Source organism: Muntiacus reevesi, chromosome 14, assembly GCF_963930625.1.
Source record: "Muntiacus reevesi chromosome 14, mMunRee1.1, whole genome shotgun sequence".
Lineage (NCBI taxonomy): Eukaryota > Metazoa > Chordata > Mammalia > Artiodactyla > Cervidae > Muntiacus > Muntiacus reevesi.
This window is the reverse complement of record NC_089262.1, coordinates 23,467,585-23,611,763: the sequence shown is the minus strand read 5'-3', so window position 1 is coordinate 23,611,763 and position 144,179 is coordinate 23,467,585. Positions and strand designations below refer to the sequence as shown.

Genomic DNA, 144,179 nt, shown 5'->3' with positions numbered 1-144,179 from the left:
TAGCGACCTAAAAACAACTCAGGGGAAAATTATGTGACCAAGCATTCTAAAATTTTTTCCTACAATGGATAGAATCAAATCCTCAGATTTTTTTTACCACAACCGTTGAAAAACTCAAAGTTCACAAATAGCTAATCTTGGATAAGCATTCTTATATTATAAGATAAATATCATATGTGTTTTAAGTTTATTGGCCAAATGAATTCCTTTTCTGAAATGGTGGTAGACTCTAAAGTGCACAATGTTTAACCTTTTTGTGTACATATCCTCTACCTGTGTACACACAGTAGCATTTTGTGATAAGTATATATATTTTTTTCATTGAGCAACAGTCCTTCTCAACTGCATCCCTCTCCTCTATCTACTAGTCTATTGATTTCAGATCTGTGTTGTATTAATAGAAATGAGTTTTGAGTGCATGGTCAAAACACATACCTGATATTCCATCAGTGTTCTGGAAAATCCTAGATAAAGTTTATGAACAGTGACTAATCACATGCGAGTACTGTCTGTTATAGGTTTATTGAAATGTTCCAGTATCTAAAGATGGTTACAATTAAGGAAAGTCATAAACTGTTCAAAACCTGTAAAATATGTAGAAATTAAAAGGATAGACTATCTCACTAATACAAAGATATGTTAGTGCACATTGAGTTTGACTTTATTCAATCCTCCTATTTATGTACTTACATTAGTTCTGATGATGATGATGATGATGATGATGATGATGATGATGATGATGATAATAGTGTCTCATTAGATTAAGATGACAAAATCATGGACTAGAAGTAGTTGTTCTCTAAGTTATTATTAGGAAATAATGATATACTGGATGTTCTGAGTTGCAGTGTTGGCACAGGTGATTCTCATATGCTTAATAAGCAGAATTCTATTAAAAAGGGAGCTGGGTTAAGTGTTTGGCAGAGTATGTGGTTATAATATTATGCAATGGAAACATGAATTAATTCTGGGAATCACTATTAATGCTCAAGAAACCAGAGCATATATTAGAATTTATATCTAGTAATAGGTATCTTCCTAAGAGGTAAACATTTGAGGACATTTTGACTTTAGTTAATATATTGGAGAAGACTCTTGAGAGTCCCTTGGACTGCAAGGAGATCCAACCAGTCCATCCTAAAGGACATCAATCCTGAATATTCAGACTGATGCTGAAGCTGAAACTCCAATACTTTGGCCACCTGATGAAAAGAACTGACTCTTTTGAAAAGACCCTTATGCTTGGAAAGATTGAAGGCAGATGGAGAAGGGGAGGACAGAGGATGAGATAGTTGGATGGCATCACCGACTCAATGAACATGAGTTTGGGTAAACTCTGGCAATTGATGATAGACAGCAAGGCCTGGCATGCCGTAGTCCATGGGGTTGGAAAGAGTTGGACATGACTGAACAACTGAACTGAACTGAATATATTACATTTAGTATTTCATATCTCTGATACTTAATGATACTATTTAAGCAGTAGGCATATATTCCTTTGGCAAATATACAGAGAATAAATTTTAAATAAATTGATTTTATCATATAGCTTACTTAAACAAGTTTCCTACAGAGAAGGATCCATAGCCAGAAGAATAAGAAGCTCAATAAGGCCTGAATTTAGCAGTTATTTCTGACCTATTTTTACTTCTTGGAGTTTCTCTTATAGCAAAGAAAATATATCCTAATAAAGATTAATAGTGAGACTGAAGTGACATAACATGAATGATAATTTAAACTGAAAATAGTAAATATTCTCTGCTTGGGATTCAGTGGATTAAGAAATATTTCAAAGCTTTATTAACCTCATTGGCTGTGCAGTATTTCTAACTAAATTTTTAGCATTTTTAATGTTACAGTGCCTTAAAAATGAGATCCAATTATGTGCAATATGTGTAGAGTGAAAGATAACATGTTGAAATTGTCTGTTATAGCTAGTTGTTCCTTAACATCCCATTCCTTAATGTACAGACTCAGTGCATTGAGTTACTTGAATTCTTGGTCCATTATTCTTCCTCCAAGTCAAACCATGATTCTGCACTAATCTCAGGGTACATGATGAGAATAATTAATTTTATTATAAAACACTTTGATTCCCAGGTTATATTATTTATTGAAAAATCCTTAAGAAAACTGGAGGAGGTAAGAATGGCAGATGGGAATAAAACAAAAATAAATCAAGAAACAAGAAAAGGTCCTTGTATGATCTGATAATAATTACAGTCTATGAGCTGAGAGTATAATTTATTCAGCCCTCTGCCCTTGAGGTTGGGCACTGAGGTAAGAACTGAGTCTATTCTTTAAGCACCTTCCTTATAAATTCATATGTGTGTATACACACACACACACTCATACACACATACCCCAAAATGTCATATTTGTGCCAGTTTTACCACACTCTTCTTTGACAGTTTGAACAGTTCTTTGACAGTGATATTGTTTTAATCTTACCCTTTGATTTATTCAAAGTAAAAACTATCTATCATGGAATTATGTTAAGAAAGGAACTAATCTCAGTAACCTCATTGATTCTCAAAATTCATACCTCTTTGCTTCAATTACCGTATAGTTGTTGTGTGGTGGACAATAAAACCAGACTTCCCAGGTATAAATCTCGATTCTCACTGAAAAGTCCAATGCCTAAAGGACAGCCAGGAGCACAGTTTTAGTCAAAATTTGGCATATTAACTTCCTGCAACAAGGTATACTGCCATCATGGGGAAATTGGAGATATTTTGGGCAGAGGGAGTTAAGTCTGTCATAGAGTTTGGGGGAATTGCTGGGGCATTTGGATTGTGTTTATAAAAGCAGGGATCAGCACCAGTTCAGGTAATACCAGGAAACTGAGGCAATTCTGTACATGTATGTTACTTTCTATATGGTACCTGGGAAAACAGTTTGAAGCTGTTTTTGATAAAGACATAGTAACTAAGAGAGGAAGATATTTGGTCATTTTGAGGGTGCCTAGTGCCCAAGAATTTTATCTTGTTTATTCATAGAGGGAGCTCATCTAATGATGGCATTCTGTTAAATTTTTTGTGCATGGCAGAAGAAACCACAACCTCTTCTTAGTTGCCGGAGCAGATACCAGCTGTCAGCTCTCAGAGCTGATTTTAATTTTCTCCCTTATCACCTAATGGATGTTTATCTTGGGCAATTTATTTAAACACTCTAAACCTTCATTTTTTGTGTGTTTAAAATAGGAATAATATAGCACTTCATCAAGCAGGTTTTGAGACTGTTATGTGATTTAAGATAGATTCATCAGTCCTAAAGCGCTAAGGTGTTCAGGGAACTTAAACAAAAATTTTAATTTTTTCTCCCCCTGTTTACAGTACCTAGTGGGGATGTCAGGGAGCTCCTGTGGTCTTCATTTTGGGTCCTAGTGAGAAGTCCTGCTATTTGGTATGGCAAAGGGGAAAACATAGTAGCAGGATTATTTAGCAGTTCATAAATTTTCTTCCAGAAAGAACAGAGATCACATCCACTCAAACTTCAGTGGCTAAATAGCTATAAAGAACTTCAAGACGGCAGTGCAACACAACCCCAGTGGACTAGAATTGGGATAATGAACTGTTTGTGAACTGAACAGACACATTACCAAAACTGTGAGGCACTTCAAACAGTGCCTGGGGTATAAGATGTGCTTCATAGATGCTAGATATAACAATAACAAATAGCATTATTATCTTCATTTTCCTTCCCTCCATAAGATTTCATAATAATGACTTACTTATCATATGCGAATTTATTTTCAGATGAACTTTCCAGATGAAATAAACACTGGATTTTTAATATCAGTGTCTGTTAATGACATATGAAGCAATTTCTTTGTAACTTTATTGTGTTTGAATAGGTGGTTTGCAAGGGAACAATGCTAATGCATTTTTACACTAGATTATTTGTAAAGTTTAGTGAGTATTTGAAATTTAAAAATTAGGGATGGTGTGTGATTAATGCTTTTTTGTTTTTTTGGCCTGTTCAGATTTTATTGACTGGTAAAATTAAATAATCTGTAGATCCATTATGAACCTGCCAAGTGGTACATTAGACTCATGTTATACTGTGACTGTGAACACTAATTGAAAACATTACCATAGTGATTGCTATAGAAACATTTAAATTGGCATCAGTGCCAAGAAATCTTTTTTGTTGATCTGATAGAGATTAATTCATAGTACATTTCAAGAATATAAATGAAATTTTGCTGGTATCTTCATTCATATGGGCTGAAAAAAGGGCTTATGTATATGTTCATAAAATAATAATTCTAACAAAAATTGCTTAAATGCAATTTGCCATGTTTTATATATGATTTTATATTTTAATGACATCGGAGTGCCTCATATAATTTTCTTCCATAATATCACACTATATTTTCAGTTTGAAATATAAAAGAAATTAAGATATACTCTAGATAATTCAATATATAAATATTAAGCATTTTAAGTCGATTAAAGTATTTAATCCCTCAACATATACTTCTAATCTTCTCCTCTGCTCTGTGCAAGATCATTTAATATAAAGACAGGAAAAGCCTGTTCTGGTTTTGAATAACAGCCTGAAAAAAGAGAGTCATATGTAATCTAAAGATAGCTAAACTTAATTGAGCTTTTTCTAAGCTTTTTATGAGAATTAGCAACAAGTTCATGAGTATTAAGTTTTACAAATTAAGAAACTAAGATGTAGAAAGAAGTTAGTGTCTTACCTAAAGTTACACTCTGATAACTAGTAGGGAACATAGCTTTCTGAAATAATTCCAATTTATGGTCCTAAAAATGCTTTATGTTAACTCCCTTCACTGAATATTATGTACTCATTGATTTTGAAGCATCGAAAAGAAATCTCTTAACTTTACCAGTTACAGTGAAGAAAATCTTACAAATTGGTAATAAATAATAATATTTAGTTAGCACTGTATTAGTTTCTTAGGGTTGTTGTAACAAAGCACAGTAAACTGGGTAGTTTAAAAAAAAACCTGAAATTTATTATTTATTATTTTACAATTATGGAACTTAGCTATCTGAAGTCAGGGTATTTGTAGGTCTCTACTCTCTCCATAGACTCTAGTGGAGCAGACTTCTTTATCTCTTCCAGCTTCTGGTAGGCTCTCGTGTGGCAGCACAAATCCAGTATTTATATCTGCCTTTCCATGGCTCTTTTTTCTCTACATTAGTCTCTTCTCTTCTCATAACCCAGTCATGTTGGATTAAGGCCCACACTAATTCAGAATGACTTCATCTTAATTTGATTACATCTTCACAGACCCAATTTCCAAATAAATTCACATCCATAGGTGCAAGGGGTGAAGACTTGAATATATCTTTTTGGTGAACAAAATTCAACATGTAACAAGCACTCTCATAAGCAATCATTCAGACTATTGACCAAATATTTCTGGATTTCTTTCTTCCAAATACATTGTTAGACTGTCCTCCTTCCTAACCCCTGAATTTAAACATAGCCATGGCATTTGTGTCACACATTAAAAATGAGTGCAAGTGAGTGTCCCTCTTCTGTGTGGACAGCCTAGGGGCCAGCTTGAGAGGCTCCATGCTCCTTCTTCCTTCTCTTGGTAAACCTGGGGACGTGGAGATGGACCGTCTTTGCCTTGGGTTCCTGGTGACAAGGTTTATCACAGCCTCCCAGGAAAACCACAGTGTTGTGTATCTTGAACAAGAATAAGCATTTGTCTCCAAGCCACCATGGAACAACATGACTGGTTAATAAATATTTGCTAGAACTCATACACTATCCCAGCAACAACAACAACCCAAGCAATTTGTAACACTGACTCAAAGCCTGGCCATTCAGCAGTCAAGAAAGCCTTGTCAGAGTCTCAAAATGTGGAAATTCATTTCATACAGGGGTGTAATATTTGGCAAAACTATTACCTGTGATAACTTGGAAGGTAGATTCTGGGCCAAGTGAGTTTATAGCCTGAATGGAAATGTGGAAAAATAGAATATCAGTAGACTGTACTTATCACTAAGGCTGTGTCAGCCAAGTACTATAAAACACAGATAAATTTCAGAGAACTATCGCTTCCCTTGTGGCTCAGCTGGTAAAGAATCTGCCTGCAATGCGGGAGACCTGGGTTCGAACCCTGGGTTAGGAAGATCTCCTGGAGAAGGGAAAGACTACCCATTCCAGTATTCTGACTGAGAGAATTTCACAGACTAATGAAGTCTCAAAGAGTTGGACACAACTGAGCAACTTTCACTTTCCAATGCCAGTTTGTTGGCAGGAAAAGGAGATGAGTTGAATGGAGTACCGGCAGGTTGAGAAGATGCAACCTTCTGATGCTCCTTCATAAAAGAGAAATAATATTTTGTGTGAAAATGGCTGATTGAAACTTTTATAGCAAAAGCAAATCAAGAGAATGATCATACATGTGTTTTTTAAACTTCTGAATGAATTACATAAGCAAGTGTTGGGTTGTACCCTGCAGACCTACAAGGCATGTACTTGCTCAGCTTTAACACCAAAGAAAGCCCAGAGTCAGCATCAGAGACATCAGTCATTTATTGGATAAGGGATCTTATATGTCTGAACTGAGGTCCTGATGCCACAATTCACCATATGTGGCAGACAGAGGGTAGGACATGATGGCAGTCTTCACACCAGAGTGGAAAGGGGAGATTGTCAGTTATAGGGGGAGTTGAAGGCAGTTTGGATCATTGGTTACCAGCAAAACCAAAAGAGGGGCATGCACCTCATCAGCCTTTTGATAGTCTATCATGGTGGAGATGTTATAATCTTAAAGCTAGAACCAGCATTCATTATCTGGGGCCTGGAGTATGTAGGAAGGTCAGTCATGTGAGTGGAGTGTAAGTGAAGCAGGCACTGGTCTAGCTGAGGATTACAGAGAGCAAGAGAACAGACATTTTGTGTGACTTGACTCTACAGCAAAAGATTCAGTACCCAATTAAGTGTTTGGTTCCCAATAAATCCTTTTACTTGGACAAAATTCTTCATGTTAAAGACACTAAGACTGTGGCTTGTCCTGTAAAGGCTAACGAGATAAAACAAACTAAAATCAAGTAGTCAAATAGCAAGAAATGTGGAACAGTAGAAAAAAATAAATAAGTACAGAAAATCTAATTAGGTATAAATATAAAATACCCTATGAGTGTCTCTTGGGCACATGAAATTGAATGGAGTCAAGTAGAAAAAGAACATTTAGTTTTTAAGAGTTGTACTGCCCCTAACCCAACAACCCAGGCCAAAAAACCCAGATCTCATTGTTAAAATGATCTTTGGGCTACCAATCCCCATGGCCCGTAAGCTCACTAAGATTTTTTTTTTTCAACTTTCAAGGGTTCATGCAGGTTTCTTCAGATGTGGTCAGTTAGGTCAATGGATATGAAAGAATTCTGGAAGGTGAAGAGCCGCAAAGAACAGTGGACAAGGGATACAATCTCAGGAACTAGACTTGAACTAGACAGTCTAATAATGGTCTGATTCTTCCCCTACCAGGATAGGAGGACAGGCAAATATTATTTCAAAACTGCCATGGCTTTCAGAAGAAAAACATTTATTATATTTGTATTGCCCCTATGTCACCACTATTTATTCCATGTGTGGGGAACAGATGTCCTATTTTAGTTCATAGGTATTGGGTCATGAGAGGCTTAATCTGGACTTGGTGTATAGACTGTTACCCTCAATTTGAACTTGATGACATCTGTATATGACCCAAAAGTTGTATTTTTGTATATTTTTTCTCCAGGAAGAATAATCAGGCTTACATTTGGTAGCTAGGGCTTTAATAATAATGATTATCCTTACTAATTATTTTACTTACCAATTATTTCTGAGTGTTTTGTAGGAAGGCACTTCACCAATACCTTTGAAGCTAAACAAAGTAAACTGATTTGGTCAATGATAAGTAAGTGGAATTGATGTGTATCAATACTAGGTGGAGATTTTCAGAGACTGAATGCCAAAGTTACTTTTTTCCTACCTTGGCAAAAGTGAAATCAGAGATTGGAACAGACCTTCTTCAGTCTGAAATTCTGATAAAGTTGAGGTAGAACAACCTTCACTAACTGACTGATGATAAACATGTTGTGTGTATGTGAGGTACATATTATTATTTTACTATAAAATTATCATTGTATTAACTAGCCCATTCACACTAGCAGTGAGGAGCTATCCCATTTAATTTATGTGTATCAACTAATGTTACACAATACACTAAAAAATGATTATACAACTTTCGCACTAAGGCAACTAGGGAACTAATGACAAAATGAACATTCAGGATTGCCTAGCTAGGATTTGAAACCAGAAATTTGTGCTTCAGAAGTCATGTCCTCAAATAATGACCTGTTATAACCTGAGTTTTAACATTTGAACAGTTTTCAAGGTTGACTATATAGAAAAATAGAATCACAGCAGATATTAGGACATTTGCAAATATATTCATCAGTAAGAAAAACTGTAGCACCTTCTAGCACTTAAAAGCTAGACCACTTGAATTTTTTTCATATTTAGAGACCATTTGAATAACCCAGGTAAAATATAATCTGCATTTACTAATAAAAGCATTGCAAAATATTAATTGTATAGTGAAGACTGTGGTTTCAATTAAATTGGCAGCTTCTAGTCCCCATATTTTTGATCACTTAGCTTTATATCATTACCTCCTCCTTCATATGCTTTCCTCTCCGGGCTACAAGAACCTTCCTCTGCCCACTTTCAGTTTTCTCTGTCTTCTTCTACAATCTCCCCACTTCTTTCTCTCAGATGGACACAGCTGCAACAAACCAGGCATGCTATTGCCAACTCATTGGAAAGACCCTGATGCTGGAAAAGATTGAGGGCAGGAGGAGAAGGGGGTGACAGAGGATGAGATTGCTGGATGGCATCATTGACTAAATGGGCATGAGTTTGAGCAAACTCTGGGAGATAGTGAAAGATGGGGAAGCCTGGGTGCTATAGTACATGGGGTCACAAAAAGTCAGATATGATTGAGTGACTGAGCAACAACAGAATTGCTATAGGACCTTTGATTTGGCTGTTACTTTAACTGGGTTTCCCAAGTGGCTCTAGTGGTAAAGAACCTGCCTGTCAATGCAGGAAACAGAAGAGATGCGGGTTTCATCCTGAATCAGAAAGATGCCCTGGAGTATGAAATGGCAACCCACTCTGGTATTCTTGCCTGAAGAATCCCATGGACAGAGAATCCTGGCAAGCTACAGTCCATAGGTCACAAAGACTCGGACACGACTGAAGCGACTTAGCATGCACGTGTATGCATGTGATTGAAAGAACACCTCCTACACATCTAATTGGATGTTTCCCCTTTCTTCAAATATTTATTAAAATAATGCTTTCTTAATAAGACCAACCTGGAAAGTCACTTCCCTTCCCTTGCTCAGCCTCTATATTCATATCCTACTGTATCACTTTAAGTTCTTTCGTTTAGTTCTTTCATAAGATTCCAGATTAGCACTTATAGTAAACCATGGATGTGCTTATGCCTGTAAAATAGTTAATGTGATAGTTTACAATGACCCTCTCAAACCTCTCATTTAAAGTTTTCTAGACAAATGCATAATGTTTTATTGCACATTAATGTAATATAATTATATAATGACCTAATCAATAGGTCAGTTTGAATGAAAGAGTTTAATTAACACAGATCAACCATATTTCAAGCTCTCTTTATGCACATGATTTTATTTAATCATTATACTTTCTTTTAAGATAGACTTATGATTCCTATTATAGATATGATGAAAATAAAGACTAGTTAATAAATTCCCCTATGCTTATAAAAACTTACAAACTCAGGATATTAACCCATATCCCTCTTCACAATTGCTGTTTATTCCATTCTTCTGACTACATCTATAATGTCAATGTAAATACATTTTTTTTTCAAATTTTAAGTTCTTGTTACACGTGTAACTCTATGGCTGATTCATATCAATGTATGACAAAACCCACTGAAAAATAAAAAATAAAAATAAAAAATAAAAAAATAAATAAATAAAATAAAATATGGAGTCCATACATTTAAACTGGGAAACATTGCATTACTATCCATACTAATTTCTTACTGAAGTTTCAGTTCAGTTCCGTTCAGTTCAGTCGCTCAATCGTGTCTGACTCTTTGCGACCCCTTGAATCGCAGCACTCCAGGCCTCCCTGCCCATCACCGACTCCCGGAGTTTACTCAAACTTATGTCCATCGAATCGGTGATGCTATCCAGCCATCTCAGCTTCTGTCATTGCTTCTCCTCCTGCCCCCAATCCCTCCCAGCATCAGGGTCTTTTCCAATGAGTCAACTCTCCACATGAGGTGGCCAAAGTATTGGAGTTTCAGCTTCAGCATCAGTCCTTCCAATGAACACCCAGGATTGATCTCCTTTAGGATGGACTGGTTGGATCTCTTTGCATACTGAAGTTTAACATATCCCAAATTTGTGTTTATAGGTATCAATCTACAGAAGTTTTAGAGGTATCTGTGACTTTATCATTAATAGAAATAAATTAACATTCTAAATATAGTGTTTGCTCATTTTTTCTTTGTAAATTTTGGAAACAATCATATCTGCTACTAGGTCTTATTATTTATTACATTACTTAAGAAGCATATGCATTATTTTATCATATGTGTGGGTGCATGTGCTCACTTGTGTCTGACTCTTTGCTACCCCCATGGACTATAACCTGTCAGGTTCCCCTGTTCATGGAATTTTCCAGGCAAGAATACTGGAGTTGGTTGTCATTAGCTACCCCAATGGATCTTCCTGACACAGGGATTGAACCTGTGTCTCCTGCATTGGCAGGCAGATTCTTTACCACTAGCACCACTGAGGAAGCCCTGTTTTATCACAATCAGTTTTTAAAAAATAGATTGATAGCTGTATTTTAATAAAATTGATCTCCATTTTAATACTACACATCTTTTTTCTTAATTCATGCATTAAAATATTGTCATTAGATAGATTCATGAAAGAAGTTAAAATTCCTGTTTAAAATTCATGTATGTGTATTAAGTCACTTCAGTCATGTCCGAATCTTTGAAACTTCATGGACTCTAGCCTACCAGGCTCTTCTGTCTATGGGGATTCTCCAGGAAAGAATACTGGATTGGGTTGTCATGCCCTCCTCCATTTGATCTTCCCTACCCAGGGATCGAACCTAAGTCTCCGAGATTGCAGGCAGATTCTTTACCCTCTGAATCTTTACCTGGTAAAGATTCCTTTACCAGGGAAGCCCTTAAAATCCATAATACATATTTTTTGATTAAACTACTAACTTTCCATTTGTATATGTACATGGTAATTAGTATAAGTGCTTGCAAATTTGCTTTGTAACTTATTCTTCCATAACTACTTAATTTTCCCTCCAGTCCTCTGTAATTCCAAGCATATCCCACCACCCACTTGATTCTGGAATCTCCTGCTCTACCCTAAGACAGAAGCTGGGCAGCAATTTGGTGTGAACTATAGCTTTCTAGAGCTACTTTGGGAGAAAAGCTGTGTAAAATCAAATACAATTTTAAGCATGGACACTTTTTAACACTGTGTTCTTTCTGAAATGAGAAATAGTGTGGGCTGGTGCATGTGAGACACTTATTAACTTGCATCTGTCACGTTCTGATGTTCATTTTTGACACTGGAAGCTAACATGAAACCATGAGTAGAAAATGTATTTATACCCTTCTCCACTGATTAAAAATTTGAAATATAGAATTTTATTTCATTTTCCTGATAGATTAGATATTATTCAATAAATCACTTGTAATCTCAGTTACCTTCAGATATGTGTCATAAGCACATTTTCTCATGTTATAAATGTAGAACACATTCTTAGATTATAAACTCCTTAGAATATAAACCCTACCTGATGAGAAGAACTGACTCATTAGGAAAGACCCTGATGCTGGGAAAGATTGAAGGCAGGAGAAGAAGGGGACAACAGAGAATGAGATAGTAGGATGGCATCACCAACTTGATGGACATGAGTTTGAACAAGCTCCGAAAGTTGGTGATGGACGGGGAACCTGGCAGGCTGCAGTCCGTGGGGTCGCAAACATTCCAACATGACTAAGCAAATGAACTGAACTGAAATGAAACTCCTTAAGGAATCTGCGGTTCTGTTCACCTAGAAAAATGCCTAGAATAAGAGTAGGCATTTTGTACATAGTTGGTGAAAGAATTACTAAGTGATTTTTTCATGACTTCATGTATGATCTCATATTACATGTAAGTTGTAGTCTTACACAATTAGCTCATTTTCACCTTTTCTCCAGTGTTTCTATCAGGATATTTTCAGGAAACAGCATACCGAATGATTGTGAAGGACTTAAAAGGGTGTTTGTTGTTGCTTCTGCTTAGTTGCTAAGTCATGTCTGGTTTTGTGAACCCCCACGGACTATCGCCTTCTAGGCTCCTCTGTCCAAGGGATTTCCCAGGCAAGAATACTGAAATGGGTAGCCATATACTTCTCCAGAGGATATTCTCAACCCAGGGATGGAACCTCCATCTCCTGCACGGTGGGCAAATTTTTTACCGCTGAGCCTCTAAGGAAGCCCCCAAAAATAGCGTGGGTAGGGTTAAAGGAATTGATTGAGGATGGTGCAATGTTTGAACTGTGTTGTTGGAGAAGACTCCTGAGAGTCCCTTGGACTGCAAGGAGATCAAACCAGTCAATTCTAAAGGAAATCAGTCCTGAATATTCATCAGAAGGACTGATGCTGAAGCTGAAATTCCAATACTTTGGCCACCTGATGCGAATAATTGACTCATTGGAAAAGACCCTGATGCTGGGAAAAGACAGGAAGAGAAGGGGATGACAGAGGATATGATGGTTGGATGGCATCACTGACTCAAAGGACATGAGTTTGAGTTGGTGATGGACGGGAAGCCTGGAATGATGCATGCAGTCCATTGGGTCGCAAAAAGTCAGACGCAACTGAGTGACTGAATTGAATGTTTCAGGTGTGTGTGTATGTGTGTGTGTGTGTGTGTGTGTGTGTGTGTGCATGCGCAAATACACACACGAGTGTGTGTGTTGTTTTAAACACTGCTTCATTTTCTGGCTTCCTCGGTGGCTCAGAGTGTAAAGAATCTACTTGCAATGTGGGGGACTCAGGCTCAAGTCCTGGGTCAGGAAGATTCCCTGGAGAAGGGAATAGCTACCCACTCCAGTATTCTTGTCTGGAGAAATCCATGCGCAGAGGAGTCTGGCAGGGTTACAGTCCATGGGATCACAAAAAGTACGACAGGTCTAAGCAACTAACACTACTACTTACTTACTGGCACTACAAAATGCTACTGGCTTATCTTGTATATTTCCTGTGCTAGTCCTATAATCAGACATTTCTCCATGAAGCCCCAGGTCTTTTAATTTGGAAAATGGTATTAAAAACTAATATCACTATACTAGGTGAGTTCATTGGTACTGGATAGTATTGCTGGCAGGCCATCTCAACTAATAAAGTAAGGGCTACATATACATGTACTTCATATGTGTAACCCATATCTATAAATATTTCAATATATAAACATCTGTGTTTACATTAAAGTACATAAGTTTTCACTGATGTCTCCATTTCTAATCTGTTACCACGTGGATCATGCTGTCCTCATTTCCTTTATTGTTCAGTCACTAAGTCATGTCTGACTCTTTGTGACCCCATGGACTATAGCACACTGGGATCCTCTGTCTTTCACTATCTCCATGAGTTTGCTCAAATTCACATCCATTGAGTTGGTGATGCTATTCAACTATCTCATCCTCTGCCTCCCCCTCCTCCTTTTACCATCTATCTTTCCCAGCATCAGGGTCTTTTCTAATTAGTCGGTTCTTCCCATCACATGGCCAAAGTATTAGAGCTTCAGTATCAGTTCTTCTGATGAATATTCAGGCTTGATATCCTTTTGAATTGACTGGTTTGATCTCCTTGAAGTCCAAGGGATTCATTCCCTTGCTTATTTGTAAATTCTCACAATAGCAGTGAGAAATGTGACTTCCAATATCTGCCATTCAGTTACTTAATTGTTCAATTTTGGTATATATGTAGAGTTTCATAATTCGTAACCTATATCCTTAGAAGAAACAACTTTATTGGCTAGAAGGCAATGCATATGTTCAGTTTCTTTCTATTTAGTCTTAGTGACTCATTCCCAGAGTTGTTTAGAGCAGCACCTTTCTCCCCTCTCCCCACCCTTCACTCAAGTGGTTTCATAAAATTTTAATGTTAGATTCTCTTGTTGTAGCCTGCATTCGTTCTTGGACTCAACCTCTGCAGTTTTCAATTCCTAAATGATTTTTTCAAGTGCATAAATTAAAGCTAATTCTTTGAGTAAAGTTGCATGGGTTTTGACAAATGTATAATGTCACATAGGTCACTGTTGTAGTATCATACAGAATTCACTGTTCAAAAGCTCCCCTTTGTACACCTGTTAATCCTTATTATCTTCCTCCCAAACCACCGCAACCACTGGTTTTTCTATTGTGTCTGTAGTTTTGCTTTTTCCAGACTGTCATTCAGTTTTAATGATTCAGTATTTTCAAACTTGAGCACTGCATTTTAACATTTCACTTATCAGAAGGCATTTGTTTTCTCAATTTTGTGTGGGTGACTTGATAGCTCATTTCTTTATGCCCCTGAATAATATTATATAGGTATATCCCATTTTGTTTACCTATTCACCTACATTTTGTGCCAGTCTGAGCCTACTGATAAGCAATGTCATGGCTAGATCATCCCTTACATTCTTATTATGATTGCAAAACACTCTCAGCACCAAAAAATCAAAAAACTTTGGAAAAAAAAAAAAAAAAGCCCAAATGTTTATTCTCACAACTCCTGGAAAGCACCTGGGACACCTGAGCACACATACCTATTTCCTTGGGGGGAGGAGTTGAGGGAGAAAAAGATACACACACACTTATACAGAGATAGAGCAAGAGTAAGTCAGCTAGCCAGTGCATTGTTCTGGAGTTCTGCTTTTACTACTAGGGAGAGTGAGGGCCTAGGATTTCTCATTCTTTATTGGTGAATTGAAAATGTAACAGCAGAAATTTATTTAAAGGGTAAGAAGAGAAAAACAAGTGGCTCACAGATGGTGAGAAGTGTTGAGTTTGGCGACAGTTTTAACTTCTATACGAGCATAATTATTCTTTCCTATGGAAAGCCTTCTCTTCATCTGATTTACTGCATTTTCATAGACCCACTGTTGTGCTTTGATTTTTATTCTTCCCTCAGATGAAAGTGTTGTTGTATGTGCTTATGCTGATTAAATGGTGTGCATTTCCCTTAGGCTTAGTATAGTCCAATTTTATGCTGCATGGTATGTCATTTTGCCACACCAACTTGAAAGTCTTTTTGTCCAGTTTCGAGTGTTTAAGAACACAGAAGCAAAAATTGTCCCTTTTTGTGATATCAAATTCCAGTTATACCTTACTAGCCAACATTCTTAAACAGCTTGTGAACATATCTCTTAACAGTTTTTCCATCTCTGACCCTGACTAAAATGATTCACTTGTAAGGCAGATCCCCCAATTAAAATATGTCCAAAATAACACCCCCTAATATGTCCCTTTTTTCTTTATCTTGTTATATTATAGAGGGGAACCTCAACTGAACAGATACAGTAGTATCTTGGCCAACTACAAAGGGGGCATCTGTGTAATAGAAGTTCACATGCAAGTTTCGATCTTTTTGGTCCCATTTAGGGCACAGAGTCGGACCCGACTGAAGTGACTTAGCAGCAGCAGCAGCAGGGTACTGATATTGGGGGGAAAATTTGCTTGCCTATCTCCTTTTGTTTGAAAGTTGACCCACTGAAATGTTGTGAAGTAATTAGTCTCCAACTAATAAAAAAATATTAAAAAAAAAGAAAGTTGATGTGTTTTCCAGAAATCATAGAGAGTCATCCATTATTATTTATTTTTTAATCTAGAACACTATTCTTACAGAGTATTTCTCTTAGATTCTGACAATAGATTGTTTACATGTCTTCAGATTTTATAATTCTATAGGTACATATTTATATCCTGTTATGTATTTAATATAATGTTATCATTGTTATTTTGATAGTTTATTGTCAAAACCTGTTGTAGAACTTCCTTCAGACCCCAGTTTGTAGTCTGTTTTCTAGAGAAGACCTAAAGCTGAATTTTTAAGGCTTAGTTTAGTGGTGATAACTGTTAAAGTTTGCTTAGAGAAAGCTGGAAGTTCCTATTTCTTTCATTAATTTCTGGTTTTGTTTTGAAATAGGTTTATCAGATATAATTAGATAAAGATAGAATCCCAAAAATCAAGGTGCCAATAAATGAACATGAAATTATTGAGAATCAGTAAACTATTTTAGAAAAAATATATATATTAAACAAATATAACAAAATGATAAATCTCATATGTATACATGTATTTATATAGTAAATATGAGAAGTATCAATTACTATGAAAAATAGATATGTTAAAACCTATGTTCCTAAATATTCAATAGATCCTTGATTACAAGACTTACAAGACTTGTTATTTTGGTGTCTGTTCACATTCATAGTATTGATTCTTTGTATATGCATCATTTAACTAGCTAAACTGTTAGACTTATCTCACCAAACAGTATAATAAACTACAATAATGTGTTGGAAAGATCACTAGCCAAGCAAAAAACAACATATGTATGTCATTTGCCAAATCCACAGAGTAACTGGGTAATCAGAAATATTGATAGCTTTCTTTCTCTCTTCAAACCTTATATATCTCATCTGGAAAAGGATTCAGAATATACGACCATAACCCAGAGGTTTATTTGTTGTTTCTTTTGTTTGTTTTCATTTAGATAAATATGTTAATGTGTACAGAAGTAGATTGTTGACTACAAATCTTAAAATAAGATACTAAAATCAACCTTATACACTTGTTTTGTGTGTACATTTTATCTCAGAAACTTTGACTGAAAAATATGGTTGCAAATTTGGAAATACTTTGTCTGAGTTAAGGATAAGAAATAATGATATAATTCAAGTCTGGTTGGTAGTTTTATATTATGAATATCCTACTTAATTATAGTAATTGACATTTTTTCTTGGTTCACAAATAGCCAACAGTCATTTTTCTCAAATGCAATTGAAATATAATTAAGAGAACAAGAGAATGATAATAAAATAATTTTCAGTTTTTAAAGTTAACAGCATTTAGTGAATTTCTTGATTACAAAATCAAGATTAAACCAACCTTAAAATATGGTACTTCATAATACATCTGATGTTTTTTATTTATCAACAAAAATGTGATTAAAATGCAGAGCATTTTAGGCTGATAGAGATAATTAACCATAGAAAATTTAGTAACCAGCTTGTTGCTATTGAATAAATAAAGGATATGAAGAATTTTTAATAAACCCTATGGGATAAGAGCTTGCTAAATTTAAAAACAAATACAATAGAACTCTTTATGATGTGCACTATTGTTCAAGTGTTGAGGAATGTACAGGTGTTAAATTGGCCACACAAGGGGGTACAATAATTTTTCCTAAAGGTGAATGAATTGCGCTTAGAATCATGAGGAAAATAAAGAAGATATTATCAAAGGGCTTCACTGTTCAAACAGTCTATAAATTATACCAGTCACTTTGTGAAGTTCATACTTAATCCCATGTTATGCAAACTTTTATGAATATCAGTCTTACTTCACTGCAGCGTGAGTTTTACTTGTTAGAAAAAACACTGGAACTCTTTTCAAGACTTTTTTCCCCCAGAACTCTTTTAAAAACACATTTCCTCCCAGTTAATCTCCTTCTGTATCTTTATTAGACACTTATGCAATCAGATATCATCAATCTCATATTTGATCCTTGGCTCAAATGAGGATTATCCAATTTAGGCATGAATCAACTAATCAGTTAATTTTACAAATACTTATCAAGTACCTATGGTATATCAATAATTGTTTCATGCAGGACACAAAATATCCCACAACAATCTATTATAACTAAAGGAAACTGTCAATAAACATATAATCTACTAAATGAAATATATAATTAAAATCATTGTAAATTATATGAAAGAAATAAGTAGATGGTATGAAAGAAATCAATAGAGACTGAAGTTGGCTAAGCTACTTTTGAAAAGGTTATTTGGAAGATTTTGAAAGAAAGCAAAATATGACATAGAAATTGAAAATAATGAGAAGGTGTTGACTATGGATGAACCAGGTAACATTGTTCAAGGTCAGAGTGTGAGTAAGGCAAAACCTTGATTTATGCAAGCATTTAAAGGTCATAAAGGAGGCCTCCAGATAAGTTGCATGTGCAGCAATATTTCTCTACAGCAGTACAGTTAATACCAGGAACACTGATGTCACTCCAACAGAATTCAGATCCTAGGCCCTTCCGCCTTCCCACAGATTCCTGACTTTCTGTGATATTAGCAAGTTACTTCAGTTCCAGTTTACCCCTCTTTCTAGTATGGTCATACTTTCCTTGTAATATGGTTATGAGGAGAATATAGAAACTGTGTTTGAAAAAAGACTTAGCACAGTGCCTACTACACAGAAGGCAAGTTGGAATAAATGTAAGTTGCCAGCATCACAGATGTTAGTAGTCTATTTCTGGAGCAGTGGATCCCAACTGCAAGTGAATGCCTGGCTTTAGTTTTTAGTCTTTCTGTTGCTATTTATGTGAACTTGTGCAGCCAGTTAAACTCTCTGTGCCTGTTTCCTTACAATATGAAAACTATGAGGAGTTATAGAAGACTTTAGTTTAAAAAGTTGCCATAAACTGATAAATTAAATTATATAAAGTCAGTAGACCAGTGAATAACTTTGCTTCCTTTATTATGCTGAAATGTTAGCAGTAGCAGTAAAAAAAAAAAAAAAAAAAAAAAAAAAAAAAGGCTTCATTTTGACCAAGAACAAGGAGAAAAATGAAACGGTTTTTCTAATGAATCTTCCCCCCTCCTGATATAAATGACACTCAAAAGTGGCTCAAGATTTGCTCAATCATTTGCCTAGTTCACAAACTAATAATCTCATATTATAATTTATTCCTCCTTTATTTAATACTTTATAATCGATACAAGGACTGATGCTGAAGCTAAAACTCTAATACTGTGGACACCTGATACGAAGAACTGACTCATTGGAAAAGACCCTGATGCTGGGAAAAATTGAAAACAGGAGGAGAAGGGGATGAGAGGATGAGATGGTTGGATGGCATCACCGACTCGATGGACATGAGTTTAAGCAGGTTCTGGGAGTTGATGATGGACAGAGAAATCTGGTGTGCTGCAGCCCTTGGGGTCGCAACAAGTTGGCCGCAACTGAGCAACTGAACTGAATTAAATCAGTGCAATCAACATTCTCTTTTGAATATTGATTATGAAGAGTTTATTCCGGTCTTAGGTCAGATTCCCCAGAAACAGGCAAGGATTTGGGTGCAAGTGATTTGTTAACAGATTGCTTCCAGGTCAGGAAGTGTGGGAGAGAGTGGGAAAACAAGACAAGAAAAAGAGTCTAGGAGAGTGTTATTTCAGTCAGTCCAGGCTCAGCATGATTCTTTAGGGGAGCTGCGGGATGCAAGTAACATATTGGTTTTTAATATTTCTGCACCTGTTAAACAGTGGCTCAGGGATTCCATGAAAGACAGTTGTAAACTTGCAGGCACTTTAGTCTCCCTGTGCCTGTGGGCACAGTGGCTCCAGTAACCAAGGAAGTCCTTCAAAGAGAGTAGCAGGTGCAAGCCATTAGAAGCAAAGCATACAAAAATGGCAGTGCATGAAGTGTGTGTAAGTGGCCATATTAAAGAATCAAAGGAAATCTGAGCAGAGATTCAGTGTCCACTTCAAACCACTTCTCTGGAAGCCATCATCATCACTTTCTGGATTACAGTGATAGACTTTAACTGTGTCCCTGAATCCTTTCCTATCCTCTAACCTGTTTCCCAATCTGTAGCCAAATTGGTCTTTTCTAAGCATGGCATGTAAAGCCTTCCAAGAGCTTTCCATTTTGCACTGAAATGAAAGCAAATGTCTTATGATATATTATAGAGACCTGTGGGATGCTGGCCTCTGCCTGTCTTTGGCTCCATCTAATACAGCTGAACTTTTCAGCTTAAAGACTTACATTCTACCTAAAATAGGTATCATAGAACAAATGACAGGAAATGAAGAACACTCTCAATTTCTCATGGAAACATCTCAGTGGGAAGAAACAAGGTTACCCAGTGTAGTCTACTAAGGAAGTGTAATTATTTATCAAAGTGAGTTAACAGCTATTCTTGAGATTCTCTGACTGCTCATTTTCTACCATACTATCCCTGATAAAGAACGTCCCTGGTGCCTCAGACAGTAAAGTGTCTGCCTACAATGCAGGACACCCAGGTTGAATCCCTGGGTCAGGAAGATCTCCTGGAGAAGGAAATGGCAACCCACTCCAGTATTCTTGCCTGGAAAATCCCATGTGGAGGAGCCTGTTAGGCTACAGTCCATGGGGTCACAAAGAGTTGGACATGCCTAAGTGACTTCACTTTTATTTTCATCCCTAATAAATAAAATGTGGGGCATAGTCTAAACTATTGGCCATTAGATACTTTTCATTAAATGTTTTGCAAGTATTATTTGCTGTTGTACTGTTCTGAAATTTATTTCACAGTTTTAATGGTGGTGGTTAAATTTACCAGTTTCCAGTAGTTTACGAGATTACTACTAGTTGTGTAAAGTCAACAGGAATGATCAATGAACAATCTATAATGAGGTTGTTGATGGAAGTAATAAACAATCTATTGTAAGAAAAATTAAAGTGTTTTCTCTGAGTCACATGGAGCACAAGAGCTCCAGAGACACTGAATCGAGAATTTGAATTGCGTTTTGCTGGACTACAAAATGGTGACGACTGATAAAGACAAAAACCTTTATGCATTAAAAATTGCATAAACTGCTCATCAAAAACTAGGACTGGAACTTCAAGAAGTAAGGATGCTTGTTAAGCAAGGATAAGTTGGTGTCCAAAATGGTTGCAGAGTTAAAAGGGAAGACCTTGAAAACATAATGTTGCTGCTGCTAATGGATGTTAATTTGAGAACGATTGGTGGTGTTGAATCTGAATCAGGAAATTCAGGTTCTAGGTGATTCAGGAACATGTCTGAAACTATGTCCATTTTGGATGACTAAATTGCATTTACTCTGCTTTGGTTTTCAAATGTACTCTCTTCTTAAATGGTTAAAACAGATTTACAATGTATGTTCAATATAACACAGGTAGGCTTTTTTAATTAGCATAAAGTTCAACTTAAATCATGTATAAGCCAGAATGACTTTCTCATACCTCAATAAGTGAAAATTTCTCCCATCAATAATAATTATCACCACCCATGCTTTCAGAGTTAAAAGCAATAACATGACTTTGATTTCTCTCATTCTGGAAGAGTGTGTAGATTTGTGGTTACATATGTGTATTTTATTAAGTAAGAACTTTAAAAAAAATAATAGATATGGAAATTAGAGTACATATAGGTGGACAAGCCAATAGGTCTGTACCATAGCAAGTATCCATTCTTTATTATATTGGTATACATTGGGAGCAAACCTCGTTGATTGATAATGAACACAGTAACATGTTGGGGAATCATATGCTAGTACTGTGCTGATTTACTATAAGCTACATGTATTACATTATGTAAAAATAAGTTTAAAGCTGAGAATCTAAAAACTAGCTCCAACATGTACTATCTGTATGAATTTTGTCAAATTAGTTAATTCTTCACACCTCAGTGTTCTCATAGGTATATGCTACTACAAAAATTTAATCTTTGTATTACAAATAGCTATGACTTTGTGATAAATGTTCAAAATAAAATAAATAACAGTACTTTATGAGACAGGTACTGATTTTTCTCCTTTTATAAAAGAAGTAGTTGAGACCTTGTGATGCAGGTAAGTATCCAGAAGTCTCAGATCATAAGGGATAAGCCAAACTTGAGGGTTGTATATGACTTTTATGACTTGATAACTGCAACTAAATCCACAGGTACGTAGTCTAGTACTGGACATTTGGCCTAGGCCAGGTAAATTAGAGTCCATTTCTAGGATTATTTTGTTTTTTAAACTCAAAATAGAAAAGGCTATCAGTTGCTTTCTCGATTGGAAGATGTTGAATCTTAAATTCATGTATTTGCAGATTTCATCAGGTTGAGAAGGCTTAGGTCGAAGCCAGAGAAAAGTGAGAGAGAAAGAGAAGGAAAAACAAAAGAACTCCAGTACCCAAGGCCCTAATTCTCAGTTTTCATAAGCAGGAAGGGCCCAGTTGCTTCTCTATTCCTTTCATCCTCTCCTTTCCACACTTAATTTGAGTTTATAACCTAATGAATTATTTATTTATTTTTGCCCATACTAGTTTGAGATGGGTTGTTCTTGCTTATCAAATCATTATAATCAGCAACAACATCTCAAATGTTCTAGATTATATATGTTTCAAATTAAAGCAAAGTACTAATAGATAAAATTAATTTTGAAATACCAAAACATTTAAAAATTCCAGATCAGATTATCTCATAGGTAGAACTGCCTATCTAATTTTGCAACACTAATTTTGTGTTTTCCTTTTTGTTATTATTATTATTTGAAATAAATATGTGTTTTTTTTTTTTTTACTACCAAAATGTTCCTGAACAGGAGGAGAGCACATTCTCCTCACTTACTCAACTGATATTTGGGAAAAAAGTTATTGATTGTAAAGGATCAACCTTACAGTGCTAAGTAACTAAAGACACAATCCAAAGTATATTTGGTATCATTTAATTTGCCTTGAGGCAACATCTCAATATGTTATAGAAGAAAAACAGAAGGGAAAGGAGAGAAAGAGGTGGAAGAGGAGAAAGAGCTTATGAAATTTGATAGACTGGGCAGAAAATAGTGTTCTTGTTCATATATATTTATATATTGGTAAATATTCTACTTTCATTGGTCTTGAGGACTTTAGGAACTTGATATGATCTTTTGTGTATTATACAGCTTACTCTTTTTCAAAATAATGAATATTTTAAAATATTAATATATTCACATTTACGTGTCATAATACAGTAACAGTAATTCAGCTCTTTTCTGTTTATTTTTCCTATATACTTCTCCTTTACTATTGATATAAGTTTTTAATGATAATCCATTGATATACATCAAAAAATATGTCAATAATATATTATTTACAACATCTAAATAATATTCAGAAAAGTTTTGCAGTTTACAGGTTATATGAGAAAGAAACACAGTCTAATAAACTATTTTTCTCCTACTACTTTTCAGGGAAGAAAGACAGTACATTGAATTTGCTTTCCTGTTGAAGCCACAGATAATGAGGACTTATCATTGCCTATCACTATTCATCTGGACCTATATGTATCATGCAACTGATGCTATCCCATTTCAAGAAAAAGGTAACAGTGATTTACCAAGTGAAAGGATACTGGGTCTGACCCAAGATGATGGTAAAATGCTACATCGCACCAAGCGTGGCTGGATGTGGAATCAGTTCTTCTTGTTGGAAGAGTATACAGGCACAGACACACAATATGTAGGCAAGGTAAGAGTTTTTGTATAAGTATAGAAGTTGAAAGTGATAGTTATTTTTTACATCAATTTTCCATGTCACTAGTTATTTTAAAGTATTTGACTAATGGCAATATGCAGAGGTATCATGTTGTCAATTCATTCAGTAGGATAATGTGGGGAATGTGATTTATTCAGGTAGTTAGGTTAAATCAGTATTCATAGTAAGCCTCAAAGAATAAACAATTTGTGGACTTAATTCATTATTGATCAGCTAGATATGATATAATTTTATGTGCATGTATCTAAAAGATTTTTTAAAAAATTCTTCAAAAATTGTCATGAGTAAAAATAATTTGATCCATTATATAAGGTGAAGCAAATGTAGTTGTAATATACAATAGTTGCTAAATTATATTAGTCTCTGCTGATGAATAATTTGTTGTTATTAAGAATAGTATGCTGTATATGAAAAACAAGTAATTTGAATACTTCTAGATGCCTCTGTCTCCTAATCAGTCAAAATAAACTATATCTTGCCTATAATCCAGACCAAAGAATTTAAAGCAGAGGGAATAAGAAAAGAAAAAAAAAAAAAGAACTAGAAAAAAGACACTACTCTTAGACAGACTTAATTCCATTCCAGTTGCAGCAAGTGAAAACTTACTCATTAACAATCAGGATCAAATGGCATCAGGGAATACATAGCTCCCTTCTTGTAACCAGTTTTGACGAAATAGAGTTATTGTCTCTCTCCTCTTTCTGCTGTATCTTGAAATAGGTGACATATTATTTCTGCCATCCAGAATTTTTTAATTATCTATTGTCCTCTTACCAATCATATTCATTCTATTCCACACATACACTAATTCCTTTTTCTTCACTGTGAATTATCCCGTTTATGCCTAGTACAGGAGTTTCTAATTCTGAGCATAAAACAAAATAAATAATTATTAATACTAAGATTTCCCATTAGTCATGTATTTATTTATTTTTTTATTTTTGGCACAAGACACTAGAAGTGACTCTAATGGTATAAATATTGTTTGACTCACTGGCAACTTGGGCAAATAGGATAGAATCAGACAAAAATGAAAACATGAAAAGTACCCAGTATCACAAAAATTATGCTTATTGCTATTAGATCAGAAATATTGGTGAAATAGACAAAATCTTGGTTAATTCTTTACTCTCCTTGTGTGACAGAATATATTTTTTTCAAATGCAACTTCTCTTATCAGAAACCTATTATTTCCTTTTCTTTTGATATCTCTCTCCTCTGATTCCATAAGTCATACTCATTTTGCTTCATGCATTTCACTTCCTGATTCTTTTTTCTCTCTTATTTTGCCTTAGGTTAGCCACATGGCACCCTCCAAAATCCCTCATTTAATATCACTTTTCACACTATATTTAATAACTCACATCAGGATATTACAAGTTCAACTGACAAATGTTTGTGTCTAAGGACTTGAAATTGCCTTCTGATTCTTTTCCTAAGGCAATGTGTAAAGGACACATTCAGTTCATGGGGCCTTGCACAAAGGGATTTATCCTTGGAGATTCACAGATACAGAAGAATAGATACAGATAAAAAGAGATACTAGTAATCTTAAGGTAATCAAGGCTCCTCTACAAGCACTTATTTTTAGCCATAAGCAGAAATATTTCTTTCTAAATATTGATTGCACATTGATTAAGTGATCACCATTACTGCACTGATATTTAAAAATATACATTATGCTTTAGATCTTCTTGCTCCTTATTCATTTTTAGTTAGTTCTATAATCTGTCAAAAAATAGTGAAGTGGGTGCTGCTTTTATTAAATTGCTTTTCATAAAATATTTTATCACTTGTCTTGGGAAAGTAAACTCACTTTGACCATGGACATGAACCCAAAATAGAAAATACATTAAAATAGCAGAATTTTTCACATGAGGATATTCAAACCAAAACTATGTGTCAAATATTTTTATATAACCAATGGAAACAATACTCATATGAAAGAAAAACTTCAACAAAATAAAACACTTTTTGGAAAGAAAAAAAACTTTATCTCTTTTGTAAGAAGACTTTGTCTTAGATATGCTGTCACCACCTATTTAGTTCATTTTAAAAATATGATTTCAACTACTCCTTAGCATTTATTAAGCTTTTCTGTTCTGTAAGTCACTCAATTGGGTCCAACTCTTTGTGACCCCATGGACTGTAGGGAAACAGGCTCCTCTGTCCATGGGATTTTCCAGGCAAGAATATTGGAGTGGGTTGCCATTTCCTTCTCCAGGGGGATCTTCCCCACCAAGGGATTGAACCTAGGTCTCCTGCATCGCAGGCAGATTCTTTACCACCTGAGCCACCCAGAAAGTCCTATTAAACTCTTAAGACTCTGTAAATTCTCTCCTAATCTACTCTCCTGGCATTTGACTTTACTGCTCACTTGCATATACCGCTTGGGAAAATAAAGCTCAGCTCTCAACCTTGAACTTGGTCAAAAGCTTGAGTTATGATGACAAATTAATCTTTTGAACACAACACATATTGTCTTTTTGACCACCTTGCTCTGGTTGCCTTGGGTAAACTTAAACTTAATCTTCAAGAATCCATTGCAGTGGCAATACCTTGAGTGAAGACCTACTATATTTACCATGCATCAAGATTGGGAAAGAATAGGAGCTTCTAGAAGAAATTTTCAAAGTTTTTTTTTTCCTGCTTATTTTTCAGAAGCTAGGTATCACAGAATATGACAAGCTATATTAATGTATAGCTGATATAAAATTGTAGAAAGGTAGAAGTGTATCTGATCCTTGATTGTAAAATCTAGGGTTCAATCCTGAATTTAAATTAGTCTTAGAACAAACTGAATTAGTCTTAGAACAAAGTGGCAGCCATGAAATTTCATAAATATACAAGTGTACACACACTAAACATGAAGCTTACAAGGTTCAGTAACAGTGCAAAAGTTATAAGTCAGCTAACTTTCCCAAACTTCAGATTCTTGTTAGGTTAAATTAAAATGTCATCAGTGAAAGTTGCTCAATTGTGTCCAGCTCTTTGCGACCCCATGGACACCAGGCTCCTCCATCCATGGGATTTTCTGGGCAAGAGTGCTGGAGTGGGTTGCCATTTCCTTCTCCAGGGAATCTTCCCAACCCAGGGATTGAACCCAGGTCTCCTGCATTGTAGACAGACACTTTACCATCTGAGCCACCAGGGAAGTCCTAAAATGTCATTAAGATTTTTTTCCCATTTATTTTTATTAGTTGGAGGCTAATTACTTTACAATATTGTAGTTGTTTTTGTCATACATTGACATGAATCAGTCATGGATTTACGTGTGTTCCCCATCCCATTCCCCCCTCCCACCTCCCTCCCCACCCCATCCCTCTGGGTCTTCCCAGTGCACCAGGCCCGAGCACTTGTCTCATGCATCCAACCTGGGCTGGTGATCTGTTTCACCCTAGATAATATACAGGAAACACAGAAAGGTTGTATAAACGTGAACCCAAAACAACAAAGTAAATGGCAACGGGACCATACCTATCAATAATTACCTTAAATGTAAATGGGTTGAATGCCTCAATCATTAACATTTTTAAATTCCAAATTCCTGTTGTTTCCTAGGATTGTGGAGGAAGGGAGCTGAGTCTGTAGCTAGGAAGTGCTAATAAAAAACTTTAAAATTTCATATGGATAAATCCAAGGGTTGGGATTGCATACAGCAAGAAACACGCACACACACACCCCTAAATAAAAGCTAGTTTAATGGGGTGAAATTAGACCACCACTGTGAAATGCTGAAAATTCCACTCTGTGATGTTTTTATATACATCATGGGATGTGAATCCCTGTTGAACTAGTGTACAAATTCATCATGGGTGGAGCACATTCTGGGATGGTCATTTTGTTTTCAATGTCAGGGTGTAGTGGAGGACTAAGGGGTGAATTGTGAGGATGTTTTTAATAAGAAAATATTGTAGAATGTTTTCTTATGTCATTTCAGGTCTTTGTAATACAAGAGAAAAGTAAAAAAATGTCGAAATTAAAAGGATTTTTGTTTTCACAATAATGCAAGCTGAGGTTTACTGACTCTGTTTTCTGCAACGAGGGAAACCTTTGGTTCTTATTCTTGAAGATTACAAAGTCATAACAAAGCCATGTAATTTCCCAGTAATGTGAATAGATGTGTGACTGAATTTCTTGGGCAGTACTAATATTGCTCAAGAGAATAATTAAAGCAAATTTAAGAAGTATAGCAAAGGCTCCTACTATTCTTGTAGAGAAACTTCATACACAATTGATTTTTTATACATTAGGTTTAGATCTTGAGAAATCCATACTTATGGATTAATAATCAATTGATCATATGTTTATACTTAATTAGCAGAATTTAATTTTATTATTTTAATATTTGGCTGTTAAAACACATTTATTGCATGAAGAGACAAGTTTACAGATGTAGCAATTATTATTGGCAATTATTATTTTTGAAGGAAATTTTAATATTCATAAAATAACTTAATATATCAACTTAATTGATGAATATATTTTAATTCAAAGATATGTAATATTTATGCTTACTTTGCTCAGGGCAATTGTTGAACTGCCTATTAATAGTCACCATCTAAATTTAAGTTATATTTTTTACAGAATAGCTGTCAATTATTTATCGTTTTAATTCAAAAACATGTACTATTCCATAGCTGAAATCATCCAAAATGTAATCATAAAATTATAAACTAGAATAGAGTTTTAACATTCATGAAACTCTTGGTTGCAGCTGGATAGTACTGATGTAGGTGTTAACAAAAATGAAGTGAAATAGAAGTACCGATTGTCAAATGATTAGGAGTCTGATTTACATTTGATTGAGTATCAGGTGGTGGAATAACTCTCTCTCTTGCACTTTTATAGGTTGATGTGTTCACTATATAAGAATATTTCCCCCAAGAAAATATAAAATAATGTTCTTGGATAGGCGATTTTCTCTTAGGCTTTTAGGTAGGATATGGCAGTATGATTTGTACAGAGACAGAAATAAAGACTGAAATTTCCTGAAGGCTATTTGATAAATGGTTATAGAACATTATAGTGTTTTTCTGAATCTAAATAAATGATTTTTATAAAGGTTTTAGAATGTCGTTACTTATGGTGCAGTCCAGGTAGCAGCTGCATCTGATTTATGGGCACATTGTATCCCAAAATGCTCTTTATAGGTTAGTTGTTTAAAACTAAAGACATATGAGAGAAATATCAAGCATTAAGGCGAGGTGCTCAGGAGAGTCTACAAAGGCTTATTTCATTCTGAATTCTATACAAATCTAATTTTACAACAGAGTCCTATCATTTCCTTCTTACTACCAATCCCCTCACCACCCATACTGTAACACCACAGCCCTGTACCACTGTATCAACACAGTAAATAGGCTTTTCACTTGACTTTGTTTAATTTTTAATTCTCAGAAATATGTTGCACACTCTTTCTTTCTTTTTTATAGTTGCTTTATAATGTTGTATTAGCTTCTTTTGTATAGCAAAGTGAATCAGCCATTTGTATACACATATCCCTTCCCTCCCTGTTGGACCTCCCATCCCTTCACCCCTTCCCATCCATCTAGGTCATCAAAGAGCACCAAGTGAGCTTCCTGTGTTATAAGACTCCCATTAGTTTCTTGAATGATATCAATCTCTTAGATAAAATGTCTATGGAACAATAACCTAAATTTACTTAAATAGAATTCAGTGTTCAATGTCATTGTGTATTCCTGCTTTTGTTCTGTGTTCCCATAATTAGGTAGCCTAAGCTCCAGGCAAAGTTAAAACTTTCCTTTTCAAAATACTTGACCTCTATCTGATCATGTCATAGGCCCTTTTCCAGAAAGTATCTAACATTTTTTCCCATAATCTCATATTTTCTTTTTTCCTTTAAGTCCTACATCAAGTGCTTCCTCCTACATGAAGCCCATCTTCATTCTCCCCAGCTAGAATCTACTGTCAAATTTATGAAGTCATCCATCAAAACTGTATTTATAGCAGAATTTTAATTATTTTGGTTTACTAGCTTATTTCCTATACACAATATGTGACTGACCTTTGGACTTTGAATTTGTGTTAGATTTTCTTTTTATTTTCTCAAAGTATTTGACATCATATATTTACTCAAATTAATATTCAGGTGCTATGTCAATAGATTTTCATTGAGTGTTTATTAATCTGGGTCCTGAGAGATTGACACCATATATCACAAAAAGAGCAGAGAAAACTTCAAAGAAATATACTTTAGAATCACTTTTACTTCAAAATAATTACTACCTTATAAATTATACTATAAATGAAATCAATATTTTATATTTTATAATTGCTTACTACATGTTTACAATTAAAATAGTAATCTTACAACATTATAATCTCCCATGCCTATAGGACTTTAGTTTTAGTTTTGTTATATATTTTCCTCCTGTATGTATTTCAAATTGCTTCATACATTGCTATCATTTATTATTTAGGCATTTTATTACCTGTTTAAAAGCAAAAGAGTTTTAAAAAATCATGTTATATTAAGTTATTACCATTTCTAGCCATGCTTTTTATTTTCTTGTGTAGACCTTAATTTCTGTATGTTATCATTTCCCTTCAAACCAAAAACTTCCTTTAGCATTACTTCCAGTGTGACTTTGCTGGAAGCAAATTTTTTTAGCTCTTTTTAATCTGAAAATGTTATTATTTCACTTTTATTTTTGAAAAAAATTTTTCATTGAATATTGAAATATCAACTGATCTGAGAGGGTTTTTTTTTTTTTTTTTTTTTTTTTTTTTTCCTTTCAGCACTTTAAATTTTTGCTGCATTGCACTGTGGATTCTATTTCTTTAATAAGAAGTCAGTCATTATTCTTATCATTGTTGCCTTTATATAATTAGTATTTTTCTCTGCTTGCCTTTAAAGTTCTGTCTGTATCATTGACTCTCAACTGTTTATCTTTGCATGTATCTTACTTTAATACATATATGTTTTTTATTAATCTTGTTTGAGAGTAACTGGTTTTCTTAAATCAGTGGTTTGTTTTAATCAAATTTTAAAATTAACAATCATGTTTTATGTCCTGTTCTACCAAATTAATAAACATTATGGATATGTAGATTTAAACTACTCAAATACCAGAACAACCAAGTGTAAAAAGACAGAAAATTCCAAGTGATATGAACAAGCTGTAACTCTCATGAATTTATGTTGAACTATGAAAGCTAGAAATATTAAAGGAGACCAAAATGGAGAAGTACAATGTGCTTAGAGGTTAGAAGATTAATTAATAATATAAAAATCAAATATCATCCAGTCAATACTCCTGTGCATTTCTTTTATCTTTATTTTTAATTAATTTTAAACATTTGGAGGGTCAGTCAAATTGTACAAAGAACTATATATCATTCAGCAAGATTTACCAGTTATCAATATTTCACCCTACTTGTTTTATCACTCACTTTGCTTTATAGTATGGCTGAACCATTTCAGCTTGTCGTTATTTCTGGGATTTGTCTCTTCTTGAGCTCTATAGGAGGTTTGATGTAGTTGCAAACCCAAATAACTTGGCAATATTGAACTCTTCCACTTCCTACTGGTGAAATCCAAAACTCCTTAGCCTTCTTGCTGACATTTTCTACTGTTTATGAAAGTCAGGTATTGTTCATGTGAAGTTTAGACATCAACCTAGAGATGTTAACAGAGACTTGAGGTTTCCATTTTCTGTTACTGCCTCCTCCTTAAGATTGTGCTCTCTGGTTTCTGACTACTCTGGGAAACCCAAACTCCAACCACCGTCTCCTCAGCCCAGTGATAGTACTTCTTCCTGCCTGGGGTCTAATTAAATATTCCTAACTCTATCACTGGAAAGTACCCTCAGAGGAAAAGTCTGATAATAATGTGGTGGTTTAGGCCACAAAAATTTAACTCTGAGTCAGAGGCTTTGCAATACCACCTCTTTTGATTGGTGGTTTTGTCATCAAGCAGTTTTGTCAGTTTGTATATCCGTTGGCGTCATACATTCATAATTATTCTCATAGGATATATTACAGTGCAGCTACCTGAGAGGATAAAACTCTGAATATCAAGATTGATTTTGAAAAAATGCTTCATGATGTGACTATGCTTGTTTCATGACCAGTTCAGTTCAGTTCAGTCACTCAGTTGTGTCCAGTTCTGTGACCCCATGAACTGCAGCACACCAGGCTTCCCTGCCCATCACCAACTCCTGGAGTCCACCCAAACCCATGTCCATTGAGTCAGTGATACCAGCCAACCATCTCATCTTTGTCGTCCCCTACTCTTCCTGCCTTCAACTTTCCAGCATCAGGGTCTTTTCCAATGAGTCAGCTCTTCACATCAGGTGGCCAAAGTATTGGAGTTTCAGCTTCAACATCCGTTCTTCCAATGTACACCCAGGACTGATCTCCTTTAGGATGAACTGGTTGGATTTCTTCGCATTCCAAGAAACTCTCAAGAGTCTTCTCCAACACCACAGTTCAAAACATCAATTTTTTGGCACTAAGCTTTCTATATAGTCCAAATCTCACATCCATACATGACCACTGGAAAAACCATAGCCTTGACTAGACAGACCTTTTTTGGAAAAGTAATGTCTCTGCTTTTTAATATGCTGTCTAGGATGGTCATAACTTTCCTTCCAAGGAGTAAGCGTTTCTTAATTTAATGGCTACAATGACCATCTGTAGTGACCTTGGAGACCAGAAGAACAAAGTCAGTCACTGTTTCCACTCTTTCCCCATCTATTTGCCATGAAGTGATGAGACCGGATGCCATGGTCTGAGTTTTCTGAATGTTAAGCTTTAAGCCAACTTTTTCACTCTCCTCTTTCACTCTCATCAAGGGGCTTTTTAGTTCCTCTTCACTTTCTGCCATAAGGGTTGTGTCATCTGCATTTCTGAGGTTATTGATATTTCTCCTGGCAATCTTGATTCCAGCTTGTGCTTCCTCCAACTCAGCGTTTCTCATGATGTACTCTGTATATAAGTTAAATAAGCAGGGTGACAATACACAGCCTTGACATACTCCTTTTCCTATTTGGAACCAGTTTGTTGTTCCATGTCCAGTTCTAACTGTTGCTTCTTGACCTGCATGCAGGTTTCTCAAGAGAAAGGTCAGGTGGTCTGATAGTTCCATTTCTTGAAGAATTTTCCAGTTTGTTGTGATCCACACAGTCAAAGGCTTTGGCATAGTCAATAAAGCAGAAATAGATATTTTTTTCTGAAACTCTCTTGCTTTTTGCATGATCCAGCGGATGTTGGCAATTTGATCTCTGGTTCCTCGACCTTTTCTAAAACCAGTTGAACATCTGGAAGTTCATGGTTCACGTAGTGCTGAAGCCTGGCTTGGAGAATTTTGAGCATTACTTTATTAGCGTGTGAGATGAGTGCAATTGTGTGGTAGTTTGAGTATTCTTTGGCATTGCCTTTCTTTGTGATTGGAAAGAAAAATGACCTTTTCCAGTCCTGTGGCCACTGCTGAGTTTTCCAAATTTGCTGGCATATTGAGTGCAGCACTTCCACAACATCATCTTTCAGGATTTGAAATAGCTCAACTGGAATTCCATCACCTCCACTAGCTTTGTTTATAGTGATGCTTCCTAATGCCCATTTGACTTCACATTCCAGGATGTCTGGCTTTAGGTGAGTGATCACACCTTTGTGATTATCTGGGTTGTGAAAATCTTTTTTGTATAGTTCTTCTGTGTATTCTTGCCACCTCTTAATATCTTCTGCTTCTTTTAGGTCCATACGATTTCTGTCCTTTATTGAGTCCATCTTTGCATAAAATGTTCCCTTGGTATCTCTAATTTTCTTGAAGAGATCTCTAGTCTTTCACATTCTATTGTTTTCCTCTATTTCTTTGCATTGATCACTGAGGAAGGCTTTCTTATCTCTCCTTGCTATTCTTTGGAAGTCTACATTCAAAGGGGTATATCTTTCCTTTTTCCCTTTGCTTTTCCCTTCCCTTTTTCCACAGCTGTTTGCAAGGCCTCCTCAGACAGCCATTTTGCTTTTTTTCATTTCTTTTTCTTGGGGATGGCCTTGCTTCCTGTCTCCTGTACAATGTCACGAATCTCCTTCCATAGTTCATCAGGCTCTCTGTCTATCAGACCTAGTCCCTTAAATCTATTTCTCACTTCCACTGTATAGTTATAAGGGATTTGACATAGGTCATACCTGAATGGTCCAGTGGTTTTCCCTACTTTCTTCAATTTAAGTCTGAATTTGGTAGTAAAGAGTTCATGATCTGAGCTACAGTAAGCTCCCTGTCTTGTTTTTGCTGACTGTATAGAGCTTCTCCATCTTTGACTGAAGTCTTATTACAATATTGTAAGACTTAAAAATGTTTCACATGTTCTAAGTCAAAGTAAACTCTTTTTCCCAAACGTATACTTATTAGTTCTTTTTAATGGTTGATTACATTAGGTAGGACTGTCAGAATGTTTTACATCATAAGTGATAGTGTGAATAAGTTTCTTACTGCGCTATGTCACTTTAAACAATACAGTCCTTGGTATTTTAACATTCTCTGACATGTTAAGAAACATGATGGTTCACTGTTTTCTTCCTGGAAAAGAATTCAGACCTTTGAAAGGAAATTTCTTGTGACCATTTGCAAATGTTTTCTGTTCACATCTTGTCTGGACCAGCAAGTCTATTTTAGAGTCACATTTCTGCTTTTCCATTCACATATCAAGTACCCGACAAGAAAACGTTATAAATGACCTTTCTTTGCAGGGAAGTTTTGAACAGCTGCATTCAATCTACCAGTACATCAATGAGAGCATGAGGGCAAACGTCAGGTTTTAAGAGTTAGCCTGTATCTTTTGAACTATTTACTCTTCCACTGTGTATGTTACCGTTATGTAAAATAAACATAAATATTATCATTTTGTTTTACTGCATTTTGTAAAAATAGTTCCATTTTATCTATTCAGTTTGATTTATTCCTTGAAAATATAGATTCTTTCCCCCTAGTTCAGTGTCTGGTATATATTAGAACTCAGTTCCATGTTGATAGTAATCTAGGTTTTTGAGCACTGGACCGTAATGTTATCATCAATTGTTATACTCACTACACTGACTAACCACAAGATAGAGCTAAAATTGAACAGGCGAATAGCTTCTAAACCCACTGGATGGCATTAATGGAGCTTTGCAAAAGGAAAAATAAATCACATACCATGCCTTTTTACTTATTCATTTTCATAGGTACATAAATCATTATTTTGCTCATTAAAGATGGCCTTTTCTTACCATCAAACATGATTTTAACAAAATGGAGCAAAAGAGGAGAAAAATAAGTTTTAAAATATATTTTGCAAGATAGTTAACATCGAGCCACATTAAATAATATAAACATTACATGTTATTGTGTTAATTTTCAACATAATTTAAAAAGTAAAGATACATTATAAACATTGTTTTAACCTTAAATTCATTCATGTTAAACATGTTAAAACAGAAAATCAGATCACAATTAAAAATGTTCACAAAAAAATATTTATTAACACATGTTATTGAAGGTATATTAGATAGAGAGACACTCAGATCAGTGAAACTTGTTACAATTATTTGTAAAACTTTGGTCATGAAAGAAGTTGAAATTAATAGCTATTGTTCTATAATCATATGCTTTTGATGAGTTTAAATTGTCTCAACTGTATATCAATACAGTTGGTATATATATGTGCATTGCATATATATGGAAGGAACTGTATATGCCTTTCACTGCTAATCTTCAAGGAACTTTTTAAGTAAAGAGTAAAAACTAAAATAGATGTTATAAAAGTGACTACAAGCTAAAATACAAAAGTAAATGATATATTTATGCAATCAGATATCTAAAGTTTCTTCCACATTAACTTAGGTAACTTAGGAGTTCCAATTTCTTAAACCATTACCTGAAATCATGAAATAAAGTTAATATAGAGAGCACATTGAGTAAATGATCTTAAAGCCCCATCTCATGATCAGGCATCATTTCAAAGTTAGATTAAAAAAATATAAGCTTACTATTACTTTGCTGCATTTAGCAGTCCTAAGAATAAGGCTCAGTGTTCTCATTCCTTAGTATTTCCCTATTGCCTGCAACCTGAGTCACAAGTGCCATACCAGAAGAAATTTTTAAGTGTTGGCATGTGCTGCAAGTCCTGACAAGAATTCTTTTAATATTTTTTCCTCACATGGACACTGAAAAGCATGCAGTAGAAAAGGGATACAGAATATATTCAAGGAACGTCAAAGCATTATCATTGATGTCTCCTCTTTTTATTTCTCTTGTGTGATTGATTGGTTCTATTGATTTATCTTCCAAATTCATAGGTGTGGTGACATAAGTGTTGCTTCTGTCAATCTTCAGTCTCTCAAAGTCTCTAGTCAGCTTTCTTATACTATTAAATTCCTAACAAGTCCAATTACTCCCTCTATTTTTTTTCCCTAACAATTTACTTTTCTATACCTAATTAGAGTAACTTTTCTAAATTATGAGTCACAATGTTATCCTCTCCAAACTTTTTAAATGGTTCTTACTTAGGAAAAATGCTCACGTGTTGAGATTATCATTCTTTTATAGCTCTTAACAGTTGAATATTCACTATTGTGTTGTTGTTTAGTTGCTAAATCAACTTTAACTCTTTTGCAATCCCATGGACTGTTGCCCGCCAGACTCTTTTGTCCATGGGATTTCCCAGGCAACAACACTGGAGTGGGTTGCCATTTCCTTCTTCAGGGGATCTTCTCAATCCAGGGATTGTTTCCTGCATTAGCTGGTGAATTCTTTACCACTGAGCCACTAGGGAGCCCAATATTCACTATTATTCATGGCATAATCACTCTATTTATTTTTCCATTTAATACCCATCCCTTCACAATTTATTTATACTCTCCGTTCTATTCCCTGCTCAGAGTCTTGTTCAATTTAAAGGGTCTATATTTGATATCACTCTTCATGATCCATTTACCCATCTGTCATGTAAAAGTTAGTTTTCCCTTTGATATTACTGCATATTTTATAGTTTTTTTTTTTAAATCATAGAACAATTGCATTTCTTTCTGTGTGTATGTATTTGTGTGCAGGTTGTTAAAAAAATTACTTTTCAATGTCAATGATCCTAGTATAGTACAGGCATATGTACCCATGAACACACACACGTGTTAGAGAAATAAGAACAGCTTTCTTTGTAAGGATATTAAACTTTGTAAGCGAATAATCTAAAGTGAATTCTGTTGTTAAAGTGCATTTTAAGCATGTGGTTGAATTTAGAGACATATACAAATAATATGATATAAGACAATGATTCAATCTAAACTCCTTTCTTTTTGACTTATGGCTTTTTATATTTAATGAATTTTATGCACTGAGAGCACAATGGATAATACTATTTCAAGTTGTTCCTACTAAACAAGTATTTCTCTAAAGTCAGAATAAAATAGTGAGAGTGATAATACATTACTGTAGTTAGCACTCCCCCGAGTATAAAAATTGCCTCTTTAAAATGATGTGTTCAAGGCTATAACCTTCACTTGTATTCTATGAGATATAATATGACTGATGAATGAATCCTAATTTTCTCTCATGTCATTTCACTCCTGGTTATGTGCTTCATCTTGACCATTTTTATGGTGAATAATGCTGGAATCATAGAGTACACATTCTCTTTTCTGACTTTCCGGTCAAGGCTAGAAATAGACACTCTCTTTTTAGCTTTGCATAAACCTGAAAAGAAGCAGAGTTTGCATTTATGTCACAAGGAATTTCATAGAATAAAAGGTAGCTGAAATGTGTGAATTGTGATAAGAATGGCCTCTCCTATGTCAGAAGCATTTACTGAGGTTTTTACTTGGTAACATTCTTTTCCTCGTTATGGATCAGAAAATTTAGAGGAAATGAAAAGTTTATGTTGGTATTCAACTTGAATTATATGTGAAGAGCCCAGGACCATTCTTATTATATTCACAGTAGACATTTGAATTACTGTAGGACTTGCAACATATATGAGAAAAATCATCTTATTTATATGTATACAGGTATACAAGACAAGGTCAAATTTGCAAAAGTGAGTCTTTTCTCAAGTAAATAAGGCTTATTCTATGTAAATATATGGAAAAATTCAGTGAATGCATAAAATGAAGTTTATTAATGAAAAAGCTTCAAAGTGTACTCAATTATTCTGTCATACTGCTTTGGAGTTGTTGCAATGCTTTAGTTATTTTCTGCTTATTTTAGGTTAACAAGCCTAGTAAATATGGTATAACTTGAACAATGAAGCTTAGTCATAAATATCCAAGCAATACAATATTGGAAAAATCATTTACATGACATGTGAAACCACATATGTCATGTATATTGTGTATGTGTGTGTGTGTGTGTGTGTGTGTGTGTGTGTGTGTGTGTGTGGTGAGTTTGCTTTCTCTTATATATTTCTAAGGTTTGGTAATTTGTTAAAAAAAGAACTACAAATAAATCTATAAGGCTTATTCTTTACAATAAAATAATGTCCCTTATGGTTGCTTACTCATTTGACTACTTGAAAAAGTTTAATTGATTAGAAAGAACAGTAATTTAAGGTCAGTAACTACAATTCCAATTATACACATAAATAAAAACTCAGTGACTGCTTAATTTTGTGACATTTCTTTTGAAGGAAAAACCTGACATTTCTTAAAATATTAAAAATTCAAGAAAAATTTAAGCATTTCTAATAACACTTTGAATTTTTAAATTAAAATGAACATTTAAAAATTCAAAGTGTTATTAGAAATGCTTAAATTTTAAAATGGGTTTTGTGATGAAGAAAGTTTGAGACTATGACTTATCTTGAAAAAGATATCTATGTATTTAGTCTTCACATATATATGTGTGTATTTAAATTTGTATCCCACCCATCAATAGAAGACAAGAAAAATATAAATCTAAGATTCTTGATGTCAGTAAAACAGGAACTATGTGTTATAATGTGCCAATAAAACAGGAAAAAATTAATTAAAATAAATAAGAAACATATATATCAGGCAAAGGAAATTTTGAATTTTAAAGTATTAACACAATGTAATTAAACTCTACAATTATGCATTGATATCTGTTAGTTCTAGCACTATGCTGTATGACATCTAAGGTTTACAATGAATGTTTACAGGATTCATATGGTCCAGTGACATTGATATCAGAAGCATATACCCAAGGGAAAAAGCTAAATGTTTTTCACAATCCACTTTATTGGAATCTCTGCTTTGGCTTACTTCCTTGCTCTAATTTGTCACACTGTAATTTCAAAAATTTTAAATGATCATCATCTAAAAATGTTTTCTGTTTAATTAACACAAGAACACATTCACTTCACTCACAATACTAAAAATAATATCAAAACAACTATTAAATATAGTTCTCCAGTGAGCCTTGTAAAGATGACAAAGATTGAGACCTGGCAAGGGATTTGAAGTGTATTTCAGCTATCAGTATCCCAAAATAGCAAAAGACAAAGTAGTTGTTAATAGTTGATGCTGTGATTCCCCCACCAGAAATGTACCAACTGGATAGATACAACCTCAGAAATATTTGAAGATATATTCACATGGGCATTTAATATACCACTATATATAATAGTCAATGACAACAAAAAAACCCTGAACATCCATTCACTGAATGTTGCTTACACACAAGAATGAACAATTTCCCCACAATGTATAATGAGTATATGGAACTACTTTAAATTATATGAGAAGCTATCCGAGATAAATTATTTAGTAAAAGAAAAGTTAGTAAAGAAAAAGAAAAGTGTGCGAGATGAAGTTTTAAGAAGATAGGCAGCTCCAGTTAATATTGAATATTTATACCTTTGATATATTAGACTATATTTCATGTCAATAAGGTGAGGACAGATGTTATCTTTATATTCACTTTGTTTTTATATTTTCAGGTTATCTTAATTCTTTATCATCATCACATGTTCATTTCATAGTAAGAAAAACTACTAACATGTATACAATTTTGCCTGACATGAGTTCCTGTCCAGACTTGACCCCATCACTCTTTTTATTTTTTTATTTTTTTTTTTTATTAGTTGGAGGCTAATCACTTCACAACATTTCAGTGGATTTTGTCATACATTGACATGAATCAGCCATAGAGTTACACGTATTCCCCATCCCAATCCCCCCTCCCACCTCCCTCTCCCCATCACTCTTTTAAAATTCTAGGTGCTTCCCCTGCCAAAGTTTGGGCTGCCTAATCATACCAAAATCCTTATTGTCTTCAGATCAGATTATGCTTACACCTCCAGCATTTTGTAAATGGTTGGTTCTTTTTTAATTGTCCTGTAATATTTTCCATCTCTTTTGTTTTCCATCAACTGGATATAACATGTATTCATATTTAATGATTACCTCATATATCCCCAATTCCAGAAATGCTTTCCTCAAATCCTTCCTCTCTTCTCTCAACATATTTCCATATATACTTCAATAACATCATTTTATATTTCCTTTGTTTGCATGTTTCACATTACATTAAAATGTAAATGCATTAAATTAATTTTCGTGTCTTTATCTCTGCATATATAATATATTGCACAGCTGCTGATGCACAGTAGTGTCTATAGTTTGCATATAGTGAAAAAATAAAAGAATATAAGAAATAATATAGATATTTAAAAAGCTGGATGTAGTTTAGAATACGTATTTGAGTATCATTCTCTGTTTCACAATTTATCTTTACTAGTATATAAGTTCCCTTCAGTAGGCATTTTCATTCATGTATTTCATTGTTGGGTTCCTAATGCCTAAAAAGATACCTAGAATATATATATATTTATACACACACACACATATACACATGTATTCCAGTGATTTCTAGGGGTCACTTCATAATGTCCAGTGGAATACTGTATCATTTTTAAAAGGAGTAATTACCAACCTGCAGTAATGATCAAATGATACATGGTAAGGTTCAACTTGCATTTTTATCCATCTCTCTAGGATAATATATACAAGAATGAAGTAAAAATTCCTCGTTTTCTCTATTTCAGAAACATTTGTAAGAAGGCTAATGGTTGCTATTGATTGAATGCTTGATGATTGATTTGGTGTTAATGTCCTATCTTTGTAGCAATCTATAAGTAATAATTAGTCTGTAATGCTCTGTTTGGGCTCAAATATCAGCAATGAATAGTTGTTGTCACTACAAACCAGAAAAGACAGAACTGACATTCAATGCCATTGCACTTAGCCTTATTTTCTCTCTATACTTTGAAGAGGGGACTGGAGCCAGAAGCTCAATTAGCTGCTATTCTACAAAGGGATTTAAATTATTTGGGTTCTATTGTATGTTCTAGGCAAAATAAGCACTATTTCTTTAAAAGGACAAAAGTCAAAATGCTGTAGATTATATTATTACTGATAGTTGTAAATGGTCAATTCTAATATGATTTAATGAGTTATCATCAATTCTTATTCAGTACTTACATATATATATATATAGCTCAGAGTAATTATATTTGTAAATAATAACATGGGTCAATTTTTACTTTTATGCTCTCATGAATCACTGCAGATTAACTTGTTTAAAGAGAACAGATTTGTTTTGTAGAAACATATTGACTTAGTTTTTATGAGGGTTCTTTATAGTAAGAAAATAATTCTTCTTTAGAAAAAATGTTAAACAGTTTAGATATGGAGTAAAAGCTTTAGAAATAGAAAAGTTGGGGAGATTTTTGCTCCTTTTGGTGAATAGTACAACAGAAGAGCACAGAGATAAGGAGACTACTAGTGACAGAAGGCTAACTGCTTTGATGAAAGGTCAATAAAAGTTCATAACAAAAGCTTACATTTGGTAGCAAAAGGAACTCTAAGATAATGAACGCATAGTGCTAAATTTCTGTATAGTTGTCAAAGTGACTCAGTGCTAGGTCTTCCATGCAATAAATATAATCTTCTACAACAAAGTTAAAATTATGTATGAATTTGTTAGTAGTTATGAGGTAGAATTATTAGGTAGTTAATGTAAGGTTGGAGGCCTCAGTTCTTTTTTTCTGTTTTTAAATTTCACCTTAATGTCTCACATAAGCATTTTGCTCCATTAGCCTGAAGCTATACTTGTTGCTCCAGTCTAGGCATTCAGAGGAATGCCTTGCTGGTCTGGAGGATCATAAAACATTCAGATCCAGGACAAAGCAATCATTAACTGCCGTCCAACTTATCAAGGAGGAAAACTCCAGATGGATTGTTAACTCTTCAACATCCATCTGGCCCCTAAATAATGGTCTGGGGTCTTGAGAAAGGGTTGAGGGCTGGCGCTCAATGTCTGGAGAAACTAAGAAACTGGGAACCCAAAGAAGCCATAAAAACGACAAACTGGACGTGGTGATATTTAACTACTTGGTCAGAAATTACATATATCGGGCTCTGAGCCAAATAAAAATGAACAGATAATTCTAATAAAGATATAAACTGCTTTTATCCCTGCCTTTGCAGGTATTTCACCCCCTCTCAGTGTCTATGCAGAGAGTTTTGTATCTCTATCCTATAAAACAAACTTTCCCTGTGTGAGTGTTTGCGAGTTCGTGCAGTTGTTTATTCAGCCCCACAAACAGAATTTGGTTTCTGTCTCAGTTATATTGGTTGGCTCATTAGTTAGCTTGGGTTGAAATTAAGTGGATTAAATTTTTTTCTTATTTAATTTTCTCTCTCTCTCTCTCTCTTTTTTTTTAAACTTCAAAGTGTTATTTATAAATGGGATTATCTGGAAGACACACAAGAGGGGAAGAGTTAAAGCAGCAGAATATAGGCATCTTTGATAAGTGTTCAGTTAAATGGAGAGGACTTTGCATTTCCAGAAGACATTAAAAGGGGTCAGTGAAGTTTTATCTAAAATTTCAAAAGATCAGAAGATACTAGCGGATACCCAGTTTAAAACTGGAGCTATATGTTTGAAAATGTGTATCACCTAAAGAACAAATGAATAAACTTTAAAGTTTCAAGATCATATGAATTTTCTTCTCTTAAAATTTCCCTACCCAGGAATTGAACCAGGGTCTCCTGCATTGCCGGCATATTCTTTACCAACTGAGCTATCAGGGAAGCCCCTCTTAATATCTACTAGTCATTAAAATCTTTAATTAAGGATTAAAACTACCTTTTAGCTTCAGTCTGTATCCTAATTGAACTACTAATACTCTCCAGAAACTTTTATTTTTATTTTTTTGAAGTAATTGGCTGTCTTCTTTATGCTGACAAAAATGCATCAATATCATTCTCAATGTAAAGCCTCCAGTGATATAACTATATTATCAATTGGAAAGTTTAATGTGATGTCTGCACTTTTTAGTTGTTTTATAATAACATATGGAAGGTAAACTCTGTGTCCATGAATGAATTATCTTGATTTTATCCTCATGTTTAACTAATAACTTTACTGAGTATAGAATTTATTTTCAAAATAACTTCAACTTGAACATGAGCAGCATCAATCACTCCTTTATCTTTTAGTGTCCAAAGTTGTTGATGAGAACATACCTGCATACCTGGGAAGATTATCTCCTCACTGGAAGCATTTAGGATACCTTTTCTTTATGTAGTGGTATAAAATTTAATGATAGCAGAGGAGAAAGAAAATCATAAGTCAAAGGATCCTAATTCTTATTTTTCGTCACCTTATTACTTTTAAAATATTTTGGAAATATTGTGAATATAAAAATCAATCATTTTGAAGTGTATAATTCAATGGAATTTATTTCATCTTCAGTGTGCAACCATAACTCCTATTTCATTTCAAAACATTTTATTACCCTCCATATAAACCCTATATTCACAAAGCAGTCGCTACCTAGTCCCACACCTTCAGCCCTGTCAACCACTAACCTGTTCTGGATACCTCATATAAATGGAATCTATACAATGTCATCTTTTATTCCTGTCTCCTTTAATTTGGAATAATATTTCTGAGGTTGAACCACACTGTAGATGAGATCAGTTTTTAATTTCTTTTTATAATTGAGTGACATTCCATTACATGAATATACCCCATCTTGTTTATCCACTCATCCAGTAATTAATCTGGTTCCACTTTTTGCTATTGTGAATAGGGCTGCTATGAACATTTAGATGCACATATTTGTTTCAATACATGTTTTCAGTTTGGGAGGATATACCATTAGGAGTGAAAATTCTGGGCATTTGGTAATTATACTTTTAACTTATGGATGTTACAAAAACCTTTTCATGTTTTGTTGGCCTTTCATACATAATCTTTGATTAAAAAAGTTATTCAAGTCTTTTACCCAATTTTTAATTGTATCATCCTTTGGTGTTAAGTTATAAGAATTTTTTACATAGTCTGAATACTGGACACCTCTCAAATATATGTTTTGAAAAATATAAGCTCCTATTATGTAGGTTACTTATTTTACTTTTCTGATATGTCTTGGTGCACAATAGCTTTTGTTTGTTTATTTTTAATTACCTGTGACATTCAATTTTTCTAAGTCTTTTGTTGCTTATAAGGGTGTCATATATAAGAATCCACAACCAAATCCAAGGTAATGGAGATTTACTTCTATTCTTTATTCTAAGAGTTTTATATTTTTAGCTCTTAAACTCAGGCCATTGATCTATCTTGAGTCAATTTTTGGCATGATGCTATTTTGCCCATACTTTTGTCCAGTCACTCTTATTAATATTTTTGCATAGGCTCTTATTAAATAGATAACCTCTGGATTTCTAATTGTCCTACTTTCATTGTAAAATATTCTACTAGGGTATATGTTAAGTTCTGAATGTAATAGACATACAATTTAGATTTTTAAAAAGTAAATTTGTTTTCACTGTACTGATATAGTATCTCCTGGGTACAGTTTTCTAATCTTTATTTGCTTACTTTTAAGCCACCAGTTTTCTTCAAACCTATCATTAGCATTTTTGTCTGTTCATATCCATGTCTACTATTATAGCCACTATTCCTGAATTTGTAGGTGATCTTTCCCTCTGTGCATATGAAAGATCTCTACAGAATAACTGGCTTTATCTCATGAGACACTTGTGTGAATCATAAAGGCAAACAAGGAGATCATTGTTTCCTTAAATAAACAAGGGAGACTAGTGTAAGATATATTTCTGATTTTTTTAGAAAGCCTTGTTTCAATCTCTTGTTCAGATCTCTTGTTTCATTCTAAAGGTAAACTGCCTCTTTCCTCCATGTTGGTTAGGGAAGAAGGGTAACAAAAATCAACCAATCAAAGATACCATTGCCTAAAATATTATTTGGTTAAGTTCTTCAATATTCAACCTTCTTATTTTCACTTTTCTGTTAATCTCAGGGTTTAGTGTATATATTTAGTTTCATATATATATATATGAAACAAAAATTAAACAAGCTTCTCCATTCCTCACTAGAGTATTCTTTTTGTTTATCTGAGCTTTGGGTCTCTTTTTCTTACAGAATCATGTTAGTAAATCCCACTTATTTGCTCTGCTCTAGGACTTGGCTAGAATTAACTAATGCATTCATCTTTGTTTTCAATATTACCCTAAATTCATTCACTTGAGTATTTTTTTTTTTTTTCATATTTCATTTGGCTTGTGAGAAAGAATGGGAAACTAAAATTGCTTCTGTAATCTTTTTTAAACTCAATGTCTCAATGACTTTGAAATGTGAAAAGAAAGTTGGTCTCTCAGTCTAAGCTAGCAGTCATGTCCTATTTGCCCTTCCATGGACTACCCATGCCTCCAGCCTCTTTGTCCATGGAATTCTCCAGGCAAGAATACTGAAGGGGGTTGCCATTTCCTTCTCCAGGTGATCTTCCTAACCCAGGGATCGAGCCCAGGTCTCCTGCATTTCAGGCAGATTCTTTACCAACTGAATCACTAGGGAAGCCAAATGACTTTGAGATAATCTTTAAATAAAATCTACATGTAAAATAATTTATTTTGTTTAGAATATAAGAGGTGTCAGAATGTATTAATTAATTTGAAGTAGAGAAAGCATAAATTTGTATAGCATGAAATCTACAGCATACCTGTATTTGTGCATTAAATTTGCCACCAAAGAAAAAATGTATTTAGGTAATTTCAAATATTTATGGGAATATCAATTTGATAACAAAAATATGTTGACTTTATTATTCCCAACGTATTTTTAAGACCATTTTTTCAAACAGCAACAGATTCACAGACATAGAGAACAGGCTGTAGTTGCCAATGGGGAGGCAGGTGGAAGAGGGAAGGACTGGGAGTTTGGGATTCGCAGATGCAAACAGGATGGATAAACAAGGTCCTACTGTATAACACAGGGAACTCTATTCAATATCCTGTGATAAATCATAATAAAAATGTACAAAATATATTAAAGAAGAACATCTATATGTGTGTAACCAGTTCACTTTGCTGTACCACAGAGATGGACACAGCATTATAAATATTTTGATAACAATTATTTAAAAATTTAAAAGAACCATTTCTCATTTATATTACATGTAAAAGTTTCTCATTAATACTATATAAAATGTTCTCAATATCACTCCTACAGCAAACCTGATTACAAATTTCAAAGAGAAATTTACTCTTTTTAATATTTTATATATGATATCAAAATCCACTAAATATATGTAAAAGTTATATCAAAATTCAATTAAATAAAGGGACATTTTTGAAGGACAAATTAATGAAATTTAAGAATCAGATGTACAGAAATTACTGAATTTATCCCACTACAGTATTTTAAGGACATATTAAAACTATGCATTAAGAATAAAAAGTTAATAAAATATCTTCAGATAAATTAAAAAAAGGACATGGAAGGACAACTTCATTGAATTATGCCTATGATTATGTTTAATATTCATTGAGCACTAACCATGGTCTAGGAACTTTTCTAAGTTTTTCATACATTTTAATGAATTTATTTCTCAATTCTAAAAACGATTGCTGGTATTAGGATGATTTCATGGAGATGCAGATGTTAAGTCACTTGCTAAGGTCATACAATACCAATTTGCAGACCTAGGATTTGGGTCCAGTCTGTCTGTCTCTCAGATACATATTTTTAACCACTACACTCTACTGATGCTTAGTGTAGCTTAGTGTATGATATATAAATAGGATATTTACTAATATAGTAGGATATAATATAGTAGATATTTACATAGTAGATATATACTAATATATATATATATATATATATATATATATAATACAGTAGAATAATTAGTGTAATAAACTGTACCTGAAAATACATGATAAGCAGAATGATGGTCCCAAATATCCCTATATTCTAATACCGAGAATCTGTGATTTTTGTACAGTATGGCAAAAGAAAATTTGAATCCTTCTGATGGTCAGAGGGAGAGGGAAGGAAAGAAAGAGAGAGATGCAACCACAAAAGAAAGTTCACAGAGATACCATGTGAAAATAATTTGACTTCCCATTGTTAGTTTTGAAGATGAAGCAAAAACTTGTAAGCCAAGGAATCAGGCAGGCAAAAGAAATTTAAAAACTCAAGAAAATGAATTCTCCCTTATATCTTCCAGGAAGGAATGGAGCCCTGATAGAATCTTGATTTTAACCTAGTTAGACCTTTTTGACTTTTGACTAAGAGAACTGTAAGAATTGGAAGATAATTACTTTGTGTTACTTCAGGTCATTAAGACTATGGCAAATGGTTACAGCAGCCACAGAGCAGAATAGTTGAATGATAGACTACTGATGTTTGGTTTTAGTATACAATGACTATTTGCATACATGCTAAGTCCCTCCAATTGTATCTGACTGTGAGACCTTGTGGACTGTAGCAAACTAGGCAACTCTGTCCATGGGGTTCTCCAGGAAAGGATAGTGGAGTGGGTTGCCATTTCCTACTCCAGGGGATCTTCCCAACCCAGGGATCAAAATCACATCTCTTGTGTCTCCTGCATTGACAGTTAGATTCTTTACCACTAGCACCACATGGGAAGCCATATCAGCTGTTTGACAGTTTGTTATGGTAATGTTCTAACAGCCCATTGTAAGTTGTTATTTAATTTGAAGTTTATAATGACATACATAATACAGTCAGCATTTGATTTTATGAACCTTTGCTTAAGTTATTATGATTTAAACATTGTTATTCATTATTCTTTATAACATTATAATTATCTACCTTCACCTCAGGAGGTGGGTTTTTAAGATCCAAAGAGTGGTGATTTAATTTTCCAAGAATGGGAAAAATTAGGTAGTTACCAAAAAGACAAAAGCTCTAAACTTCTCATCTCTAAATTTCTCTAAATCTAGTTAGGGTGAGAATTAATGTTCAGAATTGTTAATTAATCAGAAATGAAGGAAGTCGTGGAAAGTGTTGTTGTTAATTGAAATTTACATACTTGTAAGAGGAGTGAACAATGATGAAGAGTCAATAAATTGTGGATTAAATAACATTCTGCAGTAAAATGTTAGCATGACCTTGGACACAGTAATTCATCTGTCACTCCAAATTGAAGGGGTTGTGCTCAATTATATTGAGATCCATGGTGAATAGAGAAAGACAGTATGGTTACAGTGATCAAGGAGGAAACTAATGCCTGGATAAATCTGGAGAGATAGAAAGAGGCAAGGCCATGTGGGTTCTTGAAAGCCATGGCAACCTTTTGCCTTTATTTGTGTGAGTGTGTGTGTAACTTAGCACAATCAAAAGATGAAAAGACATGAATGTGCTTTAACCAAGCAATTTTCACATAACTGCTTCTATTTTGAAAAGAATTGGTCTGGTTGTTGTGTGGAACATGGGTTCTAAATAGATTCAAAAAGACTGATTGGGGTTCACTGAAATACTACAGATGATCAACAGCAGTGGTCAGAACTAACATGTTAACAGAAAAAAGTAAATGTCACCATGAGACTAAGGCAGATTGAATGCAGGGGAAGAGAAAAAGAGAGGAAATACCTTTGTCATGATCCGTTGCACTAATGACCACAATGGAGTCTCCTGGAAAAGGCAAAGTGAGGGGATGAGGAGGAAATGGCTTAAAGAGAAACACACAATTCCTATGGGGCCATATAAAGTTTTAAATGGCCTATTTGTCACCCTGATGAGTATGAAAGGCAGTCATTTCAATGCTAGGTTTGAAAAGATAGTGGAAAAATTAGCATGGAGATATCACATGTGATACCATTCGCATAAATTGATATGTAAAGGCATTCAAATAGGTAAACTACTTAGGGAGAAAATATAAATAGAAGACAGGGATATGGGCACTTCTATTATAATGACAAATTCTTTCAGGTAGTATCCATGGCAATGTCTAGAAGAAAATGTTTTATGAGCACACTTGCAGTGCACTGGTGCCTAAGTTTTCTTTTAAAAATATTTTTGAAGTATAATAGAGAAAAAATTTAATAGAATGATAGTCAAATCTTTAAATTCAATCTGTAATAATAGAATCAAAATTATATAATGCCTGTATGTGTCAAATAACTATCTCATTAGGTTTTCTAAGAAAAAATGTTTGATATATCACTGAGTATGAACTTTAATGCTTTTCAATAAAAATGAGGAAATGTGTAGCAGAATTATAAAAGCTTCCATAAACACTGAGGTTATATTGAAGTTAATGTGAAGAATCTACTGCAGGCAGTGTGTTTTATTCTGATACTGCATAGAATATCAATTATATAGCACACTTCCTAATTACATAATTTATTTTTGTTTATTATTTTGAAAACAGCCTTACTGTTCAACTTTAATGATTCTTTCCTTAAACTGTTCATTCCTTAAGAAATAGACACATTTGGGGTTAATTCCCTGAACATTAGTCTTAAGGCAAATTGTTTTCATCCTTTTTTTTTTTTTAATTGAACCTATGCATTGAAGATGAAAGTTTTGTAGGCACATTTGAATCAATAAAAAATGGAATCTGTGAGAATAGCTTTGGGATGTCACTGATTAAGAAATGACAAATGACTTACAAATAAAGAGTTAGTCTGGAGAACTAAAAAAACAAAAATAAGGAAATGACAAATGATTGTCTTCTCTTTCTGAGCTAAGATAGGGAATTGTCAGATCAGAGATACTGCCCACCAGTAAGTAAGCTTTACTGATGGTTTTAAGGACACCATACAGTCTATGCTAAAATACAGAGGGAAAGGGGAAGGGCACGTAGTGAAGATTCCAAGATCCCTAAAGGATGCCTCTCAAGCCCACTCCTGAAGAATAGATCAAGGTAAAAAGGACAGTCCCTTGCTTTATAAAACATGGTGTAATTAGATTATGAAGCATTTCCATTTTATACTTATATAGCTTACATGATATTTTCCAGAGAGTATATTTCATTATTCATAGATTCTTTAATATCAAAGGTAACCCTAAACCAGGTATAGTTAGTACAGCATTTTAAAGGTAAGTATTCTCGTATTAAACCCCATTAGTTTGTTCTTAGGATATCTATTCTTAGCATGTTTGCAATGAGATTAGGTCATGTTCTTTCATTCTAAGGAGTGTCTCTTCATTAAAGAGAACATTTTATAGTCGAACTATTTGTTAGTCATCTGTCCTCCGACATTATCTTCATACTGTATGTTTTATAGACACGCTTTCATTTTCTGTCTTACATTTTGTGTTATATTTTCTACAAAGATTAATCTTACTAACATGATTACAATGGATGAGATTTCTTATATTAAATAGGAATTTCCTTTGCAAAACTTGCTAAACATCATATGTCTTTAGAGTTGTTTTAGCATTTTTTTTGTCAATGCAATTACTCTTATCCTCCAGTGACCACAATCATTTGACCTTTCTTATATATGCTGATGTAAGCCTTTATTCAATGTTTAATTTTCATAAGGCCAACTTTACTTCCTTTTCTGGACAAAGTTTTCACAGGCCTTTGTTCAGGGTGGCTTCAATTAAGATCATAAAAATCTTTTCTCATTCTGAAGAATTATCATTTACACAAGTCTGGTTTTAATTTAATTCTATAAACCTATTTTTGAAGCATTTGTTCTTTGTATAGCTTTGTCATAGAGATTAATGTTGTAGTTTCCCCATGTACTATACGGTTTGACTAATGAGATGGTAACTGAAGAACATTATGGTGTGAATTCTGGGATACACTTGGTTTGTGAACCTAATGGTGCCCCGACAATAACAGGAAGATGTTTTGAACACTAGTGTCCGCGTATCAGTGTTTTACACAGTTTATCTATATATACCTAATAGGGATGGCACAGTTTTGCTCCTCTGTTTATTCAAACCCAATGAATTGAATCTTGCAATTATTTTAGTTGTGATTTTCAGGCTATTAGAAAACAGTGGTAAAGACCACACTTCTCTCTGATGAACCACTATTCCTGTAAGTTTAATATAGCATTCACACAATTGGACTTCCTTTGCTTGGTTCTCTAAGCCACACAGTCACTGGCCTTTAAACCCATCAGGGATTGTATCTGATCCCCTATGCTTGTAATGAATAAGCCCTCTGCCACCACTGTTGGCAGCTTTGCCAAAGTTATTATTAAATTAAACCATATACTTAGAGCTTTGCTTTCTCTTAAGGCCAACTTCCAGTCATTCTGGGTCTCAAGGAAAATAGCTTTTCTATAACATTTATTTGTGTTAAAAAAGACTTTTTCATCATCCTGACAACATTCTAGGGCCATATTTCAATCCTACTGAAACTCTCCAAACAAAATCCCAACATACCCACAAAATAGTTGAAACAATGAGGCTGGTGCTTATCAAGTCACCACATATGTTGTTACCATGAAGGAACGAACAGGAGTTCAGTCTTTCTTCTGTGGGTGTAACAAGTCCTAGGTTTCTCCCCTTATTGTCTTTGGTCATCATTAGACAGGAGGGGAATAGCTAAGAGTATTACTCCCCTGTGCTGAGATGCTTATTTGGATACTGCATACTTGCATCACTCTCTAGTGTTATAGTCCTTTAATGGGCAAACTTTTTCATTTATTATGTCTTCTGCTTATACTTATAACTTTCCTTTCCACCTAAGAATGATTTTTTAAGCTTAGTAGGTTTCATTATGGACATATCAGTTCAATTCAGTTCAGTCACTCAGTTGTATACGACTCTTTGTTATCCCATGAACTGCAGCACGCCAGGCCTCCCAGTCCATCACCAACTCCCGGTGTCCAGCCAAACCCATGTCCATCGAGTTGGTGATGCCATCCAACCATCTCATCCTCTGTCATCACCTCCTCCTGCCCTCAATATTTCCCAGCATAAGGGTCTTTTCCAATGAGTCAGCTCCTCATATCAGGTGGCCAAAATATTGGAGTTTCAGCTTCAACATCAGTCCTTCCAATGAACACCCAGGACTACTGATCTCCTTTAGGATGGACTGGTTGGATCTCCTTGCAGTCCAAGGGACTCTCAAGAGTCTTCTCCAACACCACAGTTCAAAAGCCTCAATTCTTTGGCACTCAGCTTTCTTTATAGTCCAACTCTCACATCCATACAAGGCCACTGGAAAAACCATAGTCTTCACTAGACGGACCTTTGTTGGCAAAGTAATGTCTCTGCTTTTTAATATGCTGTCTACGTTAGTCCTAACTTTCCTTCCAAGGAGATAAGTGTCTTTCAATTTCATGGCTGCAGTCACCATCTGCAGTGATTTTGGGGCCCAGAAAAACAAAGTCAGCCACTGTTTCCGCTGTTTCCCCATCTATTTGCTATGAAGTGATGGGACCAGATGCCATCTTAGTTTTCTGAATGTTGAGCTTGAAGCCAATTTTTTCACTCTCCTCTTTCACTTTCATTAAGAGGCTCTTTAGTTCTTCCTATCTTTCTGCCATAAGGGTGGTGTCATCTGCATATCTAAGGTTGATATTTCTCCCAGTGATCTTGATTCCAGCTTGTGCTTCCTACAGCCCAGCGTTTCTCATGATGTACTCTGCATATAAGGTAAATATGTAGGGAGGCAATATCAACCTTGACTTACTCATTTCCTATTTGGAACCCGTCTGTTTTTCCATGTCCAGTTCTAAACCTGCATACAGGTTTCTGAAGAGGTAGGTTAGGTGGTCTGATATTCCCATCTCTTGAAGAATTTTCCACAGTTTATTGTGATTCACACAGTCAAAGACTTTGGCATAGTCATTAAAGAAGAAATAGATGTTTTTCTGGAACTCTCTTACTTTTTTGATGATCCAGCCATTGTTGGCAATTTGATCCCTGGCTCCCCTGCCTTTTCTAAAACTAGCTTGAACATCTGGAAGTTCACAGTTCACGTATTGCTGAAGCCTGGCTTGGAGGATTTTGAGCATTACTTTACTAGCATGTGAGATGAGTGCAATTGTGTGGTAGTTTGAGCATTCTGTGGCATTGCCTTTCTTTTGGATTGGAATGAAAACTGGCCTTTTCCAGTCCTGTGGCCACTGCTGAGTTTTCCAAATTTGCTGGCATATTGAGTGCAGCACATTCACAGCATCATATTTCAGGATTTGAAATAGCTCAACTGGAATTCCATCACCTCTATTAGCTTTGTTTGTAGTGATGTGTCCTAATCCCACTTAACTTCACATTCCAGGATGGCTGGCACTAGATGAGTGATCACACCATCGTGATTATCTGAGTTTTATTTGTACAATTATTTGTACAATTCTTCTCTGTATTCTTGCCACCTCTTAATATCTTCTGCTTCTGTTAGGTTCATACAATCTCTGTCCTTTATTGAGCCCCTCTGTGCATAAAATGTTCCCTTGGTACCTCTAATTTTCTTGAAGAGATCTCTAGTCCTTCCCATTCTATTGTTTTCCACTATTTCTTTGCATTGACCCCCTGAGGAAGGCTTTCTTATCTTTCCTTGCTATTCTTTGGAAGTCTACATTCAAATGGGTATATCTTTCCTTTTCTCATTTGCTTTTCGCTTCCTTTCTTTTCACAGCTATTTGTAAGGCCTCCTCAGACAGCCATTTTGCTTTTTGCATTTCTTGGTCTTGATTCCTGTCTCCTGTACAATGTCAGAAACCTCCATCCATAGTTCATCAAGTACTCTGTGTATCAGATCTAGTCCCTTAAATCTATTTTTCACTTCCACTGTATAGTCATAAGGGATTTGATTTACATCATACCTGAATGGTCCAGTGGTTTACCCTACTTTCTTCAATTTAAGTCTGAATTTGGCAATAAGGAGTTCTTGATCTGAGCCACAGTCAGCTCCCAGTCTTGTTTTTGCTGACTGTATAGAGTTTCTCCATCTTTGGCTACAAAGAATATAATCAATCTGATTTTGGTGTCAACCATCATGTGATGTCTATGTGTATAGTGTTCACTTGTATTGTTGGAAGAGGGTGTCTGCTATGACCAATGCGTTCTCTTGGCAGAACTCTATTAGCCTTTGCACTGCTTCATTCCATACTCCAAGGCCCAATTTGCTTGTTACTCCAGGTGTTTCTTGACTTGCTACTTTTGCATTCCAGTCCCCTATAATGAAAAGGACACCTTTTTTGGATGTTAGTTCTACAAGGTCTTGTAGGTCTTCATAGAGCTGTTCAGCTTCTTCAGAGTTACTGGTTAGGACACAGACTTGGATTACCATGATATTGAATGGTTTGCCTTGAAAACAAACAGAGATCATTCTGTCATTTTTGAAGTTGCATGCAAGAACTGCATTGTGGACTCTTTTGTTGACTATGATGGCTACTCCATTTCTTCTAAGGGATTCCTACCCACAGTAGTAGATATAATGGTCATCTGAGTTAAATTCACCCATTCTAGTCCGTCTTAGTTCACTGATTCCTAGAATGTTGATGCTCACTCTTGTCATCTCCTGTTTGACCACTTCCAGTTTGCCTTGATTCATGGACCTAACATTCCAGGTTCCTATGCAATATTGCTCTTTACAGCATCGAACTTTGCTTCTATCACCAGTCCCATCTGCAACTGGGTGTTGTTTTTGTTATGGACCTATAGAGCTAGTAATAAAAGTAGCCTTATTAACACTTGGCTACTCTCATCCTTGTCTCTAGGCAGATGAGGGATTAGAAAAGTAGAGAATATAGGCCAAGCCCTGCTACTTGGTAATAGAACTGCATTCATAGGCATAATTGGGTCACAAGAGTTGATATTATGACTGATCCCAAAATACCTTTAGAAATATGTGCAGTACATTCAATAACATCAAAATCAGATCTTAGACATTCTTTAGACATTCAACATTTTAAAATGGGTTTGGCATCACTGGAGAAGGAGAAATGGAAGAAAAATTTTTCTTAGATGGAAAGATGAAGTGTTTTATAATTGCATGTCCCTATTCTTCAATCCCTACCCCTAACTTCTTCAAACAGTTTCAGTGAGGATCTTGCATTACTTCTTCTCATACTCAAAGTTTGGACATGTTCAGTTGACTGATTAAGACAAACCATAGTCTTTCTAGCAACCTGTTTTTAATAACAAGTTTTCCTATTACCTATTGATTAGAGAAAATCTCTGCATGTTATATGTATTTTGATAGATTCATAAAATGTCTCCCTGACTTTTTCAGTATAGTAATAACAGTGTAAAAATTGTGTAGCTTGAAGAGAAGAAATGCACCCATATAGGCCACATTGTTGGAAAATTGCTATTCTAATTCTTGACTTGCATTCTCTGATGTATGTCTGTTACATGATTAGCAAAACTGAAATGATAGTTGGTGTCAAGCCTGCATAACTCATATTTGTAACCCTTAAGGCTACCAATAGAGGTTGTGTGGTATGAGCTATGAGTCTTCATTCGTGGACACTTCAGCCACAGCCATGTTCAATCATTTTCTTTTTGGTTGATACTGGATGAAGTTCTGGACATATGAGACATTTTGAAGGGAGTTACAGGAATTTGTTATTTCTCAACCTTGCAGGGATTGACTGAGTCCTGACATGTTCTTTCATTTCGTAAATCCAAATAACTAGCTCTATAAATCTAACTGGGCCTCTCTGGTGGCTCAGCTGGTAAAGAATTCACCTGCAATGTGGGAACCCTAGGTTCGATCCCTGGGTTGGGAAGATCCCCTGGAGGAGGGCATGGCAACCCACTCCAGTATTCTTGCCCAGATAATCCCCATGGACAGAGAAGCCTGGTGTCCCGCAGTCCATGGCACCCCAAGGAGTCAGACACGACTGAATGACTAAGCACAGCACATGAATCTACCTCGAGCACTGCCCTGGCATTCCATTGCCTTCTTGACTTCCTGTTTCTATCAGCTTTGTTTAAAGAACACCACTTTATAGTGACTTTAAGTCACAATTTACATACAATGAAAAGAAAACTGTTAAACGTGAGAAGAACAGCTATCTATTCTTAACAGCTTGGTGATGTCATATATGTTTACATGTACTCTCACACACAAACACACACACACATACATTTGTTTCCACTTCTCAGAACAAAGTATAGAATTCTTATCATTTCTGAAAGTGCCACTTTGATCTTTCCAATCAACCTACTGATACTTTGATTTATTATCACCATAAATAAGTTTTGCCTATTTTGAACTTTATATAAATGCATTCATATAGGATGTTCCTTTGTATGTTTCATTTGCATATTTGACCTTTTTTAGTCACTGAACTATATTTGCAATTCATACATATTTCTGAATGAATCAGCATCTTGTAGTTAAATGCTGAGCGCTGTTCAATTTTATGGATATACATAATTTGTTTATCAAATCTCCTATTAGTGATCAGATCATTTTGAATAAAATATTTTTGAACAATTTGATAAAATAAAATAAATATGAACAATATAATATAAAAATGTTAAATAAATGTTTAAGTGCATATTATCATACACAGGTTCATGTCAAGGGTTGCATATACTGTCTTTGGATAAGTATGTAATTGACTTTGTTAAAAGCTGCAAAATCAGTTTATCAGGCTGATAAAATAACTTACCCTTCAATATGGATAATGTTTGCATAGCCTATCTTTGTCAATTCAGCTTTCAATTTCAGGTGTTCTGGAATATTTTAGTATTAAGTGTTCAAGATTGAAGCATTTTGACAAAGAATAGCATTTTTGAGAATGTTTTTATGTTTAATTGACTGTTCAAGCAACTACTCTTATGAAATGCCCGTTGTCCTTTTATCCATTTTTTATTGGTTGGATTCTTTGTCTTTTTGTTTATTGATTTCTAGTATTTCATTTTATAGAGATGAGATCTTTCCTAATGTATGTAATTCTACAAATACTTTATTCCAGTCTATAGCTTGATTTTTACTTTCTTTTTGACTTTGTATTTGTTGTTTTGTTTTTAATTAAAAAAACTTATTTTTTAAAGTAGTTTTGTGTTTACCGAAAAGGGATCAAAAAGAAGAGTTCCCCTCTCCATTCACTCCATATAGCTTACCCTATTATTAACATCATGCAATAATGTCACACATTTGTTAAAATTGTTGTTAAATATTGTAACGTTGTATATAACTAAAGCCCATAGTTTAGATTAGTTAACTCTTTTTTTTTTTTTTTAATATTATTTTATTAGTTGGAGGCCAATCACTTCACTACATTTCAGTGGGTTTTGTCATACATTGACATGAATCAGCCATAGAGTTACACGTATTCCCCATCCCGATCCCCCCTCCCACCTCCCTCTCCACCCGACTCCTCAGGGTCCTCCCAGTGCACCAGGCCCGAGCACTTGACTCATGCATCCCACCTGGGCTGGTGGTCTGTTTCACCATAGATAATATACATGCTGTTCTTTCAAAACATCCCACCCTCACGTTCTCCCCCAGAGTTCAAAAGTCTGTTCTGTACTTCTGAGCCTAGATTAGTTAACTCTTTGTACCATACAGTTCTATGGGTTTTAACAGGTGGAAAATGTCTTGGATCCACCATTACTGTGTCATACAGAGTGTGTGATGTGCTGGCTAAGTCGCTGGAGTTGTGTCTGACTCCTTGTGACCCCACGGACTGTAGCCTGCCAGGTGCCTCTGTCTATAGGATTCTCCTGGCAAGAATACTGGAGTGGGTTGCCACGCCCTCCTCCAGGAGATCTTCCTGACCCAGAAATGGAGCCCACATCTCTTATGTCTCTTGCATTGGCAGGCAGGTTTTTTACCACTAGAACCACCTGGGAAGCCCCTTGATATACAAAGTAGTGGAATTTGAAAATCTTGTGTGCTTCCACAATTCATCCCTTACTTCCCCGAGACCCTGACACCTCTGATGTATTTTAATTTCTAAAGTTTTGCCTAAAAAAAAAAAAAAAAAAAAAAAAAAAAAAAATTTGCCTTTATACAGAATAAAATATTTAAATCATACTGTGTGTAATCTTTTCAGACTAGCTCCTTTCACTGAGTAATATGAACTTAAACTTTCTTTATCTCTCTTTTTCTAAAGGATTATAACTTATTTTTTCAGAGTTCAAAGAAAATATAATATAGAAAATATTCAATATAACAAGGAAAGGCAGAAAAAAATTTAACAGATAAGAAAAGAAACAAAGAACCAGGGACATGAATAAAAATAATTGCAAATATGGTATATATTAAACAAACTATATCAATTAAACTTCTAAGTTTGAATGACTTAAATATACCACTGATAGAGAATGGTTAATAAATACAAAATATCACTAGATGCTGTCTAAAATGAACTCACTTTAAATATAAGTATACAGAAAGGTTAAAGTGAAGAGATATGGATATTCCAAGCGAGTAGTAGCCAAACTTTGAACTATCTATATCAATTTCACAAAGCAAATACCAGATCAATATTCTTATCAGGAATAAAGAGGAACAACACTCAATGATAAAAAAGGTCAGATCTCCAAGAAAACAAAACAATAGTATGCACATAACCATATAACATCAAAAAACATTGTCTTTTGATGACTGAAGGGTAGCTTCTACTAAATCAAAATTATTGTTTTATTTTCTTTATTGGTATGCCTATCGGTTCTTTAAAAGAAATATTTGCCTACCTTGTGTCATAAAGCCATGGTTTCTTTTTCCAATATGCTTTTTTTGTTCCATTTATCTCATTCGGCTCTGTGTTGTTCAGTGCACAGTTATGTCCAACTCTTTGCGACCCTATGCGGTGCAGCAAGCCAGACTTCCCTGTCCTTCCCCATTTTCTGGAGACTGCTCAAACTCATGTCTGAGTCAACTCTTATTATCAGGTGGCCAAAGTATTGGGGCTTCAGCTTCAGCATCAGTTCCTCCAATGAATATTTAGGATTGATTTCCTTCAGGATTTACTGGTTTGATCTCCTTGTTGTCCAAGGAACACTCAAGAGTCTTCTCCAACACCACAGTTCAACACCACATCAATTCTTTGGTGCTCAGCCTTATTTATGCTCCAACTCTCATGTCCATACATGACTACTGGGAAAACAATAGCCTTGACTAGATGGAACTAGACTTAACTTGACTAGAACTGTACAAAAAAAAAAATCTTCACAACCCAGATAATCATGATGGTGTGATACTCACCTAGAGTCAAACATCCTGGAATGTGAAGTCAAGTGGGTCTTAGGAAGCATCACAATGAACAAAGCTTATGGAGGTGATGGAATTCCAGTTGAGCTATTTCAAATCCTAGAAGATGATGCTATGAAAGTACTGCACTCAATATGCCAGCATATTTGGAAAACTCAGCAGTGGCCGCAGGACTGGAAAAGGTCAGTTTTCATTGTAACCCCAAAGAAATGCAATGCCAAAGAATGCTCAAACTATTGCACAATTGCACTCATCTCACACACTAGCAAAGTAATGCTCAAAATTCTCCCAGTAAGGCTTCAAGAGTGCGTGAACAGTGTACTTTCAGATGTTCAAGCTGGATTTCGAAAAGCCAGAGGAACCAGAGATCAAATTGCCAATATCTGTTGGATCATCAAAAAAGCCAGAAAGTTCCAGAAAAATACCTATTTTTGCCTTATTGATTATGCCAAAGCCTTTGCCTGTGTGGATCACAACAAACTGTGGAAAATTCTTCAAGAGATGGGAATACCAGACCACCTGATCTGCCTCTTGAGAAATCTGTATGCAGGTCAAGAAGCAACAGCTAGAACTGGACATAGAACAACAGACTGGTTCCAAACCGGGAAAGGAGTATGCCAAGGCTGTACACTGTCACCCTGCTTATTTAACTTATTATGCAGAGTACATCATGAGAAACGCTGAGCTAGATGAAACACAAGCTGTAATAAAGATTGCTGGGAGAAAGATCAATAACCTCAGATGTGCAGATGATACCACCCTTATGGCAGAAAGTGAATAACTAAAGAGCCTATAGGTGAAAGTTAAAAAGGAGAGTGAAAAAGTTGGCTTAAGACTCATCATTCAGAAAACAGTTATCATGGCATCTGGACCCACCACTTCATGGCAAATAGTTGGGGAAACAGTGGAAACAGTGGCTAACTTTATTTTTTGGGCCCCAAAATCACTGCAGATGATGACTGCAGCTATGAAATGAAAAGACGCTTTCTCCTTGGAAGAAAAGTTATGGCCAACCTAGACAGTATATTAAAAAGCAGAGACATTACTTTGTCAACAAAGGTCCGTCTTGTCAAAGCTATGGTTTTTCCAGTAGTCATGTATGGATGTGAGAGTTGGACTATAAGGAAAGCTGAGCGCCGAAGAATTGACACTTTTAAACTGTGATGTTGGAGAAGACCCTTGAGAATCTCTTGGACAGCAAGGAGATCCAACCAGTCAATCCTAAAGGAAGTCAGTTCTGACTATTCCTTGGAAGGTCTGATGCTGGAGCTGAAACTCCAATACTTTGGCCACCTAATGCAAATAAATGACTCATTTGAAAAGACCCTGATATTAGGAAAGATTGAAGGCATGAGGAGAATGGAATGTCAGAGGATGAGATGGTTACATGGCATCACTGACCTAAAGGACATTATTTTTTGTAAACTCCCGGAGTTGGTGATGGACAAGGAAACCTGGCATGCTGCAGTTCATGGGGTCGCAAAGAGTTAGACATGACAAAGCGTTTGAACTGACTGTACTGTACTGAAGCCTTGCATGGAGTATTTTGAGTTTTACCTTGCTAGCTTGTGAAATGAGTGCAATTGTGCAGCAGTTTGAGTATTCTTTAGCATTCCTCTTCTTTGGGACTGAAACGAAAACTGATCTTTTCCCATCCTGTGTACACTACTGAGTTTTCCAAGTTTCTTGGCATATTGAGCACAGCACTTTAACAGCATCAACTTTTAAACTTTGTAATAGCTCAGTTGGAATTTCATCACCTCCAGTAGCTTTATTTGTAGTGTTGCCTCCTAAGGCCCACTTGACTTTGCACTCTAAGATGTCTGGCTCTAGGTGATTAATCATACCATTGTGGTTATCTGGGTCATTAAGATCTTTTTTGTATAGTTCTTTAATGTCTTTAATCTTAAATTAATTATTATGGATGATGTGATCTATGGATGGAGTTTTTTATTTAAAAAAAAATACTGATAACCAAGTTGCTACAGTAGGATGTATTGAGAATACACTCACAATGAAATTGCATTGACACCTTTTTCTAAATTCAAATGACTATATCTGTGAGTTTACTTCCACATTTTCTGTAGTTCTTACTAGTCTTTCTAATGCCTCACTGGCTTCATTATCACTGTTACGTAGGAAATATTGCAATATAATAATGTAAGTTCTCTTTGCTTTTGTTTTCAGAATTCTCTAGGCTACTCTATATTTTTTGCACTCATGTTTGTTTATTTTAAATTTAGTTGTCAATTTTTTATTAAAAATACAACTCTTTTTGGCCCCATAAACTGTAGCCTGCTAGGCTCCTCTGTCCATGGTATTTTCCAGACAAGAATACTATGCAGGATGCCATTTCCTACTCCAGGGGAAATTCCCAAGCGAGGGACTTGACCCTAGTCTCTCGTGTCTGCTGCATTCTTTACCACTAGCACCACCTTGCAAGCCCACAGTATACAGAGAAAGGGGAGGAAACATATAATACAGATTATACATAAACGGGCTGTGGGAGTGTGGCTAATTCCAGCTCACCACATTAGTACATACCAAATGTGATGAATATCCTATGTGTACTTGAAAAAAAATGTGCATTATGCACATATTAGATTTTGTGCTAGGAAAATATTGGTATTGACTTGGTAAATAACACTATCCAAACGTTTTATATCTTTACTAGTATTTGTTTTTCTGTTCTTTAAGTACTAAAATTTGTATTTAAAATATCCAAGTATAGTTCAGTCTCTCAGTTATGTCCAATTTTTTGCAACCCCATGGACTGCAGCACGCCAGGCCTCCCTGTCCATCACCAACTACGGGAGCTTCCTCAAACTCATGTCCATCGAATTTGTGATGCCATCCAAGCATCTAATCCTCTGTCATCATCTTCTCCTCCTGCCGTCAATCTTTCCCAGCATTAGGATCTTTTTCAGTGAGTCAGTTCTTCACATTAGGTGGCCAAAGTACTGGACTTTCAACTTCAGTATCAGTTCCTACAATGAGTACTCAAGATTGATTTCCTTTAGGATTGACAGGTTTGATCTCCTTGTAGCCCAAGGGACTCTCAAGAGTCTTCTCCAACACCACAGTTCAAAAGCATCAATTCTTCGGCACTCAGCCTTCTGTATGGTCCAGCCCTCACATCTGTACATAACTACTGGAAAAACCATAGCTTTGACTAGACAGATCTTTGTCAGCAAAGTAATGTCTCTGCTTTTTAATATGCTGTCTAGGTTGTCTAGGTTTTCTTCCAAGGAGAAAGCGTCTTTTAATTTCATGGCTCCCAGTATATATATCAGAATAAACTGTATATAGACGCAGCTAGTTTCATAGTGCATGCATGCCTGCTTAGTCGCTCAGTCATTTCCAACTCTTTGTGATCCCATTGACTGTAGACTGCCAGACTCCTCTGTCTATAGAGTTCTCCAGGCAAAATACCGGAGCATGTTCCCATTTCCCCCTGCAGGGGATCTTCCTAACCCAGGAACTGAACCAGCATCTCTGGTGCCTTTTGCATTGGCAAGAAGATTCTTTATCACTGAGCCATCTGGGAAGTCCCTTTCTTTCATAGTACTGTACAATGCAAGTTTATAATACTTTTCACATAAATAATACACAAGAAACACAAAGATAAATAAAACATTTTTTAATCCTACAGTACTGTACTTTGAAAAGTACAATATCAAGCAAATTCGCACAGTCGTGTCCAACTCTTTGCAACCCCATGGGCTATGGCCTACCAGGCTCCTCTGTCCATGGGATTTTCCAGGCAAGGGTACTGGAGTGGGGTGCCATTTCCTTCTCCAGTACAATAGCTGGCAGACAAGGACTGACTTCCAATGAACAGGCAAGAAGAGTTACTGACGGGAGGAGGGAAAGCAGTTGAGAGATTGTAGAGCTAAAGGATCATCAGCAATAGGAAATGGAGGAAAAGCTACAATTTCACTCATGCTTGACATGGATAGAATGAATGGTTCTCATCTTTGAAAGTTCACAACTTGAAGGTACTTATGTAGGGAACTTCCTGTAATATTTTTAGAATATATCTTTAATTTACAGGAAAGATATAAAGATACTGTGGTTAGTTCCCAAATACCTTATACCCAGTTTCTCTTTCATTAACCTCCTACACTCCAATAGCATCAGTTCAGTTCAGTTCAGTCGCTCAGTAGTGTCCGTTTTGCGACCCCATGAATCTCAACACGCCAGGCCTCCCTGTCCATCACCAACTCCCGGAGTCTACTCAAACTCATGTCCATCGAGTCGATGGTGCCATCCAGCCATCTCATCCTCTGTCGTGCCCTTCTCCTCCTGCCCCCAATCCCTCCCAGCGTCAGGGTCTTTTCCAATGAGTCAACTCTTCGCATGAGGTGGCCAAAGTTTTGAAGTTTCAGCTTCAACATCAATCTTTCCAGTGAACACCCAGGACTGATCTCCTTTAGGATGGACTGGTTGGATCTCCTTGCAGTCCAAGGGACTCTCAAGAGTCTTCTCCAACACCACAGTTCAGAAGCACCAATAGCATAGTTCCTACAATTAATGAACCAATATTGACAAATTATTATTGACTGAAGTCTACATTTTATTTGGAGCCCCTTGCTTTTTACCTAATATCTTTTACCTGTTCTGCACTGCATTTAGTCCTCATATTCCTTAGACTTCTCTATATTGTGTGATTATTTCTCAGACTCTCTTAGTTTTTTATTACCTCCAAAGACTTGAGGAGTCCATGTTATATCTTTAGTAATATGTCCCTCTAATAGGATTTATTTGATGCTCATTTTCAAGATTATACTAGGACTACGTTTTGGGGAAGAAGACCACAGGGATAAAGAGGGGTAAAGTGCCATTTCGTCGCATCATGTCAAGGGTATTACTTTCAAAACGATGTATTACTGTCAGTGTTAACTTAGTTGACAGTGTTTGTCCAGTGTCTCCTCTGTAAAGATGCTCTATTTTTTCCCTTTCCTTCCTGTGTTCTTGGGAGAAAGCCACTATATCTATATCAATATTTAAAGGGTGGGACTCATGCTTCACCTCCTTGAAGGACTTAAGAACACACTCTGAATGGAACTTGTTTGCATGTAGGGAACTTTCTGTATTAATATGAGTGTACAGCATTAAGTGGACCTACCTATTCTTTGGACTAAATCGTTATTTGCTGTTTTAATTATATGTGAACAGCATAATGACTCAATAGGCTCATATATTCTAAAATATCATAATTTCAATTATATATAGAAGAAATAAAGACTGATCATTCCCATAATAAAATTCAACTGTGATTTCAATTTAATTTGTCTACTACTTTTTTAAATTTTATGAAATGCACTTCATGTATTTTGAACTCTTCTGGTGGTTCAGCTGGTAAAGAATCCTCTTGCAATGCAGGAGACCTGGTTTTGATCTCTGAGTTGGGATAGTCCCCTGGAGAAGGGCATGGCTACCCACTCCAGTATTCTGGCTTGGACAATTCCATGGACTGTATAGTCTATGGAGTCACAAAGGGTCAGACATGACTGAGTGACTTTCACCTTCATGTAGTTTTAAAATTTCTTTTAGTTCCATGCACAATAATTTTTGTTAAATCTTTTTAAGATAATTCTCATTTTATCATTATAAAATATTCCTCTTTATCATCTTTCAAAATTTATTTTGTTTGGTATTAATATATCCCCACATATATCCCTACAACTATTATTTCCTATGTTTTTATTTCTTTACTTCAAATGTATTTGTACTGCTACATTGAAATCATGACTGTTGGAATGTATGAGTAGTTAAGCATTTTTTAGTGGATTCTCATAATCTCTTTATTATTTGAGATTTTAGTCTGCTACTATGTACTGATCTATTTGTATTGTATTTGTTCTACTCATTTTTTTTTAACTCCTTCTTTGTTTATTGTCTTTGTTTATGAAAGTGTTCCTGTCTCTCTTTCCCCTTCTTTCTCCCCTATAGTTTAAATTTCACTACGATATTTTCACCTTTATCTTCTTATAGTATCTAGTGGTTGTGCTAAGGATTATAGAACAATTACAAAGATAAAGATAAGTATCCATCCTTAATTTATATCCAACTAGATTATGATGCCCTTATTACAAAACATTATAACTTTGTAAAAGTGCAATTCCAGTTACCTTTTACACACTATATAGGTTATTTCTATATAATTTACTTTTACTGTATTGTATAAACCCCATAATACATTGCTATTATCCTAGATTTAAACAATCAATTGTTTTTAAGGAATATGTCTAACGTCTCGTATTTACCAACTGTTTTTCCCTTTCCAAGGATTCAACCTAGTATTATTTCTATCCTAAAGATATCCACTTATTTTAGATATCCAGTATTTTTTTTTAAATGAAAGGCCTATTTTAGTGAATTCTCTGAGTATTTTTTGCTAAAATGTTATTATTTCTTCATTTTGGAATGTTATTTTACTCAACAATTTCGCATTTCACTAATTCTAATGTGAATCCAGCTGTCTTTATTGCAGGATTGTTTCCCTGAGCATATGTTTATTTTTTGGATGCTTTAAAGATCTCTTTGTTCACAATACAGTCAGTTTAAAAGTGATAAAAATAATAAGAAAACATTAAAACATTTGCAAATTAATAATACACTTCTCAATAGCTAAAAGAGGAAATCATAAAAATTAAGAAACATGAATTTATTCTCTAAAACTTAGTTTTCATTGATTAACCTTGGTGTGCCCCCATTTACATTTTTTGTAATTATTTTCATTGAAATTCACTGAAATTGGATATATGGCCCAATGCCCATCACTAACTTGGAGAATGATCACCATTATCTCTTTTAAAAATTATTCTCTGCCATACTTTTCCCTCTCTTTTTAACTACATATATATTAATTGGTTCTCTAAGTATATATACTTTTGTTAGTTCACATATCTGAGTTGTTTGCTTCCATTGAGATGGAGATACAAACAGACACACATATATATGTGTTATGCATATATAATATTTTTCTCCTGATTTTGTTATTGCTCATTTCCTCAGTCGTGTCTGACTCTCTGCCACCCCATGGATCATAGCCCACCAGGATAATCTGTCCATGGGATTTCCCAGATAAGAATATTAGAGTGGATTGCCATTTCTTTCTTCTGGGGATCTTCCGGACCCAGGGACCAAATCTGCCTCTCCTGCTTGGCAGTGGATTCTTTACTGCTGAGCCAGTTGGGAAGCCACTATCTATCTATGTAATATTATATATATATATGAATATATATATATATATTATATATAAATGAAAAGTATATATATATATAGATACATATATATTACATATATATATATATATATATATACTTTTCATTTTACTTTACTAATTAATTTAAATTGCTATACTGTGGGTATTATAGATGATACAGTGTCTTGTCAAGTTTTGATTCTAGAAACTATTTGAATGGGTCTGTGTTAGTCTTATTTTTCTTAGGATGTACTTTTTAACTCATAGAACACAATCCTTTCTCCCTGAGGCATGGGTTTTCTCAAGTCTTAATGCCCAAGATGCTCACTTAAGATGAATTTTTCTGGTTGTATCAAAACTCCTATCTGTTCCCACTCTTCGCAGTGACTGACATTATCTGTTAAAATCTTAGATCTAGGCCTGCCTCCCTGTATATATACATTATAAGACTCTACTCTAAATTTTAGCAGAAATCTTACAAAGTTACCTTGGTTAGGCCCTTCTGTGGTTCTCTGGTTCTCTCCTCTTTGTACCCTCTCCAGGAAATTCAGGCCACAATAGCAGCTGGATTCTGATCTCCATTTTCTCTGCAGAATCGCTAATCTTTGTACACAGGCTATACATCCCTACAATAAAGCTATTCCCAAACAAATGCTAGAGTGAATATGTATCTTATTCTGTTACTTCCCCTCTGCTCTTCAGTTCTTATAATCAGAAATTTCATGTATTTTGTCCAGATTTTTACTTACTTACTATGGGAGTGTAAGTCCAACAAATGTAATTTAGCTTAAGCTAGAAATCTTTATGGTGTAAATATATTGCATATCACTGCCTTTCTCTTTAGGTTTTATTTACTATAAAACTGGATATTAACATAAAGTCCTGAAGGTATTATCTAATATAAGTAACTTTAAAGATGAAAAGTTGTTTTACATTAAATAAATATGCAAAAAGACACTGTTAAGACTGATGCACAATTTACTATTTTTGAAAATGTATTTTAACATTATTAAAACATCAGAGATATACTTTAATTGTTATAGATGATTATTTTTTAGCAACTCTCAGGAAGACCTCTTTGGCTTTCCTCACTAAAGTATGAGCAGAATGTTAGAAAATTCCAAATATAATTTTAAGGATGTATAAGGATTATTTATAAGAGTTGAGCAATCTGGCCTACTTTTGCATTTAAAAGCACTTTCAACAAAAATTAAATGAGCAAACAATTAAAAGATCTTTATTTTTTATTTTTAAAGGAAAAGTGATTAGAGGTGAATTTGCTTTGATTTTGCAAACTTTGCTTCCAAATGTTGTATTATTCTGAGTTCTTCAGAGAAACAGAAGACATATAACATGTTATATAGGTTATATGTATGTACACACACACACACACACACACACACACACACACACACACACACACACACACACACACACACACACACTGCTTGAAGCTCTGTCCACTGGGAGTATTTCTTTTCAACACTGTCCTACAAGGATGTCTCAGAAAATGATTGTAGTGTTACAGCCCAGCTTTCAGTGATGCCTGAAAATCATGAAGGACACTTTTTAAACCAGACCCAAGACTTTTCTTCTTCTGTCACCTGAAGAGGGAACTTCTCATGAGGCTATAAATGCAGGCTGGGTAGAGAAGTCAGTGTAGCAGAAGTGGGGATCATGGGCATTTGGGTCACTTCTTTCTGTCCCTTAACTTGGGTTTTTGGGGGCATGTCCAGGCCTGATCACATATGAACCAGTTCCTTTTGATAGAGTGCTGTCGTTCACACTCAACTTTATGGCTCGATAGGTCAGATAACACACAATTCGTGAAGAGCATTTCAGAATGCGTGGACACTTGGTACCCCGTGGGTTAAGAAATTAGTTTGTAAGCCTCCATAGTAAGTCAAGAGGTTTTTCTCAAAAGGAGACTAGTTATTCACAGAGGAACAAGGCAGGGCCTTGTTCCAAAATCAGGAGGGTCTGTAAAGCAATTCACCTATCGCAGGCTCCCACTAAAATCTCTACCTGCCACTGCTACTTTAAGAACTTCTGGATCTATAGGGATAATATGGCCAAAGTGATGGAGTAGCTTGCACACCAGACCAGACCTATTACAGTCAAAGCCAATAGTTTTTCAGGTGACTTGGTAAATGGATTTGGAGAAAACACCCAAATGAGGAATACGCTGCCTCCAAAATCTGAAGAGGCCCCTAACCCATTGTGCTATTTTTTGGCTGTAGGATGGGTCAGAAGTGACAGTGTGTTATTTACCACAGGGTGGGTTTGGGGACACACGGGGTGCAGTATGAGATGAACTGCAGGTAAAACTCCATTGATCACCCGACTTTCGTCCTCCTCTATTCAGGTTGGCAGATCACACTGATACTTTGCTTCTCCTGGAGTTGATGTCAGTTCAATGTCTAGTAATACCAAACTGTTTAATTATTTCCTTTTCCCCAGTGCATAGTTCTCCTGAAAAGAAAGGCATAGTGTTTCTACAGAAGACTTGGAGAAGGAATAAGAAATGTTTGGTGTATACTGGGATCCATCCTCAAGAAAACTTGGCATCCTTTTTATTCAAGGGATTCTGGGTCTGTAAATTGGCTCAAGCCTGGGAAATGATTGATTCTGTTTTTATGATTCATGCTGGTGTTTTGCTCTCTTACCTTGAACTTTTTGGCTTTTATAAGTTAAGTATGAATTTAGTAGCCCTCCTATCCACTTTTAGGAACACCATAATCAGTTAGCCAATGCCATAGATCTGTGAGTCAGACTATTCTGTTTAACTCAGCTGACCACTATGATAATCCTGCCACTTATCTTTTGCCAAGTGAGTGCACTTAACCTCTGTCACTCTGGCATCCAATTACTTCCACTGCACTTAGGTTTCCCAGTTTAGAGATAGCAGGTCCATCGTATCACAGAAAACAGTGATAACAAAGCTCTTCAAGGATGACTAGACGCCCTCATAGGTTTGTATCCCACAACAGTGATGAAAGATATGTTTTCTGTACCCTTTCAGTGTGGGTGAGTAGATGTTAAATAACAAAGCTACTCTAACATTCCAATCTCCCTTAAGACTATTTTCCTCCCTTTATTTTCCTCTGGAAAACCTAGACAAATAAAGATTTTATTTACATAAAGTATAATTTATATATACATAATGTATATATATTATAAATATATATAACATTAATTTTCTCTGGAAATATATAATATATATATGTAACATATATATGTTATATTATTATAGACCAATATGTATTTGTATTATATTATTATATAAATGTACGTATATAAAAATTGGCTCCCATGATTATGGAGCCTGAAAAGTCCTAAGATTTGCAGTTGGCAAACTGGAGATTTAAGAATGTTGATGTACTGTTTTAAGTCCAAGTCCAAATACTTGAAAACCAGAATCAATTGTGTAACTTCCAATCTGAATAGAAGACAATAGACAGAAAGAGTAATTGTCCTTTATTTAGCCTTAGATGAGGACACCACTTAGGAAAGGATAGTCTACTTTAGTCTGTTTACAGATTGAGTTGTTAATGTCTTCCAGAAGTATCCCCATAGATACATTCAGAATTATGTTAAACCAAATATTTAAATTGATTTACAAAATTATCAGTTTAAAATTTTAGCCTCTTTTGCATGTGCATGTTTAATTTTTTCAAATTTTCGAAAGTAAAAAACATTGTAGCAGAGTAAAACTAAAAATGATACTTTTGGAAAACAATAGCATTTGAGATATTTATCCATAATTTATTTTGCTTTCAATGTATTTATTCAAGTCTAGAAGAGGGAAGAAAGGTATGATGCGGAAATGAAGACTACTTGGTTTGTTGATGCCTGAGAAAATAATTACATTTGGTACTCATTTGTTAAGGCATTTTATGTTGGCTTTGCTTTATAATACAGAAACAATATTTTCAAGATTTTTATTTTGTCATGATCCTAAAAATGCTAATTTTGAAGTTTATTTTTGTCTGTTATTTATATTTAAGCTATGGTAGAAAAAATTTTACTATTGATTTCTATCAATTCTAAATATATAATTCAAAATTAATAATGTACGTGAAGCAAAAATTAATATTTTAAGATAGTGGCTTTTGTTTCTGTTATATTTTACCAGAGAATAACTTTTGAGAACTTTCACTTTTAAAATGAAATTGTGAATTAAAGCCATTAAAATGTATTTGACTTTGTGTAAAAGTTCTAAAGTGGAATTTTAAATTAACAGAATATGAAATATCATGAAATATTGGAACAGGGTTTAGAAAAGGTAGGGATTGAATAATAAAATTATTTCAATGATGTACTGCATCATTGAATGTAGTGGTTTCAATATATGAATGTCTAAAATAATATTATTGTTTTATTGCAAGGATTTACTTTGTAACTAAAATTTAATATTTTCAGACAAAATACTTATTCTGAAAGTTTTGCATTTCCATAAATATTTTAATTTCCCTTTGGTCATCACGCTTAGTTAAAACAGCTTGATATTATAATACAGAATTTTCCTCGAAAATTTAAAAATTGAAGATAGTATCATTCAGAAAAAAAAAGGATAGTTTCTATCCTACATAAATGTTTTTCTAGACTTCAAAATATTTTGAATGAGTAGAAAATCTTTTTTAAGAGTAAATTCTTTCCATAAATGATTAAATATAAGATGTAGATTCATATGTAATTCAGTGTGATAGATACAGGTTCATTTTCCTACATATTTTAATAACCACAACAGAATGTCAAACATTTATTAAATGCAAAAAATAAAGGTATAACACAATATTTATTATAGCATTATTCTAATTATGTTAAATGCATGGAAAATAGTGGGAAGGATTTACAAAAATCAAAATTAATTTTCATTTGTATATACATATATAAAATTTCTACTGAAATTTGATGCTACTAACCTGTTCCTCCTTTTGTTTTGGCTACTTATTAATAATTTCCATATATAAACATGGGATGGGGTCCCTGACATAGTGCACAATATTTACACTACTGTATTTAATATTGCACAATTTTCAGTAAATTGTAGCATTATCCCTGGATTATCTTTGTTTCAGCCTTAGAATATATTTGACAATATTGATAATTGACAAATATCTCGCTTGTTTTTTGCTGTGTATAAATATGTATTGGGCTTCCCTGGTGGTTCAGGCAGTAAGGAATCTACCTGCAATGCAGGAGACCTGGGTTCGATCCCTGGGTTGGGACGATCCCCTGGAGGAGGGCGTGGCAACTCACTCTAGTTTCTTGCCTGGAGAATCCCCATGGACAGAAGAATCGTGGGCTATAATCCATGGGGTTGCAAAGAGTTGGACCCGACTGAGCAACTAAGCGCAAAGTGTCTTAACTGTTTAGACTAGACTCTCTAGAATAGAGAGTTAAGGAAAGCATCCCTAAGAATAAAAATTGTAAATGAAATTTGATAAACATTTAATTAGGGGAAAATGCAGAGAAGAGGAAGGGTGTTAAAGGGTGAGAGAAACATCTGCAAGCATGAGGTGTAAAAGCTGGAACAAGCCTTCTGAGAAATGAAGAAAACAAAACAAGGCAGAACAAAGCAATTGATATGTATCGAGTGTATAGCAAAGTGGGTTAAGGCGACAGGAGCACATCTGGAGATGAGAACAAGATTATGATTAATGCATAAATAAGGCTACAGAGTCCAAGCAAATAGATTAACAATAAAAGCAAAGATTATTAAAAAAGAATATTATCCCCTTTTAATAGAAGTGCCTTAAACTAAACACACACACACATACACACACAAAATTTGCCTAATATGACAGAAATTTGCATTAGATTAAGCCAGATTTCTAAGATTTTAGATTCATATTTCTTATGTACTGTACCTGGTTGGAGATTTTTTTGCTACGGAGTAGTATGACTGCGTTTGTGATGTAGAAAAATCAACTTCTTTAGTACAGAAAATTGTCTGGAGTAGAACAAGAGGGAAGTAATCAATCCGAAGACCACTGCCTTGGTCCAGATAAGACCAGAGCAGGGTAGTAACCACAGAGATGGAGACAGATGAATAGGCGGGGAGATATTTCAGAGAAGAAAAGTCTGCATATATTTATTTTAATATTGGGCTTAAAAGTAAAGGAGCAAATGTGAATCCCAAGTCTGTAACTTTTGCTACCATAAAAAGTAGATTCAAGTGCTCGAATAGTTCAAAGATGGAATAAGATACAAAGATAGGTGGAATCAGAATGTACTGGGGATTGCAAACTAAAGGACGGAAGACACTAGAGCAGGGGATAGGCTGGAAATGACTCAAAGTACAGAACGGTGTTGGTTTTGAAAAACCATAGTTTCCCTTGTGGCTCCAATGGTAAAGAATCCACCTGTAATGCAGGTGGGTCAGCTGGGTGTGATCCCTGGGTCCAGAAGACCCTCTGGAGAAGGGACTGGCTACCCACTCCAGTATCCTTGCCTGGAGAATTCCATGGGCAGAAGAGCCTGACAGGCTTTGGGGTCGCAGTCCTTGGGCTCTCAGAGTCAGACCCAATAGAGAGACTAACACTTTCACTTTTGCAAAACCATTAGGAATTTTTCCAACTGAAAGTTTCTGTAAATATTGATACATGATTCATGCGTCTGTTTTAAACACTTGATGAAAAACCGTCTATACTAAGAAGTTTACTTTTAAGATGGGAATGAATAGAATGAAGATGCATAAGATTATTTAAATGACCAATGGAAAAGTCCTGTGAGTTTTATATCCCTTGAAATTTCAAATGTCCATAAAATTTCTCAATTCCCAAAAAAAATGAGAACATTCTGATAAAAAGAGTACTCTTCTAAAGTTACATAGAGAAAAATCTGTGACATTAAGTTTAATATTCTATCTCTGGTTGGTCTTTGATGACGGAGCCTGTGTATCTGCAAGCAATATTATCCTGAGAGAAGTAAAATCATTTAAAATTATGGCATATACCCTAAGCCTATCATAATAAGGTTTGAAATTCCTCACATATCTCTTTGAGTTCAGTGATTTTAAGTGTAATCAAGAGTATATTAATATTTTACACTTAAGATCTAGACTAATAGGTTCTTTTCTTGTTAATGTGCCAGACATTTAAATCTTGGTAGTATTCTATTCAAAAATATTGTGTGAGCACTGTGTTTTGAAAATATATTTTATTTTATTTCAAATTAATATATATGTGTTTTTGAGAATGATAAAATTAAAATGTTTAGTCTCTCCACAGTGAAAATTAAGATAACCACCTTAATCATTGTTCTAGTGATGTTGTGTGTAGATAAATCGATATTTGCCAAAATTATTTTTTCTGTAATAACAATGCATATATTTATAGACTCTTCCTTTCTACCTCCCTTAAGCTTCACACTGACCAAGATAAAGGAGATGGAAATTTAAAATATATATTAACAGGAGATGGGGCTGGCAGTCTGTTCGTCATAGATGAAAACACAGGAGATATTCATGCGGCAAAGAAACTAGACAGAGAAGAAAAGTCCCTTTACGTTCTTCGTGCCAAGGCTATAGACAGAAAGACCGGGCGGCAGGTGGAGCCTGAATCTGAATTTATAATTAAAATTCATGATATCAATGACAATGAACCAAAATTCACAAAAGACTTATACACTGCCAGTGTTCCTGAAATGTCTGGAGTCGGTAGGTATATGCTAACTCATGTAAATTAAGGTTTTTTTTTTTTTTATTTTTTGCTAAGATAGTTATTATGGACATATAGTTATGAGATGTGATCTCTTTCAAGATAAGAGCTATAACTGAAACTACTAATTAGTGTTAGCTAACTCACTTCTAATGATTTTTAGTTGTGTTTCTTAACAGTTTCTGCTATTTTGTAACTGATATTAAAGATGATTATTGAGAACAATTATTCCACTGAATTTCAACCAAGTTTTTACCTCTACTCAACTGCCATTCAAATGGCACTCAGATTCAATGTATTTTTGCCTGAAATGAAAAGAACAGTGTCAGCAGTTTTAGAAAGTTTTGCTTGCATTATTTTGCATAATAACAACAAATGCTTGCATTTGACAAATTTCTTTTGATAGTCTCATTTGATCATTGAAACAACTTCATGTGATAGGCATGAGAAATAGAACTTTAAATCCCCATCCTGTTAATTAGGAACCCTGGATTCAGAAAGATTAAGTAACTGAATTAAGATCAAATAACCTGGCAGCATATCAACAATATTCTAATTCTTTTTCATGTTATTTTAGCTATATTCCACACAGAATGATTAGTCTAAAAACTGAAACTAATCATTTCATTCTTTAAGGCTGCCCATAATTTTAAATGCCTTTTGTTATTATGCAATATTTTTATCTGTAAAGGTCATTACATTTAGCTATAGTTATATGAAAGGTTAGATTTGTTAATGAGATAGTAAAAGATGACTCAAATTATATTTCTAATAAAAACATTGAAGAAGGAAAACAAACTTATGTATACCTTTGCTGAGTGATTGATGTTAAATATTTTTTCATTACATGTGTCATCTAGCCAGAATAACCAAAAGTTTGTAAAGAAGTTTTTATTTTTTTCTAAACTGAGATGAAATCTCACCTGAGGAGGGGAAAAATCTGCCTTTTCAGGTATTCATTACAATAATATGAAAAGCATTAGTCAAATTAGAAAGGAGTCCTGTGAAATCATAAAGCTTAGGATGAAATATGAATGGTTGTATTTTCTTTTAAGATTTTTATATATCTGTTAGCTTGGTTCAGTTACATGGAAAGTACTGCGTTGGTCCATAAAAGTTGACCAGTGGGTTAATGTAGATATACAGCATGTCTCTTTGTAGGCTTATATTTGAGAGAAAGATACATATAAAATGATGTTCTCCATTTCAGTTTCCTATTGATGTACATTCTACAGTTTGGTTTTCTGATTAATACCCTTCAACAATTGTAAAACTTTTTTTTCTTGTTTTATATGTTATTTTGTCAGATGTTTTGACACATAATAATATAAAAAGTGAAACTTAGTTGCTCAGTGATCTGACTCTTTGCAACCCCATGGACTGCAGCCCATCAGACTCCTCTGTCCATGGAAATCTCCAGGCAATAATACTGGAGTGGGTTGCCATTCCCTTCTCCAGGGGATCTTCCCCACCAAGGGACCAAACTTGGGTCTCCTGCATTGCAGACAAATTCTTTACTGTCTGAGGCACCAGGGAAGCCCCAATAGTACAAAAACGTTCATGTCTTGTCTTTCTCCAGAAAGATTTGATATGCCTATAAGATATGCAATTATGCAATATCATGCAAGCAAAGCTGTCTAAAACTGCTGACACTATTCCTTTCATTTCAAGCAAAAATACACTGAACCTGAGTGCCATTTCAATGGCTGTATATTCCCTAGTGTTTCAGACAGTGAAGAATATGTCTGCAATGCAGGAGACCCAGATTTGATCCCTGGGTCAGGAACATCTGGAGACAGGCCTGGCAACCCACTCCCATATTCTTGCTTAGAGAATTCCATGGACAGAGGAGTCTAGCGGGCTCTAGTCCATGGGGTTGCAAAGAGTTGGACACGACTGAACAACAAACACTTCCACTTTCATAGAAGTAAAAAGTATAATTGATATGATAGAGGTGTTTGAATGTAATAAATTTGGATAATTGACTTAAAACCAAATGACTTTTTAAATTTCCAAACTATTAATTCATCTCTAAAAACAGAATATTTACTTATCAGAGACTCTTTATATTTAAACTCAACCTGTATTTTCTCCTATATTATTTTATATTATTTAATGGGATATTATCTTCTATTCAATATGTTTTTATAATCAATCTACCAAATTCAAAGATAGTCTTTCTCATTGAAATACTAAGATCATCTAGATTCTATTAAAATTTATCAAGTGTGTGATAAGATCAGAACTAGACTAAGTGCTTCTCTGTTTTATATTTCACAAAACTTTCACTTGTTCAAACCTATATTAAAATATAGAATATATAAGTTTATGCATAGGAGAAGGCTTGTAAATTATCTTGTCCAAAAAGCCTTTCATGTAAAGCAATCTGTATTTCATTTATATAAGCTTTAAATTATGGGCAGTACAATTTCTAATTACTGTAAACCTTAAATACGAGAATTTGGGTCATTGCCGATAGCATTACCTGCATGTCTACAATAACAACAAAACTGAGAAGTGTATAGGTGGTGGCTGTATGGCTCCAGTTGCAGATTTTGGTACTGAAAAAGGTTTAAGAACTACAGGTGAATCTTGATCCCATTCAGAGAGAGAGAAATAGCGTTAGTCATTCAGTCATGTCTGATTCCTTGCGACTCCATGGACTGTAGCCCGCCAGGCTCCTCTGTCCATGTAATTCTCCAGACAAGAATACTGGAGTGGGTTGCCATGCCCTTCTCCAGGGGATGGTCCCAACACAGGGATGGAGCCCAGGTTCCCTGCATTAGGCAGATTCTTTACCATTTGAGCTAACCAAGGAACCCTGCCCCTTTATAGGGGATAATTATTATTCTTTATTACTAATATTGACATTATTGCACTAATTGATTCTTCCTTGCCCCACTCATAGACTTTGTATGTGTATCTATTTTTAAACAGAAATGTGCACATTATAAACTCATATTTATATATGGAAGATACTTGGTTTAATTACCACTCTTAATAAATAAATAAAAATGAGTCTAAAAGAATTAAACTGATTTGTTCAAAAAAATACAGAGACAAATTGTTACTATACTATCTTTAAAAAGGAAAAAAAGTTAACAAAATAAAGAGATGGCTGGATAATTCTAATACTTTACTATTTTTCTCTACTATAAAATAGTTATGATTATTATGCAAAATGTACTTTGGAAAACTTATTTTATTAGATTCTTAGTGACTCTTTGAAAGTGAATTTTTTTCTTATTGTTTTAATTCAAATTTCTCAAAAAATTAAATTTGCATAAGTATAAGGAAAGGGGAAACTTCATTTTACAATAAGGATTTAGGTCTATTTATCTATATATGTATATATAGATAATTCTTGTATATATGTATATATTTATTGTGATTTTTTGGCAATTCTACCTAATTTAAAGGAAAATAAAAATTAATTCATTATAGGCTTTAGATGTGATTTTCTCCACTTTTACCTATAAAAATTATCATTTACAGAGAAATATAAAGGGTGATACTTAGAAACTTTGTCAGGTTATGTGTAGCCCATATGTTAACAGCTAAAGCCTAAATATAATCACATAAAAAAAGAATATCTTCTCTCTAAATGAAGTAATTCACAATTATTTAGCTATAAACTTATTACTAATTTTAAGCTTATTTTCACTATATTAGTGATTTTAATTTAAACCCAATTGAAAATCTACTTTTAACTTTTATGGTAAGTTAAGCCTAAGATAATAAAGTATATAAATTCTTTTTCCTCATTTTATCTTTCTTTCCAGTGTTGTACTCCAGTGCTCTCTTTTAGAGTATTCCCTTCTATGGTATTATTTGTTATTTCTTCATGCGTTTGTCTTTTCTTTTTTTCTCTCACAAAATCCTCTGCATGCTTTTTCCCTCTGCCTCTTCTTTCTGTCAAAATCACAAGCCATATTTCACTTTTGTTCTCAGAATCATGTGTCTCAAAATAAAATGAATCTGGTACCAAAAGAAATTTCATGAAATCAATGAATTAGCAATTTGAATTTAGCATCTTTGTTATGATTAACAATTCATATTTCAAATAATCCTCAGATATGAACACAATTAATAATCTAACATATATGCACAAAACTTTTTGTTAATAGCTAAATTCAAATGATTCCAATTAACTCTTGAAATCTGAAACACATTATTATCTTCTGATCAGAACAGCTAATCAGGGTAATATATGAGGCTATATGGTGAAGGAAAATGGGATACACTTTGATTTAGATATTTGTAGCAGATTCCTATATTTTATGTTTTCCATTTTTTGTAACCATTATATTTTGGTTAAAGATTATCTATCAACTTTCTATATTTGCATGCATTCATCTCCATCAAGGCAAATTCCTACTGCATAATTTTGGAGGTTTCTCACTGACTGGGTATTTCCCCAACTGGTCCCTCAAAAGCTTATCAAGTTTACCTCCCACAGCATCACCCCCAACAAAGAATGTATCGATAGCTTTTCACAGATCACACAATTAACTCATCAATGAATGCTTCATGCCCTAATCTAGGCTCTATGTTAGAGGTACACTGCCCATAGATTCAATGATATATTCAATTATATGACCAGACAGGCCATTTAGTACAGTGTTTAGAATGAAGTTTCTTCAGACTGGCTAGCTCAAATCCCATCCTATCACCTACTAGCTATGTGATTATGAGCAACCTCGATACGCCCCAAGGTCTATATCCCATGTTTATCATGAGGATAAAATAACAACATAAATCAAGCACTGAGAACTCTGTCTAGTCTACATTAAACATTTTGTAAATGCTAGATCTTGTTATGACTTTGTACTAAGAGCTCTGTTGGGCTTTAGAGATAAAATGTTGAACAAAAGTAGACAAAAGCCCTTGCCTTGGGAGAGTTTACATCACACAGGACAAAACCTACAAGTAACAAATGACATGAATTTGTCATTGAGGTTTCACTACATTTTACTTAATATTTGTTTAATAAAAAGTAAATATTTATTTTAAATTATTTGAGAATAAATGAAACATATAGCTGCAAAAATTTACAGGGCTATAAAAATCAATGTAGTCCTTTTTAGTCTTTTATAAACAAATATTTATAAAATTAGGAAAAAAGCACATAAACAACTTTCTATGTAATTTTATCACTAAATAATATGAATTGCAAAATATTCTTACATTTATGCAAACAGAAAACAAACAAACCAAAAAAAAAAAAAGCTGACCTTTCCCTAAAGTTCAGAACCCTACATATTTCTCATTTGTTCATTTTTCTAGTATAAATAATATATTAGTGATATGCTATTAGTGTTCATTAGTGTTTAACAACATTCTAATTATTGCCATGATTCTGAGAAGGGAAACAATATTTTATATGGGCTTTTGTGGCATTTTTAACCACATTGATTTCCATTATTTAATTTATTTAATGCTTTTAGGTTAAATAGTTTTGGGTAGATTCAAAAATCACATACTCATGATAAAGAACAAATGATCAGAACCAAACTCAACAACAAAAAATAATAAAAGTGTCACAAAAGTATAGAGGTGTGTTTTTACTTACTATGAAATGATAGCCATAGTCAAAATAAAATGAGTCTAGTAACAAAAGAAATTTATGAAATCAATGCGTTAACAATTTAAATTTAGCATCTCGGTTAATAATTCATATTTCAAATAATCCTCAAGTATGAAAACAATAATCTAACATATATGCAACAAAAGATTATATAAAAATAAATATAAATCAGAAAACAGCTATAATTGAACTTTTGAATATTATTGTGGGTGGAAATCACTTTAAAGATTTCTGCTTTGGCCTAGCTCAGATATAAGTTGATGCTTTTTAAGCGATAAAAGAATACACCCAGGACAGAGTGAGTTACAATGTGTCCTCTCACAAGATATACAAATTCCATTGCAGCTGAGGAAAATAGAGGCTTTAAGAGGAAGAGGTCAAGTTCTCATGTTAATTAGTTTTGAGAAAACATAAAATACTTGCTAAATCATGTATTCAGATATATTGATCAAAAATAAAGTTGCTAGTATAATCTTAATGTGCATTATATTAGTTTCTATAATCTGCACATACACACACATTTTGAGAAACATTCTCTACAACTCATTTCACAAGCTCTGCCTGTGTAACGTATGTGGGATATTAAAGTAGGTGACAGAGCCAATATGGAACTCACTTTTTCTAAAGGCTTTCAAAATCTATGCAAGAATCAGAGTCAACAGTTTGAAAAATTGCATGTAATATACTAGAAAATGCTCTACAAATTCATTTTGCTCAAGGAATACATGTAGGATTAATTTGATGGTAGTTTTAGAATCATGCCTTGAACCTTTATAGAGTTCTAGAATTATAGAAAAAGCCCATCAATATATTACATTATATTTAGCTCCTGAAATTATCTCCTTTAAAGTTCTTTTATCTTTTAAAAATAATGATGTGTGAAGTTAAGAGAAAACAATTGAATTTTTAAAAAATAAAATTTAACTGAGAGTAGTAGTAAATTATAGTATTGTATATGAGACAATTATACACTTTCTTAAATCTAGAAGGCTATATCTACTGATTTACATAAGTGTAGAAAATAATACAAAGCATATCAATAGGTATGATTATATATGACAATGTTAACTACATTTTAAAAAGAAGCACAGACACAATACACATATAAATCTTGCATACCAAAAATGTTGGCAATTTTACGTCTTTTGTTTCTTTCTTCATGAAAACAGGGCCCCTTTATTTTCATTAAATTTACCATATATAGTTAATTTATTAGAATGAAAGCAGCAAGAGTGCTTTCATTGTTGGATTTATCTTTGAATCCACACTTCAAGTTAGCAATAAATGTATTAATTGAGAATTGCATGAGCACTATATTTAGTGAAAATTGGTTTTTGTCACAATATTTTCAACCAATTAGTGCATAGTCACCTTTATGATAAATTTTACTTTTGATTGTATAGATAGCTCAATAACAATATCATTCAGGAATATTAAAATTTAAAAAAATTAAAGATGAGTGATTTTAGCAGCATAATTTAAACAGATTTCTTGAAAAATATACCATGGTCTAACATACCATATTCCCAGTAATATGTTTTCATAAACATACCTTCAAATTTCCAAGTATTTAATTGTCTATCTTTGGGTGGGAATTCATGTAGGTACATCTGTTATACAAGTGACTGCAACAGACGCAGATGACGCCAACTATGGAAATAGTGCCAAAGTGGTCTATAGCATATTGCAAGGACAGCCATATTTTTCAGTGGACCCAGAATCAGGTAATAACATTTACTTTTTCATTATGTAATACATCTGAATGCACAGTTCATTTTTAGATTTTTACATACTTAAAATCACTCTATTAAGTACTGCGTTTTTATTTATTACTAATACTCCATGGAAACAGAAACAGATTTCCTATTATTTAAAAAGATTTGAAAATTAGCCCTTGAGACTAATATTTATTGAGTTTAAATTTATGATGCAAACTATAGAATTTCACAGAGATTGAACACATTATGTGTCTTAGAAATTACTAAAACTTAAAAAATGTGACAATCATCAATATTAAACAAGCTGATAAAATTTTTGACGCAAGTAGTTTTTTTAATCAAAATGATAATTAAATTGATTTAGCAAAACCTGTTTCCTAAACAATTGCCCATGGAAGAACTTTTGTCTGTTCTGTGACTAATGTTAAATTGGTTATGGATTGGAAGACTTATCTAGGTCCACTGACATGTTATCATCTGCGTGTTCTGATTAATTTCTGTAAAATGGATCTTGCATGGCTTAATGTTAAAACACAATGATTGAATTGCAAAATATGTGTCTACTTTTTCCAAAAGGTATAATAAAAACTGCATTACCAGACATGAGCAGAGAAAACAGAGAGCAGTACCAAGTAGTTATACAAGCCAAAGACATGGGAGGCCAGATGGGAGGACTTTCTGGGACCACCACAGTCAACATCACTCTGACAGATGTCAACAACAACCCTCCTCGATTTCCCCAGAGTAAGAGAGGTTTCAGTGATATCATGCGGAAAGTTTCTCAAATACACTGTCAACAGTTAAATGTTTTTGCTCCTAGTTTATGCATACAGATGAATCCACAAACCCCCCTTCAACAGAATGTCACAATTTCCCTCATATTAAAGTGAAGAATCTGCCTGCAATGCAGGAGACACAGGACAGGCAGGTTCAATCCTTGGATTGGGAGACCCCCTAGAGGAGGAAATGGCAACCCACTCCAATATTCTTGTCTGGGAAATCTCATAGACAGAAGAGCCTGGTGGTCTACCGTCCATAGGTTGCAATGAGTTGGACACGACAGAGCAATGAATACTGCATCACTTCAAAGTGACTATGATCATTTTTATCATTGAGTAGTTAATGGAGACAACAAAGAAAGGAGGTTCTTTTTGGCAACTTTAATTATCCTCTTCTACTTTTTGAAGAGTTATAAAATTTTCCAGCCTGGCTTTCCCAACATTTCCTATGATCATCTAGTTCTTTTGATTATCTTTTCCCTGGTTATGTGTACGGACTCTCAAGGCTGACCACTTGGTTTCAAATCCATGTCTGTCACTTGTCTGGCCTCAGTTCTCTTGTTTGTACGTAAAAACTGTAATTCCTTATTTAGTCAATTCTAAAACAGGTTTGTTGATGCTTTAATATTTCTGAAATCAAAAACTATATTAAAATAAATGCAAGTTAGTTTAATCGGCCACATTTTTCTTTTTTATTCACCCATAGCCTTATGGAATACCTTGGTTGTGATGACATCTGATCCATGTTAAAAAATTTCTGGTATCTGTTACCTACTTGTGAATAATTACACCAGTCTATAGCCATTCAGTTGTAGCCATTTTTAGGTATGCATTGGATTCTTTGCAAGCCATGAGGCCCTATAAATATAAATTCTTATTCTCTGCTGCAAATATTTCCATTTTGCAGCAAATAAAAACACAAGGGGCCCTTTCTTGAAATGTTCTATTAAGGACCCTCACAATTCAATTTCTGACTGATTCCAATGCAATAAAGCATTTTTTCAAGCTAATCAAATTTTAATACTTGATGATACAGCTCTGGATGGTGGACATATACATATGATAAATGTTAAAAAGTAAACATCACTGAGAATATGAATAATAAGCTTAATTAACATAAATCTAAACTTTGAATTCAGTTTCCTTAAATATAAACTGAAAGGGTATGATGTGGTGAATTCTCAAATGACTTCCCGCTCTATAATTCTCTGATATAATATAATCTTAGCAGAAGTTTGGAACTGTAATAGCAATAGCAGAAATGATCTTGCACTCAGAAATGAACTAAGCATCTTAAAGACATAATTTCATGTAATCTACTTAACAAACATGCGAGTTAATTGCTATCATCATCTCGATTTTATAGATGTGGAAATTAAGGGTTAAAGAATTTAACTAACTTGCCCAGTGATGAGCACTGAAATTCAGGGTAGCTGGATTTAGAAGTCTCTCTTCTTAAGAACCAAGCAAATTGGAAAGAGAACAGACTTTGAAGTCAGAGAGACTTAGTTTTGCCTTCTGCATTTCCCAATTTTATAGGATGATTTCCTTGAGCCTTATCTCTGAGGAAAATATACCTGCCTTCATTCTATAAGGATGAATGTTAGAATTAAATGAATTAACATAGAGGCCTTTGGCCTTATATAGACATCAACACATATTAAATGTTTAAAAACAGTTGTAACTTTCATTAACATTTATTGTGATATTTTCCAATTATCTCTTGAATAAACCCTCACAAACTTAAATGCTTTTGGGGACAGCACAATGTAAAAATTTCAGGAGATAGAAACACTCATATCCCAATAAAAAACATTAACAAGCAAAAAAGAAAAGAAAGAAAGAATGAAAGAACTTGTCATGCAAGGATTTATTTTTTTTTTTCTATTCCTGAGTTAGAATATAAGAATAAATGTATGTTCTAAATAATTTATCACATGAATAATGTGTAATGATAATACTGAACACTTCAAATAAGCAGTACATTAACTGCTTTCCTGCCCTCTTAAGTCAAAAAGTTCTGGATTCTAACATCAGGACTACCATCTATTATCTAAATAACCTTGAAATATCCACTTAATCTTTCTGGAACACAAATTTCTCATTTATAAAATGAGGGAGTTCTGCCTTTATAAATTATTTTCCCAACTTAATACATCTGCAATTTTTGACAGCTTACAATTCAATATGATGAAAAATTCTCCTAACTTAAAATTAATTTAAGTAAAAAAAGCAGAGGAAATGAAAGTTTTTGTTATCTAAAGATGAAACAGCTTTGATTTAATTTTCAGGTACGTATCAGTTTCATTCTCCTGAGTCTGTACCTCTTGGAACTCCTCTTGGAAGGATAAAAGCCAATGACCCTGACGTGGGGGAAAATGCTGAGGTGGAATACAGCATTACTGAAGGAGATGGAGCAGACATGTTCGATGTCATCACTGACAAGGATACACAGGAAGGGATTATAACTGTCAAACAGGTTTCTTCTTGCTGTCTTCATTTTTTCATTGAGCACTTTATGGTTTATTTTTGCTTTTTAGGTAAGAAAGCCTAGGATTTATTTCTTCCATCTTTTACATGCTTCTGTCCTTCATATAAATGGGAATAGTTGTGATTTCTCTTCAAGTGAGTTAAGCATCTTTATCATTGACACTTAAAATTGCTATACAACTTCAACAGCTTGTGCTTAGAGTAAACAACAAGTAAAACTAGGATCAAGTAATCTCAAAAGTCATTTTTATATTTCTCCGTGACATTATTTTGCCATGGCACTACTCTGGCCACTGGACGTGAAGAGCTGGCTCATTGGAAAAGACCTTGATGCTGGAGAAGATTGAATGCAAAAGGAGAAAGGGGCAGCAGAGGATGAGATGGTTAGATAGTGTCACTGACTCAGTGGGCATGAATTTGAGTGAACTCCGGGAGACAGTGAGGGACAGAGAAGCCTGGTGTGTTGTATTCTATGGGGTCACAAACAGTCACACAGGACTTAGTGACTGAACAATAGCAACTGTGCTATTACTTCATGTACATTTCCAGATATTTAAATTTCTATGTGTGATATCTATTAACATAGATGAGGGTGGAAGATAATTTTTAAAGTGGTAAAGGAGAACATTATAAAATGTTGCATAGTATAATCCAGCTAAATATATCACACTAATTTTATTGGTTTGATTCAGTTCAATTCTTGTTTTCCACAGCATTCAGATTATTGATTTTTTTTCTTTTTAAAACAAAAGTTTTAGAACTGTAGGACTTAAGGAAGCAACTTATATGAATAGCTTGATAAATCTCAAATTTATATTTTTGCTGATTTCAAACTTTTATAACTTTAAAATAATAATACATAATATAGTAATAAATAAATAACCTATTTATTTATTAGATATTTCATTTACCCATGATCACCAAAATGTAAAATGTATTAATAAGTACAAATCAGTATTAATGTTATACTGTTACATTCAACTACTCTTTATAAACATGTAAGGCAAAAAAAAAAAAGAGAAAGTACTAACTTATTTGATATACTTATGAAACAATAATTGGGAAACTTATTTAACCAAAATTACTGGAACTACTGAAGAGGTGTTTATTACATTTTGATATTGTCTCTGCTTGTTATGTCTGCTCTGTTGTACTGATTTTTCTTACTTCATTTCACTTCAGAATTTAGATTTTGAAAACAAGATGCTGTACACTTTAAAAGTGGATGCAAGTAACACTCACCCTGATCCACGATTTTTACACCTGGGACCTTTCAAAGACACAGCTGTGGTTAAAATATCTGTGGAAGATATAGATGAGCCTCCTGTGTTCAGTAAAGTCTTTTATTTGATAGAAGTAGATGAAGATGTAAAGGAAGGCAGCATCATTGGACAGGTGACAGCATATGACCCAGATGCCATGAACAATTTAATAAAGTAAGTGTTTTAAGAAAACCTAAGTTTGAAGATATATAACAATCACTCACTATTTACAAGTTGTGTGGAAAAAAAACATACAATATGTGATCAAGTACAGTAATAAGACCAAATGCTTCCATAACAAAGACTCTTAGCTGTACTGCCTTTTAAGTACTCTGGTTATATTGATTCTTTTGGCTCATCACACTTTGGGCTTCCCTGGTGGCTCAGATGGTAAAGAATCCACCAGCAATGCAGGATACCTGGGTTCGATCCCTGGGTTGAGAAGATCCCCTGGAGAGAGGCATGGCAACCCACTCCAGTATTCCTGCCTGGAGAATCTCCATGGAGAGAGAAGCCTGGCTGTCTACAGTCCATGGGGTCGCAAAGAGTCGAACATGACTGATAACTAAACACACACATCGCTTAACAAAGCAGCTCCTATTATTTTATCTTTCTGCAGGATGATAAGACTATAGCACTGAGCATTTAAATAACATGCCAAAAACTTAGTCAGTGGAAAAGCTGGTTTGAGGTTCAAGCTATCTGGCTACTGTGTCCATGTTTTAATCCATTAGTTATTGAAATAATTCTTATCCCACTGTCCTTCTTAGATTAATCATAGTTCAAATAATAAGAGATCTAAATAAAATGTTCTTCTAGAAAAGTTATTAAGAGATACCTGGAAAATTGATGAAATAACTTTGAAATTAGTCCCTAGGCACATTTTACATAAAAATTTTTGGGAAACAAATTATCAACTATATTAATAACACACAGGATTGATAAAGACAGTAGTGATACTTGAGAACAGTGAAACTATTAAAAATTAGTATTATTTGTGCATAATAGTGTAATAATTTCTTAAAGTTTGAAGATTATATTAACCATTCCAAAACTTTCAAATGTGCCATAAATTATGCTGAAGTGAAGTATAGTGAAACTCGCTCGGTCATGTCCGACTCTGCAATCTCGTGGAGTGTATAGCCCGCCAGGCTCCTCTATCCAAGGAATTCTCCAGGCCAGAATACTGGAGTGGGCAGCCGTTCCCTTCTCCAGAGGGTCTTCCCAACCCAGGGATCGAACCCAGGTCTCCCACATTGCAGGTGGATATTTTACCATTTGAGCCACCAGGGAAGCTCAAATTATGCTTAAGGAGAATATAAATGTAATTGTGATATAAATTGATAAATAGGATGGGTGAATGAAAATGGGTAGGTATGCTGATGAAGACAAAGAAGACTAAAGGAGCAAATACTAGATTGTTTGTTAATGTGTGACTACTATAATAAAATATCTAAAATTATACTTTGCTTAAGATTTAATTTTTTACCCAACAAGTACTTACCATGTAGCATAGGGAACTGTTCTCAATATCTTGTAATAACCTATAATGGATGGGAATGTGTAAGAAGAATATATATATTTACATATGGTATAAACTGAACTATTTTGCTGTATACCAGAAACTAACACCACATTGTAAAATGAACTGTATTTCACATAATTTTAAAAATTTAATACTAATTAAGGAAACTAAATAATTAATATGTTTTGGGAATGCCCAAATTTCCTACAATTCATGTCATATATCATACATTGAAAATCAATGAGAGTCACACTAAATATATAGGCATTAAATTTAGTTTAAGATGTAATAACTATTCATGTTAATTTACAAAGCAATATTTTTTGCACTAAATATATACTAAGCTTAATTTTTTGGTTAATATATTTTTAAAATAAACAATTCATGAAATTTTAATCTGTACTTAGTACTCAGAGTTTAGCTTGAACCATTTGGCTAGTTTTAGGTTAATTAGGAGAGAATTTATGTAACCTTCTTTCTTAAGTAACTGTTCAGGTTCAAATCATATATTTGTATATTGTTCAACATTAATTTAAAAACATAATACCAATGAATGAAAGATTATTAGATACTCTTATATCATCGTGCAAAAAGAGTATTAATTTTGCATTATCATGTTGTATAAAACTCTTAAAATGAAATAAGTAATCTAGTTTTCCAATGGTCTACACGTATGCTCCAGCAGGTTTACATCCAAAATTATGTTTATTTACTTTTTATTGAAATTGAGTGAGGCTGATTGGCTTTGGCATCTCTTATATGTGAATTTATTTAAGTAACAAAAGGGATTTCAGAGTGTTTTTGTGTTCTTTGTAGTAGAAAGAACTACTAAATAGAAATAATTTATGTAGTAGAATAAATTACGTAAATAGAAATAATTTACGATGTATATAAAAATGCATAAGGGACTGTAGATACCAATAGCTAGAAATGCTCCATAAATATCTATTCTTGATAGATTTTGCAGTTTCCAAAAACATAGTAGTCAGTGTTGGCTGTGCCTTCATTTAGACCTAGAATTTGTGATGCCAAATGTTTATGCTTAAAATTCCACATTTATGTTTTCAATAAAGTCATTGATTTTACCTTTTGCCAGTTAACAATACCCACTGTTAGAAAGTTTTAGACAAGTGACAGGATATTGACTGTTTTAGATTAAGAACAGTTTATTGCCCTACTACTGAGAATTACCTAGTATAAAGGAGACAGCCTCTTAATAATCTTGTCTCATTCATTTGGTATATCTTGCATATTGGAATTCAATGAATGTTGATTAACTTGAGAAAGGCAAGCTAATTTTCCATGTTGCCAAGGATATTTGTTTATTTATTCAAATAGCATCAAGGATTTTATTTAGTTTAATCATTTTAACACCCCTTTCTACACAAAGGTTTTAATCTTTTTTTTTTTTTTTCGGTTTTAATCTTTTCATTGAATCAAGTGATAAGCAACAGCATGCTTTTCTACTCAAATGGTGGCATCAGATCCATGATATGAGACTCAAATATTTTGTCTATCTTTTCCAATTCTTTAACCTATATAATTCTGCTTTCTAGGCCTGATTTTTAGAGATAATTAACAACATTTCACATTCATAAACTAATATGACTGAATTCAGTAGTACATAGCAGAGACTCAAGGATGAACTTGTACAAAAAGCAACCCATGGCTTTTGCCCCTCAGAATTTGGTTTAGTTTTTCCTTGTCTTTTCTTTCCATTGTCCATAATAGGGATTTTTTTTTTTCTTCTACTATTCTTGAGGACTGTGTTGTGGGTTGTAACTTCTCTTTTTTCATTTCTAATTTTATTAATTTGGTCCCACTCTCTTTTTTCTCAATGACTCTGGCTAAAAGTATATCAGTTTTGTTTATTTTTACAGAGAATTAATTCCTAGTTTTGTTGATCTTTCCTATTGTTTCTCTGTTTGCTTGTTTTGTAGTGTCTGTTTCATGTATTTCTGCTCCTTATAACTGCTTTTCTTCTGCTAACTTTGGATTTTCTCCTACTAACTTTGGATTTTATTTTTTGGATTTTATTTACTGTGTCACTCTCTTCTGTCCTGTGTATTAACTGTTGAAAAGTTGACTGATAGCCTATGACATTCCCTTATATATAATTTGTTGCTTTTCCCTTCCTCTCTTTAATTTTCTCATTTCATTACAATATGTCTTGGTGTGGTCCTCTTTGGGTTGATCCTGTTTTGAACTCTGTACTTCCTGGCCTGGATGCCCGTTTCCTTTCTCAGTTTAGGACATTTTTCTGCTGTCATGTCTTCAAATATGCTCTCTTCCTGTTTCTCTGTTTCTCTTCTTCTGGGCCACTAAATATGAATCTTATGGTGCTTGATGTTGTACTAGAAGTCTTGCAAGTTTTCCTCCTTTATTTTTATCTTTGTTTTTCCCTTTTTGCTATTTATCTTCAATGATTTCCACTACTCTGTCTTCCAGATTGTGGTCAATTCCTCTGTCTCAAGTAATCTGTTGATTTCTTCTGGTGTATTTATTATCTCAGTTATTATATACCTCATGTTTGTTTGCTATTGTTTTCTAATTGCTCTATCTTTTCTTTGTTTCATCATTCCAATTTTCTGCCTTGTTTGGATTAATACTGTGCCTTATTTTGCATTCGTCAATATTTCCTTTTTTAAAGTCATCGTTCTTTTCTTGCTGGGTATAGAATTTTAGATTGAGGGTAGTTGTTGCTTTTTTCTAGATCTAAAGTAAATATTTTGAAATGTCTTTATGTTTAATTAAGCTTCTTGGATCTGTGAGTTTATGACTTTTGTCAAACTTGGAAAACTTTTCTACCACTCTTTCTTCAATAATTTTGCCTTACCTTCCTCTCTTTCAGATCATTTAATTTTAATTATGTTAGGTCTCTTGAAAGTGCAACACAGCTCACTGGTGCTCTAATTTTTTAATCTCCCTCACCTTAGTCATTGTAAATAGTTCCCATTCATTCTTCTTTTAAAGTTTACTATTTTTTTTTTTTTTTTTTGGCAATACCTAGCCTGCTTTAATTCCATCATAGGATGATTTTCAACTCACAGACTGTAGTTTATTTTCTAGAAGCTTTATGAAGGATATATATATATTTACACACACACACACACACACACACACACACACACACACACAATATATATATATCCTTATTCTTTCCTCTCTTTGCGATTGTACAGACTATAGCCTACCAGACTCTTCTATCATAGGATTCTCTGGGCAAGAATATTGAGATGGGTTGCCAATTCCTTCTCCAAGTTTTCAGAATGCATTTAAAATAACTGTTAAAATATCATTGTCAGCTAATTCTGTCAACTGTGTAATATCCGGGTTATATTGACAGATTTTTGTTTGCAGTCACATTTCCCATTCCATATTCACCAGTGATTTCTGATTGCACAAAAAATATTGTGTTTATACTGTGTTTAGTGTGTGACACTTTATATTTTTATAAATACTCTTGAACTGTATTCAGATGCGTGGCTAAGTTACTTGAAATAGCTTAAACCTTTTGGGTTTTGCTTCAGCAGCCCTTTGTCTATAACTGGTTTTGCCCCATAAATCAGGTAAGACATTTCTGAGTAGTCCAACAAAGCCCCGAGTGGTGAATTTTCCATTTTGACTGGTGGGAACTAGAATTATTTCCAGACACGTGCCAGTTCAACTTTGCTCCTGCTGGACCTTATAATTGGTTACATCTATGGAAGCCATCGATTTTTTTTTTTTAATTTTTAAAATTTATTTATTTATTTATTTTTGGACGCCATAGATTTTACTTGTTCTCTTGTGTATTCTGACCAGTACTCATCTGGAGTTGAGTGGGAGTCTCTTCATATTTCTGTGGTCCTCTGTGAAGTTTTATGCCCTGAAGTTCTCTACCCAGAAAATTGTAGCCCACATTAGTCGCCTTGGTCCCCAGAATCATCTCTTGAACTCAAGGGATTGACAGGCTCCACCTGGGCTCCCACTTCCTGTGTTATTGCCTAGAGACCCTCCCAGCACAAAGTCACTTTTGAGGATTGCATCATTTTTTCCTCTTTCCCCAGGAATTACACTGTCTCCTGGTATCCAATACTTCAAAAATAATTGTTTCATATATTTCATCTGGCTTTTAGTGTGGAAACAGGTGGTATATCTAGTCCCTATGAATGAGAACATTCATACCTTTTCAAGCTTTCAGGTTTTCAAGATTATATAATTATAGCCATTCATTTTAGAAAAATGTATTGCACAGATAATTTTACAGCAAATAAGATGTCTATAATCATTCCCTAAGTAGATACACCAATGCTATTTATTCTACTTCCATCAAGTATTTCATCTTTCAAACAACTTATCATCTCCTAATTATTTATTATTAAGTAGAACTACTGTAATATTTATGGATTTATGTATTTTACTAACTGTAAATATTTGCTAATATAATTATCTTTCTTAATAAACTTCTATTGTCTCTCTCTCTCTCTCTATATATATATACATATGCAGTGAAGTGAAAGTCAGTCAGTTGTGTCTGACTCATACTGTGTGTCTATATCTCACACATTATATCTGATAATTTCCACATGATCCAATTTCAGGAGAAAAAATTCTTGGTCAAAGACTGACAGTAAAACTTGCAACCTTTTTTATGATACATAAAAGTGGCTGATACATTTTTAAATTCATAGCTCTGCCTGATATATTTACTTTTATAGGGTACTTAACATCTTCAAAAAACAATCAGCTGTAGTTTTACCTGTAAAATCTCAAGAATTGTGACAAAGGGAAGAAAAATATTGGGGGAACACATGAATTTGAAATTATGTTTCTAAATTTGTACTGCCAAATCTAATAAAATATAGGGCCATGCCTGAAAATATAATATTAAACTCATCTTGCTAGCATAAAAATATGTGTTAAAAAAAAAGCTTTATATATTCAATTACAGTGTGAAAAATAATCCGTAATTCAACCAGAAGACACCATTTTAATATTTGACTCTTGTCTGTCTGAATCATTTAGAAGGATGACAGATCCGATAAACATCATGGAAAAACATTTTCCAGGGACAGTTTGGGAAGTAATTCTCACCCACCAGTAAATCCGCCCATGAAACATATTTTCTGAATTACACTGCTGCTTGCAACATAAGATTTTGGTTACAATTAGCAGTTGTTGTCAACTTTGCGTCACCTCATTAGTTATCCTGGATTTCCTAAGTTTTAAGGTTGATTATAGCTTTACAGTCTCTGAAAGAGTATGTTGTCTCATTTCGCACCTATTTTATGCTCAGCATATTTAAAATTCAACAAATTTTAGAAGAAATCAGTTCTACAGCAGTCATGCAGAGAAGTACAAAACAAACTTGCTGGTGAGAAATTTAGTTATGTCACAGTAAAGCACATGATTCCATAATAAACTGGAATAAGTGCCTTCATCTATACTAGTATTTTCATAATATTTGTTTGATTTCATTATAGAGAGTAAGATAATGGTAATTTCAAAATTATGTCACTGGTACTTCCAGAAAATGTTATGAATTATTTGTTTAAGCAATATAGCCACATTCTCAAGGAAGGTTTCAATTTGCAGTAGCGGAAAAAATGATTAACAAACTCACAGCCTAAATCTATTCACTTAGTGGAAGATGTACCTGGGATACATAAAAGGGAAAGGAATGTTATCCCTGACATATTTCTGCATATTACTGATTTATTGATTTGTTCTGGTGTCTGTAATTTAACTGACATTTTTGTAGTAGGTGAAAATGCAGGGGTCTTCTATGTGTTTGCTTTTTTTACTTTTAAGAATTTTTTTTTTTTACGTTGGAGTATAGTTGATTAACCATGTTGTATTAGTTTCAGTTGGACAGAAGAGTGATGATATGCTCAGCCACTCAGTCCTGTCCGACTCTCTGTAACCCCATGGACTGTCACCTGCCAGACTCTTCTGTCCGTGGGGATTCTTCAGGCAAGAATACTGGAGAGGGTTGCTATGCCCTCCTCTAAGAGATCTTCCCAACCCAGGGGGCAAACCCAGGTCTCCAGCATTGCAAGAGGATTCTTCATAGTCTGAGCCACCAGGGAAGCACATTTTCTTATACCTATAAATATATTGCTTCTTTTTCAAATTTTCCCATTTAGGTCATTACAGAATATAAACAGAATTCCCTGTGAAATAAGTCCTTATTGGTTATCTATTTTATTTATTTATTTTTAAACTTTTTACTTTATGTTGGGACATAGTTGATTAATAATGTTTTGGTAGGTTAAGGTGAACAGCAAAGGGACTCAGCCATGCATATACATGTATGTGTTTGATTCTTAATTGCAGAACTTGAAAAACAAACAAGCAAACACACAAACAACAACACAGAAAACAAGCTAGAACCAGGTCTTAAGTTCCAAAGTCTCAGCTTTCTTGTGACCTTTTGACCTTGCTATTTTTGCTGCCTATATGATTAGCTCCTGTTTCTGCATAAGGTATTCATTCAAAAAATCATGCCAATGATTTTTTAAACTTATTATTAAAAATTCAATATAAGGAGATCAATAAAAATTGTTTTATTAAATAATCTGCTGAGGCATAAAGACAGTTTTGTCTTGCATTGTATTTATCAGCTTCCTCTTGGCCGTTTGTTGTAATCTGGTGTATTTATTATTAATAGGTAAACCAGAACATCCTATTCTGTGTTCAAAATAGAACATTGGTTGCTAAATAAATGAAAATTGTCTCTGGGTTTTGAAAAATAGCAAGACATAATTTGCAATGGGGCAAACTTATAAATACACACCCAGAAGTTTGCAGTGTTAATATTAAAGTGAACTATTTATAAATCATCAAAGTGATTCTTCATGAATTCTTAACTTGAAGACAGTACCTTTCAAGGTTGAACCTAAAAGTGGGGCAGCCAGAAATATGGACTTATTTTGATGCCACACAAATGCCAAGTCAATGCTAGATTTATGTATGTAAGAATTATTAATTATTCCACAATCACAGAAACTCCCACACAAATCTCTAGGGCAAGTACTAATGGGAACAAAGAAATTTTGATTTTCCTCTTGATCTCTGATGCAAATGATAGGAAGAAATCAAAAATCTATTCAGCAACAAGCAGATTATGGTTAGCTACTCAACTTTCCAATGATGGGGATAAAAATATAAAGGTGAATATTATGAACTGAGTTTAATTCAACACATAGATGTGATTGGGTTGTCCTCTTTTACTTACTTTCTTTGTGTTTCTTTTAGGATTGTTTGTATTGATAAGTAAAATTTGGTCCAAGTATTTTAGGAAAAAACTTTTTTTTTTTTAAATATTCCAGTAACTCCCAGGCTACATTAAGGGCTAAATTTTAGGATAATTGAAACCTAGAAATAGAAAACACTCTATCTTTCTTCATTTTAAAACTACTTAAGCAATAAAAGACCTTCCCTGATGGTTCAACAGTAAAGAATCTGCCTGCAAAGCAGGAGACTCCAGTTGGATCCCTGGCTCCGGAAGATCCCCTGGAGGAGGAAATGGCAACTCACTCCAGTATTTTTGCCTGGGAAATCCCATGGATGGAAAAGCCTGGTGGGTTACAGACCATGGTGTCACAAGAGTTGAACCTGACTTAGCAATTACACCACACCACCACCAAGCAAAAAAAGTTAAAGAGAAAATTTCATATGACTTTTAGTCTTCATTTTAATACACTGATGTTTATTAAAAAAAAAAAAAAAAGAACTATCTCAGATCCTTTGCTGACAATGAATTCTTAGTTAAAACCCAGCATAACTTTTGTCTTTAGGAAATATAAATATAACACACACACACACACTTAAATATATACATGCACACTAAAATGCACTTATATAATTATTTTTGTATCTAGGTTTTATAGGATAGGTATTCTTGGACAGGGACCAAATGTCACTTGGGTTTTTAAAAAATCTCCAAATTCTTTTCATAACAACTGTGCAGAAAAATTACAATCATAATTATTATAAAAATGTCCTCAGTTGCTTCAGTCATGTTCAACTCTGCGACCCACACACAGACTGCAACCCACCAGGCTTCAGTCCATGGAATTTTCAAGCAATAATACCTGCATAGGTTGCCATTTCCTACTCCATTTGCAAAAATAATGGGATACTACCATTTCCATATAGCTCTACTGTCCATTGCACAACATGTCCAAAGGATAACAAGGAGGTGACTGACCTGGTTTCATATCTGGGAAGTGAAGTACAGAAAGAAATCTGAGAACAAGTATGCAAAGTTTTTAACTTTCCTATCTTAAGATGAAATCCAATATATATACATAATTATGTATATTTCCATATGCCCAAATACTCATTTTGAACTGTATTTGTGTATTTGAGATAATAAATTTACAAAATTTAGCAGAAAATAAATTACATAAGCACCATCACACACTATACTGTTAAAATTATTTTTGAAATCTGAGTTTACTAATGGATCCCTTAAGTCAAGCATATTTCTTATAAAAGTAGACTGTTATGTGTATTTTATTACAATAATCCAAACATAAAAACATAGCCTTTATATAAATCCATTTTCATCCAATATGTCAAAAATTGCCAATGTTTCACAATGTTTAGAAACCTAAATATCTATTACTAATTTTTGTCAAAGTCATTGCCCAACAATGGATATATTACAGAATCATAATGGGAGTTGTTAATTCCCAAATTCACCTGATTAAAAGGGAGTTCATTTTGCTGTGTCTTTAATAGAGACCTAGAAAAATGAGGATGCCACTTGATGCTGATTAGTCTGTTAGGTCTCTGCCATTGTCATTCTCTTAGCTGTCCTTTTTCTAACCAATTTATCCCATGGTCTATAACCTTGTTATACAAAACTTTGTCAATGGACTTACAACCTGGATCAACCTAAGCTTGTTAGAATTGCAGAATATTGTGAATGAGAATCTGTTCTACAAGATTCCCATTAACATGTGAGATGCACTTAGGTTCTTACATGGCTCAATTAAACATTCAACAGCAGAAATTTAAAATATGCAAAAATGGCAACTAGTACAGTCTAACATGGCCTGATGTAATTAAAGGATTTTCATGTAAGCTAGAATTTTACTTTTCTGCCTTCTTTTTCAACTTTTAAGGGTTCATAGGGTTAATCTGTAGCTCAAACAGTAAAGAATCTCCCTGCAATGCAGGAGACCAGGGTTCAATCCCTGAATCAGGAAGATCCTCTGGAGAAGGGAATGGCAATACATGTCAATATACTTGCCTGAATAATTCCATGGACAGAGAAGCCTGGCAGGCTACAATCCATGGGGTTGCAAAGAGTTGGACAGAACTGAGTGACTAACACACGCAAATAACCAAGTTTAATCTCCCATCTCAATGTCTTTAACCTTAATCACACCTGAAAAGTTACTTTTACCATGTACAGCTTCCAGGGATAAGGGGATAGACATCCATTGGAGGAGAGTGGGCATTATTTTGCCAGTCACTGAATAATACAAAGTTTAGGATGACATCTTACATACATACCTAATGAGAGAGAGTCATGTAATTCTGTGGTCCTTTGTCATTTCAGTTTTTATCTGAAATAAGTTAAAGGGAGAGAATGGAGCAGGGCATTGGATTCAGCTGAAATAATCCTTGAACTGAGAACCACTCAAGACCCACGTATTTTACAACAGCCTCTGCACACCCACTTATAAGTACACTGTGGACACACATTTTCATGTGTTATCTGCAACTTAATTTCAATTTATCCAATGGAATTGATTCTATCAAATTTAATATGGCTGTTTAATATGTCTCAAGTACTGCAATGGGTCTATGATAGGATAAATAAATCAAGTGACTATTAAAACCTCAATTAAATGCTGCCCCAGGGACTCACAAATGTCAATAATGACTCTGAAGTACACATAATCATAGAATAGTAATAATGAAATCAAATGTATCAAATTGTCTAAGTGAAAATTACACTAAATAAAAATTCAAGAAAATCATCAGTATTTTACTTGTCACCTTTATCAGACCGAATTGCCTCTAACTTTATGAAATGGTAGATGAGCTGTAATCTTCAAACAGTGCCTGGAATGATGAGTCTCTTTTCTGCTAGGTACTCTGTTGATCGGCATACTGACATGGACCGGATTTTCAGTATTCACTCAGAAAATGGCTCTATTTTCACTTTGAAGCCTCTAGACAGGGAATCAACTCCTTGGCACAATATAACCGTCACAGCTACAGAAATAAGTAAGTTGGAAATACATCCATCTGAGCACATTATTTTTCACCAAAGTCTTACAATAATAGCATTAAGTAAACTTTTTCCTGAGAGGGATGATTTTATTATTAGAACTGAGAGAAATTACTTAGAGTGTGTTGGAGTTTTAACTTATTTTAAGGATTACCAAGTATTCATTCATTTTAAACTTGGCTTTCTTTTACATCTTACTGTAGAATAAAACATGATCTAATCATAAAATAATCAGTCTAAGAAAAGCGTATCTTACAAATAATATTCACTGTCAATTATATTCTCCTCATTCTATCGTGCTTTTCACTTGAGCCATGTAAGAAAACTGAGATTTACATCAGCAATCCATTCAAAAAGTGAATACCCTAGAAATGATGTGTTGCTAAGTTACAAATGGGGCAAACAATACCACTGCCACTCTGGAAATAAGGCTAAAATCTTACACATGTTCTCACTGCAGATAACTCAAAACAGAGTAGCCACATTCCTGTCTTCATCAGAATTCTAGATATAAATGACCACGCTCCGGAATTTGCCATGTACTATGAAACATTTGTTTGTGAAAATGCAAAACCTGGGCAGGTAAGTTATACGCTTAAACAACTTTTTCCTCTTCCCCAAGACAAATGACATTTCATTAATTTACTTGGACTTTGTTTTTTTCAGGAAAACTATCATCAATTCACCTTGTCATTTCTTTATCTCCCATACCAAACAACTCACATTAATCTTAAAAATATGATTTTTTTTTTCATTTATTTTTATTAGTTGGAGGCTAGTTACTTTACAATATTGTAGTGGTTGGAGATGGGGAACACTTGTAAAAATATGAATTTTTGAATATTTTATATAATCTATGACATCATAGGAAAATTATAATATATGCTTTAATTTATATACCAGGTATATAATAGATATCACATATATAAAAGTTCCTACCTGGATTCATAATTATACTGGTAATGATATATAATCACAAATGGGATGAAAACATATTATTAAATAAAACATGAAGTAAGAAAATAAAATTGACCTGGGTTAATATAAAGGAAACCATAATAATTCTTGCTGATTACATTTGCCACTTTCAGTTGCTCAGTTAGGTCATTTTGGTTTGAGATTAGTTATATTTTGTCTGTTTTTTCAGCTTTAGTATTAGTGAGATAAAAAGATTGTACAAGAGTTATAAGGTCATCTTATAAAGCAATATTTCAGACATCACTAAAGTAATTTTAGGAAAATGCTGACTATGTTCACTGTTTACACTGATGTAGTATTTTATCACTGAGCCCCCTAGTATGGATTTAGAGAATACACAATAATCACAATGATGGATACATTAAACTACTGCAGAACTCTACTAATTCTTCATCACAGAATGTTGGACTGTGATACCTGGAGTGGTTAAACTATTTATTTTTGTAGAAGAGAATTTGAAATTAATGGTAATTAAATGACTGTGATTACAAATCACACAGATGGAAGACCCAAGACTGGAAAACAGGCCCCCCGATGTGTGGCTTTGTATTTTATCCACGATAAAATGCTCACTAGCATTTCACTGCCCAACCTGTCATTTGCTGTTCCATCTTCCCACTGTGGCACACCTCTGACCTACAGGGAGCACAGCTGAGAGGTGCTATAATTTTTCAAATTCAACAGTGTATTACAAAACTTTAGAAGGCTTTATTCATAGATTCTTCTAAATTTTGCAGCTACCATTAAAAAGAAGAGCTAACATTTTGAATAAAATATGCAATCTCATTGTAATTATGACACCCCAAAGCTTTAAAATCTTCTGCTTTCTGGTATTATATAGCATATTGCTCATTTTTCCAAGCTATATTTATAGTTTCCTTAATCTCTAGGAGTGGTTGTGATAATCACTTTTTTTTTTTTTTTTTAAAGATCCATCTGTTATGTTCTTTGCTTTTGAAACAATCATTGTCTAGTGGAGGCAGGATGTTGGTGACCAATTAACAATAAAATGGACTGGTAGCATATATTAACAAGTCAAAAGGGCAAAAGATATTGACTTGATCTAATTTTGGATTTCTTTTCTTGGATACAATAGTGGCCAGGAAGCAGACAATGATTCATAGAGGTGCTCTGCAAACTGAGACTTGATTGACACTTTTTATTCCTCATTAAATAAGTTACATTAGACAGAGCTATAAAAAACGCTGGAAAATTTTCTCAAAATGGAATTTTTTTTTGTTTAGTTTCAGTGATATATTTAAAGCCCAAACGCTGACTTTAAATGTCTTGTAATAATAAGAGTTGCTTTTTGTGCTCTACTTAATTGATTTTTCTTTGGTTTTAGTTGATTCAGACTGTCAGTGTCATGGACAAAGATGATCCTCCCCGAGGCCACAAATTCTTTTTTGAACCAGTGCCAGAATTCCCCCTCAATCCAAACTTCACCATTGTAGACAATAAAGGTACAGAGCATTTTTAAAGACAAATACTATGAAACATTAAGAGGCAGAATTTAAAAGACTGAACTGACTTTTTTTTGTTGTTAACAGATAATACAGCAGGAATCATGACTCGAAAAGATGGGTACAGCCGAAACAAAATGAGCACATATTTGCTGCCAATTTTAATTTTTGACAATGATTATCCCATTCAAAGCAGCACTGGCACACTCACCATTCGTGTGTGTGCCTGTGATAATCAAGGAAACATGCAGTCCTGCAGCGCTGAAGCCTTGGTCCTCTCTGCTGGCCTGAGCACTGGGGCTCTCATTGCTATCCTCCTCTGCGTCACCATACTGCTTGGTAAGGATGCCCCAGAATGATGTGCCCCTGAGACATACCCATTCAATTCAAGGAATTCTCTTCTTCATTACCCAGTGATTGTGTACTGAAAAACATACTCCTTTATAGCTAAAGAGGAAAAATTTGAGCTTGTTATTAAAATTGCTCTTCTGATTTAAAAAAAAATGAATTTTTAATGGGGGCTAGGTCTAGCTTACAAGAGACCAAAAAACAAGGATATAATAACTGGTGATATATACAGATATTTTAAAGTACATTTTATATATGTATAGTGTTTAGTGTGAACTAATATGGTCACATTTCAAATGGTATTTCATTTAATAATTGATTTAATTTTTATGTCAACTAAGGTAAATACTTTCATTCTTCTACAGAAGGTTAGATAACTTACACAAAGTCACTCATTCAGAAAGTGTTCTAACTATCATTCAAACCCAGATTATTATTTGTTAGAATTCACCTTTCTAACCATTGTCCTCAAAACAAAAGACTATTTTACAAATAAAATTCTTAATATTACAATGTATTTCACACTTGGAATTAACCAGCCCATTTAAGTTGTCAAAATAATACAGACACTTTTTCATAATATTTGTTATACGTAGTTTCAGTCCACCAAAGAAAATGCTTAAGTTTATTTTTAAAAATATCACTATGACACTGAGGCCATACCTACTTCAGCAATATTTTCTAAATCAAGTCATGCTTCCAGTTGCAAATGCTTTGAGTATGCCCTAACAGGACAACAATTTAATTCAATTAAACGGTTGTTCCACTGTAAAACATTCCCCCAAAACTTGTTTCCATCAAATACTCATCCAAAATGAATGCTTAGGGCAGAAGCGCTAGCCAAATTTATGTTCCAATACTCATATGTGTTGGCTCCTTTTCACTGCAAATCCCTTCAACCTATCTGGATGTGGTCCCTTTGGCCAGATATTCTTGCAGGACTTCAGCAGGGAACTGATTCAAGTGAGGAGAAAACATTTGTCCCATTATGATGGTCCAACTATTTAGAAAAACAATTTATCAGGCTGATTTTTATCAGGTAGTACACAAAACTACCATCAGCAGCAGCAATCTGCATGTCCACATGCTGTTAGAAATTTCAACTCCTCTGTAAAATATTGTTGTATCCCTATGGAGATTAAATTTACCCTACCCTTTCAGCAAAGTGCTACTGATATCATGCTGTTTTATTTGCTAAAATAGTTCTACTTCTCTAATTTAGAACAAGATGGAAATAGGTATATTTTGTCTTTTTTCTTAATTCCAGTATTAATATAATACATACACACAAAAAGACATGCATATGAGGGAATAATATTCATCTGCCACAATAAGTTTAGATATCATAACACTATTCAACTAAATATCTATGCAGGAATTCTAGAAGGCTCTTTTATTCAGAAAAGTTTGCCATCTTTCTGACCTGGGCAATATGGAGGGCACACATTTCATATATTTTACCTTTCAATTTATTATCTAAACATGGAATTATTTTCTATTATCTTAGTCAGAATGTGTTCTAATTCATAAGGTTTTACTATAAACTTTCTTAAGCACTCTTGCCATTATTTCAAACCTTTATACTAATGACTGCATATAGTTGCTATATTTCTGTAGTTAGGAGATCGGCTCTGCAAGGGGGATATAACAAGGGCCATGATATTTTAGGCCTATCCTTTCACAGTTTGAAGAAATGTAGTTCTTCATTTATATCCATGACACAAGGCAGGGGTTAAAACCTAGGGCAGGACTTCTTAAACCCTTTGGCTCCTTGAACACCTTTGGTAGTGAAAATGAAATTTGTGAATCATATTAGAATAATAATTTAAACTTATTAAATAAAACATGTAATACAAAAGGAAATATATATATATATCCAAACTAAACAAAAAACAGAAAGCAAAATGTGCTTATATATGCTTTGTTTTAGTGCAAGTCTAATGATCATTTGTGACATGTCCTAACTATAATGAAATATAAAGTATCTATGATTTCCATTGGTTTGATGGTCACCATACTCTTACTATCACTACAATTTATGCTGATATTTATGATGGAAAGTGCTACATTCAGGTTATAAATTAGTAAAAATAATGAGGCATTTTTTTCTGTTCCTTATCCTAGCTTCTCTGAATTGCATTCACATACTCCAGATTAATAACCTCAGTTGAGGGAAAAGAAGCAGATAATTTTGACCTGGCAAAGGAGAAAATACTCAGAGCAGATTCTAAGGGCCATTTGTGAAAATGCATAAACTTTATATTAGCTAAGAAACCCTTGAAGTGATTTGACTATATAGTTGTTGTGCTACACATATAAAGGATTTAAAAATTAGTTTGGACTCCCCAGGTAGTGCTAGTGGTAAAGAACCAATCTGCCAATCCAGGAGATGCAAGAGATGTGGGTTCAATCCCTAGCTCAGGAAGATCCCCCGGAGGAGGGCAGGGCAACCCACTCCCATATCCTTGCCTGGAGAATCCCACAGACAGAGGACCTTGGTAGGCCACAGTCTATAAGGTTGCAAAGAGTTGGACACGATGGAGCGACTGAGTACACACATGTAAATTGATTCATTGAATATTAAACTTGCAAAGAACCATCTTTTTCTAATTCATGGCTCACTAGATTGGTGGATTTCAGACCTATATTGAATTTAATTAGCATGCTCATCCTTTAATAGGAGAGAGTAAAGATATGTCTTGTTTTCAATGGATAGTTTTTTATAATGTGTCCAGCATGACTCTGAATATAGCTCAGCACCAAAAGCCTGCTTGGTGCAGGTTAATAAAGATATTTCTAATGATTATTTTGTTTTCTTTCTACTAAGTAGTAGAAGCTGAGGAAAGTGTTTTGGTCAATATAACAATAGCATTGGACAGGCCTTAATGGAAGTTACAGGGGCATCAGGGCCATGGTGAAGTGCAGTCTCAATGAAAACTAGTTTCTGTAATCTCAAAACAAAGATTGAAAAAACTTAAAGATAGAATTTGAGCCAACACTTTTCTTATTTTTCAGTGAAACATCAGTAATACCAACAAAATATTTTCACTTTCCCAAAGTAAGAGAAAATTTGCTTTTATTTGCCCCAGCAATGTATAAGTATGCTTGGGAAATTTTTCTTTATATAATTTTAACTTTTCTTATATATAAAATTATGGACTTGGTCCATTTTCAATGGAAAACATACCTTGTTGGAAATCACATAGTCTTTCTTACATTTTTAAATGTAATTTTTAGTTTATAAATGTATTTATCTTGCAAATGTTTGTTGTCAAACATTTGCATATAATTTACATTTCACTAGTATCAAAGAAATAAGAAGGCATATCATATGTGGGGAAGGTTCACAGTGTATGCAGAGGGACCGGCCTCGAAGCTTGAATACAACTGTATAAGTCAAGAAAGTCCTTAGAAGCAAGGTAATTTTTGTAAGATGAGTAGAAAGTAAGGATGAGTTTAAGTTTGAATTTATTATTGTAGCCTATAGAACTATATTTCAGATTTTAAGCAGGCTTTCAAAACCAGGTCAATAATGGGAATGGATGAAACCATGATATATATGTATGTATACATATCTATAATGTGTGTATACATATGTATATACAATACACATGACACATATTTACACATATATGCATATAAGGCATTTATGTGTATATAGGCATAAATTTGAATGTTTTGCCTATATCCTCTGAGTCATTAAGAAAGCATAAAATTTGTGCTCAATTTCTCTTGTAATAATAATGATTGTAGTTTTAGAATTTTAATATTTTGAAACAAATGTACATTGAGGAAAAGTGAGATATTATATACACTGTTGGCTAAATGCATTAGTCATAATTAAAGTTTTTCAATGCCTGAGCCCTATAGAAGATTGAGTCTCAAAAGCAAATAAATGGCACTGTATTATCTGCTTTTTTTGTCTTGTTTTGTTTTCTTTTCTTTTATCAATATAGCACATCCAGTCTTTGGCCCAAATTATGCTGCATTTATACAGGGTAGTTAGTCTTTATATCCAAATGAACTTAACACCTCTTTCACCACATCAAGGTCACAAACATAGGAGTGTGCTGTATTTAAAACCAGAAATATGGAAACTCACTATTTTCTCTCTGTCTCTTTGTTATATTTGTTTTTTGTTCATAGTTTTAGTTGTGCTTTTTGCTGCATTGAAGAGGCAAAGAAAAAAGGAACCTCTGATAATTTCAAAAGACGACGTCCGGGACAACATCGTGACCTATAACGATGAAGGCGGCGGGGAAGAAGATACCCAAGCTTTTGACATCGGCACTTTAAGGAATCCAGAAGCAAGAGAAGATAGTAAACTTAGAAGGGATGTAATGCCTGAAACAATTTTTCAGATAAGGAGGACTGTACCTCTGTGGGAAAATATTGACGTACAAGATTTTATCCATCGAAGACTAAAAGAAAATGACTCAGACCCAAGTGCACCTCCTTATGATTCACTGGCAACTTATGCCTATGAAGGGAATGATTCCATAGCAGATTCCCTCAGTTCTTTGGAATCTCTTACAGCAGATTGCAACCAAGATTATGATTACCTCAGCGACTGGGGGCCTCGTTTTAAAAAACTTGCTGATATGTATGGGGGTGATGATAGTGACCGAGATTGAGTATGGTTATGACTTCACGGATGTCGGTGGAAGTACTCTCTTTGCTACTAGATGGAGTGGCCTGCATTCTCTTCCTTGGAGGAAATTTTTAAGAAGCTAAAATTACAAACAATACGTAGGTGTTGTCTTAGTAAGAGTTTGCTTAATCAGTAAGTTTCTGTGAATGAATATGAATGACATAGATTTTAAAAAGTAATAATAACCAGTTCACCCTCTTTGCCTAACAATCTCTGAAGGAAAGTATATCACATCAATAATCGATAACATATACATAAAAGGCTTTTTGTGCCTTTTCTTAGATATAAGAACTTTATAAATAATGTTTTCTTAACTGACTTACAGTCACCTTTACTATTAAATGAAACATTGTGCAACTGCTTTGTAAATTAATATAAAAAAATATATCCCTAAAGAAATAGGAATGACTATTACTGCCATATTTATTTAGTTGAAGAATGTCTTTGTGTTAATTCATTCATATTTTTATAAATGTATATTTATATTTTTGTATTTTTATGAAATAAAATAGTATTTATAAAAATAAATTTCATTTTATTTGATTCCTATTAGTACTTCTGATATTGCTTTTGACATTTTCTAAACATCTTTACAAGTAAAACATGATTTACTCAGGGAAAAAGTAGCTGAATTATTGCATGCAATTTGGAACTAGAATATCATGGGACTATAAAAAACTTTGATACGGATTGTGATTTTCTGCTTCAAGCTCTCAAATATGGACAAGTGTTTACCTAGCCAATGATGTCTACCCACTGATTAGGATGTGAGACACTTGGAATATAAAATGTTATAAATATATCTGTGAATAATTAACTAAATTTTTGTACAATTCTTTCCTATGGGATCAACCAGTGAATTTTATCTGAGAGTAAAGTATGTGTCAGTAATGTGTTGATGCTAAAAAAATCTAAACCTTCCTTCAACAATAATATATTTCTCAGAATGAGAAATTATAGTTCTGACTTTCCTTTTTATGATTAGATAATTCATGGAATATATTAATCATATGGGTAATATTTAAATATGTATTAATAAATTATTGGAGTTTGTTGGCTGATAATTTTGTTAAGGAGATTGGAAGCCATTGTATTTGAGGAAATCTTAAAAAAAAAAAGAGTGACATGTAGATTGTAGATAAGAAAACTTAAGGAATGTAAAATTTTGCTAATAATTGGGATTGTCCAGAAAACAGAATATAGATACCCTAAGACATGGGAAATAAAGAGAGAGGGAAAATAGTGTGTAATAATCATTTGCAAATTTTGAAAAACTGCAATTCAGAAAACTGTCCCTAGTTTAGCCTGGAGAATAAAACCTAAACTAAAAGAAGCTTCATGAGGAGATTACATGATACCCAGTTTCTATGTCATGAATTACCCTCTTCTTTCTTCTGTATTACTCCTCCTTTGAAGAGCAAATGGCATGGCCAGGGTGATTTCTAGATAGAATTTATGTAAAGGTTTGGCTTTGACTAGTCTGTTACCAAGTCTTTTAAAATAGCTAACACTTATCAAATTATAAACAGACCCTTATGCATTGTATTATGTTACTATATTGGAAAATAGTTAAAGACAAAGGCTATTTCAATACCTTAACCACCATTTAATGCTAAGAAAACAAAAATATGCTGGGTCCTTAAAAAATAGGTGAACATTTTCTTATCATTGGGAGTGTCCAGCAAACAGAAAACTTTTAGTTCAGAGAGTATTAGTTTTCACTTAAAAATAATTCCTTTCCCTATTGCTAGAGACTTTCCAGTATAAATCAGACAAATATTTGAGGAGGATTATACAGAGTTGCTTAAGGTAGTCAGAAAAAATGAATTTGATATCTATTAATGCCTCTTATAATCACTTTATTCTATAATCACTAGAGGGATAAGTGACAATAGCAAACACATTCCAAGGAGAGCCATAATTACAGTATGAGTAAAGTCTGCTTAAAAGAGAAGAGATTATGTGAGATCAGAACTAGGGGAATAGGCAGTTACATTCGCTGCCTGGTTTTACACGCTGTAAATACTAAAAACACCACAATAAACCAAGCTTCAGTTGTGATCTATAATTGCTATGAGAAAACCAGAATGATAATAGAAAAGACATATTAAATTTTTAAGCTTGATTATAAATAATTGTTAATTTGACTACATTTTTCAGCAATTAAATAATGAATTTAGTTTTAGGGTTCTGCCTTTCCTTGATCAGAAAATCACTGATAAATTACTGGAGTCTTTATAAGGACAGAGCTACAGACTTCATATTTTAAATAGATATGTGATTGTGTCTGCTATAAATTGGAGGATCAGATTCAATAAAAGAAATTACCAGGTCTGTGTAATACTAATTCTTACTACAATTTTCCAGTAATCCTTAAAATTCCTACAGTGTAAATAATGCCTTTGGGAGTCAGATCAGATTTTATTATTTTCAAACTGACAGGTAAAAAATTGTCTATCTTCTCCAAGAAAATATTGATAATATTTACCCTATTGAATTTGGTTAATTTGATTTCACTAAATGCACACATTAAACCTGATAATATTAGCTTCCATTACTTGATTCTCTTGGACGGTAGAGTTGGTAATATTTGAAGAAAATTAACACAATGTGCTTACTTTTCAAACAAAATAAATTAATTACTTTGCTTACTCATGAGGTAAATTAAATTAAAATCCATTTGAATAACCATTTTTCCAAATTTAAAGCTTTATCATTGTTTTTTTTTAATGTTCAATAATTTTCAGAAAAATATAATATCTGTCTATATTAATGTCTGAATAATTTTCATTGAGGGGAACCCACATACATTGTTAGAACTTTAACACAATCTGAATGCTTTCACATTCAATCCTGTCATCTGACAAAGGAAATAGATTCCAATGGCTTAAAAACCAAGCTTAATAAAGAAAATATCATTAACAACAAAACAAGCCAATAAATAAGAAAAAAAAAAAAAGTAACAGCATCTTACCTTAGCCAGGGTTGAAATGGTCCCAGTCAATTATTCCCTTTATTCTTGATAAAGTACCACAATAGGCTCCCAAGATTCTTCATTATTTTGGGTTTTCTTTTCTTAATGCACTACTCTTTTCTTTCTTTCTAACTCTGTATTTAGGAGTAATCCAAGCCTGAATGTTTTTTCCCCTCTATTTAAATGTTGATGTTCTTATCTATGGATAAAATACATATCTCTATCTTGATACAGGTGTATCAATAATTACAAATGTAAATGGAAAATTTTCAAATTCCACTTATCTTTACCTCTTCTTTTATAATCCAAATATGTAAATATATATGTATATATATAAAGCTATTGTAAATTTCCACTTGTGCATTTAATTAAGTGAGATATGTCCAGATTTTAACTTATAGTTTAAATCCCTGAATCTGTCCTATTCTCTACCTCTTTTATATAGGTTGATGGCAATTGATCCATCTACTTGCCCAGGCCCAAACCTTATAGTGATCCTTCATTCCTCTCATTCATATTCAGTATTTTAGAAAATCCTATTGAATATACCTTCAAACTTACTTAAAATATAATAACTTTTCATCACACTTCCTGATATAATCCTGGTATAAAAGGCTTACCTTTAAACTCAATGCATGCACGTGAGTTTGAGCAAACTCTGGGAAGTAGTGAAGGACAAGGAAGACTGACATCTTGCAGTTCATGGGGTCGCCAGAGTCAGACACGACTGAGCGACTGAACAACAACAAAAGTTTCACCTAGACTACTGCAAAATGCTTCTAAGTGTTTTTGCTCCTACCATCTACTTTGGATGTCAAAATGGATTGCATTTCTTTTTATTTTGCCTTATTTGTTTCAATTAGGTAAGTGTGAGCATCTAATCTCTTGATTCAAAATTTATCAACTGCTCTTCAAAGTGAGAGTCAGTCCTCCCAAATGATATGTCATTTGAGAACCATGCTATCTCTTTGATCTTATTCTTCTCTCTTTCCTTAATTTATGTCACTTTAGTTATTCTGGGCTTCTTGTTATGCCTTAAAAAATGTTAAGCTCTTTCCCTTTGAACTGACTGATCACTCTTTTAGAACAATCTTTCCCCAGATATTGACGATGTTAAAGAGTAACTTCCTTTAAGTCTTGGGTGAGATGCCACTTTCTAGATGAGGACTATATTAAACAATCTCAAACCAGGATCTCCTGCATTGCAAGCAGATTCTTTACTGACTGAGCTATGAGGGGAGCCCTTATTAAACAATCTATTAGTATTTAAAACTGCAGTCCTTCTAACCTATTTCTCTTTCCCACACTTATGTTAAAGTTAACATTTTCTCAGCAAATACTATCATTCAACATTATATACAATTTGTTTGTCATCTAATTGTTGTCTGCACATTTCCACTAGAATTATTTTTGGTTCATAGCTTGTAGGATAAGGAGAGACTGAAGAAAGAGGCAGGCAACTCCAGGTTAATAGGTGGCAGTTTTAATAACCAAGAGATCTTACATATGAGACCTCTCTTTGCAGTTGTAAGATAAGTAGATCTCCTCACTCACCCACCAAAATCTTAAGACATTTCCATAGTAGATTTACCTGGGTCTTGTCAAGTGTTCACTCCAGATGGTATCAACATATCTTATTCTCAAAAAGCTGTGTTTTTAAGACAGCATCTTGGTGTGGGATGGTGAGCGGAAGGTGCTTTCCAAGGGTGAAGAGTATATGTAGAGCCTCCAATTTCCCAGTCCAGTGTGCCGGTCAAACAGGAGTCACATCCTGTTAATAACCTCCTCCAGCAATGACTGGTATCTTTGGGTAACAAAGGTATTTTGTATATTACATTCAATAAAATATCCCATGTGTCTAGATTAGTGTCTTATACTTTGTTGAAAGGCAACAAATATTTTACAAATGGGGAATGTCAGACTCAGTATTTAGATGTGATAGCTAATTTCATAAAATAATATAAATGCATAGGAGATTAAAATAAAACAAGTGTAAACAAAAATGATTATACTCAAATTTATAACAGTGTAGTATGCCTTCAACATGATGATGATTATAGCCTAGAGTTTAAAATCTAAGTACTGTTTACTGAATTTCAGTTGATCATCATCAGTTACTATTTGAAAAGACCTTTTAAAAATTATTTTAAAAAATCAATAATTTTTCCACTTTTGCTTTTAAGAGACTTCACAATGAACTAAAATTACATGCAATTATCGTTGTTTATCAAAGAAATTGGTAGTGAGATTTTACTAGATCTTAGACCATCAGTACCAAATGTGCCAATCAAAACAGAAGCCAACACAAAGAAGGAGTAAATATATTTCCTTTCTTCTATTTTAATTATTTTTGCAGTCTCCTAATCACTATACTGTTCTCAGATGACTATTTTCTGGCACATCAGTAGTAGAGTGAAGGTGAAGGTAACTGACTAAATCTAAGAAAACATTCTCTGACTTAAATATGTATAAATTTAGTAATAACATTTTTGAAGAAGGTAATTTATATGGAATAGAAACACAAATTATTTAAATCTATATTTTCAAAATAGCAAAGTACCAACATCTGATTAGCACTCTTTTTTGCTGTTGTTTTATGGGCTATTGCTAGTTAACTTAGGTTGAAGACATGAACAAAAATCACCACATTACTGCCAACATTTATAATTCAAAATACTTTAAATTATTTCTTCTAGATTTTCTTGAAGAATTTAGTAGTGAAATTAAGTATTCTTGCTCTAATGTTTATGTGAGTTCATGTTTATTAACAGTTCATTTCAGAAATTGCCAGTTCAGGTCTAGAGCAGTTTTCTTTTAGATATTTTTATTTTCTTACATGCATGTGTATATATATGTGTGTGTGTGTGTGTGTGTGTGTGTGTGTGTGTGTATAAAATTTTGATAGCAATGTTTTAAATAATATATATTTTAAATATCGTTTCACAAAATTGTGGCTTCTGTTTTCACTGTAATTTATTTCAATATACTCAGAATGATGTATGGTATGATTTATAGTTTTCTTGCCATTTTTCTTGGTTTTCTGTGTGTCTGTATTGCCAATTTAACTCCAAACTCTGTGTTAATAGTTTAAGCACATAAAGTAGGGGACCAACTTTAGTCCTTGAAGAAATCTTTCCTTCTGTCACTAAACCACTCCACTGGGGTGGATTAATTGTCCTGTACATTAAGTTTATTCAGCTACCCTCTCTCCTGATCAAACTGGTCAGTCCAGGATATATTCTTCACAGTTAAGTCCTGATTCTCATATGCCATGTCCATTTGCTGTCCTTGCTCCTTCTCAGCACGTTTAAAATAATTTGGCCAATATATCTACCTAGTGATGGCATTGCGTAATTATATCTATATTACAGTTCCATTATACTTTCTTCCAATTTTATTGAGATTAATTAAGATACAGCACTGTATACATTTAAGATGTGCAGAATACGGATTTAACTTACATACTTTATGAAATGATTTCCACAATAAGTTTAGCAAACATCTGTCATCTCATATAGATACAAAATTAAAGAAATAAAAAATAAACACTGTTTTGATATGAGAACTCTCAAAGTTTAGTCCCTTAATTTTTATATGTAATGTGGCTGTTGTTCAGTCACTCAGTTGTGTCCCACATTTTGCGACCCCAGAAATTGGTGTCACTTCTCTCTTGCGCCTCACTCCCCATTGGCTCTGGAGCTGGCCTGGCCACATGCAACGTCCCTTATATGTAATGTACATCAGTGTTCATTATGTTTATAGTATTGTACATTGTATCAGGAGCACTGATTTATCTTATAATTGGAAATTTGTACTTTTTGACTACTTCCATCCAATTCCACATTTCCCACCTCCTGCCTCTGATAATCACAAATCACAATCTGATCGCTTTAATTTTTTGTTTTTGAAGTATAATTGACATGTAACACTATATTAGTTTCTATAACACAAAATAATGATTCAATATTTCAAAATGACCACCTTGATAAGCCTATTATCTATCACCAATTGAAAATATTGTGCAATTATTGACTATATTCCCTACACTGTAGATTTTATATTGATAATTCATTTATTTTACAACTGGAAACTTATACTTCACTATCTCTCAACTATGTCTTTCCCCACCAAGCCAAACCCCTCCCCTCTGGCAACGACCTTTTTGCTCTCTGTATCTATACCTCTGTGTTAAGTTATATTTATTCATTTGTTTTTACATTTTTTAGATTCCACATAAAAGTCAAACTATATAGTATTTATCTTTCTCTGTCTGACATTTCACTTAGCCTAATACTCTCTAGGTCCATCCATTTGTTGCAGTTGGGAAGATTTTATTCATTTTTATGTCTGAGTAATACTCCATTATATATGTATATGTGTGTGTGTGTGTGTGTGTGTGTGTGTGTGTGTGTGTATATGTGTGTGTGTGTATACATATATATATACATATATATTCAAAGTGGTCTGTTAAAGGTTTTGAAAAGTTTTGTCTGCAACATGGGGGTATCTAAAATTACACAGAGAAGTTCTAGATAATGATAATATTGAAACTGAAGGCATCTAAATCTGCAAAAGCAAAGTAAAACAAAACTGCAATATATTAAAGCAAAGTATTAAAAATATATAGTCTGTTATAGTATAAAATAAACAGTTCAGTAGAGCATATATAGCAAACATTTATTTTGCAATTATAGTGAGTCTTGGTTCTTTATTATCATTCTTTAATGGCATGAACATCAGGAATAGGCTGGATGGAGCAATGGAAACTTTCATCATTGAAGTGTTTAATATTACATAACAATATATATTATAATCTCTACTTTATAAAAATAATTAAATAAGTCAATACATATTTCATTAGTTATTTAAAGGTAGAAAAATGCTAGGATAATGTTCAAAAACTCATGGAGAGGAAAACTAAGATGCAAACATGTAAACAGTATTTGCTGGTCATTTCTCCTCAGGTGGGAAAATTACATGTGATGGGAGAAATTCCAATCAGAACACGCAGAATGTTGTATGTTATGTTCTGCTATGTTCTGTTATGTTCTGTTATTACTTTGCCTTTGACAATAAGTAATATGGAAATGTGTATAGAATTATTTTATATCTGTTCTACTTTTACTTAAAAGCTAAAATAGTTTATTTTGAATCTTCTGTTAAAAAGAAATTGAAGGCAGCAAGAGTGGGAAGTTTATTCTGTTTGCTTACACAGGATTTGGGCAGAGAAAACACAATGAAAGAACAGGGATTTGAGGTCAGAGTGAGCCCTTACCTTCTAAATTTCAACATGATGCTTTGAAACATTTGAAAGAACACTCTGAGTTAATCTGTGGAGCAAACAATTATGGAGCCTAGAAGCAATTAAATCCAACTCCAGGAATGGTTATTGTACATCATTTCTGCCTTTAGCCATATTAATTCTAAAGAGGGCAATCTGAAACTTAAGTACCTCCTACTAGGATGAAAGAAGAGAAATGGGCAATGCTGACACTAGGTACATACCTCTTTCTCTGGTCGCTGGATAAATTATATGTTTTTATTTATCTATTTTATTGCCATGTGTAGTCATCTAAATCACAGATGTAAGCCAGGGTAGCCCTTGATGGCCCTCCCTTCTGCACCCCCTACACCCATATTACCCAGCATGTTTTAAATCTATCTAAATCCAAATATTTCTCAAGTTCTGCGACAGCTTTCCCCTGATCAAAGTTCCAAATGTTGCTAAGGGTAAAGCTAAAATAATATAGTGCTCAATAAACAGAAGCTCACATATTGATTCCAAGTCATTATTGGCATCTATATAATGAAATATTTTGAAAATATAGAGGAGTGCTCATACATCATCTGAGTGTGTTTGTATACTCAGATTTAAATATTCATAAGAAATAGCATACTTTAAAAGACAACTGTCCAATCAATGGGGAACAGCTATTTGTGAAGCTTAGACTACTTTAAATATCCCCTTGTTTTCCTGTATTGATGCCATCATGCTAATAAAATATCTAACTTATTAAAAAAAAAAATGAAGCAAAGAGATTCACACTTGTTCCAGTTTCAGATATGTTGTTGTATTTGCTTAATGAAATAAGGCATCTTATCAAGAACTAATCATCATATGATCTAGTTCTTACCTGGGTATTATTTATTGAATTAGCCTTATGAACAGATGGAAATGTCAGTCTAGTGTCACTAAGAAAAGAGATATGCTCTGAAAATTGGAGTTGATTATACAGATCTAAGCATTAGTTAATAAAACAGTGGGGAACTTATTGCCATTTCATGGTCTGTAAAATGAATTCTTTAACCTTCCAGCAATAGTGAAAAATCATATTCTGCATTTTTTATTAATAATCTACTCATACTTATTATCACCAAAATTATATTAAGTATTCTCAACCTTATTCATTAAAACTTTAATGCAATAACCGTTAGTTTTTCTCACTGAATAGCAAACAATTTAGAAACAATGTTGAAACATATTCAAATGCAAATCTATGTTAAATGGAAGAGTGATCTGAATTCCTGAAAATTTTGATTTAAAAATTGACTCTAATTCAGTTGAAACTAATAGAGCTAAACTTCTTGCTGTGAGTTCATATATGACAAATTAATTAATTAATGTGATTTGCTATTTTCAGCAGTGTAACAAAAATATGTTCTATTTATTCTCTAAATAGTCTATGAATCTTCCTTTTAAGAATAAATATGCACATCATCAGGCAATAGAAGCCTATAAACAAAATACTATTTCAGAAGAAAAGCAAATGTGTACTTAATTTTAGGTGTCTATTGTTGATATATTTCTGCATATGTGGCAAAGCATCCATGTGAATTGGGATGAAGGATGTGAATTTAAAATTACAAGAAAATTCTGCTCATCTTTGAAGGAAAAGCTCTTTTTGCAAATTCACGCGAGATTCCAAGAAGAAAATAAGTAAATGTAAGTGATCAAAAAGAAAAGCCCCAAGCTAAAATGTAGGTGGCTAACCTCAAAAGTTAATTATTTTCAGAATTTTTTTTTAAGACTAGAATACTGTTTTGAGATAAAAGAGGAAAGCTTATCCTTATGCTTCAATTATGAGGAAAGGGAAATTACCTCATTAAATTTTAACTTAAAATAAAATCCCGATTAAAATAAAATCAACGGAAAAACAAGATCGAATCCACAGAGAACCAAGATGACAACAATTTAGGTAATAGTATGCTGAAGCTGAAACTCCAATACTTTGGTCACCTAATGAGAAGAACTGGCTCATTTGAAAAGGCCCTGATGCTGGGAAAGATTGAGGGCAGGAAGAGAAGGGGATGGCAGAGGATGAGATGGTTGGATGGTATCACCAACTCAATGGACATGGATTTGAGCAAGCTCTGGGAGTTGGTGATGGACAGGGAAGCCTGGCGTGCTGCAGACCATGGGGTCGCAAAGAGTTGGACACGACTGAGCAGCTGAAGCAAACTGATGTTCATATAAAAATTCCCATTTTCTCCTACAGCATTCATCATCTTCCTAGACAAATGTTCTTTGTGAAAATAAAGCCTATCAGTGTGTATTGACAGGAAAGAAATAAGTAGCCAAGGAGACAGTAAATAAGAAAAAAACATGCCTCCTTCCCTGGTTTACCTTGCTTCTCTTATTTATGCTTTTTACTATGAATTTTTCTTTTTCTTTCTTTTTTTTTTTTTTTGGTATTTGTTAAGTGTCTATCATCATTAGCTTACTCAGTAATATACATAGCCAAAGGAGAAATCTTCAGCTCTGAAAATGTATGTAATGAATAGGAACATGCTTGTGCATGTATTATGACTCTGTCAAGTAAAAGGGGGCAAAATATATTCTGGAATCAAAATCCTGATGAAACTTCTTAGAAATTTACTTCCTTGGAGCAACTATAAAATTTTAAATGGCAAAGAGATAAACTATAAACATATATATCTGATATGAATGTATATATCAGACTATGCATTTTATCATATTCACATTAGCATCTCATATGAATTTTCAAGGGAAAATAAAAACAAATACTTAAACATATAAGCATTACAAAAATTATTGTTAAGACCGTTATAGTAAAATTTGTACTATACCAAGATGTAGATGTTTATGTGGACTTTATCATGTACATGTGTTTTAGAAGCAAGCACATAGCAATAGGATTCATACCTCCAAAACTTTGTGTCTCATACAAAATATATTCCCACTAAGACAATGATGCTCACATTTTTTGTACTGACACAATTTTAAATATTAAAATTTTAATATCACATCTAAAGGAATTAAAAAACTCAAGACAACATAAAGATTTTACCTTCAAATCATCTTCTTGTCTGGCAATTCTGTTAGAATTGTCTAGTGACTTGGCCAACTGTCTTCATACTTACAAATCTAATGATCTCCTTTTCTAGTGATATTAGTCATTTCACTTCAGGCAAATTCTCTGTGCTTTCTGTGCTCCTTCATATGGTATTTCAAAAGTTCTGAGATAGCCTTCTTTGCCCTCTTAAGGTCATGAAGAGAGTGGGGAATGCAGTGGGATTGAGAAGCTGAGATGCAGCTGCCATCTTTTCCACAGGCATAGTTATCACAAACTTTGTTCTTGTCCCACCATCATGGGCTATTTCAGTATCATACCCTTAAAAATATAAGCAGTAGTAGAAAGAGCCTCCAGAATTTTGCTCACCATTCAAAATCAGGAGATACATGTTGGACATTCCTTAAAAGTCTTCTGGTCCATTTATTCTATTCTGCTTTGATGAAAACAGCGCTAGAGAAAAATCACTTATTCACAAGCTGAGAAAGCATCCAATTAAGAAATCAGAGGAAGTCAGATTGTCTTTTTTTTTTCCCCATTTATTTATATTAGTTGGAGGCTAATTACTTTACAATATTGTAGTGGTTTTTGCCATACATTGACATGAATCAGCCATGGATTTACCTGTGTTCCCCATCCTGATCCCCCCTCCCGCCTCCCTCTCCATCCCATCCCTCTGGGTCTTCCCAGTGCACCAGCCCTGAACACTTGTCTCATGCATCCAACCTGGACTGGTGATCTGTTTCATCCTTGATAGTATACTTGTTTCAATGCTGTTCTCTCAGAACATCCCACCCTCGTCTTCTCCCGCAGAGTCCCAAAGTCTGTTCTGTACATCTGTGTCTCTTTTTCTGTTTTGCATATAGGGTTATCGTTACCATCTTTCTAAATTCCATATATATACATTAGTATACTGTATTGGTCTTTATCTTTCTGGCTTACTTCACTCTGTATAATGGGCTCCAGTTTCATCCACCTCATTAGAACTGATTCAGATGAATTCTTTTTAATGGCTGAGTAGTATTCCATGGTATATATGTACCACAGCTTCCTTATCCATTCGTCTGCTGATGGGAATCTATCTAAGTTGCTTCCATGTCCTGGCTATTAAAAACAGTGCTGTGATGAATATTGGGGTACATGTGTCTCTTTCAGATCTGGTTTCCTCGGTGTGTATGCCCAGAAGTGGGATTGCTGGGTCATATGGCAGTTCTATTTCCAGTTTTTAAGGAATCTCCACACTGTTCTCCATAGCGGCTGTACTAGTTTGCATTCCCACCAACAGGGTAAGAGGGTTCCCTTTTCTCCACAACCTCTCCAGCATTTATTGCTTGTAGACTTTTGGATAGAAGTCATCCTGATTGGCGTGTAATGGTACCTCACTGTGGTTTTGATTTGCATTTCTCTGATAATGAGTGATGTTGAGCATTTTTTCGTGTGTTTGTTAGCCATCTGTATGTCTTCTTTGGAGAAATGTCTGTTTAGTTCTTTGGCCCATTTTTTGATTGGGTCATTTATTTTTCTGAAATTGAGCTGCAGGAATTGCCTGTATATTTTTGAGATTAATCCTTTGTCTGCTGCTTTGTTTGCTATTATTTTCTCCCATTCTGAAGGCTGTCTTTTCACCTGGCTTATAGTTTCCTTTGTTGTGCAAAAGCTTTTAAGTTTCATTAGGTCCCATTTGTTTATTTTTGCTTTTGTTTCTAATATTCTGGGAGGTGGGTCATAGAGGATCTTGCTGTTCTAATGAGATGGATGAAACTGGAGCCCATTATACAGAGTGAAGTAAGCCAGAAAGATAAAGACCAATACAGTATACTAACGCATATATATGGAATTTAAAAAGATGGTAACAATAACCCTATATGCAAAACAGAAAAAGAGACACAGATGTACAGAACAGACTTTTAGACTCTGTTGGAGAAAATGAGGGTGGGATGTTCTGAGAGAACAGCATTGAAACAAGTATACTATCAAGGGTGAAACAGATCACCAGCCCAGGTTGGATGCATGAGACAAGTGCTCAGGCCTGGTGCACTGGGAAGACCCAGAGAGATGGGGTGGAGAGGGAGGTGGGAGGGGGAATCGGGATGGGGAACACATGTAAATTCATGGCTGATTCATGTCAATATATGGCAAAATCCACTACAATATTGTAAAGTAATTAGCCTCCAACTAATAAAAATAAATGAAAAAAAAAGAAAATAAATCTAAACAAACAAACAAAAACAAACAAAAACAACAATAACAAAAAGAGAGAATGAAGCCCCCAGTGACCAATGACAATAAGAAGACTTTCTACCATTTCCAAAAGAGAATATGGAGAAAACCAAAGTGACAGGAACAGAATTTAGAATAGCATTCCTAGTCAGTACCTGTGGGTAGATAAATTTGTCTAGTACCACACCTAAATCAAGGGGAAAGGGGCAACAATATTTTGGCATCTCTCTACTCTTAGCTATTCCAGGTACTTTCCATTGGCTAAACCCTCAGAAGCTAAAAGACATTAAGGACCAATGATGCAGTCACACACTACTAGATTTTAATATCCTGCAAGACAGAGCAGGTCAACACAGCAGATTAGAGAAAATTTATCTTGAAAGACATTAAAAAAGGTCTCTAATGAGACCTTTGTACAAGTTCCATCTAACATAAATGACACTCTATACATATAAACTAATAACTAGCTATATTCCAATACAAGATAAAATGTTAGAAAAGCAATAAAATTTTAAAAAATTAACCAGAAATTAATATTTGAACTTATTTGCTTCAGCTCTCTTTTTGTATTTTAAATAAATAAAATGTAATAGAAATAGCTAAAGCCCTATCATTAGCCTATCTTTTCCTTTCCTCCCTATCTGTAGGTCACGATAAAATTCTAGGGACTTTTGTGGTAGTCCAATGGTCAAGCATCTGCCTTCCAATGTAGGGGCCACAGGTTCTATCCCTGGTCAGGGAGCTAAAATCTCACAAGATGCAGGGAAATTAAGTCCATGCACCGCAACTATGGCACCCATACTCTAGAGTCCGTGTTTTGCCCCATATGAAGCCCCATATGCTACAACTAGAGAGGAGTCCTCATACCTCAACAAAACAAAAAATCCCCCATGCCACACCTAAGATCCGACATAACTAAATTAATAAATACTTTTTAAAACATTAAAAAAAAACAACAATGTTTCGTGGATAAATTTATGTGCCAGGCATTGTGCTGTTTTATGAATATGTACGCAATTATTCCTCTTGAAAACATTATGGGATTGGTATTATAATTATCCCTATTCCTCAGTTATGGAAACCAAATCTCAGGAGTTATTTTTTCAGAATCACTGAGCTAAAAGGAATAAGATTTTGGATTCAAACAAAAGACACACTGGGTCCAGAGTATATGATTTTATTCACTTCTCTGCATTGCTTTCAAAAGATTTTACATTATCATTACTGGCAAAATAAGTAATGCTGACAGCCCTGGAAACCTAGAGATGAAAAGTACCACTGAAATTAATTAGCAGAAGTTAAAGCAGGTTTTCAAAGGAACCTAAGTATCTAGAAATATAAGCTGCACCCCTTTCCCACATATATTGAGCAGATTCAGCCTTGGGTTACCCCTATAAACATGCTCAGTCCTTGGAAGAGATAGTTATGCTCATTCTAACTTTGGGGGTTCCATAAGAATTCTCCACTAACATCTGGCAGAAAACTCTAACATAGTGCTTTACCCTAAAACTTGTTCAATACATACCCAGTAGCTGTTCAATCAGCAGGCCACTCAGTCCATTGGCCTAAACATGTCTCCCACGAATCTCCTAAGGAGATTCTTCACAAGCTGAATACCTGAATGTGTCAACCCATTTCAAAGGACCCAATCATGCTGAGCATTGTCATAACCCAAGGCAGGTTATCTCCTATCCCTGAACGAATTACTTACTGGAGTGTATTTTGCTTCAGTGAGTTTAAAAGAAATTGTCATATAAGTTATAAATCAAATGATAATCTGAAGAGAAGACAATTTCAAATTATTTTTGAAAAACCATATTACCAGAATAATCAATCCATATTAATCTTATGCTTTCAGTTTTTCTAACAAAGTTGGCAATTTATTTCCAATTCTATATGTTTGGAAAGGGACTTCCCAGGTGGCATTAATGGTAGAGAATCCACTGCTAATGCAGGAGGCACAAGAGATGCTGGTTAGATCCTTGGGTCAGGAGGATCTCTGGAATAAAAAATAGCACCCCACTCAAGTATTCTTGCCTGGAACATTCCATGGGCAAAAGAGTCATGGAGGGTTACAGTCCATAGTGCTGCAAAAAGTTGGACATGACTGTGCAACTGAGTATATCCATATGTCTGGGATGGCATTACAAATTTCTGTATCAGTTATAATAACATTCTGAATAATAAAACAAATCTAAGAAAAAAAATTCTACGTGTATAGAAGCCTATCATTATAAAACACTCTAAAGTTCCAACTATGATTAAGTAATTATTCTATACTTAAAAAAATTCTACACCAAAAAAAGTCATTTTAGAAGAGTTAGATCTTAGTGTTAGAGCAAAAACATTTTGTTTATTGTGCTATTTTCTGTTTTACAACAAAGTGAATCAGCTATATGTATACATATATCCCCACCTTCTTGAGCCTCCCTTTTACCCTCCTCTCTCACCTCTTTAGGTAATCACAGAGTAACTGAGCTGAGCTCCCTATGTTATATACAGTGGAGAGGTATATATAGATAGTGATTCCTCACTAGCTATCTATATTTTACACAGTGCATATATGTGAAGGCAAACAAACACAGGAAAAGATGTTCAACATTGCCCATTGTTGTTGTTCAGTTGCTCAACTCTTTGTGACCCCATAGACTGCAGCATGCCAGGCTTCCCTGTCCTTTACCATCTCCAGGAGCTTGCTCAAATTCATGTCCATTGAGTCAGTGGTGCCATCAAACCATCTCGTCCTCTATCATCCCCTTCTCCTGCTACCTTCGATCTTTTCCAGCATCAGGATCTTTTCTAATGAGTTGGCTCTTTGCATAAGGTAGCAAAAGTATTGGAGCTTCAGCATCAGTCCTTCCAATAAATATTCAGGGTTGACTTCCTTTTATTATTGTCTTGTTTGATCTCCTTTCAGTCCAAGGGACTCTCAAGAGTCTTCTCCAACACCACAGTTCAAAAGCATCAATTCTCCAGCACTCAACCTTCTTTAGGGTTCAAATCTCACATCCATACATGCTGCTGCTGTTAAGTCGTGTCTGACTCTGTGCGACCCCATAGAGGGCAGCCCACCAGGCTTCCCTGTCCCTGGGATTCTCCAGGCAAGACCACTGGAGTGGATTGCTCTTTCCTTCTCCAATGCATGAAAGAGAAAAGTGAAAGTGAAGTCACCCCGTCATGTCCGACTCTTAGCGACCCCATGGACTGCAGCCCACCAGACTCCTCCGTCCATGGGATTTTTCAGGCAAGAGTACTAGAGTGGGTCGCCAGTGCTTCCTCGGCATCCATACATGACTACTAGAAAAACACAGCTTTGACTATATGGACATTTATCAGCAAAGTAATGTCTCTGCTTTTTAATATGATGTCTGGGTTAGTCATAGATTTTCTTCCAAGGAGCAAGTGTCCCTTAATTTCATGGCTGCAGTCATCATCTGCAGTGATTTTGGAGGCCCCCCCCCCAAAAAAAATAAAGTCTGTCACTGTTTCCATTGTTTCCATCTTTATTTGCCGTGAAGTGATGGGACCAGATGCCATCATATTACTTTTTTGAATGTTGAGTTTTAAGCCAGCTTTTTAATTTTCTTTTCTTTTTTTTTTTTTCTTTCATTTTCTTTTTCACCTTCATCAAGATGCTATTTAGTTTCACTTTGCTTTCTGTCATAAGGGTGGGGTGTCATCTGCATTGATATTTCTCCCAGCATTCTTGGTTCTGGCTTGTACTTCATCCAGCCCGGCATTTTGCATGATGTACTCTGCGTGTAAGTTAAACAAGCAGGTTGGCAATATACATCCTTGACATACTCTTTTCCCTATTTGGAACCAGTCTGTTGTTTCATGCCCAGTTCGAATTGTTTCTTCTCTAACTGCATACCAGTTTCTCAGGGGACAGGTAAGGTGGTCTTTTATTCCCACCTCTTGAAGAATTTTCCACAGTTTGCTGTGATCTACCCAGTCAAAGGTTTCAGCGTAGCCAATGAAGCAGAAGGAGATGATTTTCCTGGAATCCTCTTGCTTTTTCTATAATCCAATATATGTTGGCAGTTTCCTCTCTGGTTCTTCTGCCTCTAAATCCAGCTTGAGCATCTGGAAGTTCTCAGTTCAAGTACTGTTGAAGCTTGGAATGGAGAATTTGCCCATTATTAGGTAAGTGCAAATCAAAACCACAATGAGATATTACCTCACACCTGTCAGAACAGCCATCATTATAAAATCTGCAAACAATAAATCCTAGAGAGAGTGTGGTGAAAGGGATCCCTCTTGAACTGTTGGTGGGAATATAAATTGATATAGCCGCTACGGAGAACAGCCTGGGGGCATCTAAAGAACTAAAAATAACATTGATAATAGTACACTTGCAAAACAAATGTAAGGATTACTATATTCCTAGAGTCTGAAGTTAATATATTCTCAAAAATATTATATTTTGATAATTTAGTGCGATATAGTACTTTATTCATCATTGCACCATTTCAGTAGAATATATAAGAGAATGATCCTATATATCTAAAATAAATAACTCCTATTTCTTGGTAATAGGCTGTCTTAAAATACAGACAGAAAAATATGGTACATTCATGAAGTTCAAAATTGAACTGAATTCATATCCCAAGAGAGATGTATATATTTCCTTTTGGTTTTAAAAATTTAATAAATTAAGTTCTTTTCATATAAGCTTTGAATGTACCAGCTACATTTTATTTTTCTATGGTCATCTACTGCACCATCGTGGAGGTTCCAGGAGAACACAGATAAAATCCTTATTTGCTTATCTTTAGCACACAGTACATACCAACACTCTGGAATTAGTTTACATGTTTGTTGTTACCTGAGTGAAAATATTTGGTATGAATGTTCCTTGTTCTCAAAGGGTAGAACAAACTAGAAAAACCTTATCTCATAATTAAGAGGGTATTCAAAGTGATTTTGTAGAGAGAAACTTAAATGGCAGACACAGATCCTTCCAAAGTCTTGTCTCCACTAAAAGGATATACTGAATAATAATAAGAAAGTTAAACTCACTGACTTATCCTTTGTTAGCAAGAGAATCAACAAAAAGACAAAAACTGCAAAATGATCTATGAAAACTTCCTCACAACTGTGCTTACAGGATCAGTGAACAAAAGCCTGAGAGAAGTATTGCTATTCTAAGACATGATGACAAAAAATAATTCATTTAAATGAAGAGGATATTTGGAGGAGACCAGATTTCTGAGAGGTTACTGAGTGGCAGCCCTGTTAAATAATATCACTTTTAAGGAAGTAAGACATGAGTAATTGATCACAGACAAAACACTTACTTGATTTTATATCTAAAGAACATTGTTTCTCTAAATCACTAGGATGAATCACCAGTTGGCATTCATTGCAGTCATATACCAGTGAGAGCAGATGGAATATAAAATGGTATGAAACATGTCTACTGAGGAAACAAGCATTTTAAAAGTTAATGAAAGACAAAACAACAAAAGTATAAAGTGGGCCGAGTGAATGTTAACTCAGCAATTATAGCATAAAGAGAACCCCTACACATCTAATGATGATCCCAATGGTAAATAATGATACTAGTAACAATACTGCTAGTAATGTTTACATCATTTTTGAAGCATCATCTTAAGCACTTTAGGCATATCATATTATATGATCCTACAGATAACATTTGAGAGATGTGCTTGTGTTAATCCTATTTTCTTAGTATGATAAATGAGACTCACACAATATAAAACTTTAAGGACTGGCAGATACAGCATTCAAATTAAATTCATCCTAATATGTTAAATTATACATTTTATCCTATAATAATTAAATTAAATCCTATTTTAAGTTTTGAATTATTTGTGCTCACAAATATATAAGTGATGCAACATATTTTAGTGGAATACCTGAAAATTTACTAACTCAAGAAATATTTTAATGCTTACTCCATACCAGGCACTTTGGGTATTGGAGATAGAATAGTAAACAAAAAAGATGACACCTTACCTTATTCGTTACCCTAGCTCAAGGTGCTTATTATTTTAGTAGACAGTAGTCAATAATACTTATTGAGTATTTACTATGGCTTTGCTACTCTTCTCAGCTTTTTAAATCTATTAATTGATTCAATCTATCATTGAGCTAGGACATGCATTTCTGGTATAAAGTAAGCAGACACAGATTAGATAATTTGCTTTGGTTCTCACAGTTAATAAATAATTAAGTTGGAATTATTCTCCAGTAAGTTTGTCCCTAAATTATGCAGATGTAGCCACTGTTTAATTACCCAGGGGTAGCTTATCAGCTAGCTATCATAGGTTCTAAACTGCTTGCTGTGGTCAACCCCAAAACCTGCTTCATTAAGAATAAATAAAGTAAAATGCCTTCACAAGCAAGGAAATCGAAACTGTAATCAGAAATCTTCCAGCAAACAAAAGCCCAGGACCAGATGGCTTCACAGCTGAATTCTACCAAAAATTTAGAGAAGAGCTAACACCTATCTTACTCAAACTCTTCCAGAAAATTGCAGAAGAAGGCAAACTTCCAAACTCATTCTATGAGGCCACCATCACCCTAATTCCAAAGCCAGACAAAGATGCCACAAAAAAAGAAAACTACAGGCCAATATCACTGATGAACATAGATCTAAAATCCTTAACAAAATTCAAGCAAACAGAATCCAGCAACATATTAAAAAAATCATACACCATGACCAAGTGGGCTTTATCCCAGGAATCCAAGGATTCTTTAATATCCACAAATCAATCAATGTTATACACCACATTAACAAATTGAAAGATAAAAGCCATATGATTATCTCAATAGATGCAGAAAAAGCCTTTGACAAAATTCAACACTCATTTATGATTAAACTCTTCAGAAAGCAGGAATAGAAGGAACATACCTCAATATAATAAAAGTTATATATGACAAACCCACAGCAAGCATCACCCTCAATGGTGAAAAATTGAAAACATTTCCCCTGAAATCAGGAACAAGACAAGGGTGCCCACTCTCACCACTACTATTCAACATAGATTTGGAAGTTTTGGCCATAGCAATCAGAGCAGAAAAAGAAGTAAAATGAATCCAGATAGGAAAAGAAGAAGTGAAACTTTTACTGTTTGTAGATGACATGATCCTCTACATAGAAAACCCTAAAGACTCTTCCAGAAAATTACTAGAGCTAATCAATGAATATAGTAAAGTTGCAGGATATAAAATTAACACACAGAAATCCCTTGCATTCCTATATACTAAAAATGAAAAAACAGAAAGAGAAATTAAGGAAACAATACCATTCACCATTGCAACAAAAAGAATAAAATACTTAGGAGTATATCTTTCTAAAAAAACAAAAGACCTCTACATAGAAAACTATAAAACACTGATGAAAGAAATCAAAGAGGACACAAACAGATGGAGAAATATACCGTGTTAATGGATTGGAAGAATCAATATTATCAAAATGGCTATACTACCCAAAGCAATCTATAGATTCAATGCAATCCCTATCAAGCTACCAATAGTATTTTTCACAGAACTAGAACAAATAATTTCACAATTTGTATGGAAATACAAAAAAACCTCGAATAGCCAAAGTAATCTTGAGAAAGAAGAATGGAACTAGAGGAATCAACCTGCCTGACTTCAGACTATACTACAAAGCCACAGTCATCAAGACAGTATGGTACTGGCAAAAAGACAGAAATATAGATCAATGGAACAGAATAGAAAGCCCAGAGATGAATCCACGAACCTATGGACACCTTATCTTCGACAAAGGAGGCAAGGATATACAATGGAAAAAAGACAACCTCTTTAACAAGTGGTGCTGGAAAAACTGGTCAACCACTTGTAAATGGATGAAACTAGAACACTTTCTAACACCATACACAAAAATAAGCTCAAAATGGATTAAAGATCTAAATGTAAGACCAGAAACTATAAAATTTCTAGAGGAGAACATAGGCAAAACACTCTCCAACATAAATCACAGCAGGATCCTCTATGACCCACATCCTAGAATATTAGAAACAAAAGCAAAAATAAACAAATGGGACCTAATGAAACTTAAAAACTTTTCACAACAAAGGAAACTATAAGCAAGGTGAAAAGACAGACCTCAGATTGGGAGAAAATAATAGCAAATGAAGCAACAGACAAAGGATTAATCTCAAAAATATACAAGCAACTCCTGAAGCTCAATTCCAGAAAAATAAATGACCCAATCAAAAATTGGGCCAAAGAACTAAACAGACATTTCTCCAAAGAAGACATACAGATGGCTCACAAACACATGAAAGGATGCTCAACATCACTCATTATCAGAGAAATGCAAATCAAAACCACAACGAGGTGCCATTACAAGCCAGTCAGGAATGGCTGCTATCTAAAAGTCTACAAGCAATAAATGCTGGAGAGGGTGTGGAGAAAAGGGAACCCTCTTACACTGTTGGTGGGAATGCAAACTAGTACAGCCGCTATGGAAAACAGTGTGGAGATTTCTTAAAAAACTGGAAATAGAACTGCCATATGACCCAGCAATCCCACTCCTGGGCATACACACTGAGGAAACCAGATCTGAAAGAGACGAGACACGTGTACCCCAATGTTCATCGCAGCACTGTTTATAATAGCCAGGACATAGAAGCAACCTAGATGCCCATCAGCAGATGAATGGATAAGGAAGCTGTGGGACATATACACAATGGAATATTATTCAGCCATTAAAAAGAATTCATCTGAATCAGTTCTAATGAGATGGATGAAACTGGAGCCCATTATACAGAGTGAAGTAAGCCAGAAAGATAAAGAACATTACAACATACTAACACATATATATGGAATTTAGAAAGATGGTAATGATAACCCTATATGCAAAACAGAAAAAGAGACACAAATATACAGAACAGACTTTTGGACTCTATGGGAGAAGGCGAGGGTGGGATGTTTCAAGAGAACAGTATCGGAACACGTATATTATCTAGGGTGAAACGGATCACCAGCCCAGGTTGGATGCATGAGACAAGTGCTCAGGCCTGGTGCACTGGGAAGACCCAGAGGGAGCGGATAGAGAGGGAGGTGGGAGGGGGGATCGGGATGGGGAATACATGCAACTCCATGGCTGATTCATGTCAATGCATGACAAAAACCACTACAATATTGTAAAGTAATTAGCCTCCAACTAATAAAAATAAATGAAAAAAAAAAAGAATAAATAATGTAATGGAATCTAAAGATGGAAACCCTTCCTGAATAAGTTAAAAATTATCATTTATATTATGAAGATATTCTAGCCTCGTCTATAAGCCTGAATTTATGGAGCTGGAGATCATAAAGAATAAGAGACATGCCTTTGTGAGGCAGCATTATCAATTGACTGTAATATTGACCTTTATTTATATTATGAAAGAGAAAGATATTGCTATATTTTAAGTAAATTATTGTTGTATCTCTCTGTTATAGCCTCACTTCACTATGACCAAGAAATATAACTATTAAATAATTTAGTTCAATTCTTTGCAGTTTATAGAAAAGGGTATAATTAACAGTATCTATTTGTTATGCTCCAAATATAGACTAGGAGCAATTTTAACTTTCAGACATTTACTAAATATTATTCTCAGTGACACTGCAGTCCTCATACAATTTATATGGAATGCCACATACTTGTAAATTCTTTTTGGAAATCCAGCTTTAGCATCCTACTCATCACACGCTCTCACTAGCATGCACACATGCAGACATGCACACGTACACACACACCAACCAATGAACAAATGCCTAGCTTATATTCATTTTCTCTTTGTCACCTTGACAACTATACTCAATATAGCTATAACACAGGAAGATTACAAGGAACAAAAGCTGGAAACAAGAGATTTTGTTTTGTTATTATGAGTGTGATTAAAAACTCTGACAAACCTAGACAGTGTATTAAAAAGCAGAGGTATCACTTTGCTGACAGAGGTCCACATAGTCAAAGCTATGGTTTTTCTAAAAGTCATGTACAAATGTGAGAGTAGGACCATAAAAATGTCTGAGTATTGAAGAATTGATGTTTTCAACCTGTGGTGCTGGAGAAGACTCTTGAGAGTCTCTTGAATAGTAAGGAGATCAAACCAGTCAATCCTAAAAGAAATCAAGCAGGAATATTCATTGGAAGGACTGATGAAGCTGAAGCTCCAATAATTTGGCCACCTGATATGAAGAATTGACTCTTTGGAAAAGACCCTGATGTTGGGAAAGATTGAAGGCAGGAGGAGAAGACAGCAACAGAGGATGAGATGGTTGGATGCTATCACTGATTCAGTGGACACAAATTTGAGCAATCTCAGGAGACAGTGAAAGACAGGGAAGCCTGGCATACTGCAGTCCATGTCACAAAGAGTAGGACTTCACTTAGTGACTGAACAACAACAACAAATCAGTGAAATAGTGTCAATAGAACCATGTTGCTGCTGCTGCTAAGTCGCCTCAGTTGTGTCCGACTCTGTGCGATCCCATAGACGGCAGCCCTCCAGGCTCCTCCGTCCCTGGGTTTCTCCAGGCAAGAGTACTGGAGTGGGTTGCCGTTGCCTTCTCCAGAACCATGTTACTATGATTCAAAACATGAAAGATAAAGAAAGAAAAGACAGAATATTCCATATAAAATTTTGAGAACTGATAAACAATGTCTCTTTTATTCTATTTATTTAATTGGTAGGTTAAAGAAAGGTGGCCCATGGTATGTAATACAAATGCAATTGCTTCTTTAAAATTAATGTAGTAAAATATGGTTGTAACTACTTGCTTTATCTAATATCTATTACTGTCTTCCTCCAAAGTAATAATCTTTTGCTTAACAAATGGTCATGAACAACGACTATCATACTTCAGTGTCTCTTGCAGTAAGTGTGGCCATATTACTGATGCCAACCATTAGAATGTGAGCAGGATTCCTGTGGTTAGCTTCTGGAATGGTACGCTGCCTTTTCCACTGGATTTAATGCAGGAAAATTAAAAATGTATGTTTGAGTGTAAATAACAAATCAATATACTAGTTCAGACTTTATATGATAAAGAGATCCATTTCTATTTTGTAAAAATTTGCCACAAGTTAATAAACATTGAAAACATGGTGACAATTCCCAGGTGACTCAGTGGTAAAAAATTAACTTGCCAATGTGGGAGATATGGGTTCAGTCTCTAGGTTGGAAAGATCCCCTGGAGAATGGCATAGCAACCCATTCCATTATTCTTGCCTGTGAAATTCCATGGACAGAGGAGCCTGGCAGGCTACAGTCCATGGGGTCTCAAAAGATTTGTACATGTCTTAATGGCTAAACAACAATGACAATTCAGCTATAGGTTTTTAGAATATTCTATTCCTCACAATTATTGAAATTATGAACTCATTTTAACACCAAATACTCTCAGCTGATCAAAGCAGGATGTTGTGGATTGATCATTGCTTATAGAGTTTAGTTCCATCATATCTCTCATTTCCTCCCTCACTGGGTATCTAGTAGTACTGACCTTTCTATGTCTGGATCATAAAAACTTAAGAAAAGTGGAGGTAAGAAGACTGCTATAAAAAGCTCTTTCTCTATGTGGTCCACATCCGGCACGTGTAAACAAACACACATACACTTGGGATTTGCCCACAAATATTTGTTTCCCAGATGTAGCAGGAGGCTTCCCCAATACAGCTTTTTCAAAGTATCTCATCAGCATAAATCTTATGTCCTCTGAATTTCTTAGGCAAAAATTACTTCTGTTAACAGATAAAGAAGAAAGAGCCTTCATATCCCAATGGCTTATTTCAACAAGTGAAGTTCATTTAATGTTCATCAGTTCAAAGTGGTTATACTGAATTTTCCATACAGCCATTAAAGGAAATAAATCAGGCCATTCTATTTTACAGTTATAGCAGCCTTTGCACTTGACCAGGAAGCAGAGACAGACAGAGAAAGAGAGAGGAGGGACTTTAGGGGAAAGACATGAAAGTATTTTATCTAACTCCTGTCCACATTGCAGTACTCAGAATGTAAACAAACAGCCACGTGTAAAGGAAGTTGGCAGTTGTCATCTAGATATAATCTTAGGGAGAAAGACAAATGATTTCAGTGAATCAGTAGCCAAAATAATAGCTATTCTCTGAATAAAGTTCAGACCACGGTGTCTAAGAAACCTCATTGATACCTCTCAATCTCTTCTATAGGTATCACTTAGTCCTTTGATCTAGACCTATATTGTAAAACAGACTTTTCCATCCTGCTTCTTTTCTAAATATTTTTGATGAAATTTTGGATCAGTTCAGTTCAGTCACTCAGTTGTGTCCAACTCTTTGTGACCCCATGGGCTGCAACATGTCAGGTTTCCCTGTCCATCACCAGCTCCCAAAGTTTACTCAAACTCATGTCCAGTGAGTCAGTGATGCCATCTAACCATCTCACCATCTGCTGTCCCCTTCTCATCCTGCCTGCAAATTTACCAGCATCAGGGTCTTTTCCAATGAGTCAGCTCTTCACATCAGGTGGCCAAAGTATTGGAGTTTCAGCTTCAACATCAGTCCATCCAATGAATACTCAGTACTAATTTCCTTTAGGATTGACAGGTTGGATCTCCTTGCTGTCCAAGGGACTCTCAAGAGTCTTTTCCAACACCACAGTTCAAAAGCATCAGTTCTTTGGTACTCAGATTTCTTTATAGTCCAACTCGCACACCCATACATGACTACTGGAAAAATCATAGCTTTGACTAGACAGACCTTTGTTGGCGAAATGATGTCTCTACTTTTTAATATACTGTTTAGGTTGATCATAGCCTTTCTTCTAATGAACAAGAGTTTTTTAATTTCATGGCTGAAGTCACCATCTGCAGTGCTTTTGGAGCCCAGAAAAACAGTCTGTCTCTATTTCGATTGCTTCCCCATGTATTTGCCATGAAGTGATGGGACCAGCTACTATGACCTTAGGTTTCTGAATGTAGAGTTTTAAGCCGGCTTTTTCATTCTCCTCTTTCACTTTCATCAAGAGGCTTTTTAGTTCTTCTCTTTCTGCCATAAGGTTGATGTCATCTGCATAAATGAGGTTATTGATATTTCTTCCAGGCAATCTCAATTCCAGCTTGTGCTTCATCCATCCCAGCATTTCATATGATGCACTCTGCATATAAGTTAAATAAGCATGGTGACAATATACAGCCTTGATGTACTCCTTTCCTGACTTGGAACCAGACTGTTGTTCCATGTTCAGTTCTAAATGTTGTTTTTTATCTGCATATAGATTTCTCGGGAGACAGGTAAGATGGTGTGGTATTCTGATATCTTGTAGAATTTTCCATAGTTTCTTGTAATTTACACAGTCAAAGATTTGATGTAGTCAATGAAGCAGAAGTAGATATTTTTTTCTGGAATATCTTGCTTTTTTGATGAACCAATGGATATGGTAACGTGATCTCTGGTTCCTCTGCCTTTTCTAAGTCCAGCTTGAACATCTGGAAGTTCACAGTCCACGTACTGTTGAAGCGTGACTTGTAGAATTTTGAGCATTACTTTACTAGCCTGTGAGATGAGTGCAATTGTGTCATGGCTTGAACATTCTTTGGTATTGTCGTTCTTTGGGATTGGAATGAAAATTGAACTTTTCCAGTCCTGTGGCCACTGCTGAGTTTTCCAAATTTGATAGCATATTGAGTCTAGCACTTTCACAGCATCATCTTTTAGGATTTGAAATAGCACAACTAGAATTCCATCACCTCCACTAGCTTTGTTCCTGGTGAAGCTTCCTAAAGCCCACTTGACTTTGCACTCCAGGATGTCTGGCTCTAGGTGTGTGATCACACCATCATGATTATCTGGGTCATGATGATATTTTTTGTACAGTTCTTCTGTGTATTCTTTCCACCTCTTCTTAATATCTTCTGCTTCTGTTAGGTCCATATCATTTCTGTCCTTTATTGAGCCCATCTTTGCATGAAATGTTGCCTTGGTATCCCTAATTTTCTTGAAGAGATCTCTAGTCTTTCCCATTCTATCATTTTCTTCTATTTCTTGCATTGATCCCTGAAGAAGTCTTTCTTATCTCTCCTTGCTATTCTTTGGAACTCTGTATTCAAATGGGTATATCTCCTTTTCTCCTTTGCCTTTAGCTTCTCTTCTTTTCTCAGTTATTTGTAAGGCCTTCTCAGACAACCATTTTGCCTTTTTGCATTTCTTTTTTATGGGCCGCTCTTCTCCAGTAGCATACTGGGCACCTACCTCGACCTGGGGAGTTCACACACTTCAGTGTCCTATCTTTTTGCCTTTTCATACTGAAATTTTGCATAAAGCACAACAAATTTGTCTCCAGAAAAATAATTGCTATTAATTTTTCTTTGCAAGTTTATTGCATAAGTTTTGGCATGAGGTTTGTATCCAAGGGATTCCAGACTCATGTCGGACTGTTAGGGCAAAGATTATGACAAATTATCAATTTGTACTTGGGGTTAATATCACATCATTATTTATATCAAAATTCCTCTGGTAGGATATCTGGTTTAACGTCTTAGAGAAGAGTAAACTCTTACAGAACAAGAATAAAAGTAAGATTTGAAAGCTGAGGACACAGGAAAGAACTGAGATGGGAGAGAATTCTGAGAAGATGAGAATCAATGGAGCTCCACGCATATCTGGAAGTGTTTCTTAAGGTAGGAGAAAATGAAACTAATTTTTTAAAAAAAGGAAAATTAAACTAATTCATGCAAATTCAGCAATGCTGATAGATTTCTCAGAAGAATTTAAATGAGTGTCTATTATCAGCTTCTGTTTTCTACTGAGCATTACATGGGAAGTGCTGAAATGGAAAGTTTGGAGAAAATTATGAAACTTTGAAATAGCTGATTCCAGAACATCTCAAACATTTCATATTTCATGAAATGTCTTTTCATAGACCCACTACGAATAGTCTGTGGTCAGTGTAGGAAGAATTACCTGGGCATTCAATGAAGATAATCACACTATTGTAGCATATTATAGGGTCCAGATTTCAGTGCTGAGAATGGACATGTCAACCAACATTTAATATACTAATTAAAAAAAAAAAAAACTATGGCTTTCTTTGACTATATCTATTTAAATACTGCTGAATTTATTAATTCAATATAAGTCACATGAGAGGGTAGTCCTAATACATTTTCTCAAGAGTTAGTAATTATTACAACATTCTTAAAGTAATAAAGAAAAAAACAGACAATATCCATTCAATTTGTTCCCTCTTTAGATATATACCATTACACAAAACAACTTTAAATGATCATGTTGAATGGATATGCGTATGATTGTGGACTGAATCAATTTCAGTTTTACTGTCAGATCATGCTACAGGAAGAAAAAATATATAGAGGTTACGGTAAGGGCAAGACTGTTTTCCAACACCTAAGAGATATGTACTTACCTCTGAACACTAAAAGCCAAAGTCGTATTTTTCCTAGATCTGATTCAAGTAAATTTACTCTTTTCCCATGTGGTGAGTTTATCAGAAGTCCAAGGCAAAATGATTGGCCCATTACAGTTCAGAGAGAAAGAGTGAGGACCAAAAGTATAATCCTTTGAGGTTCACAGGATTTTATGGTTATTTATTGAAGGAAGGGTTCCAGTGTACTCATTCAAGAAGACAAAAGGATTCTGCAAGTTCAGTTGAAAGAAAAGTTTTCCCCAAAGCATGCAGAAGTTACTGCATATATCAACTTAATAGAATCATTTCCAATCTCGTGCAAAATCAGCCTTTTTGCATTAACCCATTAACATCTTTCATAATATCATTATCATTTAAGACAAATATCTGCCTCAAAAGTAAATGTGGGGCTCTGTAATATTTCTTTTGATATTGTCACCTGAAATTCTGAGTTTCTTCTTCTGAATTCTTAGAACCATATGATATATCAACTAACACTATAAATGTGAGTCAGGTTCATAGTAAAACACTTGCATTCAATTGACAATAAAATTCCACTTTCACTTTTTCAGATGGTTCTCTGACAATCTGTGCACTTGAAATAATTATTTAAAATTACTAACATACAATTTATAGCAAAAAGTAGGAAAATGCATCTTGATTTAATTAATCAACAATTCCAAGGCTGATAAATTCTCCAAAATGAAACTAAGTTTTCATTCCTCATAAAGAGTTTATTTTATGACAACCAGGGACAATTCAGTTCAGTTCAGATCATTTCAGTCGCTCAGTCATGTCTGACTCTTTGCGAGCCCATGGACTGCATCATACCAGGCCTCCCTGTCCATCACTAACTCCCGGAGTTACTCAGACTCATGCCCATTGAGTTGGTGATGCCATCCAATAATCTCATCCACTGTCATCTCCTTCTTCTCCCACCTTCAAATATTCCCAGCATCAGGGTCTTTTCAAATGAGTCAGCTCTTTGCAACATGTGGCCAAAATATTGGAGTTTTGGCTTCAACATCAGTCCTTCCAATGACTATTCAGAACTGATTTACTTTAGGATGGACTGTTTGAATCTCCTTGCAGTCCAAGGGACTCTCAAGAGTCTTCTCCAACACCACAGTTCAGAAGCATCAATTCTTCAGCACTCAGCTTTCTTTATAGTCCAACTCTCACATCCATACATGACTACTGGACAAACCATAGCCTTGACTAGAAGGACCTTCGTTGAAAAGTAATGTCTCTGCTTTTTAATATGCTGTCTAGATTGGTCATAACTTTTCTTCCAAGGAACAAGCATCTTTTAATTTCATGGCTGCAGTCAACATCTGCAGTGATTTTGGAGCCCCCCGGAATAAAGCCTGCCACTGTTTCCACTGTTTCTCCATCTATTTGCCATGAAGTGATGGGACCAGATGTCATGATCTTAGTTTTCTGAATGTTGAGCTTTAAGCCAATTTTTTCACTCTCCTCTCTCACTTTAATCAAGAGGATCTTTAGTTCTTCTTCATTTTCTGCCATAAGGGTGGTGTCATCTGCATTGGAGTAACAGGCAAATTTGGCATTGGAGTACAGAATGAAGCTGGGCAAAGGCTAATAGAGTTCTGACAAGAGAACGCACTGGTCATAGCAAACACCCTCTTCCAACAACACAAGAGAAGACTTCACACATGGACATCACCAGGTGGTCAACATTGAAATCAGATTGATTACATGCTTTGCAGTCAAAGATGGAGAAGCTCTATACAGTCAGCAAAAACAAAACCGAGGGCTGACTGTGGCTCAGATCATGAACTCCATTTTGCCAAATTCAGACTTAAATTGAAGAAATTAGGGAAAACTACTAGGCCATTCAGGTATGACCTAAATCAAATCAAATTATACAGTGCAAGTGAGAAATAGATTTAAGGGACTAGATCTGATAGACAGAGTGCCTGATGAACTATGAATGGAGGTTCATGATATTGTACAGGAGACAGGGAGAAAGGCCATCCCCAAGAAAAATAAATGCAAAAAAGTGAAGACACACTCAAAACTATTCATTTCACATCCTTACAAATAGCTGTGAAAAGAAGAGAAGCAAAAAGAAATGGAGGAAAAGAAAGACGTATCCATCTGAATGCAGAGTTCCAAAGAATAGCAAGGAGAGATAAGAAACCCTACCTCAGTGATCAGTGAAAAGAAATAGAGGAAAATAATAGAATGTAAAAGGCTAGAGAACTCTTCAAGAAAATTAGGTATACCAAGGCAGCATTTCATGCAAAGATGGGCTCAATAAAGGACAGAAATTGTATGGACCTAACAGAAGCAGAAGATATTAAGAAGAGGTGGCAAGAATACATAAAAGGACTGTACAAAAAAGATCTTCATGACCCAGATAATCACGATGGTGTGATCACTATTCACCTAGAGCTAGACATCCTGGAGTGCAAAGTCAAGTGGGCTTTAGGAAGCTTCATCAGGAACAAAGCTAGTGGAGGTGATGGAATGCCAGTTGAGCGCTTTCAAATCTTTAAAGATGATGCTGTGAAAGTCCTGCACTCAACATGCCAGCAAATTTGGAAAAGTCAGCAGTGGCCATGGGGCTGGAAAAGGTCAGTTTTCATTCCAATCTCAAAGAAAGGCAATGCCAAAGAATGCTCAAACTATTGCACAATCGCAACTCATCTCACATACGCAAAGCAATGCTCAAAATTCTACAAGTCAGGCTTCAACAATATGTGACCCGTGAACTTCCAGATGTTCAAGCTGGCTTTAGAAAAGATGGAGGAACCAGAGATCGAGTTGATAGCATTCACTGAATCATCGAAAAACCAAGAGGGTTCCAGAAAAACATCTATTTCTGCTTTATTGACTATGCCAAAGCCTTTGACTGTGTGGATCACAATAAACTGAGGAAATCTCTTCTGAAAGAGATGGGAATACCAGACCACCTGACCTGCCTCTTGAGAAATTTGTATGCAGGTCAGGAACCAACATTTAGAACTGAACATGGAACCACAGACTGGTTCCAAATCGGGAAAGGAGTACGTCAAGACTATATGTTTTCACTGTGCTTATTTAACTTATATACAGAGTACATCATGGGGAACGCTAGGCTGAATGAAGCACAACCTGAAATCTAGACTGTCAGAATAAATATCAATAACCTCAGATGTGAAGATGACCAAGGACAATAGGAAAATAATAACATGAATTTATTTGCTCAGCTTATTTTAATTGACATAAGTTCCCAGTTTAAGTCAACCAAAATATATTGTATTATTTACCCAATATAGAATGCAGTATGAAGAACTTAGTTTATGGCTAAATGTATGTTCAAATGCATCAAGTATTTACATTAAATACTACATATTTTACATAAATTAAAAAAAAAAAAAAAAAAACCTATCATAGCCTAAGTGTAGATATTCAATTTTGTTTCAAGGAATTCCCTGGATAGTTTGTAAAACTATCTCTTTTGAGATGTATTTTTAGAAGTTTCTTTTTTCTGAGCCATCTTCATTCAAATTGTATTCCTTTACTTGACTGACTTTTGCCTATTTCTCTATACTTTGTAAGCAGAAGATTTCTCTGAAATGATTCAGTGTGTAAAACCAATTAGTTTCATTAAACTTTCATTTCACTTACTGAGAATATTTGTAAACACTGTATGCCCCTTGCTCTTTCATTTTCATGCTTTCTTTTTGCTTTCTGAAGATTTTGCTTCTGTCACTAATTGTGAACTTTTGCTCTTGTATCTTCATCTTACTTCATGTAATACTGCCAATGCAAAATAGATATTCTCGTGTGTACTGTGATCCCTTTGTAAATTTATTTTAGAGTATGGTTACTTTATCCTTTTTTGCACAGTAGGAACACTATGTATTTTCCTTAGGACTTCATTCATTATATTTGGATTAAAAAAAAAATGATGCTTTGCAAAATAACAAAAGGATGATCAGAATTTCAGGAAACAAAATAACTTCCCTGTCAATGAAACTTCTGGTCAACTAATTCTAAAGTTTCCCAACTATAGCTCCTGAGCAAGATCAAAGACATCCTTAGATTCAGGGAAGGAGGGAATGGAGTGAGAACACTTTCACTTTTCACTTTATATGATTCACCCGTGAAGATTTAAATGGCCCAGCATAACCTAAGATCTACACCGGCAGATGTCTCAGCATGCAGTAGTACACCGTTTTTAGATAAACGTAGTCACAAGCATTAAACAAAGACTCTTGTACTGAGTTTTTGGTGACAAGATTAAAGATATAGCCTTATGCTTTGAAATTTGTAGCTAAAGACTTATGCGATCTATGCCACTTGAACAAACAAGACCATTGAGGCAGTGTTAGAACTGCTTGGGGGCCCTTTTAGGTATCAAAAATTTTAATGTGTGTGCTTTTTTTTTTAAGCTGATTTAAGTAAATAGTTTATCTAATGCCTAAATCTGCAATAATAAAGACCATGTGAAATGACTATTAAGTGTACTTTAATGCTACTCTCACCCATCATAGGGCTTATTTTCCTATATAGAAACTTTATGATGGTTGTTTTCCCTAGTCAATGATATATAGTCTTCATTGACTTTCCTATACGTTACTTAATGTGATGCCAAACATATGAAAGACACTCAGAACTACTCATTTATATCAAGAAACCTTGAATAAAATTGAGTTTTAAGATTTTATAAATGAACGTAGAAAAACAGTAATTGATTGCTTATCTGGAAAAACAATGATTATCCACGCTAATTTGTTCCTGTGCAAACACATTTTAATTATATTCTGAAATCGTATTTTAATGTTTGCATATTTCTAGACATACTTGGGTTTTCTATAACCTCTGAAACGTTTCTTTCATTTATTATTCATCCATTTATTTTTTCAGTCAATTGTTTATTTAGAAAATAGTGTGGGATTAATATGTGCTACACTCAGATTTATGCATCTTTAATACAGCTATGAATAAAAATGGACAAATTTACTGTAGTCATATTCTAGTGGATGCAGCTTCTATTCTAATCAATAGACAAAAACAAATGGATAGATATTAAAGAGTGTAATGGAAGGTTGATTAAGTTATATGAGGAAAATAAATCAGATTAAGCAAGAAAGGTATTTTTTTTTGTAAATGTGTATTATTTTATACAAGGGTATTAGTAAAAGTCCCCCTAATGTGGTAATATTGGAGCAGACAGACACTAGACAAAAAAAAATGAGAGGGAAAAAAGTATTTGAAAATCCCAGAGGAACGTTTCCCAGGAAGAGAGAAAAACAAATGCAAAGTCACCAGGACAGGAATTTGTATGAATCTTTGAAACAACAAGAAATCCAGTGTGGCAAAATGAAAGTGAGAAAGAGGAAGAGTTAAGAGATAAGGTTATAAGCATAAACGTGGCTCAGATCCATACATGCTGAAAGAGTGCCACATGGTATTTAGATTTTAGTCTGAGTAGCATTAGGAAACCCTGGAAAATTCTGAACAAAATTGAGCAGTGTATTTTCAAAGAATCAAGTTTGGTGTTAAAGACAAGGATGGCTGCCGTGAAGGTGGTAATTGGTCAGACAAGGTGTACATTTCAATGGACATCAATATTGATGTATTGGTATGACATATGATGGAGATGGCTTGAAGATGATTTGCCAGATTTGATCTGGGCAAGTAAAGAAAAAGGCTCATTTTCCTGAAACTGGAAAACTGTAGAGAAGGTATCAGTTTATTGGGAGATGATGAAAAGTTACATTTTTGCACATTAAGTTTGAAGTGTTTTTTAGGCATCTAACTACAAGTCCTTAAGACATAAGGACATACATTCATGGAGTTAAGGAGTAGACTTTAGGCTGGACACATGACTTTGCAGCTCATCAGTGTATAGAACATTTTAAAAGTGTAGAGACTGAATATGATTATCTAAATAAAGATCAGTTTGTCAAACACTGCTGATAGTTGAGAAAGATGAAGTTTTCAAATTGCTCATTGAATTCGACATCCAGGGTCTATTCATGATTTAAAGAGCTATGTCAGTGGACTCATGGGGGAATGAAGCATGAATGAATGTTTTTTGAAAAAGAAAGGGAAAATTAAACCAGAAAATTTAAAAAAAAATCAAGTTTAAATCATTTTCTCTAAGTGAAAAGTCAACAAAATTTATGTTAATTGGAAGGGGTTCAGAGTCAAAGGAGAGTCTTGAAGTTGGGAGATATTAAAGTCAGGTATCTGTTGATGAAAATGATTCAAAAGAACAAAAGCATACTAGTAGAGGAAGTAGAAAGCAAAGATAAGTTCTGAAGTGATGATAAAGAAGGGAAGGGAGAAAAACCACAAGTGGATATTTTTGCCTTAAGAAAGACTGAAAACAGTGATCCATTGTGATAAGAAGAAAGACAAAGAACAGATTCAGATAGATTTGATAGTTTTGGTAGTAAGTGCAGGTAGAAATTTTCTTTTCAATGCTTCCATTTTTTCATTGGAAGAGAGCTAAAGTTATGTTGAAACAAGGAAACAAAAGTCTTAAATGATAAAGGAGAGAAGAGAAGGTGTGACATAGGTATCTAAGAGCGCATCTCTGAAATCAATAAACTGTACTTAAATTAATTCTTTCCAAAATAAGACCACTTACTCTCTTTTGGTGCTTCCCAGGTGGGACTAGTATTAAAGAACCTGCTTGTTTGTCAATGTAAGAGAAGTAAGAGAGGTGGATTCAATTCCTGGAGGAGGATTCCTTCCAGGAAGATCCCCTGGAGGAGGGCATGGCAACCCACTTCATTATTCTTGCCAGAAGAATCTCATGGACGGAGGAGCCTGGTGGGCTATGGTCCATGGGATCACAAAGAGTTGGACAAGACTGAAGTGACTTAGCATGCAGGCACGCACTCATGCATGCGTTCCCTTTTATCCTTTTAAAACTCTAAGCACTGGTAGAGTAGAATTGATCCCAGGTAGAATTTACCACTCTTTGTTTTTGGCTACCTTTCTTTTGGGTTGTTTGACTGAGTTTTGCTCTCCTCCTGTAACACTCTCTGGCACATTAGTTTTATCTTGGTCTCACTCTGATAGACTAAGTTATTCAAAGGTTATAACGCTTGTCTTACAGTTCACGGCATGCCCAGGGCTTTGACATAATATTATCTTAATATATGTTTCATTAAAGGGACAAATGATATTTCATACAATGATGAAGTATTGATTAAGAGATATAATTTGAAGCCTTCATCATAAGTTTAAATATCAGACAGTTCCCACAGCGTGATATCTAAGAAATAGTCTAAATTGCACTATTTACATAGTCGCAGATATCTAGGGTTTCAGCAGAAGTGTCTTCAATAATCTACTTGAAGTACTTAAATGTCTTTGATGCTTCCCAAGCTTAAATCTTCACTAATAAAGCAAATCAATCAAACATTCTTCTCTTGGGGGAAGGACTTTATTTTGGCCTATACTTGAATATATAAGTATATAGGAGTATTTCATTCAGATACCTTGTGTTTTGTTCCCGATTAGATTGGGATTTTCACTTGAAATTTAAACATGTTCCTAAATAGTTTAAAGATCAGCACTAATTTCAGAATAGAGGACATATTACTCATTCTCATAACAGTCATATTTGAGAGTGAATTTTAGAGTGTGATTGAATTAAATTTAGTTGGGACGAACACAGTTTTAATAACTTCTATATTGTCAGCCAAAATTACTTTAAAAATTTACTTCTAGCCAAATCTGCTTCCATATATAAAACTCTTTATCATAAAATACTCTTAGCCATAGACCTACAATCCACATGCCTGCTTGAATCACTTCCTGGGTGACTCAAAGACAAATTAAACTGAATAAGACCAAAATAAGTCATGATCTTTCTACGATCAAAAATGATTACCTTCCAGCACTTCCTGTCTTAGTAAATGATAATTGAATCCAACAATGATACAAGCCAGAAGCCACAATATCATGTTTTCCTGAATTATTCCTTAATTAATCCTTCATCTCAATTCTCTCAATTTTGATTTCTCTTAAACACTGTTTAAATGCCTCTCCTTTTTTTTTTTTTTTTTTTTTTTTTTTTTGCCCAAATGCAAAACTGCATTGTTTTTCCAAAATACTGCCAAATCTTGTTTGGATTTCTACAACAGCCTTTTAACTTGCTTCCAAGTATCTTGGCCTCTTTCAAACCATTTTATTTATTCTGCATACAGAAATAGTTACACAAAGTTTGAATCTTATTTATGTTAGTCCATATCCCCCCAAATTAAATATAAAGATCAGTGCATTCTCATTGTTCTCAAAGTATTTAACATGACACAGAAGGTCCGACTCTTATATGCCTTTCCAGTTTTTACTCAGATACATTCCCCATCCTCTCTGAATATTAGGACAAAAAGCCAATTTGTCCTTTTTACATTTTTGCAAATATGACGTGCTTCGGTCCAAAGGCACTTAGCTGTTGTCTCCATCGCCTGGGACACTGATAACTTTGCCTCACATATTATTCCACTTTGTCAAATTATATTTTTCTTTCCAATTTAACATAAAAGTCACATCTTCAGAGAAGATTTCCCCGGTCTCTCTGAAAGAACTGCTCCTCTTGCATCATTTCAAAGTGGCATATGTGTTTGGCTCTTTGTGACCATACGGAATGTAGCCCACCAGGCTCCTCTGTCCTTGGGATTCTCCAGGCGGGAATACCGGAGTGGGTTGCCGTGCCCTTCCCCAGGGGATCTTCCCCATCCAGGGATGGAATCCATGTCCCTTACATCTCCCGCCCTGGCAGTTGGGGTTTTTATTACGCTACATTCAAAGCCCTTTTTTTTTTTTTTTTAACATGGATTCAATGTTACATGTACTGTTTCACCAGAGCTATGATATTTTACATACATTTGTGTATTTTGTGAATATCTGCTTGATTACTGTGTATCCCATTAGACAGGGACTCCACAAGTTTCAGCAGGCTCTGCGTGCTTTGTTCACAATTATTTTAGTAGTGTGAGGGAGTGAATGAAGTCGCTTAGTCGGGACCGACTCTTTGAGACCCCATGGACTGTAGCCTACCAGGCTCCTCCATCCATGGGATTTTCCAGGCAAGAGGACTGGAGTGGGTTGCCACTTCCTTCTCCAGGAGATCTCCCCAACCCAGGGATGGAAACTGGGTCTTCTGCATGTAGGCAGAGGCTTTTTATCATCTGAACCAGCAGGGAAGAGCTTATTTTAGTAGGGTCTACTTCAAAATGAGCTCATAGAACCTCCATTAAATAGTGCTGAGCGGATAGCTAAATAAAAGTACACAGATATACTTATGTAGAGCAATAATGCTCCATAGAATATATAATAACTTCCCAAAGACAGAGCCATTATAGACTTATTAGAAACATTCCGGTTTTAGACTAACAAAAACATGTTTTTTTTTTTTTCCTTCCTTTTTCTCTATAGAAGCAAGGTGCCAGAAGCAATTCTGAAATCAATTGTGCAAAATTGCACAAGCTAAAAGAGGATTTTGCAAACTTTTTGTTTGTCTGAACAGATGGCAGCTGCTCATATAAGAAAATAGATGTTATATAAAAATAAATAAATAAAGCAAATTAAAATCAAATAACAAAATATATTTAGGTTAATGATAATATCTGTCTAAAGAGGAAACACTTATTCCAATGATTGCTCATAAATCATTGCTCAATTTTCAAATTGTTTTCGTCTAATTCGAAGCAAGTTCAACAATAGAGAACAAGATAATTATTTCCTTATATATAATTCTTATATATAATTTTCTTATATATATATAATTCTTTATGTATATATTCTGCTGTGTTTTACAAGAAATAACATACATAATGTAATATTGAAAACTTAATTTACTACACATTAAAGTTTATTAATTTAAGTATCACATTTTTAATCACATGAATTTTAAATAGTATTAATGGAAAAGTTCATAAAGGAAATACTTTAAAGAATCAAGCTTTCTAAAAATTAATACAAGTTTTGTAAAATATACTTCATCCCTAACTGTATGGATAACTCCTTCAATTTTTATTCTGTTTTCGTTACAGCTTAAGTACAATAGTCTATCCTAAAGAATAGGGACAACTGCATTTCCCTGGAAGTTCTGCCAGTCACTAGCTACTTGGCCTTGGGCAATGCACACTGGCATCTTAGAACTTGTTTCCTTATATCTCAGATGAATGTGCTACTCTTGATTATTTCTAAGGGAACATTCAAAGCCCTGATTCTGCAGTTTGATTTTCTAATTCAAATAGAATACCGTATTAATGTAGTCATAGATTTTTATCCCTGGAGTTTTTTTAATGGGGAGAATTAGAAGAGCTTAAAGAAAATCACAAAAGTAGAAGCAAAAAGGGTAAGTAGACCTGGGGATTATTTCCCAATTTAGATTTTGTTGCTGAGAGATTGTTTCCATGGTACAGATTCTGTCAAAAT

At 34.5% G+C, this 144,179-nt stretch overlaps 1 protein-coding gene across 3 annotated transcripts; it reads left to right on the top strand.

Moving 5' to 3' along the window:
* The first annotated feature begins 23,320 nt into the window (after nucleotides 1–23,320).
* CDH9 (cadherin 9) lies at nucleotides 23,321–104,845 on the top strand. Of its 3 annotated transcripts, XM_065905317.1 has the most exons (12): nucleotides 23,363–23,548; nucleotides 73,532–73,826; nucleotides 81,019–81,138; nucleotides 81,709–81,876; nucleotides 84,203–84,390; nucleotides 85,584–85,837; nucleotides 97,282–97,418; nucleotides 97,883–98,004; nucleotides 99,746–99,863; nucleotides 99,951–100,202; nucleotides 100,641–100,675; nucleotides 104,387–104,845. In XM_065905317.1, the coding sequence occupies exons 1-12, from the start codon at nucleotides 23,363–23,365 to the stop codon at nucleotides 104,843–104,845; spliced, it is 2,334 nt and encodes a 777-aa protein (XP_065761389.1). The 3 variants fall into 3 exon arrangements, with proteins under 3 accessions (XP_065761388.1, XP_065761389.1, XP_065761391.1); XM_065905316.1 differs by lacking the exon at nucleotides 100,641–100,675 and having other exon boundaries at nucleotides 23,321–23,548; nucleotides 104,358–104,845; XM_065905319.1 differs by lacking the exons at nucleotides 81,019–81,138; nucleotides 100,641–100,675 and having other exon boundaries at nucleotides 23,480–23,548; nucleotides 104,358–104,845.
* Nucleotides 104,846–144,179: the final 39,334 nt, after the last annotated feature.

Bases quoted from the DNA above. Each gene is read 5' to 3' on its own strand.
- CDH9 (XM_065905316.1), top strand. From the start codon at position 23,321: ATGAGGACTTATCATTGCCTATCACTATTCATCTGGACCTATATGTAT. The intron at 99,864-99,950 runs GTACAGAGCATT...TGTTGTTAACAG, and splicing joins CACCATTGTAGACAATAAAG to ATAATACAGCAGGAATCATG. The intron at 100,203-104,357 runs GTAAGGATGCCC...TTTTGTTCATAG, and splicing joins CTGCGTCACCATACTGCTTG to TTTTAGTTGTGCTTTTTGCT.